Raw genomic sequence first — 126,229 nt, forward strand, 5'->3', positions numbered from 1 at the left:
TGATAATACATTTTAGTTAAATTTTTAATAATTCAGGGTATTTTTATAGGGGGGGGGGGGATTCATGTTGTTCAGAAATTGGGGGGGCATGTCCTCCCCGTCCCCCCCCGGGATCTGCACCCATGTCTGCGATCACACTGAGCAAAGTTCACTATGAATTATTGTCTTAATTCCACATAAAGTGCTTCCAGCAGGGGCAGTGTCCACTTTAGGACTCATCCTGTCTCCAAGGTGATTCAAATGACACCACACTGTGACCCGCAGCCCCCGACCCGCCTCTCTCAAAGCTCCCAGGTCCCTCCTCTTGATTTGTGGGCTCTGGGGTCTGCTGTATTGGTCACAAATCAATGAACTGGGGGGATTGGTGTCCTGCCAACAATTTTTTACACTTCAAACAAAGCTGCAGGTCACAGATCCCCCCCACCCCACCCCTCAATCACTTATCTCCTCCTCTGACCAGACGGGAGCTGACACGCGTTCATACAAATGTCCCCCAAGTCGCACTGTGATTGACGTCACTGTGAACTTCAGGAAAGATGAGTATCACGCACCACCCCTCTCTTCAAAGCACATGATATCATCAACTCGGGCCACATTTTGTCCATATACAAACACAATAACATCAGAGTGAGACAGCAGCAGTCCCATCACAGCAGCAGGGTCATTACAGCAGCAGATCAAAAGCGGTCACAGCTGTGTCAGGGTCGCATGTGTGGTCCGGGCCCAAAGAGAGAAAACCTCGTCACACACTGCAACAACACTGTGGCTACGGTGTGGTTATACTGTAGAGAAAATAGAACAAAATAGAACCGTGCTGAATATATATTTCACCCATATTTTATTTGGAAAGAAATGTGGAGTCAGTTCTCTTACTCTGCTGATAACCATCCCCTCCCATCAACCCCCCGTCAAGCTGAGCTCAGGATCAGCAGTGGTGGGACTTTATCTTGGCACCTATAAAGGCTATGATTAACAAGTGAGGAGGTCCTCTGAAGATATCCAAGACCACGGTCTAATCTGACCATCTGTTTCTTATCTACTCGCCTTTATTTTTTAAATTTGCAAATTTATTTGTCTAAGGGATCCCGAGCCTGCAAAGCAGCAGGCGCCCAATCCTCTCCCTGAGGAATGAAGCAGAGGTGGGTCCCACCTGGTGTGTGTGTGGTTTTCTAAGTTTAAGGATAAAGTAATAGAAAAAAAACACTTTGGCACACTTTGGCAAATTAAAGGAGGACACTGAGATAAGGAAATCCATGTGCTTTCATCTGTTGAAATAGTACATGATAACAAATTCAACTCAGGTGTTTTTCATCTGATCTGCAGCACAACCGCTGTGTCTCCAAGGAGAAAAAACCAATGTCTCGCTATAATGTCTCCTCATGGTTGGAAGATGGATGACATTTCAGTATGTGAGACTCCCCTGAACTGGCTCCACTCACTGCAGGTTAATGAGAAATGAGAAACTGCACAAAGTTGACACACTTACAGTGTAATAATCTCATGTAGCAGCTCCGTGTTTTTACCACAAAGGGGCCCGTTTGGGGCAGATGATCCACACTTAACCTGCTGCAAATAATGATAAGCTCTGGACCAACCTGATATGGTCCATCAGTGGAGCTCCTACGTTGTTTGAGTAGTCAAAATGTAGTAGAATTCACGGATGAAAAGTAATTGTAGCTTTTTAAAACTTCTTCAATGTTTTTCAGGCCAGGGACCCCCAAACTGACAGACATGGAGCAGGGACCCCTACTACTGTATATTAAAAAGTTGCACTAGGCCCAGTACGTATAAACGTAGCTTCATATTGTGCATTCAATACTAAGCTTTTGAAATAACACACAGGTTGATATATTCATGTTTTTTCTAAACGTGTATGTACAGTGAGTGGAGTAGCCGTCCCGGCATGGTTATCATGCAGACAAGCTATTAAAAAACGACGTTTTTATTTGAAACATAAATGCGGAAACTTAAAAAAATATTGTCTAATCAACCAAATATTCCACGACCCCTTCTGCAGCAGCTCCGCCGACCGCCCAGGGGTCACGGACCTCCTGTTGAAGACCTCTATTTTTTTTTGTATTAATGTTGCAACACGTGCATTAAGTGATACCTTTAAGCTCAAAAGAGAGAAAGACGTCAGCAGTGAAGGTGAGTGACGCAGAAACCAGGGACAAGGTGTAGAGATGGTGTCAATGTGAGGTTTCCTTTTGTTTTTCTTTCAAACCGGTGTGTTTGCTTCTCCTCTTCTCATGGAAATTAATCCTCAGACTTGAGAATTGAATTCACACGTCCCCTGAGCTGCCCGCTGACATTTCATCTCATCTTCAAACGCTTTGCATTTCACTGTCGATCTAATTACGTCCCTCACTTGACTCCTCATATTCTTTATTTCTTCTTTTTTCCCCCTTAATTTTCTCATGTGTGGAAGCTTTTAAATAGCTTAAGTGGCGCATCTTCGCGTCTTTAACAGCCACTCGGTCCTTTTGAGGTGTAAAACGAAAAGAAAAGTTAATGTCCCGACTTGTTCCGCGCGAATCCACGTTAAGGAAATAGGAAAGTGAAGCTACGCAGAGAAGTGGTGAGGTCGAGACGTTAGTCCTCACTGTCCTCACAGCAGTGACGGAAAGTAACTGATTACATTTAATATTTGAGGGCATTATCATCAAAGCCATTATTAATAACAACAACTTCAGTTTATTTCTTTTATCTTAATGTTTATTTAACAGGGACGATTCATACAACATTGCCACAAAAATGGAAAATGCGATGCATACTGTACAAGACGTCTAGCTTCAGCTAATTTGCAGTCTTTGTTCCTGGTCAGGCTTTAGAATAGGATAAAATATACTGAACACAATAAATGCAATGATACAAATACAGTGGGTAGGTAACATGAATAAATAAACACAGCTACAACATTCAGATTAAACAATTAAGTTAAATTTAACATTAAACATTAATTAAATGCTGTGTTGACAATGACTTGAGATGAGAGAAGTTAATGTTCACATTTCTGCTGCTGCTAAGCCAATGTTTAACTTTAACACTAAACCTCTTTAGTTCTGTTTGGGATTTAATTTCTGATGGTACAGAATTCCAGTTGTGGGTGGTAGTATGAGAAAATTCACCAAATAGTTTGAAATGTTATATATTTAGCATTTCTTTAAAAAAAAGACGGAATTTGATGAGTTGATTGACATCTACCCTGAAAGTTTATAATTCATTCATTTTACTACCAAACTGTTGTAGTAATGGGGGCTTTCACCGATCTGCAGGGGGGGAACATGTAGAGGCTGCTGGAGAGGTGAGAGAGGAGGAGGGAGGGCTGAGATGTGTCTCACTGGGGGAGGAGAGAGAGAGGGGAGTGGTGGGAGTGGGGTGGGGTGGGGGTCGTCCTGGGAGGGAACCAGGGGTGTGGAGGACCCAGTTTAAAAAGGCAGGCAGCGCCAACAGTCACTCACTCTCTCACACAACAATCTGTCGTCTCTGTCTCTCTCTCTGTCCTCCAGCTCCCGCCAGCAGCAGCAGCAGCAGCAGCAGCAGCAGCAGCAGCAGCTCCTGTGATCCACCACAGAAGCCTTGGATCTGTACGGGACTTAATTTGTCTTTTTGTTTTTTTCCTTTTCAAAAGACTGAGGATTTTTGTCCCACTGCAGGATGGAGACCACCACTGGGGAATATGTTGATACGTATGACTATTACGATGACAATGAGACTATCTGCGACTTCTCCGAGTGGGAGCCCTCCTACTCCCTCATCCCGGTCCTCTACATGCTCATCTTCATCCTGGGCCTGTCCGGGAACGGCGTCGTCATCTTCACGGTCTGGAGATCCAAATCCAAACGCCGGGCTGCGGACGTCTACATAGGAAACCTGGCCCTGGCCGACCTCACCTTTGTCATAACCCTACCTCTCTGGGCTGTGTACACGGCGCTGGGCTACCACTGGCCCTTCGGCGTGGCTCTGTGCAAGATCAGCAGCTACGTGGTCCTGGTCAACATGTACGCCAGCGTTTTCTGCCTCACCTGCCTGAGCTTTGACCGCTACCTCGCCATCGTCCACTCCCTGTCCAGCAGCAGGCTGCGCTCGCGGGGCACCATGCTGGCGTCCTTGGGGGCCATTTGGCTGCTGTCCGGCCTGCTGGCCGTGCCCACTCTGCTCTTCAGAACCACGGTCAACGACCAGAAGAGCAACCACACCACGTGCGCCATGGACTTCAGCCTGGTGACCATGAACCAGAGGCACGAGTACCTGTGGATCGCCGGACTCAGCCTGTCCTCCTCCGCCTTGGGTTTCCTTCTGCCCTTCCTGGCCATGACCATCTTCTACTGCTTCATCGGCTGCACCGTCACCCGGCATTTCAACAACCTGCGCAAGGAGGACCAGAAGAAGAAGAGGCTGTTGAAGATCATCACCACGCTGGTGGTGGTTTTCGCCATCTGCTGGACTCCCTTCCACGTGCTGAAGAGCATGGACGCTCTCTCCTACCTGAACCTGGCTCCCAGCTCCTGCGGCTTCCTGCGCTTCCTGCTCCTGGCTCACCCCTACGCCACCTGCTTGGCTTACGTCAACAGCTGCCTCAACCCGTTCTTGTATGCTTTCTTTGACCTGCGCTTTCGTTCCCAGTGTTTGTGTCTGCTCAACCTGAAGAAAGCAATGCATGGCCAGATGAGCTCCATGTCATCCACGCTCAGCGCCCAGACTCAGAAGTCAGAGATTCAGTCTCTGGCCACAAAGGTGTAGAGACTTTGAGGGCAAAAGGTGGAGCGGTGCTGCGGGACGGTCCCAGCTCCCACTACTGGAACACTTGTAAAAATACAGACCTCATTGTGTCCATTTGCAAGCTGGTAAGATGAGATGATGAACTTTGAATCACCACTGCTCCACAGTCATGAAATCCATTCTATGTTCCTCCTGTTCTGCAGCGAGAGGCGTCGATGCTCTCTTTGTTGTGTGGACTTTGGGAAGCTGGAGCCAGCCGGCTGAGCTCCTTAGCTGCTTCGTTCCTCAAATTCTCAGAGAAAAAAAAAATCTCTATTTTTTATTTCATTTGTGTTGTTTTGTACTGCTCTGCAAAAGTTGTCATTGTTGTTGCAAAACGGGGCAGAAGTCTGACTTTAAAAAAAAGAAATATACACTGATTTTTTTTGGAATTGTGATTTGTAAGGGAATTTGTTTACACTGGAGGAAACATAAAGCTGTACAGTATTTTCATACCATAGCATTTTCTTTTTGTTCAGATCTATTACTGTTTTGTTTTAGAAGCACTTGTATAAGGAAGAAAAAAAAGACGTGTGAAACGTGTGAGCAGGGAAATCAAACAGGGAAGTGTCCTCTTAAAAGCCTGTTGTTTGTGAAGGTAGAAGTCTGTGCTGTGGGGGTGGAGGGGGGGGGGTGTAAGAGGAGAAAAGGTGTTGCGGCTTAATTATATAGTTTGCTGAGAGGAGACGGGGGCAGACAGGCAGATGGCAGTTGACAAATGTTGGGGGGAACAGGAACGGGAGGACGGGGGGGGGGGTCTCACAGTGTAGCCACGGCACTACAGAGGGACAAAGGAACTTTATAAATGTTCCAATCTGATGTATATGTTTTATTTTTTGACATCATTGTAACTAACTACTGTATTAAAGATGTGTTCTATGAACTAGATCTCTCAGAGTCATTAAGTGTGTGTAAGAGTGTGTGAAAACCAAAGTTTTCAAGGTGAGGAGGAGAAAGTAAAAGAAAAAAAAACTAATCCCCAATGTAAATATCTGTGAAATAAAAGGCTCTGTGGAAACTCTTTCATTAAACTGGTAGTTTCACATCAGTTTCATTACACCATCCTGTTATTTCAGTGTGAAGTATCTCCAGCAGCTCAAGGCTTTGTTATGAGTACCTTGCATTTGTGTTACACCTTCAGACTAATAGATCTCTAATCTCTATTGATTCACAGCCAGTATCCAGACTGTAACCGGATTATGCAAAGTGCCGGCAATCCTGAGAGTGTGTATTGCGATACTCTGTTGTGACTTGTGTCATCAGTCGCTCTTTAACTTTTTGACGACACATTCCTGTGGGTTTCAATCACAGGTCTTTGAATTTGAAGAAGCACTGTTTTTATTCACGACCAGCAGATGAAGGCACCATCCAGGTGTTGTGAGTGATGTTCACTCAGTGAAGACAGCAGAGTCCAGTCTGTTTAAAGGTAAAACTGAGGTTCATGTAAGACAATGTCACTGTTGACTGACACAAACGCAGCGTCCAGCCGCAGGAGGTAAAACCAACCGAGCCCCCGCATGTTCACTGAATAACAGGGTCATTACCAGAAGAGTGACTCTTCTGAGGGATCCTGTGAGTTGACAGTAATGAGCTCTGTTGGACATAATCACCGTTTAGAGATGGCGGCGGTGGCGGTGGAGGAGGAGGAGGTGGGGGGGGGGGGGGGAGTGGGTCTCTAATCCTGGCAGAAGTCGAGCCACTGAACAAGTCAATATTTGTCTCCGCTGACAAGAGATTGCAGTTAGAGCGGTTGCTTGGGCGCTGGGCGGGGCTGAGGGTGGGGGTGGGGGGCTGGCTGCAGATGCTCCAACACACAGAGCAGAAATTGGGAGTGAGGTGAGGAAGTAGGGAAAAGTCAAGAAAGCAACTTAAAAAAGACTTCCAAGGTCGTCTGTGTGACCTTCTTCAGCGACCTCTAGTGAATATGGAGAGGAAGAGGTCAGGGGATGTAGGTGGTCGAGTCATTGTTGTTTCTGTTTTTTGCTCGATATTTCCTTTTTTTACAGTATTACTGTAGTACAGTAAGTGATGCCAATACAAGACAAGTGGAGAACAACAAAAACATACAAAGACAAAACCAAATTAAACAAAAAAAAAAAAAAGCGAGGACAAGTGCTAAACTGGTGCAAACAGTGCTGTTATGGTGGAAGGTAGTAAATATGTATGTGTGCACGTCCATGAGCGTGTGTGTGTGTGTGTGTGTGTGTGTGTGTGTGTGTGTGTGTGTGTGTGTGTGTGTGTGTGTGTGTGTGTGTGTGTGTGTGTGTGTGTGTGTGTGTGTGTGTGTGTGTGGAAGTCGATGTTTTGGAACTGGAGCAATTGGTGCTCAAGACAGAGCATAAGCAAAGAGAGATAGATAGATGTGAGATGGGGAAGAAAAGAAAGTTAAAGTGCTGCTCTGAGGGAAAGAGAAAAGAAAGAAGAAGAAGAAGAAGAAGAAGAAGAAGAAGAGAGAGAGTAGAGAGAAAATAGAGAAAGGTGGAGATAACAGGGAAGGAAAGGAAAAAGAGACCATTAAAAAAAGGGGAAAGAAAGGGGGAGCTATCTTACACCTTCCTGTACCCCTCGTCACTCCCCACCTATGCCCCACTATTCATATCCAACCCAACATCTTTGCCCTGCAAAGTTACAGGGGCTCTGTATAGCCGAGCGGTGGGGGCAACCTGCTCTTTAGCCTACATAGAACCACTCCCACACACATTTGGTGGGGGTCTGTTCAAGAGGCTAATTGTTCAATTTTTGTGTTAAATTATTTTTTAATTAATTAATTTTCAATAACTGTTTACTTCCCCCTCTTTCCCTTCTATACCCATCCCTTTCCTCTATCCCCTTTATTTCATCCTTTTAAGTTTTGTCGGCAGCTGTTGGAGACAGTGTATTATTGTTGTTTCTGTTATAATTGGCCTGCACCCTCAACCACCTGTTTATTTTTATTACCATGACGACACAGGTCCGGCACGCCTCCCGCTGGTAGCTTTACTCTGCTGGTGTCCGAGGGTGTAGGGACAAGTGCGGTCGTTTAGCTTGGAAGACTTGCTGGAACAGTCACGGCCATGGGAGTTGGTCTTGCGTCACACGTCCTTAAAGCAACAACATGTGTGAACCGACGAGAGTGTGAAGCTGCATGATTCATCTCGTCTTTGTGTGTGAGAGATCATATGTTACTCATTGTCTGTCCAGGAGAAATGGAGCAGATATGACAGATCACAGGCTGGTCGTTGTGATGGATGTGCAGGGCTCAGCACACACAAATGGATCATAACACATAGTCACATAGTGTTATGATCCTGTTTCCATTTGGCTGCAGGGCCGTAGTATAGGGATGATAACTCTAGGGGCCCAGCGCCTAGTAGGGCCCACAAAAAACCCCAGTAGTCTAATCTTTGTATGACTTGAATTATTCTGCTTAGACCCTGACTAATACTCATAGTAATGCTGCATTAGCATCAAACCAAAGTAGGATAAATAAAAAATGATAATACATACGTAGTCTAATACCCCTTTCCCACTGGCCAAAAAACCCGTTTAAACCCGCTAACAATCGGCTTTTGGTGGCAGTGGGAAAGGCGCACCGAGCCGCGTTGACCCGCGTCGACGCGGGTCAAACGACTCGGCAAGCGACGCGGGTTAAAATCGCCTTTAATCGGCTCGGCTCCGAACGGCTTGCAGTGGGAACGCCAGACCCGCGTCAACCCGCTAATTTACGTGATGACACTGAACGTTACGTGACGCTACGTCATCGCGCCGGTCGCGTCTCATATCACGTACCAAAACAAAGCTCTGCTCCGCTCTGCTCTCATCCGAGACTGGGATCAAAACACCAGAGAACACTGACCAAAAACGATAGAAAAAAAGAAAAGAAAAGAAGCGACAGTCTGTTTAACTGATGTGTTGTGCCGCGGACGTCCGTCATCCGGCCGCAGCAGACTCTCTGCTCTCCGCGGTCCTGGTGCTCCAGGTCAGCCAGCCAGAGAGTCTGCCTCGGCGGACGGACACTCCGCGGCGGGCGGCTGTGGCATGACTGTGTGTGTCTCTTGCACCGCGGATGAGAGCGGGGCGACTGGTTTATGCTCTGTCTGATCCCCCAGCAGGGGGGCAGACTCGGCTCGTTTTGGTCAATGGGAAAGGGGCCAAATGCCGATTGTTAGCGGGTCGACCCGCGTTTAAAAAAGCCGCGTCGACCCGCTAATTTTAGTGGGAAAACGGCTTAAGAAAAAAAATTGAAAAGTCAGGGGCCCACTTTAGTATTCTTTCAGGGGGCCCAGAATTCCTAGCAACAGCCCTGTTTGGCTGCACTATAGTCAGATGCAGACGGATTTCTAAGTCTAGATTTTTAAATACGGTTGAGTTTAACATATCAGATGCAAAGGAAATCAAACCTACAGACCTTTACTACACCATTTAGTCAATCATGCATGCTGGACTGGCCAGACTTATTGTTGTCATTGAGATGAGCCGGGATGACAGCTTGTCTGATGCTGTTAGCCAGCAAGTCCACTTTGGGATAACTCATCCAGAATAGCAGCTGAGCGAAGCACCGGGGGTGCTTTGCTGCAGCTTTACACCACCAACACAAAAACAACATAAATGTTGTCTGTGTTTGTGTGTGGCCTGTGTGACCTGTTTGTGTGTGTGTGTGGATGTTTGGCTGTGGGTTTTACTGTACTCCCATGGTATTGTTAGAGAGAGGTCAACCGTGGTAATCCTCCAGCCCCTTGAAACCATTTTTTCCCCCAATCACAACAAGTACAGCATGAACTTTGAAGCTTTTTTTAACTCACAGCTGGCACCTCCGGTCATAACAAAACAGAAATCTTGCAGCCTTTTGCACTCTTCTTAAAAAAAAAACGATATGCTGTTCACTGTGCAAGTAATTTTATAACATTGTTGTGGAAATTTTGGTTCTGCCGGTGTCGAGTCAAAGAACAAGACAGGAGAGGGGGAGAAGGGAACAGAACACAGAACTACATGGCAGGTAGCAGTTCAGAGTAGAAAATACCAACCACAGTAAATTTCCACCACAACATAAATGTGAGATTTTTCATGAGTATTTTGAGGCTCCTCTTGGTTTCCATCTCAAAGGATGAGGCTGGATAAATTCTCTTTGTGTCAGCAAATCCCATGAAAACACCTAAACTTACAACATAACTTTGTTTCTCAATACTTTCCACTTTCCTTTAGTTGTCTGTGGCTCTCTACCCAAAACCAATTGAACTGACTGAAGATATAAATCTTTAAAACAGGTCAATAATTTATAGTTACTGTAAATGGAAAATTCACTGCATTGAAGTTTGTTTCAGAGGAATAGGATCTATCAGGCCTTTGATACACAGACTTTTCAGTACAATTGATTTGCTCTTGGTTTTGGTCTTATTGCTGGCAATAAGGAAAAGATAAAATATCAGCAGACTCCTTTAATCCTACTGGTAACATAAACACATTAAAGCAGCCCACACAGGTGCCTGTTCCTGAGTGCTGTCGTCAGTGTGAGCTGCCACACCCAAATGGGACGTCTGAACCAAAATGCAACTGCTGGCCTCTCTTCAGATCTCCCTGATGTTCCATCCCACCCAGGCAGCAACAAATGCATCCTATAGCATGTGTCAGTGTGTGTGTGTGTGTGTGTGTGTGTGTGTGTGTGTGTGTGTGTGTGTGTGTGTGTGTGTGTGTGTGTGTGTGTGTGTGTGTGTGTGTGTGTGTGTTCATATGCACATGTAAACAGAGATCTGACACATTCCGCAGCCTGTCAAGGCTAACCCTACTTTCTCTATAGCATTAGTCCACCTGTTGCCCAACGACAGCTCACACACACACACACCACACACACACGTAGCTTTACATTTAATAATCACTCCCAAAACAAACAGCATTAGCTCAGGGAAACGTATCACAAAAGATGCAGTTAGGGACAGTAACTCTCCATACAGTCCACCCATTAGTTGATTTAACACAGAGGAAGGGAAGGGGGAGGGTGGGAGGTGGGGCATGACTTACTATCCTCTAAACCTTTCTCTCAAAGATCAAAAGGAACCTCTGGTTGTCCTGTCCCTCCCTGCCTGCCCGTCTGCCTTACCTGTGACCGTTGGACCCAAGGGATCTACGAGAACCCCCCTAAAACCAGGGAAGAGGATTTGCAGGAGGGATGATGATGTTGAAGAGTGGCCTGCATTTGTTCCCTTGGGTGGGTGGTTTGGTAGGTGAGCAGTGTGTGTGGTATTATGTTCTATACTCTCTTTCAGCTTCTGGTATCATCTGTTATTTCTTTCATATATATCGTCTTGTGTTAGCTTATGGTATTCGGGTCAGTTTTGACCCATGTTTTAATGGATTTTAACTTTTTTTTTCATCCAATTTGTTTTTCTTCTCTTGGTTACATTGTTAGGCTTCTTTATCCATGAAAATATTGGTTTTAATATTTTTTGGTGTGGGTCCCCTGGGCCGTTTCTTTTGTCAGTATGACCCTTGGCTTCAATTGAATCCTCTTGTAGCTTTCTGCTACCATCTCTTGTGTTAGGGTCAGTTTTGACAAGAGTCTTAAATCAGCTGTAAAACACACTAAAACAATTATTTATCATCCCATTTGTTTCTCATCTCTTGGTTACACTGTTAGGCTTCCTTATCCATGAAAAGGTTGGTTTTGCACTTGTGATTTCAGTTTGAACTCTCATTATTGTTCATATTGTTATAACCAGGTCAAAATTTACCCTAAAACCACAAATGTCATAATTTTAACCAGAGCATTTTAGAATGTTGTGTTTTGTGTTTTTATTTTGTTTAAATAGAGGTTCCTAACAAAGTCAAAAGGCCTTGATGCTATAAACAAAACTATGTGGTACTTTTATGCATTTAACACAAGGGAAGGGATATATACAGTATATATGGAGATGGATACTACGCTCCTAAATCTTTCCAATAAAGAGTGAGTTAGCTTAGTGTAACATAAAGACTGCAGCGACGCCGCTCTGTTCTCCAAATGCTTCAAATAAAGAATTACATTAAAATGTAAATTAATTCCAGAGATTTATGTTGTTGCCACACTGTACCTGGCAACATCAATATACTGGCTCCTGTCCCATGTAATGTCAGATGACTACACTCTCCTTTTAAAAGATGAGCTGTTGTTAAGTGTTGAATTAGAAGCATTACTCCAATACAGTTTAAATGCCAATTATATTTTACACACGTTTTATGGGTCACCATGCCTGATGCTAAATTCATGCCATAACAAGCCCACAGTAAACTGATAGGAAAAATGTACAGTCAGTGAACAGGTGGGATTTAGTATACGAGTGGCCTTGTTTTGAAGCTTTGTTGATGCTCACTGAAGCATTGACAGCTTTGTGATTGGAAACTGTCCGTAGGATTAAGGCTTACACTGTACTGTTAATAACATCAAGCGTCTGAGTCGGAGTATGAAGCCAGCAGCAGTCTAGACAGCAGAGCCTCTGATCCACCAAAACAAGTCAGAGCAGCCTGAAGCAGAAACCTGGAGAGGAGCAGTTGCCCTCTGTCAGAGGTGACAGCCCCTCCCATGACAGCATGGTTCAATAATTTAAAGAACGTACACCTTAAATATTTCTTTTCTTTCTTTCTTTCTGTCTTTTTTTTTTTATCTGACTCACATAATCCCTCCCCTTTGCTCCCAAAGTGTGAGATCCTTTCAAATGTTAACCCATTTCCTATATCACCAAGTCAAATAATCAGTTGGTTGATCACTGAAAATGTAGAAACTATTATGAAATGAATTAAGGTTTGGAGTATTGTAATGTCTTTGGGTTTTTTGACAGTGCTGATGTAATTTTTTCAACTGAGAAACTTTGCTGGATGTTTTAAAACCATTTCATGACATTTAATCAACCAAATGAAAAATCAAAAGAGAAAGTTATTTCACATAACTATCTGCACTGACCCAAATATAGGGTATGGTCTGTCCAAGTTTCTCCTGTGGTGCAGTTTGTGCTTTTAAAGAAAACAAACTAACCCCCCCCCCCCCACACACACACACACACACACACACACACCTCCCTGCCTTCACAGCCTTGCTTATCTTCATATAATTTTCTCTTTGCTTGAATATGTGCTGATAATAATGAATGGAACCCCACAGACCATGCGAACAAAGTCAAATTGCCATAAATCTTATCAATAAGGCCTCACAAATAGTGGGGGTATTACATGTCTAATCATGCCTCCTGAAAGTGGCCACTTGAGCGTCCAATACACACACACCAGTGTGGCAGTCGCCCTCCTCCACGTCTCCCGCATATGCTGCCTGTAAATTGCTACCACGTCTGTTCAGGAATCACTATTGAAATCAGCTTGTCTGGAAGTGGCCTCTCACTGTAATTGTCCCGACCTTGAGAACAATGGAGCGGAAAATACTTCATTTACATGAGATCAGTGTTTTCATGGTAATGCTGTTATCTTTTGGCAGGTTTCAAGAGGTGATTAGGAAATCAGGGCTTTCATATGCCCCCCCTCCCCTCCCCTCCCTCTCCGCAGTCCGCACCACCTCCCTGTCACTGGTATTCATGTTGTTCAGGGTCATGTCCACTCCACCCATTACAACATCAGCAGGTTCTGATTTGGGCTATGAGAGGATCTTAGCTCAGCTGAGAAAATACCTAACAGGATATTCACACTGTAGTATGAGCTGAGGTTAACATGTGTCGCACATATGTGAACATCTGTGTCTGTCTGTCTATCTGTCTGTCTGTCTGTCTGTCTGTCTGTCTGTCTGTCTGTCTGTCTGTCTGTCTGTCTGTCTGTCTGTCTGTCTGTCTGTCTATCTATCTATCTATCAGTTTTGTTTTGTTTTGTTTTCTTGTTGTTTTTTTCTTCTCTTTCTTCTCTTCTTTTTTATTTCGCTCCTCCTCCTTTGGCCCCTCCCCTATTGTCTGATTACTTTATAACTGGCACCAACCATCAACTACCACAATCAAGAAACATGACCCAGACCTAGCACTTTAACCATCAACTCTAGCACTTTAAATTTCTGACTCCAGCGTTTTATTACCCAACTCCAGCACTTTAACCCCCACCACCTACCACCTGTACGTACTGTGAACCACGATTGTATTGTGTTGTAAATGTGTTGTAATGTGAATGTGATTGTATTACTTTCTTTGTTTTTTCTTTCTAAAAAATAAAAAATAAAATAGAGGGGGAGGTACCTGCCCCATGTTTTTAAATACTGTACTGTACTATTTCAGTATAGGGGGACTGTCAATGGAAATTAGCTTGGTAGCTAGAATTGAGTACATTTACATTTTATTTTAAAATGTTTATCAATGTACAATGTCCCTCTTCATCAAATAAAAGGAATTGAATTGAACTGAATCTATCTATCTATCTATCTATCTATCTATCTATCTATCTATCTATCTATCTATCTATCTATCTATCTATCTATCTATCTATCTATCTATCTATCTATCTATCTATCTATCTATCTATCTATCTATCTATCTATCTATCTATCTCTATGATGAATATTTGAAGGAAGGACCAGGCTCCTGCTGCACAGAGAATAATAATGAGTCTCACTGCTGGTGGATATCGTTAGGCGAGAGATGTTGCTTCCGAGGACAGCGTGGCTTGGCCAGACCTGAATGTGCTGGGCTCTCGTCCTCTCCGGATATGGCTGCTCAAGGCCCATCATCCCATCCACACAAAGCTCCTCTTCACATCCTTCTCTATCCCATCCATTGTGGAGGGCCCCGCCTTGAGGCACGCGGCTCCTGTGCCTGCCCCAGGACTAAATGCATCTCCTGTCACTGGCTGCTCTCGGTGCCAGTTCAGCTGCTGGAAGCGCTCAGGTGCTGCAGGTCTCCACAAATATGTGTCAAAGGTAAAACAACAGGGTTCAGAGCACTTTTCTTCCATGAATTATACCTGTACTACAGGTGGTGTGATCCCTCACAGAGGGAAAGCCAGCACTATTTGGAAATAAATATGGTAGGATATTTGTTTAGAATTTGATAATGTGTGTTTCTTTTTTGTTTGTACATCTGTTTTTTTTACCTATTTGACCCCCATCAGAAGACAATTACACCATGTAACATTTTAGTTACAATCTTGATTTGCCAGTAGGAGGCCCAGCATTGTAGTAGAAGGCTTCAGAAGAGATTGGAAGCTGTCCTTCATCATCGCTGTCTTGTTTACATGGACAGAGGGGCAGTTACACATCCACTGCACTGGGATCAGCACAGACTTGTTCTCTGCTGTTTGGCCACTGGGGAGCAGCAGCAAGCTGGAGTACGGTTGTGTTTAGTGTAACTCCTGCTGTGGGTCCATGACGTCATCAGTGACCTCATGGATCAGGTAGCCCACACTGTGTGGTCACAAATTTGACATAGTATAGTAGCCTACTGTTTTATCAGGTACAAGAGTCTTTACAATCACTGTACAGGCTTTGTAAAGAAGGAACATACAGTAATAGACAGTGTATGTAAACGTGTGTCATTATCTACTTTGCAAATCAATTTGAATTTGAAATTTCTATGCTGGTGCACCTCATCAATGACTTACCGAAGTGCTACACTCACTGCATTGTTACTGTAAAGAAAGTGACAGACACATTCACCTGATAGGAGGCTACTTCTGTATGAATGAACTGCTGCCACCTGTTGGTCAAGATACACAATTACCAAAGATTTATGGACAAGATACCTTGTGGAAAGTAAAACATGTTATTTGATTTAAATCAAATAAACCTTGTGGAAAGTAAAATATTTTATTTGATTTAAATCAAAAGCCAGATTCATATTTTTCAATCCTTCCCAAGCTTTCAGCCGATGTGGACATTTAAAAGATCATTCATAACTGTTACTGTTCCTCCTGCCCATACTGGTGGGATATCATAAACGATTAAGGACAAAATGCCCAAAAGTTAAACAGTGATGGGTTTGTTTGTTTTTTAGAAGGAAACGGATAGTGTAGCTGTGGCAGAGTGAGAGTACACTGTAAAATAAAACTTTGTCAAATATCTTGTCTACTTCAGACTATTGAAGCCTCATAATGGCAAGTGTTTACAGCTGACTGTGAGAAAGACACAAAAACACCACAAGTCTCAACAGTGAGAAACACCTGGACAGTACCAGGAGCAAGAAACCAAAGCAGATACATGCAGGTAAACCAGCATTTACCCCCTGCTCTCCTGTCAGGAATAAACCAAATCAGCAACATACCACTGTCAAAGAACTTGATTTAAAGTGAACGTGAAATCTCATTTTAAACTCACATGCTTTATTATTTCCACAGTTCCAAATACAAAACGTACGTGATAGAGAAACAGGTACAGTCGTGGTCATAAGTGATAAGCAATATTTAATATATGTGACCATTTTGAGGTGGTGGTCTTGGTTTGTAATCAGATCAGTTGCATTAATGATGAAGATCGTCTTTGTCTCCGCACTTACATCATTTTCCTGTTTTAGCTTTGGCACCGGTCGTCTTTTTGCTCTGACGCAGTGGGGGGCAAGTTGGGGGGAGCGGTTTGAGACTCTGGTATGGCTTACTTCCTGGTAAGGGGCGTGCGGGTGGAAGTCGTGAGCTTCCGCCCTTCGAGGTGGCCAGTGTTTCTGATTTGGCTCGTGGGCCGATGATGACCGGAGGACATGTTTTGGGGATGATGGTGGTCATGGTCCGAGTCAGGACCCTCCCTCTTCTGGCTGCCAGTGAAGGAATGACTGGAGGCCTCTGTCTCCTGTCAGGACCTTTGCTCTCTTGCTGTTCGCTGGGATGTGACTGTTGGTGAATATGGGATGGCCTGTTTGACATCTTACACTCCAAGTCTTTCAGGGCCTTGGCAGTGTAGGCATGCATTTCTTTACGCACCTGTGAAATCTGCTCATCAAACTCGTCCCTTAAGGCTTTTTTAGTCGCCTCGAGCTTTTCCTCAAAACGTGCACACAGCTCCTCCTCCTTCAGATCCGTCCCAACTTTGTTTTCATCTGTCATCATCTCATCGACGGTTTGTTTCTTGTCTTCACTGTTGACATCCTTGCCCTCAGGTTCGCTGTTCACCTGTGCCATCTCCGTTTCCATTTCCTTGACTCTTTTCACTAGCTCTGCTATGCTGCTCTTTGCAGCCTTCGTACCCACTTGTGATCTGATGTGGTGACGTACCTGCTGGAGAACGGACTGCATCTTGACTTGCGTCTCCTTTTCCTCAGAGCATTTAGTATTATCCAGATTGACAGAAGAGACCTGCTCCTCCGATGTGGCAGCATCGGTGTCCTCCTGTTGCTCCAGTTCTTCATGGTTCACCACCACTATCTGTGGATTTGTATTGGAGGAAAATTGGCTCATTTTTTACTCCTTGTCTCAACAGCTGTGTCTTGAACTGAGATACTACAATCATGTGAGGAGTGCTGTGCCGTGGGAAGGTCCTAATTGACTGAGGTGTGTGTCCTTGGAGAGACTGTACATCAGGGGACTCCAGCCTCCAGTCTAGTGTAATTAGTGCAATGTATAAGAAATCCTTTAAAAACATTGTAGTGCAATGTAGCAACACAGTTAAATGACCAAATCTCCCAACACTGAGAATTGACAAGTCGATTTTATGTCAAAATTATGAAAAAAATGTCAGTGTTACTCTGTCTAATGGCACTTCACCTATAACAAACTGCACCTCTGATATCACTATTAAATACTAACAGCTGTGTTTAAGAACTATCTGTAATTATTTAATCCAGCACGTTATGCTCCTGTCTCTGAATGTGTGTAGATGCATCCCATGACAACAGCGAGCATCTTGGTAACAGCAGCATGAAAAACAAAGATCTCCAGGGAGAGTGGCAGCAGCAGCACCGAGGGGTGGGCTTTACATTCTCATTAGTGGTTAGCGAGCTGTTACTGGAATGCAGAAACCTGTACAATGATGTAAGGTTGGTTATGAACATGTGTGAATAATGACACAAGGAACAACAAAGAAACTGATGCACCTTCAGCCTCAGGACACTGAGATCTAGAGTCAACACTGCTCAACTTCAACAAAACATCAAACAAAATAAGAAATATAGAGACATCATTAAATGTATCTATTACTATTGCATGTATTAGGGAGGTCACGATTACTTGTTTTCACAATTAATCGCGGTATTAAATGCCACAATTAATTGATCGTAAAGATTACTTTCTGAAAAAGATTATCTTTGAACCATATCGGCAAATGTGCGCCAAAGGTAAATGCACAGATACTGGTCCATTTATCTAGAGTGTTTCTAAGTGATATATTATCTTTTACTGGTACTTTTCGTTGGTATTCTGTACAGAAAGGAATTGTTTTTATTGAACCATGACACATAAACATCTCTATTGATCTCCACTTTGCCTCTGAGTTGTCCTTTAACCAGGTACGTATGTGCTTCATTTGCGCTGCCATATAATAATGCTTCAAGTTTGGGAGAGCAAGTCCCCCCCTCTCTTTGGGCATTTTCAAAGTCTTCATCTTAACTCTAGGTTTCTTATCATCCCATATAAATTTACCAATCATTGTAGGCTATCCCAGATTTTGTAAGTGTTCACACATAAAGTGGTATTGTTTGAAATAAAATAAAAAAACGAGGGAGTACATTCATTCTGATTGCATCTATTCTTCTACCCAAAGACCATATGGCTAATTTCCACCTATGCATATCCTGTCTAACATGTGCTTCCAAGTCTTTGTAATTCAACTGATACAATCATTTGTTATTCTCTGGTAGCACAGTTCCTAGGTAGAAGATACCACATTAACAGCAAACTAAACTGTAGCAAGGACAAAGCAATGAACAGTGATAAGGGTTGAATTATTTGCCCTCTAACTGCCCCCACACTGTGATGTTTGCTCTCAGGTAATCGTTCATCCTTTAACTGTCTGTTTGGCAACTTCAGAGGACAAATGACTAATAAGGATATTTGTAATTCATTGAATATAAGTCATGCAGCTCTGAAATTTCACCCAAAGTGATGAATGGAACAAACAGACGACAGAAAGTTTGGGCTTTGGAAAGGTGGAATCACATAACATATTGACTGGAAAATAGTAAAGACTCTGTTATTTAGTCTATATGTCAGTGCAGTATTGTCTCAGGTGCCTTGAGGATTGTTCTGATTGTTTCCCCCTGCACCATGAAGTTAAACATTCAGGGCAGTTAAAGTCACAGATTGCAGTTAGTTCTGTCCTATATGGCTGTGACAGAATGTGTCTTCTGTGTGTAGCTGTTTTTTGTTTTGTTTTTTTGAGTAAAGGCAGTTTTATTGTCTGATGTTGAGACTGAGTTTGTAGTTTGAAACTGACCCTCTCATTGAGGCTCGGTGCATTACTGATCACTTAGATTTTTCTTATGATGTTTGTATGATTCAATCAAATCCAACTGTAGGATAGGATAACTATCATAATATCTTTTTTCCCTCATCAATCACAATTAAAGAATACTACCAAAGCCTGTTGATTGATGGGATGAGGAGGTTGACTTAGCTCAACACTACTGAGCCAATGAGAGTCCTGCATGAGTGAGCCTCCTCTCGCCACTAAACGCTAACATATGGGCTTCCTTCTCTTCTTCTAGAAGAATGCAGTTGTAATTCTAAACCTGTTTGTACAAACAGCTTCTGGTGTCACTTTGAAGAAGAATACTCTGGATTATGATATGTTATGTTAACTTATTTTAGTCATTTAAAAAAACATTTTAGTCATTGTGATTTTATGTTGGCTACACATGTGTTTTTTTCTTCAAACTAAAATCTATCAAAAGTTATTGGACAAATATTTTCTATGACATTTACTGTAAGCATCACAGTCGGTAACATTAAACTAATAATGATTAAGTCAAGTGAATGAATGATGATCAGACCATATTTTCCCTAAGTAATCATTGTATAACAGCAAAAGTGCACCAAGCATCAGTATACTCCCTCCTCCTCCTCCTCCTCCTCCTCCTCCTCCTCCTCCTCCTCACCAGTGGGCGTTGTTTAGAAACTTCCCTCTCAGTTTTTTAAATTCAGAGGTTCATTGTACATTTCACTCTGACAATCAGGTCAGGTCAACAGGAGCATCATGGTGAGTTACCAGTCACTGATGACTTATAATATATTATGCTTGTTTCTGCGATGACCTTCATCGTTGCCTGTCACAGAGAGCTTTACATTCAAAAAGACATAAGGGTTTTTGTCACTGCATGATTGCATGGCTATTCACTTTCATTGCATTATACTGACTTTGTGATGTGCTTTTTGATTGCAGACAACCTACACAGACAAAGGCGAAAAAGTAAGTGATCATAATATACAGTATGTTACCCTGAAGAGAGGTTATTGGTAGAGCAGATGGAAATAGAAAAAAATATACTTTTAATTTCACTACTCCAGCATTTGTTAGTGTTAATTCTGCCTGAGACACTTTGTTTATGTGATTTAACAATTAATGAACCTGTTGTGCCTTTTTGTCTTTAGCACGAGAAGGGCAGATTCCTCTGCTTTGATCACTTAACATTCTGGGTTGGAAATGCAAAACAGGTAAGTTAACTCATACCTGCTCATTTCTGGGCAGATGTTTTTTTGTCTTCTCCCAGAGAAAAATGAGTAGACTACACACTCTGCCATTGGCTCTCCAGAGGGGTGGAGGGGGCACAGCATGTAATACCCCAGACCCTCATACTCATTTTCCACCTTCCAAGTAGCACAGTGCAAACTTAGACGGTTCTCACCAGTCACCAGGAGATGGCGCTATAAGACAGTTTAAAGCCAAACTCTTGTAATCGTTCTTCATGATAGTTTAACATGGAAATGTAACACCTCCTGTAACAACTGTCTTCAACAGGCTGCATCGTATTACTGTAACAAGCTGGGGTTCGAGCCTTTGGCTTACCAGGGTTTGGAGACAGGCAGCCGAGAAGTGGTGTCCCATGTAGTGAAACAAGGCAAGGTAATGAACCGTCACAACAGAAAAACAGGTAACATCAGGAGCATGAGACGTTTTCCTGTAGTGCAACAAAACAAAATGAGAACCACTGCTCTGTGTAGAGGTTTCAGTGTCACACATAATACTGTCAATATGGTATAAAGATAAAGTTAAAATTTTAGTTGTGCATTTAGCAAATGTAATGATTCAAGAAGTAAGAATTTGCTTTAATATGTTTATGTTTTCACTTTGTATTTGACAGATCATTTATGTGTTCTCATCTGCTCTAAATCCTGGAAACAAAGGTACAGAGTTAAACTAAATGTATTGGTGCAGTTCACTATTCGTCCACTTGTGTTGTCATGAATTCATCCTTCACTGTTCACTAACCCTTTAACTCTAACCCTATCAATGTTAGGGGATGTATTATCTGATACCTTTAATGGCTTCAGTAGCAAATGATCATGATCAAAACACACATTTTTTGGACAGTGTGAATTCCAATAGTTGAAAAGAAAAAGGAAAAAAAGGAAAAATAAAACATTTCCTGACAAATACACAAATGAAGTCCAGACAATATAATTTGCACAGAACTCACCAAAACTATGTTTGGCTTTTTTCTCAGAGATGGGAGATCATCTGGTCAAGCATGGGGATGGAGTGAAGGATGTTGCATTTACAGTGGAGGACTGTGACCTCCTTGTGCAGGTAATACTGCAGGTTTTATTTTGGCAGGTGTATTTTCATTAACTCAGCCCCATACATTCGCATTGAATTACTAGAGAGGAAATATATTAGATTTAAGCTTCTGTTTTCAATGAACCAACATTTTCTCTCCTCACAGAAAGCCCGGGAGCGAGGAGCCGTTATTTTAAAGGAGCCTCACACTCTGGAGGACAAGTATGGTAAAGTCAGACTGGCCGTGCTTCAAACGGTAAGAATTCTGTGAATTTACATTGCAACATTTTTGCTGCTATTTCAGTGTAGCACACTATAAAATGTGCGGAAATTGTCCTTGAAGAGAGGCCAGGATAGTAGACTCTTTTTGTGTGTGCTGCAGTACGGTGACACCACACACACGTTTGTGGAGAGGACAGGATACAGTGGGCTGTTTCTGCCAGGATTCCAGCACCCTCTGTTCAAGGACCCTTCACTGCCCAAACTGTGAGTAAACACTAGTCTTTCTGGTGTAATAATGTGCCTGTTTCCACCTGAATAACAACCAATTAATGATTTGTCTGTGTGGCTTTGCTTTTATTCCTTATATTCATGCAGGCCAAGTGGAAAACTGAACTTTATTGATCACGTTGTGGGAAACCAACCAGACGATGAGATGGTTCCAGTGGTGGAATGGTAATGCACCTAAAGAGAGTCTGAAAACATGCAGCATCAAATCTGCTGTTATAGAGTACTACAACAGTAAAAGGGGTGCTGGTGGTGGTTGAAAGGAGTGGGGGTAGGGGTGGAGTAGGACTCCAAGGCCGTCTGGTTCTTTCGTAACTCTGTTTTTTTGGCATGACTTGAGGATCAGCATGACATTGCACTTTTTAATTTGCGTCTCCAGTGGTTCTGCACATCTGGATTCTGTTGTTAACCCATCATAGGCATTTAGGCACGGAAAGAGTAGGAAAGGCAGTTCTCGAAATGAGCTAGCTCATTGGCTGATGGTGGGAAGAGGGGTGTAACGTGGGCTGGAGGTTTTCTGAATGCAAACCTCATGGAGCCGGTTCATAACTCAAATTGATACTCATTCATGTTTTGCTGGCCAGAGTTTTTTCAAATTCTGATTCTGTGGTTGACTCAAGTCCAGACACCAGTGAAAAGCAGAAACACTAAGCATTTCTGATTATGTAACGTATGGTTTATGCATGTTAAAACCATGTATGTTGATCTCTGGTTCAGGTATCAGAAAAACCTTCTGTTTCATCGCTTCTGGTCAGTGGACGACAAGCAGCTTCAGACAGAGTTTAGTGCCCTGCGCTCCATTGTAGTGGCAAACTACGAGGAGACTGTGAAGATGCCCATCAACGAGCCTGCCATGGGGAAGAGAAAGTCTCAGATCCAGGCACGTTCCTCACAAATATATGGAGCGGACACTGTTTACTTGTATGATGATGCTTAGATGTCTAATATCGATGGTTGTTACAGGAGTATGTGGAGTATTATGGAGGCCCAGGAGTCCAGCACATAGCTATGAACACATCAGATATCATCACAGCTGTAAGTATACAACACACACTCTTTTGACTTTGTATATGTGGAAGCAAAAATAACCTAATCTGATTAATCCTGTTCTTGTAGATTCGTAACCTAAAGGAGCGTGGAATGGAGTTCATGAGTGTGCCGGACACCTACTACGACCAGCTGAGGGAGAACTTGAAAAACTCAAAGGTCAAAATCACAGAGGACCTGGATGTCCTGCAGGTCAGAGCTGTCATATTTTGACAAACTTTGATGACTGATGCTGTGTAAACCTCAAGTATGTTGGGTCAAAATTGTATTTTCTTTTTTTTCTAAGACAAGTTATTTCACCATCCGATCACAGTGACATGTGCATATATTTTTGTTTGACAACTTTGTGGTTAAATTCCTAATTCCCAAATATTGTCTTGTGACCTCACTCATACACAGGAGCTGAGGATCCTAGTGGACTATGACGACAATGGCTATTTGCTTCAAATCTTCACCAAGCCAGTTCAGGATCGCCCCACTGTGTTCTTGGAAGTCATTCAGAGACACAACCACCAGGTGAGGTCGCCACTGGACAGAGGAACACTTCAACACAAAGAGATGTATTTCACAGGACATACTGTAGATAGACCTGTCTCAAGTATAGCACTAACTTTAATACATTTATCCGCAGGGCTTTGGGGCAGGAAACTTCAAATCTCTTTTTGAAGCCATCGAAGCTGACCAGCATGCGAGAGGAAACCTGACTATCCTGACACCTAATGGAGTATCAGAGAAGATGTGAACCCAGAATGATATTCACCTATTACCTAATCTCAGTAAGAAAATACACTGTCCATTGAGGGTTTTGTTTACTTATAGAGCACCATACTGATCATGTGCAACATCAACGTTCTTATATTGTGATGGACAGTAAAAGCGCACAAAGCTGGTTGTTTATTGATGTTGTTATGTCTTGCATGTTTTATTAGAGGTAAGTGCTTATCTTATGTGTTACTTCATGAGTCAGAATAGCACATCACAGCTAAACATCCATAATGCAGTGTTTTTCTTATAAAATATCAAACCCACAACTAATATTGTTGATACAAGCTTGACTCAAGCAAAACACCATTTAAGCTCTCATGAATGAAAACATTTAACTTTACATTTATGACATAATTTGGGCATTTCATCATAGGGGAGGCCTTTAGCATGATGTTCAGAGTGTCCATGTTGGAATAGGCAACAATTCCAATGTGTAAAAAAATTGCAATAAACTGTAATACAACTGTACAAGCGTATGTTGTGTTTTTCCATGTAGTTTTTTCTCAGACATTTTGATTTGCCTGTTGCCGTTTATGATTAGTCCTTGTCTGATTATCCTTATCAGAGATCTATTGATACAGAAGCAGAGCCCCAAGTGCTTGGTCCCAGTCCAGTAGTAAGTGCCGTGTAGGGCAGTTTGTGGCACCACCACTATTCATATGGCCCTTCTCCAGCATGCTGTAGTGCTTTACTGCATCAAAATGACTATTTGAAACATAGTCTGTGTTCATATAGTACAGTACCTCAGGTAAATCTGGCTCATGGCATCATCATCTTCACAGAGATCAGTTCAAGGAGCCCCGGCAGCCATCCGCCCCACACAAACATGGAATCTTTATTTCCTCAATGGGAAACTTGTAGTCGTATGTGATCTCCTCATTGATGCTTATTGGCTGCCGGGAGTATATCACTATCTTCTTCTGAGACTCCACTGTGATGATCTTAGCATAGCAGTTAGGCTGAAAGAGAAGGAAGAGTATGAGCTTTTCACGAGAATGGGAAATTACTTTGTATTTAGGATCCTAATAAGCAAATGTTGATCTTGAATGATCACTTTAATTTCCAACCCCAGCCCTAGCAGGTTTTTGCTTACATTGCAGCTGTGGTTAATAAATCTGGCTAAGTTCCCGAATTTAGTGGCATCAATGATGGTGTCCTGATCAACCCGGAATAAATAGCTGCTTCCAATGCCCTCCTCTTCATATCTCTGCTCCCTCATGTCAGCAATGACCTAAGGAGAAAGAGCACAGATGCGTCTCGTAGTGTTGTTTATCACAACAGCTCTCACTCACACTCCTGGAAAGTACCGGGAGCAGCCAGCGGGTCCCAGTGGGCTGCTGGGCCAACTCACAGGAACAATCAGGGAAAGTTGTTCTCATCTGCAGCATTGGTTGGGGGAGATGCTTGCATCATGAATTTGTTTCTGAGCATTGTCATTAGTTTCTGCCTGCCTCACCTGTCTGATGATTTGACCCACGTACTCAATCACCATCTCATCTGCTGCTATCGGCTCCATGGCAAACAGCCCCCACTCATGGATGTGACTCCTGCTGAAACAAATCCTCTTCTTTCGAAACTGACAGAAGAAGATACAGAGAGTTTAAGGTCAAAATGAGGCTGTTTATTAACACGTGCTTGACTGCTGTCATCAGTGACACTAAAGTTTACTCATTTCATGTCATTTCCAACCATATAATCAATCAAATAACTCGTAGTTATTTGAAGGATCACCATGGGTGGAAACTCCTGACCATAACTCAGTGTGTGCTCCTCATCACACTGTTTCTATTCTTTTGGTTTATTTGATTTAGCAGTTATCTCAAACATAGCTATACACCACCAAAATACATTATCCAAATTCATTTTGGAAAACTGAAACTACTATTTGGTGCTCATATGACCATGCTCACATAATTCTGCTTTGTCCACATAAGAAAATGGTGCAGTGTAGTTATAATACAGACAGGAACCAGGAGTTCTAATTACAGACTGTGTAGGTCCCGAATATAATATTTGGTTTGTGAATGCCAACATTTGATAACAATCCTATTAATCTCTTTGGAATTGAAGGGTGTATACAAACATCTTTCAAGTAGAAAGCTGTTTTTTTTTTACAGCTTGTACATATCTTTATGCTAAAGCCTTACTCACCTTCAGCTGGTTGAACCTGAGCAGTTCACTATCACAACTGAAAGAGGACAGCAGGCGGCGCTGTTCAGACCTGAAGTCAGATCCAGCACGCAGCAGTGAGGCTGGTTGTTGGGCTGGGATGGACGTTCCCTGCGGACGTACATGTGGACATTAAACACTGAATGAAATAAATAGGGCACAGAGATCATCACAGTTTCAGATTTAATACCCGAGTGCTGGTAGATGGAAGCTCAGGCAGATTTGTGTTGAGGTATTTCATTTTGTCCTTCCTGCTGATTTTATAGAAGCCTTCACTGCGAGCAGAGCCGGTCCTGTGATTTGGTTGCCAGGATTTGTGCTCCTCACTTGTATCTGCAATGACTTTTGATGGTGAACAAACAGTTAAGGATCTAAGGCACAGAATAAGATGAAGAGTGCCATGCAAATTCAATGTGTATGCTGAATTTCCTTGTATGAAATGTAGTTAAAAACTAAGAGGAGCTCATATATACATCCCTTGATACAGGGATAAATATGAAATTTACATTTCTGTATAAGATTGTGAACTGATGTTTAATAAAAACACACTGATAGTTAAAGGAATAGTTCAACATTTTGGCAAATTGGCCCATTGCCATAATCGCTATAGTCATAGCAGTAGGTCCGTTACCTTTATTTGTCAGTGTTTAGAACGGCGGAGCAGAGCCGTGAGCTGCTCAGAGCTACGCTACGGAAGCTAATGGGATTTCTTGGTTTCCCTCATCAAACTCATCAAATACACAATCCAACAACTCCAAAACGGTCTGGTGGACAAGTTGTGACCTGCACATTCACCACGCTATGAGATATTAACAGAACGTTACCAGACAGAGTTGTTTTAGAGGTAAATTCATGCAAAACCGCTGATGCGCGTTGCCTTCAGGGACAGTTTTTCAGCAAGCAGTCTCTGTATTTACCTCGAAAACAGCTCTGTTTCATAACGCTCTGTTATTATCTCATAGCGTGGTGATTGTGCAGGTCACAACTTGTCCACCAGAGTGTTTTGGAGTTGTTGGATTGTGTATTTGATGAGTTTGATGAGGGAAACCAAGAAATCCCATTAGCCTCCGTAGCGTAGCTCTGAGCAGACTGCCGCTCCGCTGCGCCATTCTAAAAATAGCTTACACTGACAATTAAATGTAACAAACCTACTGCGATTATGGCGATGAGGCAATTTGCCAAAATGTTGAATTATCCCTTTAACTACATCATTATTTAAGCTCTCTCCACATATTTAAAATGTTTGAATATTTACTAGAATATTATGATTTAAATAGTTATTCACAATACAGTGCAACCTATAAGATAATCACACCTTTGAGCACATTATCAGTTTGTTCACTTACTGTAAATACACTTTGATCAAATTAATCAAACATGAAGCTCTGTTTAAAAGGATATGAGGGTGAGGTATCCAGAGAGTGTCACTGAGCCACCCACAGCCATTGTCCTGCTCTTGCAGCCTTTCATACGTGAACTTAAACAGCGTTGCATCTTCCTCATCCAGACCCTCCTTCCAAAACCTGTGAAGGATTCTCCTCTCTTCGTACAGTGAACGCCACCCGTGGGAGCGACTGTGGCGAGAGAGTGAAACAGAGATTCTTTTACGTGATCTCTGCCGATGATGTCTCCATCTCCTCTTTAACCTCCTCCACTGGTTTCGCCTGAATAAGGACTTCTCCTCGTGCAAAAGGCCAGGCATATTTTCTAGACCCTGCAAGGGCTTTGCTCTCACACTTGAACCGATCCACGCATCCCTCCCATCGGCAATGTCAGATGTGGATTCAGAGAGGCTGCTTGGAGAGGACACTGTAATGGGAGAGCCTCCAAGAGAGTCATCACACAACCTGGGCAGGGAGGTGGCCACTGTGGCCGTTTCCCTCCTGTGGACTACTCCTCTTCTGGTTAAGAAAATGTCTCTGCCAGGAGTCTTTGGGGCTGTTACATAAGGATTAATGGACAGTGAGGGAATGGGTGGTGGACTGCTAAGAGGTGGCAGTGTCACTGTTCTACCTTCTGACACTGTCATCTCTCTGCCAGGTGTTGCTGGAGCTCTCCCGGAGCTGAGCGGAGGCCATCCACCTCTCTCCTCTCTGCCAGGAGTTTTAGGAATATCCTGGAATAATAGGCACGAGGCTGCTGGGAGATCAACCGGAGGTAGAACAAGCTCGCTGCTCACTGGGGAGAGGGATAGGGCTTCGATGGCGTCGTCTGAGACCTCGCTCTCCAGCTCGGCCACTATCCCCTTGCCTGGTGTTTGTGGCCGTTCCACCTCCTCCACAGCAGGAGACGTCGGTTTGCTCAGAAGGTCGGGGTCACTGTCCACCAGGCACCCAGTCGGAGTGAGAGGCCTCAGGCTTTCTGCACTTTCTAGAGACTCCACCATCCATTCAGTGCTCTCCATCTCCACATCAAGGTCAGGCTCCACTGCTGCACAGATAAAACACAAGGAATTATTACACTATCATATTTACATTATCATTTTATAAGTAGGCATAGTACTGTTTTGTTTTCTTGTTTCTTTTTTAATGCATTTTAATTATTGTAGTGCTCAAGTCACCTGCCCCAGAGACTATGGTTGAAAATTAGCCAACTTGGCTAAACCGGCATGTTTACAGAAATGTTTATTAATGTGCATAGTTTCTGTATATTTAAACCAATAAACTAAACAAAAAAAAAACGAAATGAAGAGAAGAGAATCAAAAAAAAGGAAAAGAACAACAAAACATTGGGACAGACAAAAAAAGGGCTGTTTTCATGTTTAGTGAGAGAACATGGAAACTGGTAATCGTATGGAATGACCCTAAAAAGGAAAAAGCCCGTTCTCCCCGTCTCTCTAACGCGTTGCCTCGGCTTCAATCGTTTGTCCCTTTCCAAATCAAACACTTATTTACTGCAGCACAGACTGAAATGTTTCAAGGTTAAGATCCTACATGCTGTACATTGAGCATTAGATGTACATCTGTAAATGCTTTGATAGTTATTTCTGTCCTCATTAGATGCCAGAAATTTGGGGAAACTGTTTGACTGAAAGAAACATCAGTGGAAAACTCATACTGCAGTAAACTGATTTGATCTACACCATGCTGGACACAGAACCTGGAAGTCTTAGAGGTGAAGGGGGCTGTAGGTCTTGGGGCTCTCGGGCTTGGAGCTCCATCAAAGCATCCACGTCACAGATGTCCCGTTGACCTGATGTGTACTGGTTCTCCTCTCTCTCCTCCCTTTGAAACGGGTCTGACCAGTGCTGCAGAACCAGATCTAACTGAGCACCAGGGGTTAGCGGGGCTGCAGAGTTCAGGGGAGGCTCGAGCTCCATTGGCTCTTCATCATCAGACGATATCACGATACACTCGACCCTCCTGCTGTCCTCATTGTCCTCTTCCATGTCTTCGTCTTCAGGACTGAGGTTAGAGTAGGACGAGCTCTCGAAGCTGTCAGAGGAGAACGAGTCAGACGAGTCAAAGTCTGACGAGTACTCGCTCTCCCCGGAGGAGCTGCTCTCTGAAGAAGTCTCTGTAGTTGAAGACAGACAGAAAAAACATTTACTCATGGGTACCTGAAACTTCATCAACTTTCAGTGTTGAAACTATTTGAAATAATAACGTACCGCTATCTGAGGAGGGCACTTCTTCACTAATGTCAGCGACGACGGCTACTTCATCCTCTGTGTGTTCTTGTGACACTTTGTTTTCATCCTCTGGATGGTTACTGTCATCATCATCATCATCACCATCATCATGAGCTCTGTGAGACTACATAAAGTTTTCTATTAAGAGCTGATGGCAAATTAGAAGCACTGCACTACAATCATTGTAAAAAAAATAAATAAAAAACAAAAACTGTAAAAAGAAATCCTGTTTACCATGTTTTGAGGCGCATTGTCATCTGGTACAACATCCTCAGCTTTGTCTGGTATCATTTCTTCATCTTGAATTTGGTTTTCTGCTTCTTTCCCTTTTTCATCATCATCATCACTCTCAAGCTCATGAGGTCTCGCGTGTCTACGTTTTAGTCTCTCGGATGCAGGTCTTTCTGTGTCATCCCCCTGTTTGGCATCTAAAGCCCAGTGGGAAGACAGCAACACAGGTGATCAGGCTTCAGCATAGAAGAGACTGGTGAGGACATAAAATACAGTAAATGGGGTTCAAATGCAGTAAAAACACTGACCAGAATTCTCATGTATAGAGTTCAGCTCATTTTCTGCCTCTTTTGAAGTAGCAGAATCATCAGGTCTTTTCCTTTTTACCTGCAAATTAATGAGTTGTTTTACAGAACATTAAGTGATGTAACTCTCATAGCTATATGCTGTTGTATTTCATAGTATGGAAAAGCAGTATAGTTTACCTTGAAGGACGGCAGAGGAGGCTTTTTGCCCTGACCACTGATATACCTGAGGGGATTCATTTGTTTCTTTGACTCTTCTACACATCCTGGTCCACTTTTCAAAGGAGGAGCTTGAATCTTATGAATTAGACAACAATAACAATAAAGTTAGTCACTATAAAACTGTCTTGGTGTTTAAAAATATTTTCCTTGTTTGATTTGATCAAATCAACCTACCTTTGTTTTCTTCTCTTGACACTCCCACCAGTCCTCAAATGCCTTGAAAGCCACCCCTTCAATCATTCTACGTGTAATGTCCCTTTTTATGATTGACCTCAGTTCATCCATGAGGACTTCTAAAACTTTCTCTGCTGTGATCTTGTGAGGGTTTTCCCGTACAGGTGTGAAGTTTGGTGGTGGCACAAAGGGGTTAAACCTGGGGAAGGGTGGGGCGGGCCAGGGCGGTGGGGGGAAAGGTGGAGGTACACTGCTGTGTCTTGGAGGATTCCCCTTATCCAAACAACCTGCAGGCTGCAAAGGTAAGGGGTGCATGTGTACAGGAGGTGGCCTCATCAAAGGTGGAGGGGGTCCCATAAAAGTGGGCGGGGGAGGAATAGAAGGAGGAGGAGGCATCGGAGGAGGGGGAATGGGAATGCCGACACGACGGCCTGGAGGGGGGATCCAGCTCGGAGGTGGGATGGGGATGGTGCCATTAGGTAGACGAGGGGGGACGGGTGGAAGAGATGGAGGAAAGGGAGGAATGGGAAAAGGGAAAGGGGGGACTGGTGGACGGGCAGGAGGGGGTTTGAGGGTAAGGTGCTGGGAGGAAAATGGCAGGAACTGTGGAAGAGAGGAGTCAGTTGTGGGTGTCAGAGCTCCAGACTGCCTGTTGTTTGACTGCTCTTCATCTGCGTCTGCTGCAAGATGCTCCTGAGTATGATGGAACAAAATTCTCAATGAATTGTTGAATTATAGCACAGCAGAAATAGACAACAACAACAACCCAATTAACAACAACAAATTAAAAACATGAAACAAATCTGCGGGCTGTCGGCCTCCATTTCCTTAGAATTTAAAAGGCAGCATGTTTAACTGCACTATTTTTTTTTTAAATAAAGAGGCACCTTTAATGTGATACTGCTTTTATGCAACAGTTTCAACAATTCCATCTAAGCATGGATAAATGTTTAAAACTCAATAATGTGAAAAAGACACTTTAGTCATTCTGTCTTGCAAAGCGGAATGGAGTAGATCATGAGGATCCTTTGCACACCGATAGACTGAAGCAGAAATCATTATGAATCAAATAATTTCAAATCGAAAATCGATTTTGAATCGAATCGTAACCTCAAAAATCAGAATCGAATCTAATCGTGAGAAAGTAAAGGATTCCCACCCCTAACCCTTAGGCTACTACTTAATAATTACTACTGCTTCTTATCATCATGATGTTTGTAGTATGTGATGTGGACTTACCTTTGGACATGATAATGACTGGAGCCTTTCTGCATCCTTTTGGTTGTTTGTGTGAACCCTCCTCTCAAACTGTGTGGCATCGTACGGAGCGGGAGATTGGAAGTTTCTTTTCAGAAACAAAACAGCTTGAGTTGTTTCATCCTCCTCACTGGGAGATAGTGCAGCATCTTGATGATGCACTGGATCATCGTTGGACATCAGAGCGCGAACAAGTGAGCCATCTGAGTACGGGGAGTTATTAGCTGAGCATGGTGAAGTTGGGCTGTCCTCAGAGTGAACATCAGCCTCCAAAGTTTGTCTACCAAAGTATGAGGGGGCAGTGCCCTGGCTGTTTATCAGCAAATTTTCAATGCGGGAGTCTAAACTCTCTACCTCTGGTCGGGGGCTGCTGGAGGAAAAGTTTACAGAAGACGGAGATAAGGTTGTTATGCGTGCATGATCGTGAGGTGGGGGCGATGCTGCTGTCTGCTGGTTGGCTGTTAAATTAATGCTCAGGATGCTGACAGATTTGCAGTTAAGAGGTGAAATATTTGAGGCAGCAGTGACCATGTCTCTGGACTCTTGACAGGGTGAAGCAAGATTAAACAAAGGTTCTGTGTTATCGTGGGTGGAGGATTGTGCACTGTGACCCCACAGTGCCAGATTGTGGCAACGAGTCTGTATTTGCATAGAGAGGGGGTCTTGTGGCTGCGGCTGGCAATGTTTCAAAAGTAAGCTGACATCTGAGACTTCCCCAGATCTCCTGTGATACCCCGCAGGTTTGCGATGGCAGAGCTCTCGTCTTTGAGATTTGTGAACACTATAGGTGGGGGCCTCCCACTGGAGAACTGGAGTCGCTTGAAGACTGGAGTAGCAGGAATCCTGGGAGAGGGGAGTCGCAGACAAACAAGGAGTGTGGGGGGTTCCCTGAGACCGTGGTGTAAGCCCAAAGCTGGTAGGCGTATCCTGCCAAATACTGGAGTAGGCTGTGTCCAGAGAGAGAGGAGTAGCAATGCTGGTGGGGCTGGATACACTTCCCTGTCGCTGTGTGGCTGCACCGTTCTGTAAAACATGTGTAATATGATGTCACATGAAAAGAACTGGTATACATTATCCTTAAAATCAAACCATCATAAAAAGCTTTAAAATGTTTACCAGCAAACTGTTGATTAAGCTTTGAAGAGCTTGTTCACTGCTGCCCACCGGCAACGTCCGAGGAGTGTAAAGGCCACGCAAGAGGAGCTGGAGATATCGTGCCCTGTTTTCCCCTGTAGGAGGTTGCATATTACAGGTAAACAACACATTAATCAAGATTAACGAATGCATTTTCAACATAAAAATGCAAGGTATTAGGCTACTAAAACCAACTTTACCTTTTGGATCAATTTCCACATGAATAACATTTCCCATCACTGACGTCTGATGGAGTTGCTGAACAGCACCTTTCGCAGCCCGCACTGTGTCAAAGACAACCTTTGCAATCCCTAAGTGCTTCCTGTTTTTAGGATCATAGAATATTTCCACTTCTTCGATATTCCCAAATTTTTTGCACATATTAGTCAAGAAGGCCTCTCGGACATTATCATTCAACCTGGAAAATGTCACTTCTTTCGGGGGAACAGGGCCAACATACCATTCATCAACCTAAAAGAACACAGATAGACAGCAAAAACAAGCATGAACATCATTACTGTGTTTCTTTTTTTATTGTTTTTACCCATTATAACATAGGCTATTAATAACCATTTTTATTGTTATCCTCTTGTTGACAATAATAGCCTACTCACCTTAAATTTAGACACTGAAAGCTCAGTCTTATTGCTTTTGCTCCACAGGCGGCAGATGCGAGGATCTCTGACAGTATCAACAGGAAACAGACCTAGGTCCTCAACCTGTTGATGTAACCAACAGCCGTTATTATAACAAAACAGGATGTTATATGCTATTAACGGGAAAACCTACTTAAAGGCTATTGAGATAAAGATATTAAATATATTTTTTAATGCTCACGGGTATGTTAAAGTGTTTTCCATCATAACGATACACTTTGTAAAGTCCTCTTGTCAATGCAGGGTCAATTATCAACTTGCAACATGTCCAGTGCTGAGGCGGCGTCTCTCTCTCAATAATTTGTTTGTCGCTTTCCATTACATTCGTCAAAACCTGTAAATGAAACAGATAAACAGCGCAGGTGAGGCTGGGAGCTAGCTTCGGCTACACCAGTCCTCCGCTGCAGGTTAACACGCCCCGAGTCCCCGACAGGTGATGGAGAGCATCACCTGTAACGTTATCCCTCCCTCTGAAAGAAAGCGGCTTGTAAAGCCAAACATTATGCGAACAATACGTGTTGAGTCACACAAAAATAGCTACGCTACTCTATACTTTACTTACCTGTACCAAAGTTTTATCCTTTGATGCAGCAACATTGTGGAAAAGCTGTTGTGATTTTCGGTGTCGTCGCCCAGGTTGGATGACAGATCCATCCGCCGACAGAGAGGCACAAAATATAGATCCGTCGCCAGGGCGGAGGAGCACACAGAAAGTTTGTGCTGAAGGAGATAAGGGGAATATTTACTGTTGTGAGCAAACACAAAGGCGATTTTCCTCTTCCTGGTGAAAATAACAGATTAGCATACATAGGCTATATCTTGAATCTTGTGGATTACTAAATAATCATCACTCAGTAGCTAAGCATATCAGTAGGCCTATTAATTTCTGATAAATGTTATGTGGACTTTATTCTGTGAGGATTTTATGGCCCTGCCCATTTCTCCTACACCTAACTAGGAACATCTCTATCAGGTCATTCTGAAACAGTAAAATTAACCAAATTAAAGGGCAAAGAGCCCGAACTAAAACAAAAAAAAGCCCTGGACCAAATATAGACAAAACTATGAGGACAGGAGTGTATAGGCTACACTTTTCTTTTACAAACATGTCACAGATATAGCCCTAAAAGTAGCTATAAAATTTGAGATCAAGCAAGACAACATGCAGAATACGTTATCCTATTTTTCCAGATTTTAGGCTACCAGTTTTCATGAAGAAAATTGACAACACTTCACAACAGTAAGAGGTGGAAACAGCCCCACTATGTGGTGACTGTGTGCACCTTTTGGTGTCAGAGCTGAATCTACTGAAAATTATTGTGTGCACAAGGTAAAATGAATAAATAAATAAATAAATAAATAAAGATCTTTTTGGACATTAGAGGCTCCAGTGGAATGACAAATCAAAATCACAAAGTCTGATTAAGTGATAGGCCTACATTCAGATTATATTACATCATTATACATACTGTATCTGATCTTATCCTAATGCATACAAAACAGTGTTGCCCACTAGAAAGCATGCTATATTATTGCAAATGAGTGTTGTATAGCTACTGTTGTATAATAAATATAAAGTGTATATAGCTAGGGAGCTATAGATATACTGATTAGATATTTTAGGGCAGCGTTGTAGTGAGTGCAAGTTCATTTGGGGTCAGAAAGTGAAGTCCACTCCCTGGGAGCATCTCCAAAGTATGGCATCCGTTCCCCCTCCTCCATGACGGTTTACAAGTGATCTGTAAGAAATACAGTCTTCCTTCAGGGCTTCGACTGCATCGTGTCTGTTTATCTCTGGGTTATCTCCACAGGATACATACCAGGACCAGACATTCACGGGAAGCATCCGCACCCATGTATCTCTCCACAAAACATGACCCAGAAAGGACCAGGAGAGAGCGGAGGAAGCACCAGCCAGCAGGAGGAATTCAAGGTTGTTATTGTTTGAGATGTGGGTTGTGAGAAAACCTTGCTAGACACAGTTTACACTAAATGAGTCTTTCCAAGAGGTAAGAGACTCAGTGTGGATCCCAACGGCACTGTTGTCTCGAGTCTATATATTCAGAGGCAGTTGACTATTGAGGGACAAAAAAGGCAAAGGTGAGGTCTCCTTGTTCAACAGGTAGCCCAAGACTGGAGGAATGCTACGGCCTTCCTCCACACAATGAGAAAAAAAACAACAACCATCTGTTGTGTTACAATGTCATGGCCCTCCAGACTTTGACACTGACTTCATGAAAGTATCCCTGTGTCTTTACTGTCTGTTGCTGTGGTTAAAATAAGGGTTGTGTAAACACAATAATTACTCCAAATCATTACTTTAAGACTGTTTTCTCAGAACTTTGCAGATCATTTTCCAAAAAGTAGCATTAGGCAGGTTCAATTATTATGTTGAATATTACAGGTGCAGCATTTCAGTGGTGGGATATCCAGTTTGTTGGGTGTGAAGCAGACCTGGGAGTAGGCAGACTTCCAATGAAGAGACTCTTGTCATCAGATCATATCCAAACAAACTAACTTGTAAGGGCAAGACTGGGATTTGCCACAGGCTGTTACCGATGTGTAATTCATGTTACTTTATGGACAGTCACACATTTGTGGAATAAAACTCTGTTCTGACAAGGTGAAGGAGCCAGAGGGAAAATCAATGCCGCGTTTCACTCCACAGGGACAATGTGGCTGACTTATTCAGAGAAGCAAAACAACGAGCACTAAATGGCCTCACTGGAAAAAGTTTGGTGTCTTGTTGTGATGTACACTCATGACTTTACACTCAAAGTGCATGATTGGACATATTTCCTGTGTGGTTTCCCTTTTAGACTTCCTGGTTGGACAATATGTGTTTGTGAGATTACGTTTGTTTGTTTTTAACCCTTTTCCAAGAAAAAGAAAATACCGTAATGAAAATAATAATAACACTCACAAATCATCTCAAATGTGTTTTATTCACACCAGCAACAAATCTTACCAGGTTAAAAAGCTGCAGCCCCTTCAGCTGCTGACACCACACTTAAGTAAAACTTCAAAATACAGTATTTGCTGACAATTCACTTTAAAGCTGTGCATTCACACACGCAGTGGAACATATCTATGTACAGTACCATACACTGGGTTAAATAAATAAACCACAATAATGAACCAAAGAGATTTAGCTTTGCTTGCATTGATCTGTTTAAAAAGGCACATAGAGAATATTCCTGTCAGAGGTGTCCTAGACTGTGCACAGCTAATCTGCATAAACCTGTCTTTCTTTAGTTCCTTGTAACAAAGCCTTTAAGAAAACAACATCAAGAGCGTGTAGAAGAGTAATGATCATTTTACTAAACAGTCTGTAAGTAACTGAAACCCCTGTAACCCCTCGTGGCTCCTTGTTCTCTGCTACATGTCCCAGTGATATTATCTACTCAGGAGAATTTGAATCCAAATTTAGGGAGCTTGTGGTCTACAGACAGTATTACATTACCCTGACTCACCATGAGCCACATGCAGAGGGCGGCTAATAAAGACAAAACTGATGCTGTCATGACCACAGCATTATCTTCGGATAAATACAGTATGTATCAATGTTATTCACGTTAGACATTAGACTATGTTTTTTGACCAAACAACATAATAAAATATACTTTTTAAACAATTAAATTCTTATGTTGTGTATAGCAAATTCAGCATACTCAGCATTGCATAGTTGGGGATATAAAAATTGTATCATGGCAGTATCACATGAGAAAATTACAACTGATAAATGAACAAATAAATAGTAAAAAAAAAAAAAAAAAACTGCTGTCGAAAGCCCCAAATTTCTTCATTGGGGTTTTTGTACAAGTTTTAAATTAAAATAAAAATGTTTTTTTATTTTTTAAGAAAAGAAAAAAAGGTAAAAACCCATGTAGAATAACTCCATAATGTGCAACACAAAAAAACAAAACAAATCCTATGTTCTACACTTCAGAAAATCCTGAACAGTGAGGGATAATGCTCAACCTTGTAAACTATGAAAAGTACAAAACATACAAACTTCCAATACGTGCATGCTTTGTAATAACACATTTAACAATACTTCCTCAAAACCGGTAACTATTCTTTGCATTACAGTATGTTAGAATTGCATAAGCAATGTGAAATCGAGCAGGTTTCTCAAAACTGGACTGATTTTCCAAGAGCATGTCTCCTCTGAGAAAAGAATAAAATGAGTCCTAAAGCCAGACTCGACCATCAGGCTCAAAATGCTACTCTTAAATATTCACTTTGATTCCCACCAAACCCTCACTATAAAAATATGTGCACTGTAACAACACACTTTGGTTAAAAGCATACCCTGACAATCACTGATTTTTGAGAAAAGGTCTTTTTGCCTCAGATTACACATGAATACTGATGGATGTCAACATTAACATGTCTTGTTTTTGTAAAAACAATGTTTTGCTCAAAAGCTTAATTTCCCTATGCTCTTCAAATCTCTGCGAATAGTAAAATTTAAATTGTTCAGAAGATTGCAAACTTTTGACACATCCAAAAATAACTGATAACTGGCAAAGTAAAAAGTTCCCATGAGCAACATTCTCACTGGATCAACTAAACTAAAAAATTTGAAGTGATTGTAATGTAACTGATTATTCATTCTGACAATTCACATGTCAGAATGATGATAGAGTCTTCATAATACTCCCTTCAAAGCCTAATTCAAAGCCAGGCACACGCAAAAACAAGTGAGATCAAATCAAATCACACTGCATTAAGTCCACAGGTGGGTGTTACTATGGTAACAAAGTTTTACAGTAAACCTCCATCAGCAGCACAGAATAAACTCTGAAGTTTGAGAGCTTAAACAGACCAGAAAGTGACTGGAAGAAAACCACAGAAAGAACAGCACCACTGAAGCGCCTATACCTGAACTAAAACCAGACTCTATTTACATGAAAATGGAGCTCTGGCCGTGTCGAGTCACATTCACACACGGAAGTGCACCGTTAATTTAGTGCCATTGTTTGGATAAGGTGTGGATCTTAAAGCAGAAGTGAGTGATATATTTGTGTTAATATAAGTCTTAAATAGTTATATCTTCCGACAGCAATCACTTACATAGAGTGTTTGGTCTGAAACACGGGTCTGTCAGTCACTCTGCTCTGCTCTGAGCCGAGGAGAAAACATTTATCGTATCCTACAGTTTTTATCCAATGAGGAGAGAGAACGGCATGCAGGGCTGTGTGTGCAGCCAAGGGACGCCGTGAATGTGGTGACGTAGGGACGAGGACTGTTATGGTGCGTTCAAGGAAACTCGTAACTCGTGTTTTTCCGACCTGTGAAGTCATACCAGTTCGATCTGGTACAAGTTCACGGGTCGGAAGTTACGAGTGGCCGTTATAGTGACTTTCACAGGTAAAACAGGTCGGGAAAACGCGAGTGGGTTGCCTGGAACGCTACAAAGTCGTAAGTTGTGACTTGAAGCTGTAATTTACGATTTCAAAAGCCTGCCTGGAACGCAGCATTAGCGAAAACGACCGGACCACTTACTTCTGCTTTAACTATGATCCAGTAGAAAGTCATGTTTTCTACTGTTGTTTAACAGCAACTTTCATTTCTAGCTATATGATACATTTGTCTTTTAAAATTCGACCTGGCTATTTACCTTCATAAAAAACAGCCACGTCCTTTAAAGACTTACATTAGTCTTAAAATGTGTGATAAACAGTATGATATGATGTGTCATTCTGCAAGCTAAATGTAAGTGCCTTAAAGCAGATCAATTACCTTCAAGTTGAAAGAAAAACTATCTACTAATGTATAATGTGTAGAAGTTGGTGAACATGCATTATCCAAAAGCGGACAGCGTCGGAAATTACAGCGATTGACAGGTGAAGCATCTGGGTACAGCTCATAAACATTACAAATAAAGCTTTAAGAGGAGTTTTCATAATAAAAAGGCACTGCTAAATGTCCACTGTTGAATGCTGTGATTGGCTATAATCAAGGGTAATTAGCAACTGCCTTCAGGTCTTCATTCTCTACCCTGTGGTCCAGCTGGTTCTGGAGCCGAATCACCTGCTCCAGCTCTCGGATCTGTCGGTCCGTTTTGTGACTCACGAGCGTGCGGTAAAAGTGGACGGCGAATACGATAAAAACAATTCCAAATGGCACCATGATGCAGGTGGAAGCGATGGCCGCGGCCTCACCGGAACTTATAGTGCCGTTGTTTTCTTCTGCTTTGCTTTTGAGGGGTAAGAACTTCACCCAACACAAGAGCATCACCTCCGTCAGGAAGAGGAGGGTGCCGATGACGGTGGAGAAGGCCCAGGCCAGCTCTATGTGGTGGTGCATGCGCTCGTGGGGCGACTCGTTGACAGAGTTGAGGTTGTGAACGTTGCTGACGGCCTCGAGGTTGGGGAGGATGCAGGTGCTGATCATGAGGGCAAAGAGGTGCACTGCAACCAGAATGGTAGTGCAGGCGCTGAAGGCGATGAGCAGCCCCGGAGGATACGTGTGTTCCGGCTCCAGCTGCACCTCCACCATGGCAACCTGAGAAATTCAAACAGGAAACAAGTGTTTGCAACTGAGCGATCACGAGTCAAGAGCTAATAAACTACTGAAAACATATTCTGCTCCATCTAATAGCTGAATAAAAACAATCAACTGTGCAAATAGTACTGCACTGTGATACTGTGTTAGATCAGTAACACAATAATGTTTGCAGTACAAATATGCACAGCTTTCCACAATGGGATCCAAACCAGCCATGGATTTTTCTGTGCGTACAATTTGATTACACTAGATGCTATAAAATGTAAAGTGTTGAACAATGGTCATTTTGATCCCTGCTATCTCCCTGTCTGTCGACATCTCCTACATAGCCTATACAACAACGGCTGCTATGTATAGTGCATTACTCAAATGAAGAACAACTGTGTTGACTCACTGAACAATAAACAATGTTTGATGAACCCCAAACATACATACATAGAAAATGAGATTCTATATCTCAATAAGCTTTACCTGGTTAAATAAAGGTTGAAAAATGGCCGGTTGCCCAAAAGTTGGAATAATTTTGTTTTCAGACAGATTCCTCTTTTTATTCCTATTATAAAGGTTAATTGTGGTTTAATTTTCACAGTGATGCCTTTGGAAGAGATTGATCAATAGAGTTTTGAGAAGATATGGCTACATTTTATCTATCAAGAATAAATCACATTGTCACGATCATTTTATTCCAACTTTATGGGCAACAGTAGGCTATAGGACAGACTTTTTCACACTCACTCACGTTTTCTGTTACTCTAATGAGCTGAGGAGTGTATGGAATTATATACCGTAATATTGCCGGGTTCGGGCGGCTTCTCTGCTCCACTTGGTGCCGTCTCTACTGTTGTGGAGCATGCGCACATGAATTGTCCAGTTATACTCCGACTAAGGTGTATACACGACGGAGAAAATCGAATTCCAATCGCATCATCTGGGTGTCTTAATCTGAGTTCTCCAACTCCGATTTCAGTCGGACTAAGGTGTTTACATGCACTTCAGTTGTCCAGTTATAGTCAGATTAAGGCAATAATTCGTTTTTTTCAAGTGTCATGTAAACGTACTGACTGTGTAAAGCTTTTCACCACTGCTAAGTTCACTGTACAGAGCTACAAGCACTAACTTCTGACTGAGGCTCTTAATCAACTCTGTACAGCAAACATCCCAGTGTTCTGTCTAGTAAATAAAGAAAATTGTGTAAGATTGTTATTGTTCTCAATTTTACCATTTGAGGAATGCTTGTTCTGGTTATTCTGTATACATTGACCAACTGTTACACAAAACACTGAGTTGTTTATTGTACAGAGTTGAGCTCTAACTACTGGTACTGCTTATTTTATTGCTGCATTGCTTATTCTGCTAAGACTTCTTAGTTTCATTATAGAGTTGATTGATTGACCATAAATTGTATATTGACAATTGGAAAATGAAAACGTCATAGGCATCTTTACAATGTGAAAGATTCAATGTGGCCAATAAAACATGAAGACATGCTGTAAACAGTGTGCAACTGTACAATATACATATTCAAGACAGTGATCACTGGCAGCCTTCATTTTTGTTACTTTTTTTTGGGGGGGGGGCACTGTTGTTACCCCCTGTGCCCCCCACCAGATCTGGACGCGCCCCTGATTTTGTGGTTGAAGTAGCCTATACATTTACACACATTCACCGGGCCCGTTAGCAGCGCTGCACTGTTGCACGTTTCCTGATTAATATCTCATGCAAAGGCACCTAGAGCCTACTGACCACCAGTTGTTTCCGATAGTGACCTTTTAGTTTTCACACCGTGGCCTCGGCTCACTGTCCTCGCACAGTTAAAGTCCGTCGGTAGTATTTGACATGAGCGCGCGGGAGGCGTCAGTAGGTCCGTTTATAAGTGTCAGGAGCCACTCGGCCCTTAAAAACAATCATTCTGCGTCACGTATCTGCGGTTCACGCCGACGGCCTAAAGCTTGACCGTGTATCCGTGCAGTTAAAACACCGTAACAAGACCCAGTCAAGTGAAGGAGGACTCACCATGGCGAAGCCCGACAACAGAGCTGAAGTGCGGCTGGTGGCTTTTAACTTGGCTCGACTCAAGTACAGTTTTCTCCACGACAAAGCCTGCATGGAGTGCTCGTTCAAACTCATTCCGACAGTTCTCTCAAGTGACCACTTTTCTTTTTTTTTTACTTTCCTTTTTTCCCCCTTTCAAATCACCACAGGGTTGATTTAACAGGATAGCGATCGAAGTCCGATTAAAAGCGCACGCTGGAAATGAAGTTCCAATCCGATTATCTGTAGTAAAGACTCCGTACAGAGAGCTATCGAACTATGTGAAAAGTTTCCCGCAGCAGCAGCAGCAGCTGACTGTCTGTCAGAGTCTATCAGGAAACACAAGATACCCACAATCCCATGCTCTGCTCGCGAGCTGCGGGAGTTCGCCTCCTTGCGCCAGTTCCAAACAGTGTTGGTTATGAAGCTGAATACAACTTTCCTGCATCAATATGTCACCATAAACCCAAATTGTGCAATTCACATTTGTGCAACTTCTAGTGGCTTGTTGCCATTGACGTCCACACCCTGCATTTGTTTGTGGTGACAGTGTTTCCTGGATATGTTGTCAGTTGTTTTTAATGAGGCTGACATCTTGTTTCTGTTGTATTTCATGACTGATATTACTCAGTAATTCATGAGTATCAACAGACTCTGTATTACAATGCATCAATACATTTATTGTTGTTTAGTTTAGTTTAGTTTATTAGTTTAATAAGGGACAGTGTGCAATTAGCCTACATTAATCATTTGCAGGAAAAAATGAAAAGATAGTTGCACCAGATTTAGCTCACAGCTAATTTCCATCTGTAGTCCCTATACACATAACATAAAAATGATAAAATACACAGAATACATGTTGTTGTTGTAGCCTATGCTATTCTTGGTCAGGTCATGTTTGTAAATGAGAATTAGTTCTCAAACACTTTACCTGAAAGGTAAAGATAAAATAAATAGATACATTTGTCAACAATTGCAGAATACAAGCCTATGGGACCCACATATTCAATTATTGAAGTGTTGCTGCAGCGGCACTTGAGAGAGTGTCAATGGTCTAAATGCAGAAGGTTCCTCTTGTCACGTCTAAGTGATGTGGTTTTGCATACTTTCCTGAACAAGCTCACACTTCTGAGCATCAGGCCACAACAGAATAAACCAACTACTTAATCCAACAAGTCAGTAGCAGAGCCCCATGCACATGTTAATGCTGATAAATGTCACTCATTTTGGTTCATCAGTTGGATAATAAACATGTGAATGTGGAAAGCTGGAATGCTGAAGTGCCCTGCACCACGTGACAACTCACAACCACAAAAATATCTTAGAGAATGAATCGGAATAAGTAGACACATTGTGCTTTTACTTGAATGCATGCAGACTTCCCAATAGTAATAAACACCACTCAATGCAGAGAAGTGCATTTTGAACATTATTCACAGATTAACTAGGTAATAATAGGCTATAACTGCCCTCATAAAATCAAATGTAATTTCCAATACTAATTTCCTGCTTATTGAAATCTGATATTGACTCAACTTTACAGACCTACTACTCATATCCTGGAATAGCTGCTCCAGTTGTGACCACAAAATCATGACCAAGAACATGGGCCCACTGAATGTAGTGCAGCCAAAGCTGAGCAAAATACACCTTTTAAATAAGATAATCAGTAAGGATACAAAGTAGCAGCAAATTTAGAGAAAATCATTTTCATTCTGAACATGGTTGTCATACAGGTATTCCACTGTGCAGAGCTGGGTTTCATTATACCACCAGATGCCGCCAAATTGTGACATTTTTCAACCATAAACAGAGTGGTTTTACATGATTCACTATGAAATCACTATCATTGTATCATACTCTCCAATGCTGAGTAAGCCAGTGGAACATCTGTTGGTGTTTTGGTTTTGATCAAGTGTTAGATCTGAAATTGAAATGCTGACTATTGCCTTTAGTGTGTGGGCATTTACTGGCATCAGGAGAACAGTGTGAGTGATTGTAGATTTATTTTTTATTCTAATAGGAATAAAACATTTTCGGCCAATAGGTCTGTTGTGGAGGCAAATCAAGTGAAATCAATTATGAGATCTGTAACTTTTAATAAGCAGACACTTGTATATCTATGACAAATGTCATGCAGCCATTTTCAGCCCTTGCTCTTGACCTCATTCACGACACCTGCTCAGGTGACCCCCTCCCCCCGCCAAGGTCAGGTGACTGACGTTGCCCGTCAAAACGTACAGCATTGTTTGCCCACTAAGCACGAGCAAAATCAACAAGACTAAATCAGGCTGTGTAAACATAAAATAAGGGACATCTGAGTACAAAACCATTAGAAACCATCTGAGCCATTGAGGATTGAGATGTTAAATAAATAGAATTAACATCTGAAGCATTTAATCTATACTGTCACTCATGCGCCCCACAAAACCAGGAGAAACAAACACAGACGTCTGTAGGAGTGAACCCTCTTGTCTTATAAGCTTATCTTCATTTCCTGTTGCGTTGCTTGGCTGCATTCACTTCCCAACACAATAATCGTTGCAACGTAGGACAAGGTCCCCGCGACGTTTTGTAACACCAAAAGTTAAATCCTTGTCCGCCCTTTTCTCTTTTATCACACATTTATATTATCATTTACATCTTAATCGTGTGTGTAATGATTCGTATTTGTTTCGTGTTCGGTAGTCTGAACGCGGTGTTTGTATTAAATAAGCGGGAAGTTATAGTTTCCCATGGTTCCTGAAGGCAGCAGCGCGAACAGCGCTAGCAGCTGCTTGTGTGTGTGTGTGCTCGTGGAGGAGGAGGGACGGTCTGTTACGGGGAGGTGGGGGTGAGCTGGAGGAGTCTTGTTCAGCCATGTTAGTTTTCTGAGCTGTTCACAAACGATGAGAGAGAGGAGCCATGGCCTTGTCATTGAGCGGAGACGATGAGGAATATGATTCAGAGTCCGAGCAGGTCAGAGCTCCTTCATTTCATAACGTCACCTCTCCGTGTTGCCTGTGTTGTTTTAGTGAGCGGCGGGAAACCAAGTGTTTTACGAGCTGGACGCCGTTTTTACTTGAGTCGCTTCAGGTTAACGTCTGGGTTTCACCCGCTCCTCTTATTCTGTATATTTCAGTCGAGTTTAGAGCAGAAAGGTCCTTTTAAATCTTCTTCAATAGTTAACTATTATACAGTGGACACCTAGCTGAGTATTTATTACATAACACGGTTAAATAGAGCCGGGCTGCTTATCTGTATTGATACCCTGAGCGCCCAGACACACCGTGTCCTCTCCTCCTCGGCTTGGACACCATCTATCATGTTAGCCACAACTGACCCATTTTGTACTGACCACCTCTTAACACACAGCACTTTCATCCAGTAATGTTACACATCCGTGGCTGTGGACTGAACCTCGGTGTCATCCATTAGCTGTGTAAAGGCTGCCCAACTTGGTGCTGGTTTAAAAAAAAAAAAAAAAAAAAAGGGTTGTGATTTACTCGTGTACGTGAACCTCTCAGGAAACGCTTTCCTTGCCGATTAATTTCCTCATACTTCCTAAACTTGCCTCACCACTCTGTGCCTTTAAGGAGGCTTTAGGCAATATGTTGTTGGAGCAGGGACCGAGGAGGGGGGATGGGGAGTGGGAACAATGAAGGAGCTCTGCTTCTGTTGGGTTCCCAAACAGGGGTCCAGTGACCCCCGTAGACCCCTACGTATTGGATTATGGTCGGTTTGATTTCAGCTGTGTTTTGTACATATGGTTCCCACCACGAGGAGGAATACTCAATGCTGATGATTTGAGCCAGGGCACACACACACAATATGCTGTGTTATGAGAAAGTTTGAAATTATATGAAGTGCCCTTTAGGGTCCACGGCATGAATGCTTTCTGACTGGGCTTTTATGGGATGTTACACAAGTCTGACACTTCATTATCAGGATACACAGTGAGAAATGTGAGAAGTGTTGACATTACAGTCAGCTCCTTGTTCTTACACAATATTTATACCCACACCGCCCATTAGCACTTCCTCATCAGGGAGGCTATTTTGACCCTCAGTCTGTTTTGACACATTCTGGCAGACAATAACAACACACACTTTTTTAGTTGTTACAAGGACCACTGTACATGAGCAGCAGATGATGAGCCTTGTGACTGCCTCCCACTGAAATCCACATTGAAGCTGAGTCAGAAGACTGTGCTCAGAATATAGGCCATGTTTTTGTTCACAGGCCTCAGCAACCGATCCCAAATTCCTGACATATTACTGCACAGAGTTACAGTAAAGACGAGTCAGGTGCTAAGTTGCTCTGGCGATCCCGCTCTGCAAAGTGGCCGTTTTGATTTTTTTTGTTGTTGTCACCACTAGCTCAGGTCCAAGGTGTTAATAGGTGGGATCAGAGAAACAACTATCAGCTATTTTGCCTTAACACTGATAAGATGTTCTGTGCAAACCTGACTCCAGGTAAGCTATTAGAAAAACAGTGAAATCAGACACAGATCAGGAACATAATGTGATCTGACAGTCACAGCTATCTCTGCAGCAGAAGCACTCCTCCTGTCTCTGATGTCAAGTCAACCTCCTGTATTTCCATAGTAGTCGGATCAGATTTATGGAAAGCTAAACTCTCCACCAGCCACGGCAGGCAAATCACAGCCTATTGTGTTTTTTTGGGGGGGGAAATAGTTGTGCAATTTAAAAGACAGTGATCTAAAGCTGTAGATTTCAAAAACAGGTCTTTCAGAAATCATCCAGAGAAAAAGGTTACTGTGACCAACATGAAGAAGGAAACGTCTTGTTTTGTGGATGTCCTGAGATAATCAGGGGAAATATTTATTACATAAGATTCACGTCTGGCTTCTTGTGTCTTTGTAGATAGATACTATCGTTCACATAGCGTTAGTAAATATTGTCATTATGCTGGAATGTCTTGTTCTATATTCATCTTGTTTTGCCTGTTTCACCTGTCATAGTGCTGTAGCATTAATACCCAGAAAGCTGTCTCATAAAATACTAATGGTTTCCAAATAGACACTTAGTGATAATTGAGTTAGATTTAGAGTGTATTTAACCGGTTATTGAATAAAAACAAATGACACAGTCAAAGTGCTCACTGCTCACATACTCAAACTAAACCATAACCTCCACTGTGAGCGTATTTTTATCCATCTCTTGCAGTCTTACATTCAAACAGTTGCCACCAGCAAGGCCAACGTGTTGCCAAGGTAACCTCTCCTGCAAGAACAAGAATCACTGTAATGGTCTATGATTTGTCTTGTTTTCACAGTAGCTTAAAAATCCTGCCATGGCAACAGGGAAGAGACTAAAAATAAATGTGAGAAAATTACAAACGTGGATTTCAGGGCCATTATTCTAAAGATGAGTGGAGGTGATATATTTGTAAGTGTGTGTGCGTGTGTGTGTGTGTGCTGCTCACTCGACAATTTGTAATGTGTAATCATCATGTAACCTTTTATTTCATTTACTCCCATGAGTCACACGTACAGTATCTATGCAGGATGATCCAGAGAGATTCATTACAGCATAATCAAATCTACAATTATTTTCAAAATAGATAAACTACAGGAATTATTTTTCAAATATTTGTTGGTACAGCTGATGAAATGCTATCTGCTGGTTTATATTTTTGTACACCGGACGTTAAAAAAAGTATTTTTAAGCTATTTTGTAGATCAGTAACAGTGAATACAACCTCTTCAGTAGCTGTTTCCTTGTGTCTTCATTCTCTGGATAAGTTGTAAAATCTCTTCTGCTCAAACATAGAAAGGATGTTAATTTCCCCAGACAGTGTGGATCTGTGTGTGTGTGTGTGTGTGTGTGTGTGTGTGTGTGTGTGTGTGTGTGTGTGTGTGTGTGTGTGTGTGTGTGTGTGTGTGTGTGTGTGTGTGTGTGTGTGTTCTTTTATCAGCACATGAAAGAGGTGCATAAATGGACAGGAAACGGCTAGAAATTCAAAATGGGTTAAGACTTGTCAAAGACTATTTCTAACAGAAGAACCTATTATTATGACTAAATGGAAGATGAGTTTTGTGATGCTGATGTAACATTATCTCATCTTCAACAGCTCAGTACACAGCAGGCTGTCTCGCAGACCAGTGTCACCAAATCTACTCACCTTATCTCACTTTTCACTCTCGCTGTTTGTCTTCCAGCAGCGTGCAGCCAACCGGCCGAAGCCCAAGATGGGGACTTCGTCGGCCGTCAAGCTGCCGTCCAACCGCAGCGCATCCGGCGCCAGACGCAGGAGGACGCGCTGCCGGAAGTGCGAGGCGTGCCTGCGGACCGAGTGTGGAGAGTGTCACTTCTGCAAGGACATGAAGAAGTTCGGGGGGCCGGGCCGCATGAAGCAGTCCTGCATCATGAGGCAGTGCATCGCGGTGAGTTAGTAATGGGAGAACTGTAGATATTTGAAGTTTTTATTATTGAGAAAGAATTTGCCACATTTATCAGTCCAGAGTTTTAGAAGTGGAAACTAGGGATGTCACGATTATAGATTTTCTTGGTACGATTATTGTCAGAGAAATTATCACGGTGTTACGATTATCATGATTATTATGCATCAATAAATTTCGCAGCACTATGAATGTGTAAAATCAACTATAATCAAAATATAATTACATTACTAATCTGTCAATATAGGACCAGTTATTAATCCCCCAGGGAAGTGTTTGAAATATTTAAGTCATTCATTGTCATCTATACCAAATGTTGAAGTTTATTTTAATCATTTTTTTTACAATACAAATGACACGCTAACATTTAAAGTCCCTGAAAAGTGACACTGGATTCGTTTTCTGAGTTAATCACATCCCAGATATATGTCCTATTAACCATCCTGCCAATTTTGGATGCTAGAAAAATTTGTTTAGTAGGTGAAATTAGGTTTTAAAATCATGACTAAATGAGGCAGTTCTCGCAGCTCTGGATGTCTGCTGCAGGCACAGAAGCCCCGCCCACTTGCTGAGCTTCGTCAAGTTTCAACTGTCAATCAAATGGCCTACTGCTAACTGTCACATCGTACCCGAGCAGCTACGGGCTTGAGCCTGAGTCTGAGTCCAGCTCTTATCTGAATGTCTCGGATACACACTGAGCAGTGAGGGAAATATGCTGGGGGCACACGAATCTCCGCTACCCTGATAGCGTTAGCTCGGCGGCTAATAGCCCGGCGCTAACGCATTAGCTCGACTAGCCCGGCGCTAACCGTTAGCTCAGCGGCTAGCCCCGTTCGTCCCGTTCACCCCGAGCCTCCATGGTCCCGAGCCACTGCAGCATCGGACCCACGGCTCACCGCCACAGCAACGGGAGCCTTGAAGGCTACACCACAACAACAATGAGGGCTGCCACCGTCAGCACAGGACGACGGGCCTAGCGCTAGCCGCCGAGCTAATGCTATCCGGGCAAGCAGAGATTCATCTGCTGACGGCGGCGGCCCTCAGTTTTGTTGCCGGTGTAGCCGTTGCTGTGTCGGTGAGCTGTGGGACGGACGCTGCAGAGGTTCACCTGGACTGTGGCTGTTTTGGCTTTTAGAGTTTTGCCACCGGGCGCCGGCTGGTCCCACTGTGGCTGTCTCATTAGCTTGTTTGAATTAAAAGTGGAGCTTTATGTTTCACATGAGAGCAGCGCTGCCTCTGGGATCTGTATAGACTATGTTCAAATAACACCACATTTACATCAATAAATAAATGTTTTACAATGACCTGATAAGTCTGCATTACATTTTATTAAGACAGAGACCAAGCTAGTGGACTGGTAGCTCCGGCGGCGCTGGTAGCTCTAGGGGTAGTGGCAGCAGACGCTCGTTGGCATTCTTGAAGTATTTATAATATTACTGTGCACATGGGAGGAGTTATGAAAGTAGGGACGCCAGTGCGTCACGGCGCCCCCTCTGTAAGCCTGCCCTTAAAAACAAAGACCACTGAAGCAGAGTGAAACTGTGAAACCCTAACCTCTAAAATTAAGCACTGCACAGAAATGAGTCTTTTTGCATGTTTTTATCAATAAATTTCGAACACTTTTAATATATTTTTAAACAAAACTCCAATTTCACTTTCCAGGGACTTTAAATTCCTACCAATTTAGTGTTACTTTAGATAAATGGACCAGTATCTGTTAGGGCTGTCAGTTTTTAGAAAAATGAGGTTCGAACGATTATTGAATGACCCGTAATTCGTTCGGATATATTCGAATACGCCGCGACACCACACCAGCGGTTAATATGGGCACAGAAAGTAAACTGGCTCCGCTTCTCGGCTGTTCGCGGCCCTTCCGCGTCCGGTGGACGTTCCGCGGCGCTATGCAGGCCCCGGGCACTGCAGCCAAAGACGGTAAATAGAGTATCTTTGCTGCAGCCTGCATATCGAGCAGGTCATTACTGCTCGAATACGAACTTTTCCCCCCACATTCGAACGAATATTCGAATGTCGAATAAAAAGTGACAGCCCTAGTATCTGTGCATTTATTTACCTTTACATTGGCACACATCTGCCGATACAGTTCCATAATCTTTTTCGGAAAGTGACGGTATTTAGGAATCTTTACGATCAATTAATTGTGGCGTTTAATACCGCGATTAAATACAAATAATCGTGACATCCCTAGAAACGGTCTGCTCGGAGTAAAAAACATCACTTATTATAATGGCTAATCAATGTGAAGTGTATTTATTCCTGTGTTTTTGTTTGTACCAGCCCGTCCTGCCCCACACCGCAGTGTGTGTGGTGTGTAAAGAGGCGGGGAAGGAGGACACGCTGGAGGGAGAGGAGGACAAGTTCAACTTCATGCTGATGGAGTGCTCCATCTGCAACGAGATCGTCCATCCCAACTGCCTGAAGGTACAGTACAGAGGGCTGGGCTGGGCTGTGGGAACAGTTTACCATTTCCACCTCACGTTAAGTCATTCACACGGTGACTCATCTGTGTTTAAACACTGTGCCAGCAAATCCCAGGCCATCAAAACATAATGTGAGTGACTCAAACATTTGGACTGTAGTCAGTGAAGGTAACTAGATGTGGTAATGGCGTCGTTTATATAACACCAAAACACACTCATCCTTCCAGTGTGATTCAGAGGTTTTTATGGCTCAGGCAAGACAGTATCATGTTTCACCACACACTGGAGAAAATAATTGGGGATAAAAACTTAAACTAATGAGCAAACGTTGAACTCACTGCCCTTAAAGTAGTATTTGAGTAGTGTGAGGATTAAAGACATTTTCATGAGGTAAACACAAAAGAATGTAAAGCAGCACACACCCTTTTTTTTTTTTTTTTTAATATAATTGTTATGTCAGAAACACAACAGGAACAGGTTCATGCTAGCATGGACGCGGTCAGACCAGTTTTTCAAACACACATCGTCTAATTATTTTGCAGCATGTCACAATAAAGGTAATTATGAGTAATTGAGATATTATAAGTCAGTCTTAAGAAATGAAAACATTCACAGACAGATATTTAAGTTCCTTAAGTCTTAAACTGTTCTTCCCTTTTCTATCTAATGTGTGAAGCCAAGATCTGTTTGCCTATTCGGCACACAACGTCACATCAAATTTCACTTCCCTTGTCCTGTGAGCGTCAAAACAACTGTACATAGGAATCTGTTAAAACTTGTTGGTCACGTTGAACTTCAGCCAGTTTTCGTCGTGGATTCTTTCAGGTGAGCGACGCGTCAGGAGTGGTGAACGACGAACTGCCCAACTGCTGGGAATGTCCCAAATGCAACCACGCCGGGAAAAGCGGAAAAGTGAGTACCGATACAAATATACGTGAGTCAGTCTGTTACGGTTCAGTAGCAGCCAGCTCACCCCAGTCTGTGTTTTTCACACAACAGAATTACCATTAAAGAGTTTTGGATATGAATCATGAGTAACAGTAGTTTTGCTATCTCACTATTGCTTTCATTATTTCAGTGTGTGTCAGCCACTTCCTGTTTATACTCTTCTACTTTGTGAAAGTCAATGGCATGTGACTGTGTTTGTCACAGAAGCAGGAAACGTAGACATAGTACATGTTGTTTTGGCTTGCCGTGATGATTTTATTAAATCTTTGCAAACACATGGAGCACAGCTGGTTTGCATTGTCACCCATAGACAAAAGGTATAAAGTTGTCTCCCGATTTTTTGCCCCTTTTGGCATTGAAGCAAAAAAGGGGCCCAGGGTTCAAGTACGCGTCCAACCTCCCGGGCTCTCTGCTGAGGGAGCAGAAGCCTGTGAAGGAGGAGGGAGACGCTTCTTCTGCAGCCAAGAAGAGACCAGACAGAGAGGAGACGCCCAGGTACCGGCCAGAGGAGTCTCTACGACAGCCACACCTGCTGTCCCCCAGCAGCCTGCCCAGGCCCAGGCCGGAGGACAAGCTGAGGAAGAAGCGGAAGCTGTTTGAGGACGACGAGGAAGAGGATCTCGGTGTCAGGAAAAAGGTGTGTATCGTTTACACAGTGACTGATATTTATTTTTTAAAGGGGACATATTATGCAAAACTCACTTTTTCATTGCTTTAGTATGTGTATTTGCATATCCGGAGTGCCTCCTCACCCCTTAAACGTCAGTTTTGACAACTACGCCAATATTTTGTAAACTGCCATAGTAAGAAAATGTGTCTCTTAACAAGCCGTTTTAATTTCACCCGGCTTATTACATCACAAGCCGGGTGATGTGAATATTCAAGCCCTCGCTCCCATGGTTACCATGGTTACCTCAGCTACCAGAGCGAAGGTTCTAAACCGACCGTTTAGAGCAGGGCTGTGAAACTGGTGTGTAGAGAACCAGCTGTGCTCAATCTTTTGGTTTTTCTGACCAAAGCATGTTACTAACATTACTTTTAGACATCAAGGTACCATGTCAAGAAGCAGAAATGAGCATAATATGTTTTGGGGTAATTAAACTTATTTTACGTATTTTTTTTTTCATCCAGGAAAAGTCAGATGATCCTTATTTTTCCAAACTTCTGCACCAAATCAAGACAGAAGAGGAGGACGAAGATTTATACGAGGAGGACGATGAAGAGGGAAGGGAGCATCACTTCCGGAGCAGTGTAGAGAGGAAAGGTCGTTTCGGAGACGCGGAAGACGAAGGCGACGACAGGGACTCCAAGAACGAACTTTTGAATCCCTGCATCAAAACGCCCGTCGGGGACAGCGACCAGTCTCACTGCAGCTCTCCGCAGGCCGGACCCAGCAGCGAGGGCGGGAGCGAGACGCAGGAAAAAGGCCCGCGCCCCAAAGCTCGCCGCAAGCGCCGCCTGCCTAACAGGGAGCTGAGCCGAGAACTGAGCAAAGCACTGAACCAGGAGATCCAGAAGACGGAGGACTGCCTGGCCAACGAGAACCGCCAACCCCTCAAGGTGGAGCCGGAGACGGAAAACGAAGAGCCCAAGAGGTTGTTCCGCAACGGCAGCGACCTCGGGGATCAGAGGTCCCACCTCAAGGCGAAAGAGATGAACGGGACGCCGTGGGAGCTGCGCCACTTCTACCCCAGTCAGATCACTCCGCTGGGCTTCAACAGGAGCACGCCGACCAACCGGCCGGTGCCCCCGCGCTCCCCGCCCAAGTGCGTCCAAATGGAGCGACACGTCATCCGCCCGCCTCCGATAAGCCCGCCTCCGGACCGGCTGCCTCTGAGAGACGGCAAAACGCACGTCATACAGCGCGAGGTCTGGATGAAGATCTTCAGCTATCTCTCGCACCAGGAGCTGTGTGTGTGCATGAGAGTCTGCAAGACGTGGAACAGATGGTAAATTCACAGCACACACTGAAAATAGCATGTTTGCATTTTTTTTAATACGTTCTACACCGCAAACAACACTGCAAGGGAAGAAATATTCCACATTTTAACTCCCAACTATAATTTAAGAGAGTTATTGATTTTTGAAATGTGTAAAGTGAGAACTAACATAAAATACAAATGTGTTTCAGTCTAGGGAGTTAAAATGTGGAATAAGCTCAGTGATGAGTTGAAGACATGTAGTTCTTTGTTGAGTATATTAAGAAAGCCTTGAAATGTAAAATAATGAAAAATTATAAGATACAGTAATGATTACTTTAATCTTATTATTTTGGACTCTTGACATTCTAGGTAATTTAATTTCATAGAGTATGGGATAGGCAAATATAAGCCTTGGGCTTCAGCCTATTCCCTTTTCGGTCACTGTATGATATTTTTCGTGTGTGTGTGTGTGTGTGTGTGTGTGTGTGTGTGTGTGTGTGGTTGCAATTGTGTATATGTGCTGGCTAAATTGTTTACACAAAAAGGTTGATTTTGATATTGGTGTTGTATGACCGAAATAAACAAATTTTATTCATTCATTCATTCGTTCAAATATTGCTGCAGTTTGGGGTTGCTCATGACCTGCAACAAAACTCTTTGTCTCTGATGTGCAGGTGCTGTGACAAGAGACTCTGGATGAGGATCGATCTGAACCGCTGCACCTCCATCACTCCACTCATGCTAAGCGGGATTATCCGCCGACAGCCAGTTTCCCTTGACCTCAGCTGGACCAACATTTCCAAGAAACAATTAAGCTGGCTCATTAATAGATTGCCAGGTACCCAACTCTGTGATTTCTGAAATCTTTACAAGGGTTAAAACGTGTTGTTGTGTCAGCCTTTTAAAGCGCTGCTGTGTCTTCCAGGCCTGAGGGTGTTGAGGTTATCGGGGTGTTCTTGGGCTGCTGTGTCAGCACTCTGCACCTCCAGCTGCCCTCTGCTGCGCACCCTGGATGTCCAGTGGGTGGAGGGTCTTAAAGATGCACAGATGAGGGACCTCCTCTCACCCCCCACAGACAACAGACCAGGTAACTCAGGAATACACCCTGCATCCATGGCAGGGCTTGTGTTTTGATGACCCACTGCCTCCCATGCTATAATATATACAGGGACACTTTTGAGTAGTTCTAACAACATGTTGATGTTATTGCAGACTGTTTGTACGTATAATGGTTTAAACGTTTCGGTGCTGTGACCTTCTTCAGGGAAAAAGGTCTGAGGACGGTCACAGTACTGAAACATTGCGACCATTAAAACCTTTTCTGTGCAAGTATCACAGTGGGCGGGAGTCTCTATATATTCTACACTTTTGCAGATCTACCTGTCCTACGCACCTGTCAATCAAATTGATATGCAAAGTCTCTTTGTGATTCATTCACTGGCCTGAAATTAAAGGATAATTACCGTTTTTTTAACAATCTGGATTTCTAGCATAAAATACAATCATTTACTCACCCAGATAACTTTGGTGTCATTACAAGTCGTTCCGACGAAATTAGATCCAGCCGAGAGCTGCGTATATCCATATAATGCGAGTAAATGGGGCAGCGTAATGCAGCCTCTAAATAACACATTATCTGCTGCCAAACTCGTTCATTTCACCAATATTTTGTTATGATAGGCTAGTGCTATTCCCCTCTGAGTCCGGGGTAGTTGTTATCAACATCCGGGGTCTGTAGGTTGACCTACTGACCTCTTACCTGGATGATGTCATCTCCGACCGCTGCCCGGCTCATTCTGATAATAATCATTCCGCTTCGGCATTCGGGTCCATTTTTAGCTCAACTAGCCAGAGCTTTAGTGAGTCCAGGTTGAGGAGAGGAAGCCTGTGGAAGCTGATCTTCGTCCAGCTGCTCATTTTGTTCTGACAAGTCGGAAACACGCAGAAACGAACCGTAGCATTAGCGGTAGCACTGCGGGCGGAGATGACATCGTCCAGGTCAGAGGTCAGTAGGTCAACCTACAGACTCCGGGTGTTGATAACAGGTCAGCCCGGACTCAGAGGGGAATAGCACTAGTGTATCATCACAAAATATTGGTGAAATGAATGAGTTTCTCTGCAGATAATGTGTTATTTAGAGGCTGCATTGAGCTGCCCCGTGTTCTCGCATTATACGGATATACGCGGCTCTCGGCTGGATCTAATTTCGTCGGAACGACTTGTAATGACACCAAAGTTATCTGGGTGAGTAAGTGATCGTATTTTATGCTAGAAATAAGGTCCAGATTGTAAAAAACAGTAATTGTCCTTTAAAACGTTTTCTGTGCAAGTATCACAGTGGGCGGGAGTGTCTATTCTGCACTTTTGCAGATCTACCTGTCCCTCTCCTACACACCTGTCAATCAAATTGATGTGTATAAGTATTTTTTCTCTTTGTGATTCATTCACTGGCCTGAAATGAATTCCTTAGAAAAAAAACTCAGTTGACCACTATAACTGGTCCACCACCTACAGGAAATGACTCGCACATGTTAAGTTCTAACATTTCCTACTCACTCCAATTATTGCTCCTTCTCTGGAAGACAGATTACGAGCAGCAGCATTATTTCCCACCACAACTGCTCTTGGTTTTTGGCCTCAAGACTTAAATAAAGCTTTAAGAAACAAACATGATTGCAACATAATGTGAGCTTGATGTTTGTTATGTGACTTGCCAGGCCAACTGGACAACCGCTGCAAACTGAGGAACGTGGAGAACCTGCGACTGGCGGGGCTGGACATCACTGACACGTCTTTACGCCTGATCAGTCGACAGATGCCTTTGCTCTCCAGGTTGGACCTGAGCTACTGCAACCACATCAACGACCAGTCGGTCAACCTCCTGACAGCAGCAGGGACCACGACCAGAGACTCTCTCACAGAAATCAACCTGTCTGGTGAGAACTGGGACTATAAGAACACACAGGCACAATTGATCAGTCTGAGGGGACGCGCTCAATAATCCATCAAGTCTGCAGCGGAGAATGGGCAGGACCTGCAGTTCAAAGATGAAAGACCAAAATGATAAAAGTAGACAGTGAAGTGATGCCAAATTACAACCTAAGAGTAATGTTGGAGTAAGATGCCTGGATTTTTGTTTTTCTTGCGAATGTAAATGTTTGAAAAGCAACATGTATCTCTATTTCTAAAGGGAAAAGGTGCAGCAGTGGAGGTTGAGTCTTGTTTTACCAGCAAAAGCGCAGGCATTATGAGTAACATTAACAATGTCCCCGTCCTATTCAAGTGTCCTAGTAAGCAGTGGCAGTGTGATACTGTGCCAGCGGACACAGCACCAGGACCTTTAAACCATTTGCTGAAACAAAAGTCCCATTAGCACAAAAGACGAGCCAGTGAAAGGCTCATGCTGTTTCACAGATTGTACTTAAATTACTGCCACAGGCAACTAATTAACAGACAGCTTCCTGCATGGGCAGGCAGAAGAGGCACAAGGCTGTGCTCATTTGATTTTACTGGGCACTCTTATTACAGTGTAAATACTGTTGACCACTGCAGACAAAGAAGGTCTATCACAGGTTATTTTAGTCATTCCTCCGAAACTTCACATTTTGAACACTGACCTGTTGGAAACAGAAACCTATTCAGCACCCAGAAATATAAGTAAAATCCAAAATGACGGGTGAATATGAAGTTCACTGGATAATAAATCCCTGTGTTTGGTTCCACAAACATGCTGCAACCTAAGAAATACACAATACACAAATGGGCTGCAAATTCATAAATCATCTTCATCTGTTTGACAACAATGCACTGTAAAAAAAAAAATCATAACACATATAGATTAACTAATGAGCTCAGTGGAAGGATTCAAGTCCTGCCTGTGGTACTTGGTGCCAAATCAACCTCTCTCTCTCTCTCTCTCTCTCTCTCTCTCTCTCTCTCTCTCTCTCTCTCTCTCTCTCTCTCTCTCTCTCTCTCTCTCTCTCTCTCTCTCAATATTGGAGTTACACCAAAGAATAGCTTGAAGAGAAAGAAAAATTGATCTTGCTGGGGCACACTTGTTATTCAGTGCTTTCAACTTCAAAAGTAGCAATTTGATGTTGAACAAGAAGCCCGGTCAGCTTCATCACTTTCAGTTTCCCCTGGAAACAGTTCTGTCGAAGAACTTAAGTTGCAGCTTGTTTGTGTTTTCTTACAGGGCCACCTTGGTTTTCACTGACCTCGTTTGATCAGATCTCTGTTGAGGTTCAGCAGATCTACATCAGATAAGGTCACCAAACTAAATGACCCAGAGTGACTGACAGAACAGGCAATTACCTTTTACAAACAGAAACCAGAAACACTTCCTTTTGGCAGGAAATTCTAACATAGCTCAAGAAGTTACGTTTTTTTTTAAATGCACATTTTAAAGTCAATTGGCATCACACTTACAAACTTTAACTGACGTGTATGGATATATATTCACACCTGCAAACTGGTCACCTTTTGGCTACAGTCACCTTTTTTATGTGAACCAGGGTAGTAGAAGTGAATGAAGAGGGTTTTAGTTTTGTAACTTGTCACCTTTTTCACTACTCCAGAGTTTGTAGGTCTGTGTATATGTATGTATATATCAATATATATATACACACACACACATGTACATATGTATCCGTACAGCCCGTCTTGAATGGAATACAGTTTCAGGTGAAAGTTGTAGCTGCTCATCACTGTGAGGTGTAAATGAACAAAATCCCAAACTAAATGATGTTCTGTGACTGTTTCTAAGCACCTCCCTTTTTAAATATCAGGTTTGTGACTGATTACTGTTCTCTCTGTTTTCTTTTAGTTTGTAACCGGGTCACAGACCATTCCCTAAACTTTTTCAAGCGCTGTGGAAGCATCTGTCAGATAGACCTTCGCTTCTGCAAGCAGGTGACCAAGACGGCCTGTGAACGGTTCATCGCAGAGATGTCCGTGAGCGTACCATTTAAACTGAAAGAGGACAAACTGCTGCAGAAGACGAGCTAGTTTCTGACAGGACAAAATGTAATTGAAAGACTCTTTGCACTTAATGGAACAAATTTTTTTTTTCTTCTTAAACTGGTCCCTGCGATAAGTCTCTGAGTCAGTGTCACAGTAGACAAAGTGAAAATGAGAGGCGGATTCCTGGATGGAGAACTTAGATGGACTCTGATGTGAGGAGGTGATAAACATCCACTGGACGGACAAAGAGCGAACGGCATGCATGTATTTGTGTTGAGAGTTTACTTTTATAAAGATGTGCTTGTAATTGATGTTTGGGTTGTTTATTTTTAATCTTTAAATATTTGAAAACACAGTATTTTTGTACAAGCATCATTTCATGAGTTTACAGTGTCTCAGGAGCTAAATATCACAGAGAGACTGTACGGCATGGGAACCTCCCTCACTTTGCCTTCATACAAGTGTCTCCTATGTGCCAAAACCTGTATTTGACTTCAATATAAATTCAGTATCGGAAAGAGAAAAAAACATGTACAGTAATAAATAATACTTAATGATCATAAATACTTCTCAAATATTTAGAATGTTTTTCAAGAAAGATAAAACAGAGTAAACCAATTTCATATTAGACCCTCATGTCTTCACCTTACCTTTACCTTAATACATTTATGAACTCTTGAGTGTTGGTGTTTGATGGGGTTTTCATCAACATTTCAACATTAATTTATTGTTGTTTTTTTTTATTACAGTTTGTATTTATTCATTTATTCAGTAACTTGACATGAATATTTTCAGAGCTGGGTGAAAATGCTCGCCAATAATTTATGGGGGGTGGTTTGAGCCTGTTGCCGGCGGCACCCGGTCGGTGAATCTAACACCCAAAAAGCCAGTAGCAGGAAATTTGACAGTCACAGCAAACATGTGACAGACAACCTACCAGTCAGCCCGGCATATCTGGTTCTTCATACAGGTTTATAATAGCAACCAATTAAAGACCTTTGCAAAGAACTCATTTGCATTTATTTAAAATGAACTCCATACACTTGGTGTTGTGTGTATTTTGGGTGTTGTGCTGTAATCTGCTATCACCTCAAGTGAATGTGATCATGTTTATATTTGTAAATCCAAAAACTAAGTGCTAATATGCATTAAAAGAATTTCATTTGTACCATCCCTGACTCGTCACTTTTCTTAGTCACGTTCTGATGGACCGGAAAGAAGAATGTGAAAAGGAGTTTGATGGACCAAATAAATTGAATATGCAGTTTTATCAGCTGTGAATCATTTAGCATGTTTTTGTGTGTTTTCTTTGACAAATCGTCCTACACAATTTCAAAATGTGAAGTTCTTATATTGTAAATAAGCTGTCAGTCACAGCCCCACAAAATTACAATTATAAAGACCGAAATCCTGTCTTCACAGCTACAACAAGGAAATTCATGTTTTTCTATAAAAAATGTATTCAATCCAAATTGTTGATAATTTAGTTTGAATAAATTAATCAATTTATCTTAGGCAGGGCCGTTGCTAGGAATTCTGGGCACCCTGAAAAAATACTTAAGTGGGCCCCCAACCTCTGACTTTTCATCGCCATTTTTTTTTATCGATTGTGTATAAGAGGAATTTAGAAAAAAATAAAATCAGTCTCCTGGGGTTTTTTGTGGGCCCTACTGGGCTGTGGGCCCCTAGAATTGTCATCACTTTTCTCCCCCATGCAACGAATTATTCATCCAAGATAATACAGGGACACATATGCATGAGTATACAAAAACAGACTTTAATTAAAATCTTTAATTACCAAAATAAAAAGTTCAACATTCCCAAATACAAAGACAAAAACCTTGCACACAATTACTCCCTCCCTAAAGGAAAAGTGCAACCTGCTCCACTACTAATGGTGATTGTAGAGGATGTCTTTACTGTAATAGCAGCAATGTTGACTTTGAGTGGGTACAGTAGAGAGCTGGATACTTCTAAAAGAGCAGGATTAGGAGAAATAAAATCAGAAATCTGGATTTTAGAGGGTGATATAACATAACCAGTGTCATACAGGTTCTTGTCATGCTCTGGTTAACAATTCAAGCAAAACTATGTAGATTTAACATATTTTAAAACACCTGACAGAAAAACATAACTCTGTAATAATAAACTAACCCAATCTGGGGGACATTTCAATAATCTGGTATTACGCAATTTAAATCAAATGGAGAAAAAAAATATAGATATATACATCTCATATGGATCAATATATGCAAATGTACATTAGCAAGTCATTATTTCTATATACTTTCTATACCACAGGTGTCAGTAAACTCATCGCTATGTCTTTGAATAGTTAGTTCAATATATTACTCCTACATGAGAAAATCAACTAAAACGCATCAAGACACTTCATTCCACTCCCAACAAGATACGACAACAACGAAAACAAAAAACATTCAGAGTTTCACATCCACAGTTCAGCTGGGGAACAGGAGAGATGGTCGGATGAGTTAGCACCGGTATCTGTCTTGTGTCTCCTTTTAAGTGCCGAGACGGGACAGAGGTGACAGCGGAGGTCAGCTATTGCTGTAATGAGTTTGTATGGTCGTCTCAATGTGTAATGCATTGCAACAAGCTCTTTTTTTGTGTTACAAAAGTAGGTGAAAATGATGAAATAACACATCGACTTCATCATAAATCGCCGTCACCAGTTATCGGTGTCCTTGAAATACAACGCCAGACCACCTGCTCATCTGTGGGCTGAGGAACACGCCGTGTTGGGACTTTGAAAAGAAAACACAAGCTCAGTGATTTCCATTTAGCTTTTCACTCTTTGGAAAAGTGTTCAATGATTGGTACATGTGCTACCTCGGCCGCTACTGAACTCGGTTGTGAGTGAGTGGTGCATTCAACACACAGTGAACAAAGTGCTTTCTGTTAAAACATGCTGAACAATTCACAGCCACACACTGGCCCACACAGTCGAGGGAAATAAAAAGATGGGTGAGAAGCATGAGGGCATGACCCATTATTTGGCACCTAACTCTCCTGTGCTCAGGTTCAGTATGTGACCGTTCTCGGTGTTACTAAGATATGTCTTCACTTGCAGCAGCTGTAAAGAGAGGTGCTCTAAAGAATACTCAGCAGTCGAGTGCCAGCTACAGTTTATAGGCAGATCTGAGGGTGATGTGTTGTGTTAAATATAAGTCTGCAGGTGACTGAATGCCACACATTCTTTGTGTTGAAAAATTGTAAGAAAAGCAACATGGACACTTTGGAATGAAGACAGATTAGAGATATGTTTACTTGAGGAATGACTCACAGGAGGGTACGATCCTACGCTCTCTGCCCGCTTGGTTAAACCAAAGAGTCAAATACTTAAGAAAAAAAAAAAAAACATATTTCTCATAATATTTCAATGTGCAAATAATGTGAATATAAACATGAAACATCCACAAAATAAGTCTTTTGGGGATTCAAAAGTTATGAGCTGCATGGTTGAGTTAAGGTACAGTCTCAATCTGAGCTGCTGCTCTGAAGCAGGTGCTGTGGTGTTGCAGTGGGTTGCATTAGGACTTGAAGACGTGCACGGCCCTCACGACGTACTGCCTGCAGATCGGACACTCGTTCATCCTCTTGCCGCACTTTGTGCAGGTGACCATGTGACCGCACTCCAGGAGGACGCAGTCGATCGTGGCGTCCATGCAGATCCTGCAGAGGTTGTCGTCGTGGATCGTCAGCGGACCCCTCTCACCGTCTGGACAGAAAAAGGGACACAGAGAGGTGACTTGAAATGTTAAAGGAGAAATTGATGCAGGCAAACCGGAGTTACACCATGGCGATAGCAACAACGCTAAAGTATGTGGGCAATTCTTTCAACCACAACAAACACTCAAAAAAGCAATCAAATATCTATGGTACATGACTGGAATCCTTATGACACACCACTGAACTCATAAACTGTACAGTATAAACAGTATAAACTTTTTATTTTTGCATGTAGTCACTCACCTCAGACAGCCGAACTCTGAAACATCCTGGAAAGACATTACTATCCAATCGCAGAGCGCCTGCTCTCCCCGCCACAGAAACAAACACCTTTTCCTTGTTGTGATGATTTCTTTACTAAATAAACGGTCTGAGATATTTTGGAGATTACCACTGCACTGCTCCACCGTTTATTTTTGTAAAGAAATCATCACAACAAGGAAAAAGTGTTTGGCCCAGTTCCAATCCGCCCCCTAAAGACTCAAGCCCTGAACCCTCACTGACTTAAGTGATGTCAGCTCTAAGTGACAGAGTGTGAGAGTCTGTGAGGGTCCAGATGCTGTAAACATGAATGGAACAGCACTTACCCACTCTCACGACACGTTACCTTGACAACAAAATGTTTTTAACTCCGCCCTTGGACCGATAATTTACTGTACTTTCAATACGCACAACGTGTGTGAGGGGGACGGACTCAAAACAAAATATTCCTGGATCAGATCTGATCAAATCATCATCAATAATCACAAACTGCACGTTAATTAATACTGACAGTAAACTTCTTTTCTTTTTATTTCTTTCTTTTTTTGGCTCCTGTCCATTAACAATAAAGAGACCGGCGGAGCTCTCTCTGACTACGTGTGTTAATTTACTTTTCTTTTTTTTTTTTAACACTCACATTCTGACGGCATCCCATGTGTTTGACTTCACAACGCTATGAACTGTGGGTAATTTGCTTACCCAAAGTCAGCATCGGTGCTGACTTATGGTAAGGGGGCAGTAAGGGCTCATTCACTGACTCACTGACTTGATGATCTGACAACGGAACAGCCCTCACACACTCACGGACTTCCCGTGAACGCGCCTCTAAGTCAGTGAGTCCGTGAGGGGTCGGCTTGGAATTGGGCCCTAGTTTCTGTGGCGGGGAGAGCAGCAGCTCTGCGATCGGATAGTAATGTCTTTCCAGGATGTTTCAGAGTCTGAGGTGAGTGGCTACATGCAAAAACACAAAGTTTATACTGTTTATACTGTACACTAAATGAGTTCAGTGGTGTGTCATAAGGATTCCAGTCATGTACCATAGATATTTGATTGTTTTTTGAGTGTTTGTTGTGGTTGAAAGAATTGCCCCCATAGGTTAGCGTTGTCACTATCCCTAGCGCCGTCTAGCCATGGTGTAACTCTGGTTTACCTGCATCAATTTTAGTCGCGTTTTTTTTCTCCCCCCAACACTGGGTGAACATCAGGACAAACGATTTAGGAGTGAAAAATGACCGGAATTCTCCTTTAAGGAACTGCTTTATACACAGTGGGAAAGGGGGAAAAAAATAACATGCACTGAGGAGAGACAGGAGGGCGGCAGAACAGCCAGCAGCTTCATATAAAACACCTCATCTTATCCAGTCTGCCTTATCTCGGTCAGGTCATGCACACAATCTCCTGAAAAATGTCAATGCCTATTGTGGCTATGTGTCAAGATGTTTCCATGGCAACCACACGGTCTTTATCACCGAGGGCGTGCTGGTAAAGAGTGAGTGCACACACGGCTAACATACTGCAGTTCTCAGTATAATTAGCGTCACACATCGAACACATGAACGGATGACCTCAGGTGATCGATCACACGGTGGATCAATATTCCTGGAGAATGACATATGTAACTGAAATATTTAAATTCTTTAATGGAGGAGGTGAAACATCCAAGTAGCGATTTAGCATAGAAAGGGACGAATGAGAACATGTTCACGACAAAGACAGATGTGGCGCAGAATAGATGTGATGGGATACTGTTCAAGCGATGGAGAGGCTGACATGTGTGACCACGGCAACGGTGGCGAGGAATCCATAAGACCTTACCTCCGATGGCACCGTTGCAGATAGGAGGGGGGAAGGCCACCACTTAAGAGTGGAAGGAGCAAGCAAGAGACATTGTCGTCATCATTGTGAATGACTAAACTCATTTGAATGAGTCTGGCTGTGTCTATATGAGTTATCAGCGTAGGCATTTCAAATTATCACCAGTAGAAGAATGACATTATGTTTCTATGGCATTAAACAGGATGTGGTACAGTAGCCACATCTAGGACAATTCAAAGAGATGAGTGACATCTTACCTGTGGTTACAGTACTGCTCACATTTTCCACTGCAGGAAAGAAATTAGATTCGATCACTGAGAGCACATGTTCAATACTTAAACAGCAGTTTGTATATTTATAGATTATTTACTTGCCTACACATATTCTGCAGTAAAATCTCGATTATACCTATCAGCGAATACATAATGAGTGTCATGTCTATGCACAGCATCTACTTTTGTGCTTAATACCCACTTGATTTCCTGTTTTCTTCCGTCTCTCTGTACAGTCTGCTCACACGCTCCACCAGCTCCCACTTCTCACAGCACCCTGAATAGTTGACAAAGTTCCTGGCCAGGATCTCCTTCAGCTGTCTGACAGACAGGCCCTCGATGTCCCTCAAGCTGGAGATGTCAGAGAGAGACGCTCTGGCCCGACGTCGCGTCTGAGGACTCACCTAATAATCAGGGGGGGAAAAAAAACACGTGAGACTTTTTCTACAGAAAACTTTTTTAAAGCATTTTTGTTCCCTTCCTGTCATAGATAACTTTATTTATTACTGCTTCTTCTGTGCAATAAGCACTTTGACTGTAATTTGAAAATCTGAGGTCTATTGAGTTCTGCAATCTGCAAGACACTGCAGTTTTTGCAGGAGAGAAAGCAGTTTCATTTTCAACTCTCGCTTTGGTTTCCTTGCAACCGCGCCAACATTCAGCGAGAGAGGAGAAATTCATTTGTCAAAACTTCGCATATAATTCACTTTGAAATGATTGCAGAGAATCTGATCACCTCAGGAGTGTGTTCACTGGGATCCAAGTTGAGGAGAGACACAGATGTGCCGTCGCCTATATCCTGAAACACAACAGCAGCAACAACAAACATTAGTGTTGGCTACGTGCAAGCAGCAAGCCGGCTAACCGAGGATTAGGATTAGGCACTTCAGACAGCTCATTGATACCATAGGAACAACAATGTCTCTCGTCCCTTCCATTCATAGAAAAGCTTACTGCTCCCTAAGCAGGCCAAGTACAAGTATTTATAGTGGATCCTGGCCGTTTGGAGCTCAGCTCCCTTTTCACCGCCAGTTGCAGCACTTATTCTTCTCGCTTTCACTTTTTGCCTTTCTGCTTTCTAGTATCCTAATCGGTTTAATTTTGTCAAACCTGTAGCAAAGCCAATGTGAAAGCGAACAATAAATAAACCTCATTTGAACACTTTGTTTCTATATTTGTCCACAGTGACATGTTGGGTTGTTCCCATTGACTTATTTGTAGCAGCTCAGCAAATCAGCAAAACAGCTGGGGAAATACACTACGCGGACTCCTCAGAAATGTGCCTTCATGTTGTCACTATTAAAGGAAATATTTGTTTTCCCACAAACTGAATTTTAAAGGTACATTGTGTAGGAAATAACTCCCATCTAGCGTTGCGGTTGTATATCGCAAGCAACTCCTATCTCCTATTTTTCATGCTGCATTCACGTGAAATTGGGCAGACGGCAGACGGACGACAGCCGCTGCACGTAACGGCATAAACAAGCCTCTATGTAAACAAGTGGTCCGTCAGCACGAGGCAAAACAATACACGTGACAATATGTTGTCATGGCGATGTCGTATTGTTTACCTGACCCACGTTTTACCGGCTTTCTCTCGACTTCTGTGACATCTGGTTTGTTACCGACGGCCGTCTGCCCGACTGCACGTGAATGCAGCATCAGTGTAACGCTCCATTCCTCCTCACTGCGTTACCGCGGTGAATGAAAGAATCGATTTTCGTGAATAGATAACAGGAGAAGCTACACAATGTCCCTTTAAAGCCAAACAAAGATACTTTATATTTCATAGCTCCATCCTGACCTGGTTAGTATCAGAGCTATCACTCCTGCTGAGGGGCTCCTCCTGAGAGGCGACAAAAGCAGACAGCTCGGAGGCAGATTGTGTGGTGGAAGGGGTCGGCGTGTACAGGGAACGCGAGTGGAGGCTGCCCGCGTCGGGGTCCTCCTCTTCCTCGATGCCTTGGTGACAGAGCACCAAGTCCACCAGATCCTCCTTTTCCCTGCAGGTGTCAGTGGGGATGTTGCGGAGCAGCAAGTACTGACGCAGGTCCTTCACTCGTAAACGCATGAGCCGAGGCCGTTGAAAGGCCGTCGCTTTCAGCAAATGGCATGTGGCACAAATGCGCAGGTTCTCCTGAAGCACGGAGCAGAGCGAGCAGAAGCTCTTCTTGCAGTCGCAGCAAATATACTAGAGAAGGAACAGAGTGAGAAAAACAAGATGATGGAAATGAGGCAATTAGTGATGTTATGCACACACCTTCTTCTTGGTGCTTGAATGATGCATAAGGCTGAAACATGTGACCAAATATCTATCTGCCCTGAGTCTATTTATCGTTGTTTTTGACAATTGCCTTTCATGTAGGAGTTAAGTGGTGAGGCAACATTGACTAGATGACTGGAATCTCCATGCCAATAGACCTTCGCTGCATTTTTCAATCACTCACATCTGCTCTACCTCTCCAGGCACAGACACGCGGGAGGCAGCTCATTTCTTTTAAGTGACAAACATCAAACAGTAATAAATGCAAGACGTGGGATTAAACTGGCACGATGAGCGAGTGAAGCACAAGGTTCAGACAGAATGAGACCCTGTGAGCCACACATGATCATCAGAGAGGATGATATAACAGAACCAGTATGTCGTCCATCTGTCTCTGCAATCAGCTAGAAATAAAAATTAGTTGCCTCTGGGTGTAAATTTAATCAGTTTTTTTTGTTTTTTTGTTTTTTATCTCCACAAGGCTAAATATTGTTCAAGCACTTTAGAATGTGAGGTTAATTATGATCTTTACGATGTACTTAGACTTAAGGATATTCTTTAAAAAAAAAAAAAGATTTAAGATACTGACTTTATGCGTTTCACTCTTAATTTTCCACTCACCCAACGGCATTAAATTATGCTCAAAACTACCTTCCTCTGTCTTCCTCAGCCAAGTACAGTAAGTAATTAGTACATCAGACTAAAATATTCATTTAATCTCCCCTTCTGCTTCCACACATGCCCTTTTCCCTCTCATTAAGTCAGCAGACCTGATGACATGTTCTGGCATCACACACACAGCAGAACTCAAGACACCTACCTTCCTCCTGAAGACTGAGAAGGCCTGGCCACAGGCCTTGCATACAAGACTGGGACTCCCTGAGCTGGTGGGCGGGTATGTGGAGTATCCTGCACTGGGGGCAAATCTGAAGGGTCCAGCACCGGCCCCAAACCCCGGCTGCTGGCCTCTGACGGCCCCGGTACCCATGACTTCATTCAGCAGACCACAGCATGAAGCCCACATGGACGAGGCCCCTGCCTGACAGGCACAAAACACCTCCACTTCAGTATTTCCCCTCTTCACAACAACATTGCTGCTGCTGCTGCTGCTGCTGCTGCTGCTGTAGGGACTGACGCGACATTGAACATGAATGGGCAGCACAGAAACATTTATACTGGTGTGGTTACCACAGAAACAAATCCCAGGCTTTCTATGTAAACTACATGTGCATGCTAATTATAGATGAGATGACTAAAAGCCTTTACACCACAGTGCTATTTTAACACAAAGCAATAGTAAGCTGAGCAGGATGTGCAGGCAGCTACAACTGCCACAACAGTATCGTGTAACTGTGCTAGGAGCTACATAGTAAAATATTTAGATAGATAGCCAGCTAACGTTAACGGTGAAAACAACTTGAGAAACCTTCAGTAAGAAAACACATTTACCTAAGAGGCTTCGTGTTTAACGCTGCTGCCTAGCCGGTGTGTGGTGACAGGCTGCTGTCAGACCTGTCCTGGTGACCGTAGTTAGCCTCTCACACAGACGGGACAACACAGCGACAGCTCCGCAGGTGCAGCGACATAGAGCTGGCGTCGCGTTAGCTAACGTTAGCTGGCAGCGAGAGGCTGAGAGGGGCTACAACTGGAAGATAGGTTATGTAAAGAAATAAATACATAAAAAGGCACCTTCATTGCAGCTCCGGCGTGTCTACTGTGAAAGAGCAGACTGGCGGTGTAACCATTGCAATATGGTCGGTCACTTATTTCGTAGAGGTGCCTGAAATCGCCTCGGTGGGACGAGAGATGCGATTGTTACGACCCGAGCAGAGACGCTGCTGCTGCTGCCGCTGCTTCTTCTGTCTGAGGTCCGGTGGTGTGGAGCCAGCGGTGCAGCGCTGCTGCCCCCAACAGGACAACACTCAGTTTTGCCTGTAGTATTTGTAGATTAATCTAGCTGTCTGAAGTAGAGATATCATAAAACTATTCATTATGTTCCACTGATTCCTACCTGTGGAAGATGTTGAAACAATAACATTTAGGTTGGGGAATAAAAATGTAACATAAAAAAATCCAAATTATGTCCCAGGTTGTTTCTCTGTCACCTCTCTATTTACACCCTAAAATAAAACATGACTTTCTCACATTTAGCAGCTATCCAGCCAACAGTAGCTGCACCCTAGTGCTAAATTTTGTCACGCCAAATGGTTCAACAACAGTCATGACTCTGACAAGCCTGGACAATCCAGCTCTATCTGAATTGTGAAAGTCAATTTGTTCTTATTAAATTAACATGTTTTACTCAAACTTTAAGTCTATAGTAGGCCTAACTCCAACATTCATTATGAGCATTCCAGTCGTTGACTTTTTGAATTTGTTTGAGCTCAGCTGGGCAAGGTGTCATTCTATTTATTTTTACTTTACTTTTTCCTGTTATTAGTGGAATAAAATCAATGGGTTTTCCTCTTTTTTTCCCAGTTGTTTTGGTCCTGGTTGAAAGGTTTGGCTTAGCCTATTGGCTATTTTGCCTCTTCATTTAATGTAGCTATTGGTATCAGTGCAATACGCACAAAGGCTAATTTAGGTTAGGATAAAGTAAAAAAGAAAAAGAAAAGTATGAACTGATTTGATGTACAGTTTTTGCTGTGTTAATATATCGCATTGTTTGTTTGTTCTATATTGTATGTGACTAGGCCTATACATGTACAATACACAGTCTGCAACCTGGCTATAAAAAAATAAAATAATCAAATCAAGACCAAACATTTAAAAGTAGTTTGTCACTCTGGCTTTCTCCCTCACCGTGAGCGCGCCATAGGGAGCGCGCCAACAACAAACGTCTCAACGTGATGACGTTGAGCGACGCTTGTTTTGACTTTTTCAGCGCGACCCAGGCGGGGAAAGTTGACTGATCCCAGTTGACGATGGAAACCGACGCCAGTGTCACTTTGATGATCATGTATGAGGATGAGTCGGTGGATGTTCGCTACGTGAACGGACGTCAGCTGCAGCTGTCGCCGTGCGGCTGTGAGTTCGTGCTGGTGAAAGCCCCGGATCTTTCCCGGCATCCTCTGCAGCCCCGGGAGAGAGTCCGACAGAGGACCAGGTTCACCATCAGCACATACAAGGTGTGGTGTCTTGTTGTCATGGTTTCGGTCTTACAAGGTCTGTACAGACATAACTGTATTGTATTCATCACGCTGATGTCATTTGGCAGGAGTTGTTGGTCGCTGCATTGGCGTTTAGGAATAAACATGCAAGTCAGCCATATCTGCCAGAAGAGCTCATCCCTGCTGAACACACACAGGTAAGAGCTACTTCACTGTCCACTGTCAGTCCTTTGTATTGTGCAGAGATCTGTCAGTATAGTCCAGTCATTTTATGGGAAAAGGTTGAACAAATTGCAACAGAAGCAAACTCAACTGATTTTGTATCCTCAACATGTCCTGAGTGAGGGGGAAAAAAGCCCCTAAGAATCCCATTAGGGGAAAGTTTCCAAAAAGACCAAAATATAGCCCATTCATACGCCAATTATTTTTTCTCACGTGAATAGGGTAACATTTTTAACCTTTAGATATCATCATGAAAATTACTGAGTTGATTACTAGGCTACATTAAGACAAACAAAAAATGTATTGCAAGTTTTTTGAAATTCTTTGTTAACATGAGAAAACAGGACATAATCTAATTATGTATGGCTAATTTGCATACAAGAAAATATAAAAATATCTAAACATTGGGTATAGCAGGTGAAAATGTCTTGTTTCATCTTGTTGACATATTACAGTTAGGCACACTGTAGCTTAATGAGCTGGTGTGCTAAGGCTACCATGTAAAACGAGTGCTTCTTGCAGCGACGGGTTCGAATCCAGTCCATGTCCTTTGCTGCAAGTCCTTCCATCTCTCCATCCCCCTTTCACAAATATCTCTCTAAAGGCAAAAATGCCAAGAATATTTTTTTTTAAAGAACTGTTGGATCAAAATAACCATCAGAAGATAAATTAATGAATGGGTTATATTTTGGTCTTTTTTTTGGTCTTTACCCTAATACCAGGGCTTTTTTCCCTCACTCAGTCAGGACATGTTGAGGATACAAAATCAGTTGAGTTTGCTTCTGTTGCAATTTGTTCAAGATTGACCCCCATTTTGGCTTAAAATGACTAATATCTTCATTATGTTTTTGCATTTTCTTCCTTAGCCTTTTTTCAGCATTGACTCAGAGGTCCAGTGGCCCCGCCGGTCTTCCTGTGAAGCAGAGCTTGGGCCTGGAGGTGAAACCGTTATCCGGTCTGAGGATGGCCGAGCCGTACTGACGCTGTCGCCCTCAGGTGAAGAATTCTCTGTTGAGTTCACGTGCAGCCTGAGTCGGACTCAGAGTCAGCGAAGCGGCGCGCAGAGTCTCAGCAGCAGAGATCCTGATGTCAGGCCAGGCGGTCAGCAGGTAAACAGTCTGATCAGTCAGACCACCGGTGATGAGACCAAAGAAGTGCATCAGGGAACAGGAAGAGGGAGATCAAGGTCCTGTTCTCCTCAGATAACCGGCACTTCTCAGCCAAAGGTATGTAATGCTTCTTAGAAATATTCCTGTGCTTAACATCTGATCTTTGATTAACCACTTGGTCTCTCATCTCCTCCGTCCCCAGCTGGGGGAGATGTACCAGTCCACCACAGTGGTCCAGCATCACTCCTGCTCTGCTTATGCCCCCACCTGGTGCTACCCTCTCTCCTTGGCTCGTCATCACTGGACAGCTCGTCTCTCTAAAGTTGTTGAAACAGAGGGAGCTGGCGGATCTGCTCAGAAAGACGGGAAAATGAATATGTCTGACGTATCTAGTGAAGAGAGAAGGTCTCATCTGCCTCAGCCGCTGCCTCTCACATGTCTGTCACCTCACAGACACAGGTTTGTGAATGACACAAGTTCACATACTGACTGTGATATTTGACAAAGCTCAGTGACTGGTTTCACACAACACTAATGTCCTTACTTTAAGGTGGAACGACCCACTGAGCAAAACAGATCAGCCAGAAGACCTTCCAACAGAGCTGGTCAAAGTGATGTGGTGTCAAGGAGTCACTTACAGGTAGGAGTGCAAGTCTGGAAAGCCACACCTCTACTCCATAGTTTACAATACTGTATATTACAGTTTTTCTCAGTTGGTTTGGCTCATTTCTCTGAACAGATATTACATTCTCAAAACTCTTAAGATCATTTGGCAAAACAGTGTTACAGTTCAGCACAACCATAGATCACTTGCAAAAGCGCATCTCTCTCTCAAAACAGTTCACTCATGTGTCAAAACTAAATTTCCTTGTTATACAAATAGTCAGTGTCCCCAAAATGCATCATCCCTTTGGCATCGTGCAAATCAAAATGTTTAGATGTTTTGTCACTATGGCAGAGGACCATTGAAATGTCCCTCATGTCCTCCTCTCAGTCTGAGCCCAGTCCTTCATTGACAATAGTTACTGGACTAGTTGTTGTTTTTTGTCTAGCTAACAGAATACAATTGTGTATAGAACCGAAAAATTAATAATAATAATAATAATAATAATAATAATTTAAAAAAACTGGATTTTAGGGTAAGAGTAGCCTATAAGGTTTGACATCACACATTGCACTCATACTGTCAAGGAAAGGTAGTCATTTGTATTCATACATAAAGTAACTTCCATTCATCAGAGTAAGAAAATGTATACAGCATAATATACTGTAATATAAACACATGAGCAAAAACAAGGAAAAGGTAGCCTGTAGTGCTGTAAATAAATATATGGTATTCATGGTATTATGTTCTTGACTAATTTTGACCAATTGAACAGACTATTGTGCATGTGATGACTTATAGAATGAAATGAGGCTGACAGGTTTTGGAGAGAACAACCATTAGACTGAGAATCAATCAATCAGTTTAGATCAACAAGATCTATTCTCTTGGACATTGTGCTAGCTGCAGCTACCTGTACTTAATCATTTGCAAAGATGTACAAAGACATTTGCAATTTGATGAAATGAATGAGAAATACAATTCTGTTGTGAACAGTTGCCAAGCGAAAAATGAGCCAAACCAATGGAGAAAAACTGTAAAATCAAACAGATTGAGCTGCACAGGATAAATGTGTTTCTAATTATCTTTATTTAATTATTTGTATTGTATTTTGTGAAGGCAAAAAGAAGAGGGCAAATAATTGCGAGTTGTATATTATCACACACAATCAGATTTTTGTCCTATTTTATTATGTAAGAAGCCATATACAGTCATGAATAATACATGTATTTACATATAACCTGCACCAGTACCCTTTGTTGTGTAGGATTCTGAGCGGAACTGTCTCAGTCATAGACGTTTCCCCAGGAGATGGATCAGTGATCCGCTCTAACGGTGTCCTTAACACTTACTTTACACATCACCAACCTGAGTTGCGGTCAGGACGGGTAATTTGAAGACTTTTACATCATATTGTATCCGTCAAAAGAAAAACAGGTTATCATTTTTGGAAGATTGAATACGAAGCCACTCTAAATTACTTGATGACACCGTCTATGTCACAGGTGAAAGAGCTATCATACCACCTGAACAGCCTGCCACCGGACGTATGTGGACAGGTCTACTCTATAGGCTCTATCGTGAGCCGTGCCAGCAGGTAAGCTACCGCCTTGACACAGTCACATGAACTTCATGTCTATATTTTATTTAAGTCTACAGCCTTCACGTCAATATATTAAGCACAATACATACACTCATCACTCTGCAAAAGAAAGCAATAAGGGTCATTCATAGGGCAGGATATAGGGATCACACAAATTCATTTTTCTTACAGTCAAAAAATTCTAAGATCTTGTCGATCTACAGACAGCACAAATAATATTTAAAGCAACAAACAATTCACTACCTGGAAGCATTCACAAAAAATATTCATTGAAAGGGAAGGGGGTTATAACTTAAGGGGAAATTTTAAATTTAAAATCCAGGATATACGCACAACAAGAAGGAGCTTTTGTGTTCCTATCTGTGGAATTAAACTATGGAACAGTTTGAATGTGGGGTTAAAAGAATGTCCAAACATAATCCAGTTCAAAAAGAAGTACAAAGAAATTATTTTCAGTATGTACAGGAATGAGAGTGTTTGACAACCACAAGGTGCTTATTATAATTTATTTGGGTATTTACCCACTTAGTTTATTTGTTGCTCTGTTGGTGTTACCTTCAGTTTGTTTCTGTATATGTGTTTGTATATGTCTTTATATGTATATGACTATATATTAGAGAGATAAAGATTAGTGATAATATATTAGAATAAATCCAGCTAGATAAACTCATAAATTAACTTATTGTATAGATTATAATGACAAGAAAGCTTGATAGCTAATTTATGAATAACTCCTTTTCGGATATGAAAAAACAAAAAATTACCTTTATTTTCAATTATTTTATTTTTGTTCATGTGTTGTCTTTGCAAATTATTTATTTGTTATGTCTGTCCATATGTCTGTATTATGTTTTATTTCTTTTAACATGTTCGAAATAAACTTAAACTAACTAATATTTCACAGGATCCTCACTTGCTATAACCAGACGAAGCAATCTCTGAAGCTCCCTGCCACTCCCAGCTGCTTGCAGGAGGCCAATGAAGTACCTAGTCCCTGGAGATATTACCACAGCTTATATTTCTACTATCTTTACACAGTATTCAGGTGTCTAGATATAAAAATGTATATTTTGTTCGCAGGGGAGGTATCTCTCTAAACCACTGATGGTTGAAGAATACCTGTCCAATCCAGCACCTGTTGAGCATCACATGAGAGCAGAATGTCGGTGAGTTTCATGTTTCTAATCACTCCTTTAGTGTTACAGTATTGAAAAGTGAAGGCTGTGTAAATGGCTTGTTTATGTGATATTCCAGGTCAGATCTTGTAGCTGCAGAACTGGAGAAGATTAAACGGTTCAACTGTATCCTTGAACACTTGGAGGACGGCACAAAGCGCTGTGGTGATGGATAATTGTTGTGCAGATTTTGCAGATTAGCCGTGTTTATGTTGAGAAAGACTTTGCATGCTCTTTAACATCCCTGTCTCCAGTCCTTTTGGAAAACAGCCGCCTTCGTAGGAGTGAGACAGGATTTGTGGAGCTGCAAGACACTTCTGCAAGAGAGGAGACTCTTGAGCCAGTGAATGAGAGCTCCATTGCTGAAGCTCTTCAGAGGACATCCAGAGCCATACAGGACATTGATGCTCTCGTGTCTGCAACCACACTGACGTGAAAGAGGGAGATAACTAATGTAGCACATCCATGTATGTAAAAATGTAAAGCAGATTTCACATTATGTACAGATACTCAAATAAAAATCTTCATGTAAAGATGTTTTAAACGTCTCTGACATTTAATAGATTTTTTTGGGTTGTACTGAGCTACCAAATGTACAAATTATTACCTCAGAGATAAGAAGTTGCAACAGTGCAAAGTAACTTCAACATTTTGAAATTTAAAGGTACATTGTGTAGGAATTACTCCCATCTAACGTTGCGGTTGTATATCGCAAGCAACTCAGTCATATTTTTCATGCTGCATTCACGTGAAATTGGGCAGACGGCAGACGGACAACAGCCACTGCATGTAACAGCATAAACAGGCCTCTGTGTAAACAAGTGGTCCGTCAGCACGAGGCAAAACAATACATATGACAATATGTTGTCATGGCGATGTGGTATTGTTTACCTGACCCACGTTTTACCGGCTTTCTCTCGACTTTTGTGACTAAAATGACATCAATTTGATCAGTCTTTATTATCCCTAAGGGGACAATTGATATAGAAGGTGTGCATGTAGAGGCAATGAAAGCCCCAAAACATGAAATGAAGAATGTGTGTGGTCTTTTTGGGGGCTTTCAGCCTGTACATGCACACATTCTATATCAATTTAATCCTACAATCTCCCTACAATAAACATTTGAGGAGCTACAACAGTGTGCAGACTTCACCCTTTATCTAATCATCACAACCTTCAACCACCCGAATCTAGTCAGTGAGTCCGAGTGAGTGTTTGTTTCCATCAAGGTGTTTATGAGATACCCTGTCCATGTCCATGGCTGTTCTTGGCATGGAGGTATAAAAACCTGTTAATGCTCTAACCCATGAGTACTCAGTAGTTATTACAACATTATTCAGTAGGCTACTACTGATTCAGTCTATATCCATTTCACTCATCCTTTATTTTGATCCACTCCAAATATTATAAACTTTTTTAGTATATACAATTTTAACATGTATGCTGTTTAAATAAACTTCAAGCCAATAAAGCCAATTTTGTTTAAGTGTCACAAGTCTGCCAATCACAACAGCCAAAATAGTTGTTTGCCATGTTGTGTAATGCTGAGAGTGTGACAGGTTTTCTGGGAGGGTGTTTTATCAAACTGATAGGAGCACTGTAGCCTTTAAAAACCAGACCTGTAGATGCAAGGGTGAGAAGCACGGTATCACCACTACAGGTAAGACTTTCATACCACGGTTTAGTCATGGGCAGTTGAGGCTTTTAATTTCTTCAATCTGTTTCATTCTCCTGGGTCATTAGCCTACTATCAGGACCATTTCACCCAGTATAACAAAAAGTGTTTCTGAACATGATTTCCAACCATAACTTTAAAGGTACGTTCGTTACCTTTAACTGTCAGTGCAAGCTGTTTTTCGATCGGCAGGGCAGAGATACGAGCTGCTCATCTAACAAGCTACGCAGGCATATGGTCCTGGCTTTCCCTCATCAAACTCATCAAATGCACAATCCAACAACTCCAAAACGCTCTCGTGGACAAGTTGTGACCTGCACATTTGTTGGATTGTGAATTTAGTTTGATGAGGGAAATGTGGAAATACCGTTCAGCTCACGTAATCCCACGTCTAAAAATTCAATTCAATTCAATTCAATTCATTTATTAAGGACTGCACAACAAGTCGGCAGAATTTGCTTTCGGCACAGCATAGTGCCAGCACATAGTACTGTGTGGCAACAGACATCAGTTATACATTTAACATACATGAGCAGACATTTACATACAGACTATACATTTAACACAGATGGAGTATGGAGATGAGTGGAGTTCAGTAGCCTGATGGCAGTGGGAAAAAAGCTGTTTTTGAACCGGGTTGTTTTTGTTGAAATGGACCTAAAGCGTCTGCCAGAGGGCAACAGTTGAAACAGGTGGTTAGCTGGGTGTGTTGAATCAGAGATTATTTTATGTGCTCTTGTTATTGTGCGTTTATGGTAAAGTGAATCAAGTGATGGGAGGGGGGTGTTTGTGATTAGAGATGCTTTTTTTATGATACGTTGGAGTTTGCTGCGTGAGTGAGTGTCCAGACTGCCGTACCAAACTGAGATGGATGCTGTGAGGATGCTTTCTAGGATGGCTGTGTAGAACTGGAGGAGGAGATTGCGTTTGACTTTATATTTCTTGAGCTGCCTGAGGTGGAATAGTCTTTGGTTGGCCTTTTTTATTATATGGCTTGTGTTATAGTCCCACTTGAGTGTGTTGCTGATATGAGTGCCCAGGAACTTGTAGGAGTCTGTGATTGTGATAGGTTGTCCAGAGATGAGGAGGGGTGTTTTGAGGGGTGGTTTGCGTCTGAAATCTGTTATGAGTTCTTTGGTTTTAGAAGTGTTAAGATGGAGGTTATTGTCCTGGCGCCAAGTTACAGCTTGGGCCACCTGCTCTCTGTAATGAGTTTCGTTGTTGTTGGTGATGAAACAGCTTGCACCAACAATTAAAGATAATGAACCTGCTCCTAAAACTATAGGGATTATGGCAATAGGCAAATGTGCCAAAATGTTGAAATATCCCTTTAAAGCAAACTCACATAACAGGCAGTTACAGTGATATATGATAGAACAGTTACTGTAGCCTCTCAGGTGACATATACTAAAGTAGAGACTTGAATTTGACTTTGGATCTTTGGACTCAACTTCTCTTTTTTTAAAAGAGAAATTGAAAGAATATGAAATTGAGGCATAGTCTTGTGAATGGTCATAAACATTATATTAACTGCTATCCAATTGTGCCCTAAAAATTAGATTTTTTAAAACATTTACAAAGTGATTATATCATTAGGTATTGCATGAGGTGAAATTCAAATAGTGAAGAAGTAGCATTACACCTGTGGGTAATGGGTTAAATCAAATGAGTTGATATAATAACCAATTCAAAAAGCAAAAATAAAATGAATAAACAATAAATTAAATGACTACCATAATATAGAATTTATTACAAAAAGATATTCAGACCTAAGTGAACAATTAATCGTGTCCTCTTAAGACATTCTAGTCTTGTTTGACTGTAAAGTTTAGATAATTAACCTTGCCTTCCATTCAGTTGCATTTTCTATTTGTACAAAAAAAACTATTTGTAGAAGAAAGACTAAGTGACATGTTGTGAATGTAGGTACAACGATGGGAACAGCAGAACAAACATATGCAGCTGTTTAACAGCTACATGTTCACAGTGTCCTTCAGAGAAGATTAGGTATATCTCTGTTGAGCTCAACAATTTGTGTGTGGAAAGAAGATAAGTGCACATTTGGAATTATCTTTATGGGTGGAACATGGCCTGTTGACAGGTTCTATTTCTTGCACCAACACCTGTTTCATTTACCATGTCATGTGAATATTTACCTAAATGATCTTGTATTTAGATTTCAGTTACAGATACAGTATGTTCAAAATTGCCTTGAAGTTAGCCTACCCCTTATCTCCACATTTTACTCTTCAAACAAAGTTCTCAAAATCAAACTAGTAACCGTTAGTGTCCAGATAAACTGGCTCAATCAAGAAAAATACTGTCTCTCAAATGCAACCTGACTGGGCTTCTCATTAAATTGTAAATGTTCATGTCCGACAATTTCGGAGATATACTGTAACAAAAGAATAATTTGAAATAACCACATAACATGTTGATGTCTCTAAATGTCTCCAAATGTGTTCATTTGTAGCTAAAAGGTCTTTACAATGAATTAAACAAAAGCTTTTAAATCTAGAAAAAAATGATTGGTTATTATTGACAGTGAGCAAAGTTAGCTGCATCTTTAACATTTTATATGCTGGTGCAAACGAATATAATCATGTTGCAGTCCCTGTTGTTGTAGTAACAAAAAACAGATGTTAGAAGGCATTTCACTTGCTACAGTTTGGATTTCTTGTTCCACCTCCACAGTGTCCTGTGAAGCCATGGCCTCCAGTCTTTCCCTCCTCCTGCTGGCCTTGTGCGGTCTGAGTTTGGCTCAGGCCCATCTGAGGGTGTTTAACCTGCGGGCCACCGGTCTTCCCTCAGACCTGTTCGGAACCACAGACGGCTATATCAAGTTGTTCTGTGGCTCGGCCACGCTGGGTACTACATCTGTCCGTCATGACGAAGCCAACCCCTGGTGGGGAGAGGAGTTCTCCAACTTCAAGGTCCAGGAGAATGACATACTCAGGCTTGAGGTGTTTGACCATGATTTCCTCATCGATGACCTGCTGGGTGTCTGCCAGCGTCAGATCAAGAAGGGAACCCATCAGCATGACTGCTTCCTGAAGGAAGGTGGCACCCTCCATTATGCCTACACCCTTGGCTGACTCATTGATGTATAGATGTATCTGACACACACTGACCAAGACTGACTGTCGAAACCGGTCTGTGGTAGTTGCCTGTAGTACCAGTGAGGCAATAAAGACATCAGAAAGACACTGAGTGTTGCTGGCTTCTTGTTCTTTTTAGATGTATCTGACCATCAGTCTTCACATGCAACCTGCATCTCTCAGATTGGTTCTGAGGAATGTATGAAAGAGACTACCTGTGAGTGCTCTCTGTTCCCATCTATGATTCATAATTTCATCAGAATTAGACCAAAATAATTCTCAAACTCAGTTAATTCTATCAATAAACTTCTTTGTTCCCCCCATGTGTCACACTGTATCAGGGTGTATTCACACCTGCAGTGTTAGTGCGCACTAAATCTGGTGCGCACTAAATTTGGTCCAGTTTGGGTTGGTGTGAAAGCACATCGCACTCTAATGCGCACCAAAACTAGTGCGGCCTGAGGAGGTGGTCTCGGTTCGGCTCCAGCCGAACTCTGGTGCGCACTAGTTTAGGTGTGAAAGCAACCGCACTCTGGTGCGAGCCAACTGCCAGGCGAACTCAACACGTTTGAGTTAAAAGGGCTCCCGTAGTCGGGGTTAACGGGTTAACGCAGCGGGGAGACCGCCCGGTGCTCCGGTGCTGCGGAGCTCTGTCCCCACAAACGAAGCAGCAGCAGCGGGGCAGCCGGTCGGTGCGTGTCCGCTGAGTCCGCTCAGACACCGGACAGGTCGGCGTCCGTCCCTCGGGTCCGCGGAGCAGCTGATTACCGAGCAGCGGAGGTCCGTGTTTAACGTTTAACCGGGAACTAACGGGACCGAGCTGGGTGAACGCAACCGGAAACCAGCCGGAAGTACCAAACAGAGTTATACATGCAAACAATATAGAAATAAATGACCAGAGCTACTAACAACCGGCTCTACTCGAGTCTCCATCATGAAAGTTTTATCAATCAGCGCTTCCAGATTTCAGCCGGTAGTCATGGAGACGTGAAGTTCTCCAAGTTTGGTCCCGAGTGATAAAAAGCAGGTGTGAACGCAACCGCACTAACTGAAAAATGAAACAATGTATCATTTTAACATTTGGTGCGCACCAGGGTGCGCACTAAACAGGTGTGAATACACCCTCATTGGCTATTTTACCCACTGTAAAAAATAAAGAGCTGCTCCAACGTAAAATCTTTCACTAACTAATTCCCTAGCTATTGTTAATTTACTCAATTTGTCTGTTCATTCTCTCAATTAAAAAATCTCAGTTGGCTCAATTTGATTAGCTCTATTAAAGTTTATCTATTATTCAACCATCAGAACAATTGACTCAATAAAGTTTATCCAGTATCTTATCATGCAGTCAATTAGAAATTCTTCATTGGACATCCCAATGAATAATAAAACCGCTATAGGGAATTAGTTTCTATACAATTGTTCTCTAAATCAATCACCATAAAATTCTTAATTGGATGTAAAACTAGAAATACTGAATCAAAAGAATGAAAGCAGCAATGCTTTATTTTTATTTCATTTTTTTTTTTTTTTACCAAAACTTTATTAAAAATGCAAATGTTATAAATTGCATCACACAATGTTCAACACTGCATCATTTGCACCAATAGGCAACATATGGGAGATAACATTAAAATTGTTTCACATGAATGAATCATAAAACAATATACAGTGGGTCCTAGTTTGATTTGGTTGGATTCACACATGAGATGACTCATCAGTTTGTTTTTTACACAAAACCTACAGACTGATGGGCAGAGTGACTGACATAGATAGACTACTGACGACTGTAGGAATTGTACAGCCGCCAGTAGATGGCGGTAGTGCAATATCCTGGATGGATTAAACCCCACAGTGGTAGAAGAAGAAGGAAACGACAGGTTTGTTATGCTTCCTGGTCCGTGGTTAGTGAGGAGAAAAGATGGATGTGAACCAGACATCATACTACACAGTGATGGATAAAACTAGCCAGTCTAGGTTTATTTGCTACACTTACAGAAAGAACGGAATCTTTTCTATTAGGTGAGTCATTTAGTTCACTCCTGAACCAGTCTCCATTCATAACCGACCGCTTCTTTGTCCATCTACCTTCTATTTACTACGAGTCAGACAGGCCATGTGGTAGAAATGTTGTTGTGGTTGTGATAGGCTACTCTCTTTTTTAACAAGACCCAGCTTTGGATTCGGATTCGGATGTGTTTCACCAAACAAACAGCACCGCATGAACATCCTCTTTTCACGTGTTGTCGGGGTTTTCATTGTTGTCCGCCGCGGGTTTCATTGTTTTTCACGGGACCGTGGACCCCGACAGGAAACAGAGTAGCAAACATAAAACAAACACAATAAACATTCAACATAGGTCATTTAAAAGCCTGATCACTGCAGGGACAAATGAATCTCTCCATCTACTGGTCTTACATGTCGGAAGCAGGTAGGCCTATCTGCGTCTGGAAGGAAGCAACCTGAACTTTTCTGCACACCCTGACGATTCCCACAATTTTATTCTTGTTTTAACATGTTAAAAGACCAAACCAACAACTACTACTCACCCTCATGTCGACTAAGAGCTGTGAGAATTCTCAGAGTCCTCCGTGCCTTCTCTGAGTTACGGGGGGGGGGGGGGGGGGGGGGGGGGGGGGGGGGGGGGGGTCCGCGCAGCAGTATTTGTCCATATAATGGTTGTCAATGGATACCAACGTTCTTCGTCCAAAAAGACACACCAAAAAACATCCAAATACCTCCATAGTGCTCGTCTAGAAATTGTTCTGCCGGTCAGTGCACTGACACAGGAAGAGCAGTGAACTGAGACACTGGGAGCCTCTGCTACAAACAAGCTCAAAAAAAAATTTTCTGAACAATTTCTCATGTCGGGGCTTCAATACAAGAGGGACATTACACACGAGCACTAGGCATTAGGGTTCTTATACAGTTGGACCGAGAAGTGGCAAAGTGCAAATGTTACAACTAATCCCATGGGTGGGGTTAGTTGTAACATTTCCTGTGCAAATAATTTCCTAAAATTCTATCTATATCAATTTCTATCAAAATTAATACTGTTTTCAGAATGACAGTGTTAAGGGGAAAAAAACTAAAAAGTAATCTAATTACTGTAATCAGATTACATTTTAAAATATTGATCTGTGTTGATGCAGGCATGTAGCCTGCACAATATGTCTTATTTATTGGAAAAAATGTTGTTCAAAATGAGCAAGAGTCAAAGACTAAACAACAATGAAGCGTGCTCCAGTGCCAACTGCCCATGCACACATGTGTTAGTGTGCGTGGATGTGTTTGTGTGCGCGCGCCCGTGTGCATGAGAGAGGCCGAGTCCAGAGATGAGTGATGGTGAAATGCTGTTATAATACTTTTTTTTTTTTTTCTGTGAGAGACAGTGGCGGGCCGCCATCGCCTCCTTAATGGGAAATACTGTACTGAATCGATATTGAAGCATTTAAATAATATTGAATCAAATTGCGACATAAAGAATCAAAATCAAATTGAATCAAATTGTGAGGTTCTTAACAATACCCAGCCCTAGTTTATTAAAGCTAAAAACACAAGTAGTGAAATAATCCCACAAAACCTAAAAACATCCACCACCCTCTCAGTTCATTCATTCAACAGATGAAGAAGCTGATCTTCCTACTCTGCCCACGTGACTCTGCTGCTGCTGTTGCTGCAACCCTGTAAATTTCCCCATTGTGGGGCAAATAAAGTATTATTTTACTGTATCTTATCTTGTCTTGTCTTATTATAGTTTTTGTTTATTTGCTGTAGTTTGACAGATGCAACCGATGTTTGGAGCACAGAGTACACTGAGGACACACTGAACCAGTTTGTAAGTTTTACATCATTTGTTTTCCAAATATATATACAGTACGTACATACAGTCACCAATAGTATATCTGTACAGAATTCATTCTTTTAAAAAAAAAAGTTTCCACTACGCACTGCTGGATTGTATCTATTTTCTCTTAGGAAAATTGTTTTCTGTTGCTTTATATTTATCTCTCACTATCATCTGATGCTGCAACACTGTAAATCTCCACATTGTGGGACAAATAGAGGAATATCAATATCTTATCTTAATTTTCACTGTGTTACCTAATTGGTTGTAACTGTGGTTGTTTGTTTAGAAACAGAGGTTTGCCTTGAAATCTACAGAAGATTATGCTCTAAGACTCAGGTAAGAGCTCAGTCTGGCTTCCTTAAAAACATCTTTGAGTAGCATTATGGAAATGCACTAGGATTCAGTGGTATCAGTGAATGCACTGATTAGACAGTGTCATCATGTTGTATATTCCTGTATCTTCTTCTCAGATCAGCCTGTGGTAGTGGGGATGTATCTATTGTTGTTCATGACATGAAGGCAGAGTTCCAAGTGGGCTCCGGTCCAAGTGACTTGAGAGTCACCCTGTCCAGGCTGGAACGCCCCGAGGCCGCAGAGGAACTGAGGGAGCTGTTGTTCAGGATGGCTGACCGCCTCACTCAGCTTGATGGTAAATTGACTTTGTTCTTGTGACATATTAGCCGCGTTTCCACTGCAGGAGTTCCTGGTAAAAGGAGGAGGTATAGGAACTTCTATAGGAACCGTCCTCTCAGTCGGGCCCTCTCGGTGGCTGTGTCTCCACTGCAGACAGGACCCACCGGGCTCTTATGGCGACATGCGACAGTTTCAATCATCGTGCGGTCGCTGTGCAGCGTTTTTTTTTTTTTTTTTTTTTTTTTACTGCTCTTGTTTTTTCCGGCAGTATAGACGCTTTCTAAAAAAAAAAGATGGTGTTTTTAATTGCCATCTCGATCATCACATAATCCCACGATCACGTATTTATTATTCTCTCTTTTTTCCGGCCGTCCCACGTTTTTAGTAACTTTGGGTTTTAAATGCCGCTTATTTTGAGGCTTTCTCTTAGCGTCACATCCTGCTTTGAATCTGACCAATCAGCACAGAGTAAATCTCAAGCCCCACCGGGACATTTTCAGGGCCGATATGAGTACCTACCCCCAGGCAGGGACTCTGTTCGGCCCCGTAAAGGTTCCTGTAATCGACCCTGTGGGGGAGGTTCCTGCAGTGGAGACACACACCAACGGTCCTGGCCCCGTAAAATGACCCCGAAGTTCCTGCAGTGGAAACGCGCCTATTGGAGCTGTTTCACGTATAGTGTGGGATTTTGTTGAATAGGAAGTTACTTTTGAAGGTCACTTTCAAGCCTCACTGAGTTTTCTTCTTTTCTCCAGGTAGGCCTGTCCCAGTCAGTCTAAAGGACAATCACCACCAGTGGCGTCCTACAGGTATGTTTTATTTGAAGTTGTTTGATGTATTGTGTCTAGTTCACCCAAAATTGAAATTTCACTCATTATCTACTCACCCTCATGTGGCTGGGAAGGGCTGGGAGAAGTTTCAGAGTTATCCGTGGCTTCTCTGAGTTACAGGGGGTCTCGGCATAGCAGTGCATGTCCATATAACGGTTGCAAATGGATACCAACTGTCTTCGTAACAAAAAGACACACCAAAAAACATCCAAATACCTCCATGCTGCTCGTATGTAATGTCCGTCTTGTATTGAAGCCCCGAAATTAAAAAAAATTAAATAAGTCTATATTTCAAGCTTGTTTTGTAGCGGAAGCTTCTCGAAGCTCCTCTTCCCGGTTTGTCAAATTTGGACGAACTGGGAAGAGGACAGACCCTGGTTCGTCCAAATTTGACAAACTGGGAAGAGGAGCTTCCACTACAAACAAGCTTGAAAAATTTAAAAACAATTTCGCATTTCGGGGCTTCAATACAAGACGGACATTACATACGAGCAGCATGGAGGTATTTGGATGTTTTTTGGTGTGTCTTTTTGTTACAAAGACAGTTGGTATTTGCAACCGTTATACGGACATGCACTGCTATGCCGAGACCCCCTGTAACTCAGAGAAGGCATGGAGGACTCTGAAACTTCTCCCAGCCCTTAGTCGACATGAGGGTGAGTAGATAATGAGTGAAATTTCAATTTTGGGTGAACTATCCCTTTAATTAATGGGGAAACACTGAAGCAAATCATATACCATGACTTGTAAAGTCAACCCAGTTGAACATATGTGGAGATTTTGGACAGCTGTAATGGACAGCACTCTTCACCATCATCACCTAAAAAGAAATGTGTTGACATGGTTGCCTATAGCAACAGTGTTCAGGGGGAATATCACCCGCTAACAGGCAGTTAGCAGACCTGTGGTTAGCTGCTGTAGGCTATGGTGTTGGTAGGAGGCTAATAAAGAGAATCTAACCGCATCTTGATTTTTGTCTGTAGAGTTCGAGCCCAGGCAGCAGCAGTGTGCTCCATCAGTGACTATGAAGAGACGACTTCCAGGGGCTTCACTCATTAACCCAGGAACTAAGAAGTAAAGTGTATCTTTCATAAGTCAGAAATAGGCACATTCTTCATTGTGTGAATATAGAGCAACAACCTTATACTCAGCATCACCTTCTCTACAGAAAGCTACAGGCCACTGGGGTGGCCTTTGATGATGCAGATGAAGACTGATCCAACTCCATGTCATCACATTGCTCCTTTACAGCCACCAAGGAATGTTCTTTTTTACATGTCTTTTTTAAATCACAGCTTCTATACTGCCTTTATGGCACACGGCATCAAACACATTAAAGGGATACTTCAACATTTTGGCAAATTGGCCCATTGCCATAATCCCTATAGTGTTAGGAGTAGGTTCGTTAAGTTTTATTGTTGGTGTAAGCTATTTTTAGCTACGCTACAGAGGCTAATGGAATTTATTGGTTTCCCTCATCAAACTCATCAGATACACAATCCATCAACTCCAAAATGCTCTGGTGGACAAGTTGTGACCTGCACATTCACCACGCTATGCAATAATAACAGAACGTTACAAGACAGAGTTGTTTTCGAGGTAAATTCACACAAAACCGCTGATGCGCGTATTTGATGAATTTGACTAGGGAAACCAAGAAATCCCATGAGCCTCCACTGTTCTAAAAATAGCTTGCACCGACAAAAAAAGGTAACAAACTGCTATGACTATAGGGGTATTATGGCAATGGGCCAATTTGCCAAAATGTTGAACTATCCTTTTAATAACAGTAATTTTAAATGGTATTATTCCTCATGAACTATTTAATTGTGCTATTAGGTTGAATGTAATTTAGTCTGGAAATGAAATAAAATGTTAACAGAAACAATGTTTATATTTATATTATTTATTACTATTTATTATTATATAACATCAGTCAGTCAGACATCTTTAGATCTGTGCAAAACATGTTAGGGCCCATCTAAAGCTATGCAAGTCAGAATTTTACTGTAGGGGGAGGTATACACCGATCAGGCATAACATTCTGACCACCTGCCTAATATTGTGTTGGTCCCTTTTGCTGCCAAATATGCAACAAACTACGATGCACTGTGTATCCTGACACCTTTCTATCAGAACCAGCATGAACTTCTTCAGCAGTCTGAGCAACAGTAGCTGGTCTGTTGGATTGGACCACAAGGACCAGCCTTTGCTCCCAAGGGGGTAGTATAATGAAGAGGTTTTGACTAGAGTGCTGGAATAAGACAGTACAGTCACTTCCATTGAGTCTTGTGGTAAGCCTCATGCGCCCCGTAGTGGAGGGATATGGGTATTGCAAAAGTGCCCAGAAAACCCATTCACTACACAAAACGGCAGTGCTTTTGCTTTTAGGTATCTTGCTCATATTAAGTTATGCTTATAATAATAATAAAAAATAAAACCAGAGGTCCATAGTGACTAAAGGTACATAAAAGACAAGAATAAATACATAGATGGCAAACAAAGCAATCATTATCAACCAGATGTAGACTGGTATCAGCCCTCACATACAGGCTGGAGCGCCAGTGGCTCCACAGTCTTGAAGAGAACCGTAACAAGCTCTTCTCACCGCCACACTAGAACAAAATGATGTAATTTCCTGAGGCCGACAGCCTGCACATAAATTTGTACATGAGATTGCCTATTAGAGCAGAGCAGTTTGCCACCCCAACATTTACAAACATCTTGCTGGCACTGCACCATCGGGGAAGCTTTAAAAACATCCTCATGCCATCATCATGTTTATTTTACTATAAACACGCCACAAGTGGGCAGTATACAGAGGAAGTATGCTCTAAATAACGCTATAGTACATATGCTAAACTTCCGTGCAAGCATATTGGCCTGCAAGAAAAGCCTCTGACTGTCTGTTAATGTTAATGATATGTTAAACATATCGTTTACAATATGATGGCCAAGATATTCCACCTCATTACATTCTTCAAGAGCAGAACCAGATAAAAAGAATTCAGGGAAAACTAATTTCACCTTTACTTCTGACAATTATAATGTTGACAATTATATTTGACGTCAAAGTCAAAGCCGTTTAAACTTACGCTATCTTTGTACTCTTAAGACTCCACCTGTAAAGATTTTAAAGACATCTTTTTGAACTTTATATGGCGTAACAAACAGCACAGATTAAAAAACAAAACAAAACAACAACTGTTATTTCAAACAATAGGTCTGAGGGGGGTCTTGAAGTCATCAACTTTGTTCACACCAATAACACCTTCAAAGTGAATTGGTTGAGAAGATGTGTGCTTAATGGTGAATATTCCTTATGGTACTTAATTCCTTGTATTGCAACATATTTTAAAAATGTGGTGGTTTACAGTTTCCCTTAAAATGTAATTATTGTCCTTCTAGACTTCCTCTCAAAATGTCTAACTTTCACAGACAAGCCCTCTTAGCGTGGAAACTGACTGTGCCAACCGGCGGAGCCGTGAACTGGGTCACATGCGATTTGCACTGACACGGGCAGAGCAGTGAACTGAGACACTGGGAGCTTCCGCTACAAACAAGCTTAAAGCAGAAGTAAGCGATATTTTTGTGTTAATATAAGTCTTAAATAGTTATATCTTCCGACAGCAATCACTTACATAGAGTGTTTGGACCGAAACACGGGTCTGTCAGTCACTCTGCTCTGCTCTGAGCCGAGGAGAAAACTTTTCTCGTATCCTACAAGTTTTATCCAATGAGGAGAGAGAACGGCATGCAGGGCTGTGTGTGCAGCCAAGGGATGCGCCTGAATGTGGTGATGTAGGGACGAGGACCAATAGATCCATGACGAGGGAGGGGGCTGCTAACTCCATCGGCTGACAAGACGTTATGGTGCGTTCAAGGCAGCCCGTAACTCGTGTTTTTCCGACCTGTGAAGTCGTACCAGTTCGATCTGGTATGAGTTCGGGTCGGAAGTTACGAGTGGCCGTAATAGTGACTTTCACAGGTAAAACAGGTCGGAAAAACACGAGTGGGTTGCCTGGAACGCTACAAAGTCGTAAGTCTTGACTTGAAGCTGTAATTTATGGTTTCAAAAGCCTGCCTGGAACGCAGCATTAGCCAAAACGATCGGATCGCTTACTTCTGCTTTAAAATATAGACTTATTTGATTTTTTTCGGAATAATTTCTCATGTCGGGGCCTCAATACAAGAGGGACATTGCAGACGAGCTGTGTGGAGGTATTTGGATGGTTTTTGGTGTGTCTTTTTGGACGAAGAAAAGTGAGCCCCGTTCGCAACCGTCATACATGCAGTGCTGCACGGAGCCCCGCTGTAACTCAGAGAAGGCACGGAGGACTCTGAAACTTCTCCCAGCCCTTAGTCGACATGAGGGTGAGTAGATAATGAATGAAATTTTAATTTTGGGTGAACTATCCCTTTAATTATTCCCAACACTTTCTGTGATGTAGTATGCCTGCTTATCATAGGAAGTCATTAGAAATGACTCTTTACATTAAGGTAGTAGCCTAGTCATCAAACACATATTTTTTTTCTTGTTGTTTGATGACGCAGTTTGATGACCATATGTGTCATCAAACAACAAGAAACTGCAGTTTGATGACCATATGTGTCATCAAACTGCAGTTCCTGCAGCAAAGGTTACACTGACTAGGTTAATGTCAGCCTTTAACTTTATCTTACACAAGAACATTAATTTCTCTTTCATCAAATCTTTTGACAATTTCATAATTTTGTTTATGTATTGAGTGTTTCTAACCTAACCTCAGGTCCACAAACTTTGTCTGACAACAATAGTGTGTCAGCAGAGCCAAGCTCAGGAACACCACAGCACAACAGCACCCTTGATGCAGGTAGGCCTAGGCCCTACATCTGTTTGATAGCATGAAGTCTGTACTTTTAATGGAAACGATTGAATTTCTTTAAATGCACATTTCCCAGTAGGAAATTCAAATCACTTTGGAAACATGTAACAGGTTTTTAAAAAACAAATGTTATGTGAAGTTTGTCAAAATTAATTAATTTATTCTTTAAATCCTTTTTTTGTTTGGGCTATAATTCATTATCATCGGAGCAGATTTTATGAGTTTACATTTTGTGAAAGACAACCTGTTTTCTTGTAGGCCTATGTACTGGTTATACAACAACACCCAGGACGGACAGCATGTCTGCCTGTAGGCTACTGGGTGAGGGATCCCTCCTCTGTCTCTCACCCGGAGGTTTCTCCTGTTTTTTCTTGGGAGTTTTTCCTCGGTAGATGTGAGGGTCTCAAGGCAGAGGATTGTGTTATGATGCTGTAAAGCCAAGGAGCTGTAGCCTACTAATAAACTTGCCTTGCCTTAATTATTGCCGGTAGTTGGAGAGTGTTTCTCCGGGGTCATTCCTATGTTCCCACAGCCTTATGTTCCCACATTTCTAACTTTTGTTGTCACTGAAAATTAGGCCCTATGTTCCCACAGCCCTTTGGTCCCATCATTGGTTGGGTTTAGGCAATGAAGAAAAGAGTTGGTTAAGTTTAGTAAAAAAGACCCGGTAGAGGCTAGACAGGCCAGACAGATAGAGTCCAGATAGGTAGAGAGAGTCCAGTGGGAACATAGGGCCAAATTTTGAGAAAAGTCTTAGAACTGTGGGAACATAGGGCTGTGGGAACATAAGGCTGTGGGAACTTAGGCATGGACCCGTTTCTCCAAGAGCCTTGCACTTCAGGCATAGCCTATGGAGAAGGAAGGAAATGTAATTTGTAGCAAATATTGTGAACCTAAAAAAAAAAGCAAATAGACTTTAAAACATCTGACAAAGCAAAAATGTTCTGAACGTCAAATGGGTGCTTTTTTTTTTTTTTTTTTAATGTAAAACAATACACAAAAACAATGGCTCTTGCTTTGAAAGGGCAACCAGGAAGTGCAGGTTTTCCTGACTCTGATTCGCTTCACGTGAGGCTGTCCCCACTGGTACTTGGTCCAACTCAGCACTTTCACACAGAACAAATCTAAATAGAGACCGGGGAGAAGCCGACCGGCGCAGGGCTGCCTGACACACGGAGAATGACAGACGGAATACAAAGACTGTCGTTAGGCAATTTACTGTCACCTGCTTCTATCCGCACCTGCTGCGATCTGCAGCTTTCTCCTCCATCAAACTGCGGAGGAGACGAGCATCGCATAAGTTGTCACTAGCGGAGGCTGACAACACAACGTCTCAGCACCATAACCGGCACACGGATTACCGGGGAATGGGATAGAGATTTCTTCCGTCATATAAGTGTCGTCATCGGCCACCGCCGTTATGCGAATGTGGTAAAATTTAGGACACATTGGAGCGGGGGGTGGGCGGGGGCGGGGGGCAAGATGGGATTCCTGCACCAGCTCCATCTCTTGCTGTGGAAGAACATCGCTTTGAAAAGAAGGGGCCCGGTAAGACAGGATGCCTTTTCACCTGAAAGTCATCTTTATTGTCCGTCTTTGCAGAACAGATGGGCGTATAGGATGAGCTTGCTGAGCTGCTGCTGATTTTTGGGCTAATGGCCTGTTAGGCTACTACCTGTCTCTGTCTGTAAATGTCCCCATCACACATCAACTGGAATAATCCACAGTGGTTCAGTTTCAGGTGATTGTCTGGGGCTTGGTCTGTTTATGAGCTTCTGTCAAACAGGTTGTTGTTTGTGGATAAATATTAGACTAGTTCAATTGCAGTCTATAGCCTGAACATTGAGTAGGCCTATGCAGTGATTATAAGCCTATGTGTTGTCAGGAGTTAAGTCATTATTTTATTATATCCATGAGAAGCCAATTATTTTATAGTGTTCTAAGAAAATGTCATAAGGAAGTGAAGAAATTGCAGTGGGATCGCTGCATCTTGACAAGCTAAGGGTTAATCTGTATTGCTGGCATGAATTTGTAAGCAGTTGAAGTGTTTCCCCTATGTTTTTCAACAGCGGTAGCCTATTGTTGTGCTTGTGTTCATTAAGATGTTATGCTGGTCCATATGCAGTGAGTCAGAATAGCTTCAAATTGCATGACCATAGAGAATAATTCATGTTCATCTTCTGTCTTTGTTTACAGCTTCTGACATTTATCTGTGAAGATTAACATAAAAAAAAAATGAAATGCCACAAGACAGCACCCTCTATCCTGTCCTACTGTTCTCTCGCTTCTCTTTCCTCCCTCGCCTGCATCACTGGCCTTTTTTCCCCCTATAACATGCTTTGGCATTTTTATTTACCCCATGCTGTACAAGCCTTTAGAATTATATAGGAAATTCTTCTTGGCTTTAAAGGTGGCTTGTTCCCTATAATTGTTACTGACCCCAGCTCCTCGATCGTCACCCTTCTCCTCCCATCCAAACCAACCACTTTGACAGGTTTGTGTTTCAAGTAGTTTGCCTGAGCCCAGGGAACCCCTAGTTCTGCTGTAATTACTAACACTGGGCACACAGACTAATATGTATTATATTATGTAGCTAACATTGCATAGCAGCCTGGGAGGTGATGCGCTCACACAATGCACAAATGATTGTTATCACTGGCAGCTGGATGTGAAATTAGTTGGCTGGGCTAACAGATAAATAATAATTGTCCATCAAATAGTTAACATAACAGTACAAGTAACATCCCATCTGACTGACACAAAATTATAGCAAGTAGCCTACACAAACACTGTGCAACATCGGTCACAAAAGTGACCGTAAAAAATATTTCCAGTTGAAAGGCCCTAAAAATGTTAGTAAATGGAGTATCAACATATTTCCAAAAAATACTGAAGCAAGAAACCCTCCTGATCACATATGTGCAGTTTCATATGTTTAGTGTAAATTGTCACATGATCAGAGCTGATTACTTCCTGGTTGCACCATCCGAGGAAGATGGCTGCATCAAAGCCTCAACAAAGAAGGTCAGTAAAGAAGGTTGACATAAAGATAAGAGAAAGATTTTTGGCACACATCATCTTTAAGGTGTCTAGTATTGATATATGCATCTACAATCACTCAACTGTGTTTAGTGTGGTCACAGCATGAGTAAAATTGTTGACGGCAACAATAGTGACCGGTGGGATAACACAGTGTAAGTAGCTAACTTTCTACTTTTTAAAAACTTTATTTTTTTTATTATTATTATTTAAATTTGAATCAAACACAGTATATGTTGGACCTTACAGACCCTAAAGCATTTCAGTTAACCTATCTCTCAAAGTGAAATAGATGTTGTCCCCAGTGACTGTGATATGGACTATAAGGGCGAGACAGGCCAATTGCCAGCCAGGCTGTTGAATGAAAGTTAGGCAAAAAGATTATGTAAGAAACAATGGGATGATAACCTCCCTCTCACCACCCCACTTCCACCCACTGTTGGTGAAGAGGCAAATCCCTATACCCACCTGAGCAGCTATGGGCAAACCTTCCCACAAAGGGCCGCGCGGCTGCAGGTTTCTGTTCCAACCAAGCAGCAGGTGCAGGTTGTAGGTGGTCAAAAATAAAATCTTAACATTCAAACAACCTTCATAAGGTGTCATATCTTAATCAGGTCCAAGAAGTGGTGGGGGCCCACCTTTACATGGTCCCTCAATGCACTCATAAGCAGCCACCTCTTCTACAGAGATGTTGTAGGAAGGAAGTCTCATACATGGGTCAGTGACAAATAAGGGTTGGCAAGATGAGCAATTCATGAATTTTCTTAAAAAACTATTTTAAAAGCTTGCATCAAATTTGTTAAAATGTGCATTTTGTAGTCATGTTGGTTTTATGTCTTTTGAAATTACATTTGAACCTGAACAAAAGTAAGACTGAGGTTAGGCAGGTTATTCTGAGTGACCCCTAGGTCAATAAGTCAATATTGCACTAAAAATGTACATTTACAATGGTAAAATGAAAAGTACACTAAAGCAATATTGCACTAACTGTAACACACTGTAAATCCAATAACAAAGTTACAATATGCATGTCTTAAATTTTTCACAAAAGTGACAATGGCAATGTTGATAGGCATCTTTTCGTTTTTGCTTTTAGTTGTTCTACATGTTTTTGATATGTAAAATAGCCACACTAACATGTGATAAAGCATACAAGCATCTGTTATGTATGCTGGCACTGGTAACAGTAAAAAAAAAGTTCTGTAGTACAGCCCAGTTAAAATTGGGCTGGAATATAAGCAATTTGATAGCTATGATGGATATGTAAAATTAGTATATTATCCCACCGGTCACAATTGTGACCGACTATAAAACACACCTTTTCTCCTATTTTTCCATGAAAATTTAAAAAAATAATGATTGATTATTTCAAAGGGTTGCTAATGGCACATGGTTTGGATATTTTCATGTCTGGGAAAAATTTGGGATTAAATGGGTTAAGTACACAAAAATGTACTTGACCCCCCCCCCCCCCCCCCCCCCCCCCCAAAAAAAAAAAAAATAGAATAGAATAGAAAATACTTTATTAATCCGTAGGAGGGAAAATCAGAAACACACAGACCAAATGGTGATGCAATACAACTAACAACAGGCGTTCTGCAGGTGTTTACCATGCCATTTCGTTTCAAATATGCCCTGAAAAAACAGCTGCAGTTCCAGAGGTCAGACAGGACCGTTGCTGTCCTTTAAACAGTCTATAAACTGGGGCCTACCTTATTTGAAATTAAACTCACATTGTCTGCCTTTCTGTGATGCAAACATGTTTATCACCATGTCATTGAAGTCTGGTGATTTTTGGATGAACTCCTGCTCAATAGACGGTTTAGAGCAGCAGAGCAGGGCTTTTCAATTACAAATTCAGTTGGGCAAGTAAATAATGCTCTACAGGTCCCTGAGTGTGACCATAGGAAAAAAAATCAGAGACAAATATGTGCAGACTGGACCTACCTCTCCTGCGCTACACTCCAGTTCCTTACCACACAACACTGTGTTCATAACTCCATTAATATGAGAGAGCAGTGTTAACATGTGTTTTTATCACGTAGCTCTGTTTACTCTAGCTTCCAGGGTAGACCTTACTAGTCGACTGTCGTCTGTTGAGCTTGGGACTGTTTCCATCAACAAAGACAAAAATGCGATTTAGGAGGGAAAAAATGATTTTGGATGGCTAGAGTAAACAGAGACGTGATAAAAACACACAGTTAACACTGCTCTCTCATATTAACAGAGTTATGCACACTCAGTGTTGTGTGGTAAGGAACTGGTGGATGTTGCAAAGCATGTGTAGTGATATTTTGAGCATTATATGAGGCCAAAGTCACGGTGAGAAGAAGTTTAGCACAGCTAGCAGGAGGAGAGCTAGGTCCGGTCTGCACATATTTTTCTCTGATTTTTTTCCTATGGTCGCACTCGGGGACCTAGAGCTGTAGAGCGTTACTTAGACAATGACCGGAATTCTCCTTTAAGCTGGGCCAGACATTTTCTGTGGTAAATAGGGAGGGGGTAATGATAAATGAGCAGAATTTTTAAAACCCAGCATTACTAAAACCAAATCTACACAGCCGGGAAAAAAAGAGAATAGGCTAAATCCCAGGGAGATTATGCAAATCACTAAACAGTCTTAGCCTACACAACTAACCTACTAGTCTTAAAATTACAGATACAAGAACAAAATGTCTTCTCAAACATATTTGATTATGCATGGTGGAAAAACAAGGATCATGAAGCAGTTTGGGGACAAATTAGTACTGTGGGAAAGTATTTAAATTACTGATTACTCCTTTGAAAAGTAGGCTATCTTAATCAAATTACTGTTCTGGTTGCAGATGTATTTAGTTGTGTTGCAATTTACATGGGCAGTGTTGGGAGGGTTACTTTTAAAATGTATTCTCCTACAGATTACTGATTACATGTCCTAAAATGTAATCTGTAAAGTATTTGGATTACTCAAGTAAAGTAATGAATACTTACTGGATTACTTCAAAATCACCTGCCTGAGTGCCTTTAACTGGGACACTGAATTTGCTTTAGAGAATGATTGTGCACATGATCTCATAGGCCGTGGCTCCTTTAAACTAAAGCATTATTAAATGTGTTTGAATTTGTCTAACCACAGTTTAATTTGTTATTGATCACCCAGCCATATTTAAAGGATTTTTTAAATAGCCAATCACATTAGTAGGCTTAGGCTATAACTGAGCAGCTTTCTCTGCTCTACAGTCCAGACTACCTCTAAACCTCTAATACTTGTGCAAAATACCCTCAAAAAAACACACAATTTACTATGGGTTTTGTTTGTGAGTGGGGCAAGCAACATGATGATATTTAGAAAATGAAGTAATGACAGGAGCCACTGTTCAATCTGTATCTAAAAAACTCACTTCTCTGCTGAAGTCAGTGTCGTTTTGGAAACAGCGTGACGTTGCTGTTAAACCATGCTCATTATAAACATCATGACAGTTCAAGATCTTATTAAAAACGTGATCCTGTCGCAGTTCATTCATGTTGTTTGCCAGAGACCATTCATTGAAAAGGAATATGCTGGGCATTCCGATACCAAAATGAAGCCAACTTCAACAGTGACGGCCGATGAGTTTAGTACTTAACCCTCCTTTCTTTCCCCGCATGAGAGCACTCTCGGCTGGTGGAGCTGGGTAAATTGTGTCGCCGCTGTTTTGTCCGTCCCTCTCGCACCTTGATGGTTCTAACTTAAACACAGTGCAACAAGCGTCCGCACAGTCGGTGCAACCTGCGTGTAGTGCGGTAGGCTAAAGTAATCATTTTTTTAAAAGAAAGTATCTTTATTCAGAATACACCAATTTAAACTGTAATGGAATACAGTTACAGTTTTAAATACGTATGGCCGTTACATGTAAACTGTTACTCCCTAACCCTGATTATTGGTTCCTTCATTCCCTCAAAAAAACAAAAAAACAAACAGGACAGCGTAGTGTTCCGACACTGTGTAGCCCAGGACGGGTGATCAAGTGCGGGTGAGAGGAGTGGAGAGACTGGGCTGGAGCATAAACCAGCTGCCCTGCTTTTGCAGAGTGATTGCAGCTCTGAGCCGATCAAGAAGAGCTGAGGATCGATTGGTCGGCCGACCGACTGGGTCTTCAGGTCTCGAGAAACACCTGCTGTGCCACAGCCGCCCGCCGCGGAGTGTGAGGTCAGTCGGTCTCGGCAGACAAGGAGACACACAGCGAGACCGAGACCTCGGCCGTCTTATGATGGACGTCCGCCGTGGAGGAGCCTCCCACTCCGTGACAAGTGGCTGTGACCTGACACGGTGTTTCACGAGACCAGGCCGACCGACCAAGCCTCGGTTCTATCAGTAACTTCCACAACAACGCGCTGCCTTGTTGCATTCACTTTCTGAACTACAGTACAGTAACCATGAGCTGGGCCACTCAGGTATTGCTTCTGGGCAAAATGTGCAAGAGGAGAGGAGAGGAGAGGAGAGGAGAGGGGAGGGGAGGGCTCCATGTAACCTGATGTATCCCCCAGCAGTCTAAGCCTATAGCAGCGTAGCTATGAAATGGTTCAGAGCTGAACCAGTCCTAACTAAAAGCTCTGTCATACAGGAAGGTTTTAAGCCTGGACTTAAATGTAGATAGAGTGTCTGCCTCTCTGACCCATGGAGAGAGCTGGTTCCACAGTAAAGGAGCCCGGTAACTGAAGGCTCTACCTCCCAGTCTGTTTTTAGAGATACTGGGAGTCACTGAGGCAAGGCAAGGCAATTTTATTTGTATAGCCCGTTGTATAACAGTTTGTCTCAAAGGGCTTTACATAGCATCATAACAACATCCTCTGCCCATAGACCCTCACATCAACTGAGGAAAAACTCCATAGAAAACCTTTTTAACAGGGAAAATTGGAGAAACCTCAGGGTGAGCAACAGATCCCTCACCCAGGATGGGCAGACGTGCAATAGATGTTGTATACAGACAAGAAAACAGTTTCTAACACAGAAACGGCCAGCTTAATGGGAGTGCTGGATTGCAGATTGGTTCATGGGAAGGGAGGGCTGGCTGGCTTAACAGCAGGGGAAAAGGGGGGGCGATGCAGGCGGTGGTTGGTGCAGAGAGATGGAGCTCCGGTGGAAACACAGAGTTGAGAGAGACAGGAAATGGGGAGGCAGGGAGAGGGGGAATGACACGCAGGATAGGGCCACTCGACGCGGGAATCGAACTGGGACCGCCTGCACTGAGGACTATAGCCTCAACACATGGGGCGGGTGCTCTACCAACTGAGCTAAACACCGTCCCAAATGCGCACGCTTCTGAACAAAAGCCTGTTGTTTTGTTCAAAACGAAGCAAAAACAGCGTTGAGGCAGAGGTGATCTAAAGTGTGTGGGTAGATTGAGTGATGTGACAGCACTGCCTTTCGCACTGACAGCACACAGGCACCTGTACTGTGTGTGTAACCCGACACACATGTGGACACGTGGGTTGCTCTCATGTCAAAAGTCGATGTCCCCAAAGCTTTAATCCTGGTGCCAGCAATTTAGACCATTGCTGACGATTTTTGTAGAGCCATAGGTTATTCTATATTATAGCTATGGACACATACTATGGCTTGTTTGAAAGGTGAAACTTTCTGCTTCAAATGGGGACAAACCACTTATTTCTACATGCCTTTGTTCCTGAGCAATCCCAAGCTAAACAATGGCCAATTTTCATCAAAATCCCTGAAGCGTTTTTTATGAAATATGCACTGTTTGTGCTTGTCGCTCTTCTGACACTTACATTTCTGGGTCAAAGGGCTCGTGTAAGATAAATATTGTTGTTCTATTCACAAAACCACCATGGGGGGCACTACAAAACAACAATAACACAACTACTGCTAGACCAGGTGGGACTGCCGGCTGAGTGGCCGGCCGAGATCCCTTCCTGTTCGGCTCCGAGCTGCGGGAGCCTCACGGGTGAAGGTGGAGCGGCTGTGCTCCAGTCAGACTCTTTTTTTTCTCAGATATTTTGCATAAAAACACACACACACAACGTCAGGATTAAAGCTGAATGTGTTCGCTAGTGGTACCAAGCCGTAACAGTAGATTTAAAGATATGGGCTGTTTTATTCAGCAATGTTTGGCGCAGAGGGTAGCATACACCACTGATTTGACCTGATGCGGCAACCAGCAAAAGCCGAGTTATGATAAAAATGTCCAGATCATGAGTTTTCATGAGTTTTTGATCATCATCTATTTCAGTTCTGTTCATCATAGAGTTCCCAAATTCACACGTAAGGTGTGTTAGAGTGTTTTTTTCCATAATTAAAGGTACAATATGTAAGAAATCTAAAGCAACTGGCCGTAAAATCATCCTAATATGTCACAGAGACTCAGGAATAATGTCCATATAACATACCGATTTCACCAACAACAATAGTACAGCCAGAATATTCGCATTCAATTTTTTTTTTTGCAGACCGCAAATCATGATTATGTTTTGAATTTACGTGCTGGCATGTGTCGCCACCCAGCGCTCTCTCCCAATCACAGTGTCAGTGGCATTTTTATTTTTTCATTAATTCAATTTAGTAATTTTATTGTATTATGTCATGTACAAGTATCTGGACCCCAGGAAGAATAGTCCTTACCATGGTGAGGACTAATGGGCATCCATAATTAATAAACTAAACTAAACTGTGCACGCCTCCTGCCCCTGACAGCAGCAGCAGTAGTCAGGACTAGTCAGGACTGCAAAGAAAAGGTAATACAGTCCGAGTGAAGCACTGGAGCGGCGGAGCAATACCCGCCCGTCACCAACAACGGGAGCCTTGAGAATTATGCTGCAACGAGTAGGAGGGCTACTGTGGTGAGCTGGGCACTCACTAGCATCCGGGACAGCTAGCGGGAGCAGCCCTCCTACTTGTGCTGTCACCACCACACAGGACTAGAAGCCCATAGGTGATGATAAAGCCGGATTTCATTTGTCTAAGTCTAGTGTTTATTTTTGAGCAAAGACCTCCAGACCCTACCTTTAACCTCCCTGATATAATAGTGAATTCAGCATTGCAGTCTATCTAATGCACATTGTGATAGATTAGCATGAAGATGGGAACTGACAGGTTTAGTTTCATGGTAGAGACCCAAAGAAGTAACCATGGAGCAGGATTACTGAGCTGAACCTGGACTGAAAATGCAACACATTAATCGTCAGCTTTGTGTTTGTTTTTGTTTTCTTTCCATCCAGTGGGTATTGGCCTTTGAGATCTTCATCCCGCTGGTCCTCTTCTTCATTCTCCTGGGTCTGAGGCAGAAGAAGCCGGCAATATCTGTCAAAGAAGGTAGGCAGACATGGAGGAAGACAGCAGTGGGATCCTAGTCCTATTTATAAGATTTGCCATAAACTGTAAGGACAATTCAAGTTTATGATAACATGTCTTATTTTCTTTCCTATCCTATCTATTTGTAATAGTTTTGTAAAGGTTTCCTATCTTGTGTCACACAAATACCATGTACAGGTATTATGTTGGTAGATCCCAAACAGGTTGTTGGTGGTGAAAGTTTATACTCCTAAATGGTCTTTGGCAGTTTGTAATTTATTTATTTGAATCAAGCAAATGAAACCACATTGGAAATATCCATTTAGGAAAAGCTGCCAGACGAGGCTATGGAATTGGTGAATTTTAAGGTGGATTGTTTTCATGTGTGTTACTCAGTATATTATTGAAATTTGGAAATCAATCCTCACCGTATGACAACTTGGCCCATTTCATCAGTTTTTATCATCTCTTTACATGGCATTTGGTGATGACTGGATCTTCAGGCTAAATGTATATGAAGCTACAGATAACATGGGTCTCAATGTAATGTGTTTTATCATAGGAGTTGTACCTCATAGTTAGTACTGTAGTAGGGTAAGTACTTTCATAAATATACAGTTATCTGCAGTGCAATTAGAAGATTTTTTTATGTTTTAATTTCTTCATGCACTTACTGTTGCCTGTAGCCATTATAGCACCCACTGTATTTTGGTGGTATTTGTCTTGGTTCTTTTTTGTCTCATCTGCCTTTTGTTTCTATCTCCCATCTGTTTCTTTTTTTTATGCATGTTGCATGTTCTGAACATGTTGGATGGACCAGTGTGTAAGTGTCACATCACATAATTTTATCCAGGCTGGCAACACTTTAAAGCAACACTATGGGCTCAAATTTTGTACCAGGTCCAGGCGAGGCGCAGGGTGGTGAACCCCGTGTGGGTCAATTTGTCAATTTGGTAGACTGAGCTGCGCCGAGATGGGTGTGGCAACGCAGTAGGCGTTAGCTTGGCGCAGTGACAATTGCGTGCCAAAAGGCTGCCCCGAAAGTGCACTGAAAAAGCACAAACAGCCTTGGCATCAGATAGTGGGTATATATTCGTCATCTCTCATCTCAGAAAATTCAAAAGAAAAGAGAAAAAGAGAGAGATGCTTGCTGAAGAATTGTCTAACACTAGAACCGCCAACATTCTAATCCCCCCTCTAACCGCCACAGCGGTCTCCCAGACCATCACATGTAAGTACATTGTTTTGAGTCGATAACAGATAAAAATAAGAATTTATTTAGTAGTGTTAGTAATTCTTCATATTATGTTATGTTAGGGTCAGGATTGGGTGTTGTTGAGGGTGTAGACTGAGTGATGTGACAGCATCGCCTGTCGCACCTAGAGTCGATGTCGCTGTTCACTTGACCCTTATTTTTTCTAGGTCAGTTTGTTATCAACTCCAGGTGTTTTACAGTCATTCTATACTTGAAGATGACATAGCTTACACACCACAGAGGCCCTTTATTACCGGACTGGACAGCAGCCGAGAGATTTATTAGGTTACGTTATAATTCAGTAATGATTAAAAACGAGAGTGAGTATATATGGCGCTTTATATTTATTTAGATTTACCGGTCAGTCTATGTTCCCACCCTCACCTATGGTCATGAACTCTGGGTCATGACCGAAAGAACAAGATCCGGCTGAGTCGGCTGTGTTAAACCCGGTTACGCCTTATCCCCTCCCTCTTTCCCACTTGCACTGGTAGGAGGGACGGAGGTGTGAAAGAGGAGTAGCTGTGCTGGGGTGCGTGGCGTGCCAAACTTGCATAGTGCGCGTGGACACGCCCTGCGCTGTGCCTCGTCTGGTCTGCGAAATTAGAGCCCTAAATAATGTTTCTGAACTCATTCAAGTGGTAGAAAAACGTTTAATAGGATGAATTGTGCCACCGCTGCAGCCAGTGCAGGGTTGCGCCGGCTGCAACTGTTTTGTTTGAGGAGGTGAAGAAAAAAAAGCAAGCAAGTAATCAAACACGACACGAGCCTAGTCTCTGTTTTGTGGAGCAGGGAGACCGGACTTGAGCTTGATGTTCAACAAAAATCCTCCCCCTGTTACTCTGACTAGGGGAGTGAAATTCTGGTGGGGAGTAAAATTCTATTCATCCGGTCTGATATTTAAGCTATCCATGTTTGGAAACTACATAGTGTTGCTTTAAATGAAAAGAGACTATGATTACTTAACCCTGACCTCCCCATGAAAGACCATCTTTGTGAACCTGCACATTTCAATCACTCAGCAGTTCATAACAGTTTTTGTCTTTCTTGAGGTTTGTAATATTATTAAGTCATAGACAAGAATTAAAGCAGAAGTGAGTGGTCCGGTCGTTTTCGCTAATGCTGCGTTCCAGGCAGGCTTTTGAAATCGTAAATTACAGCTTCAAGTCACAACTTACGACTTTGTAGCGTTTCAGGCAACCCACTCGTGTTTTTCCGACCTGTTTTACCGGTGAAAGTCACTATAACGGCCACTTGTAACTTCCGACCGGTGAACTCGTACCAGATCGAACTGGTACCACTTCACGGTCGGAAAAATACGAGTTTCCTTGAACGCACCATAACAGTCCTCGTCGCTACGTCACCACATTCACGGCGTTCCTTGGCTGCACACACAGCCCTGCATGCAGTTCTCTCTCCTCATTGGATAAAAACTGTAGGATACGATAAATGTTTTCTCTTCGGCTCAGAGCAGAGCAGAGGGACTGAGAGACCCGTGTTTCGGTCCAAACACTCTATATAAGTGATTGCTGTCGGAAGATATAACTATTTAAAGCAGATATCACTGGCACGGCCGTTTCGGCTAATGCTGCGTTCAAGGCAGGCTTTTGAAACCGTAAGTTACAGCTTCAAGTCACAACTACGACTTTGTAGCGTTCCAGGTAACCCGTAGCTCGTGTTTTTACCATCCTGTTGTCTGTGAAAGTTCCCTATAACGGCCACTCGTAACTTCCGACCCGTGAACTCGTACCAGATCGAACTGGTATGACTTCACAGGAAGGAAAAACACAAAGTACGAGTTTCCTTGAACGCACCATGAGTTAGCAGCCCCCGCCCTTGTCAGGCATCAATTGGTCCTCGTGCTACGTCACCACATTCACGCGCATCCATTGGCTGCACACACAGCCCTTCATGCCGTTCTCTCTTCTCATTGGATAACACTTGTATCCCACAAGGAAAATTTTCCCCTCGGGTTACAGCAGAGCAGAGTGACGGAGAGACTCGTGTTTAGGCTGAAATACTTCATGTAAGTGATTGCTGACGGAAAATAGGACTATTTAGGACTTATATTAACAAAAACATTCCACTGATATCTGCTTTAAGACTTATATTAACACAAATATATCACTTCTGCTTTAACTTTCAGTATATCTAACAAAATACAAAAATTATTCTGAAGAGGAAAGGTTTCTCTCATGAAGTCAAGGTTCAATTGTAAAAGAAGTGGAAAAATGCACATTAAGTTACTGAATAATTTCCAAAACATTTTAGACCATGAATCAACATTAGGGTCAGTTCCCCGCTAAGCCACACCCCATGAGAATTACATTCGTCATTATCTTGAAAACTAAATAAAATCACAAAAAAGCTGACACAATCTTTGATAAACTTGGTCTGACAATGAACTACAGAAAGTTGGAACTGTGGTTCAGGAGGGCTTAAACTCTAAATAGAAAACACATGGTTACTTTCCTCGAATGCAGTTTAACAATTTTTTTTAGAGTCCTACATAATGCTGACCTGCTATTTTTGCTTGGATAAACTGCATCTGAGTACCTGATACCCACCACCAAACTCTCAAAATCATGGCACAAGTGCTCTTCCAAACCAATACTGAAATTTTAGCACACAACATGACAACTAATTTGAACAGTTTTGGTATTTGAGTTGTTGTATTATTCTCTTCTTTTGTGCTGACATTTGTGGAGAAGACCTGCCTAAGTCACAGTCATTCATGTTTGTGGGTGTGTGTTTTTTGCACCTGGTTGTTGTTAAAAGTTGACTTGCCCCAGCCATCTGGTTAGGTAACATTTTCAATACAAATCAAGATTTATGACCATCTGAATGATTGAAATGCCTGGGTTTTAACTGTATGTTTTACTAGCTGAAATTAATATTTATTTACCTCGCTGTGAGTGTGTTCCTCTCAGTCCTAGCATGCCTAGATCTGATCTGTGAGTCCTAAGCCAGCAACTGAGCTCACCATAGACAACTAGAGCATTATTCTGTGCAGACTGGTACTGCCATCCCACAATACTGGCTTCTGGACAGAGACAAGCACACTTATATGAATACTGATTTTATACTGCCTGCTTTTTGAGTTTTTTGAATAATCTGTACTCAAACTGTCACCCTTTCAAAGAAATGAACTGTACATTTTAGTAATCAAACCATTATATGATTATGTTATTTATTATTAAATAGTATCACATTTTCATATGTATTCTGGGTATTCCTGGGTATCTGCAGTGTCATGAATTAGTCTGAATAATCAAGACAACTAAATACACAGTCCCTAGATGTAGGCTATGTCTTTTGTGTTGTGTTTGTATCTTTTAACAATTTGAAGCCACAGAGTCAGTTGGATACTTTGTGTATTTACTGAGTCTGTGAAACTGGATTAATTTAATGAGTGGCTGTTCACTCCATATAATTCTTGTCCAATGCAGCAGGTTGTGCACTTAAAGGGATAGTTCACCCAAAATTCAAATTTCACTCATTATCTACTCACCCTCATGTCGACTAATGGCTGAGAGAATTTTCAGAGTCCTCCGTGCCTTCTCTGAGTTACAGGGGATGTCCACATGACGGTTGCGAACGGAGCTCACTTTTCTTTGTCCAAAAAGACACACCAAAAAACATCCAAATACCTCCATAGTTCCCATCTGTAATGTCCCTCTTGTATTGAAGCCCCAACATGAGAAATTGTTCAGAAAATGTTTTAAATAAGTCTATATTTTAAGCTTGTCTCCCAGCCCTTAGTCGACATGAGGGTGAGTACTGTAGATATTAGATCATGAGTGAAATTTGAATTTTGGGTGAACTATCCTTTTAAAGCTGTATCTCCATACTTCATGTTGAAGCTAACAATAGATTCTAACCTATGTTTAACATCTTGACTTGGTGGCCTTTGTTCTCAGCCTGGTGGTCAGAGAGGACACATGTCAACAAAATAAATTAATTGACCTTTTTTATGCCTTTATACGTTCCCACCTCCATAATTCAATCACACAAATACGTCTGATAATGGAATCCCTTTTGATATCAAGGCAGCACCTCTGTTTTATCCAAGGGGATAAATAGAAGTCCTGAACCTTGAACCTCTTTTATCACATCCAAGAGGGCACAACACTGACTTTGGCCCAGCCAAAATAAGCCACACTTTCAAGTCAGATGACTTAAAAGTTTCTTCTTTTTTTGGACCTTAATGGGCAGGAATAATGTCATAGTTTATGTGAAAGGTCCGTGTAGTCACTGATGACATGTGTAAGTCTCTCTGGCCATCAGCTCTCAGGTGGCTGGTCTGATCTGTCTCCTTTAACAACTCTAAGACGGAACCTCTCCCTCTGTGGATTTATTCCTCATTCTCCTTTTTTTGTTCCCCCCCATCCTTGTCCAGCCTTTTACAGCGCAGCCCCTCTCACCTCAGCTGGCATCATTCCCATCATGCAGTCGCTGTGCCCAGATGGACAAAGGGACGAATTTGGTTTTCTGCAGTACAAGAACTCCACGTATGTATATTTAGTCACTCATCAGTCTGATAACTTTTTCTTTGGTAGTTGTTTGTCTTGAGTCGTTTATTTATTCATTGTCAGATTTCCTCTTCTGTTATAATATTGAAATCAGAATAAGGTTCAGACAGCCTGTTAAAGGGATAACGAGGAGTTTTGGAAAGCGAAGTGTTTCCTACTACATTTACCATGAGCCTCCGCACGCACGGTGAAATTCTTGGACCGGCGCAAGACGGACGTCTTGCCAAGAATATTTTCATTCATCAAGAATTAAAGTCAGAGGTTCAAAGAGGTTCAGATACCGTCGTAGTCCCGACCATAAACGGCGATTCGGCGGCGTTATTCTCATGACACGCTGGTCGGCTCGCCCAGCATTTCCGCCACCACTTATAATAACAAAATAATGATAGAGACAAAACGATATATTTATTGAAAATGGGCCCATTAACAAGTGTGGGTAACGTAGATTCATCCACATTAATATGAGACTTTTTTATTGTCGCAGAATTTTTCGTTCTACCGCTGGAGAAACTCCTCGTTGTCCCTTTAAGCTAATGCTCCAGGTAAAAACAGGGGTAGGCTCCATGCAGGCCAGGAGTTGGGCTCTGGGGGAGTGGTCCGGGGCAAACATGCAGGGAAGGCAGGGTAGCAGGACGGTGGTGCTGGAAACAGAAACAAAGATAACAAAAATCAGGGACATGCACAACTAAGTGGATAAACAACTGAGTAATTTGCTGAGGGGCCAAGAGCTGATGCAGAGCAGGTGTGGTTCCAGGTGAAACGCCCAGCCAACAGAGACAAGACAACACAGACACAGAGGGGAGAAGGGAAATAGAGAGACAGGGAAATCCTGTATATCCTAAACACAGCCAGAAGAAATTATGTTCAATTCAAGAAGAGTACACAACAAAATAATGTTATTTAAAGGGATAGTTCACCCAAAATTTTAATTTCTGGGAGAAGTTTCAGAGTTATCCGTGTCTTCTCTGAGTTACAGGGGGTCTCGGCGTAGCAGTGCATGTCCATATAACGGTTGCAAATGGATACCAACTGTCTTCGTAACAAAAAGACACACCAAAAAACATCCAAATACCTCCATGCTGCTCGTATGTAATGTCCATCTTGAAAATTAAATAAGTCTATATTTCAAGCTTGTTTTGTAGCAGAAGCTTCTCGAAGCTCCTCTTCCTGGTTCGTCAAATTTGGACGAACTGGGAAGAGGAGCTTCCCCTACAAACAAGCTTGAAAAATAGACTTGTTTAATTTTTTTCGGGACAATTTTGCATTTCGGGGCTTCAATACAAGACGGACATTACATACGAGCAGCGTGGAGGTATTTGGATGTTTTTTGGTGTGTCTTTTTGTTATGAAGACAATTGGTATCCATTTGCAACCGTTATATGGACATGCACTGCTGCGCCGAGACCCCCTGTAATTCAGAGAAGGCACGGAGGACTCTGAAACTTCTCCCAGCCCTTAGTCGACATGAGGGTGAGTAGATAATGAGTGAAATTTCAATTTTGAATGAACTATCCCTTTAGGGAGTGCTAGTCAAATGAACACAAATATGTGTAAAATGGAGACATGGCTTGTCTCAATTTCTTGTATAAATACTAAACTACACAGATGTGATGTTTCAATTGAACTTTCAGCAGATATTTACACACACCTCATATGCTACATATTACATTCATACACAAACTTCCACCTTACTTCAGTTGATAGAGGCTGACCTGCATTAATAATAATAATGATAATATAATGATGATTTCTTCAGTAATTAAACCATTGTGGCCAACACACAAACAGGAGAGTTGAGAGAGAGGAAATGGGAGGCAGAGAGGGAGGGGGTGACATGCAGGATAAGGCCACTCGATGCGGGATTCGAACCGGGGCCGCCTGCAGTGAGTGACTATTATAGCCTCAACACGTGGGGCGGGTGCTCTACCAACTTTTCACACAAATGGTTCACATGTTTGGGCACCGTCTTGTCACCATTTGCAACATTGGGATTTTCAGTGCTATTGTTTTTTTGTCTAAATCTCATTCTCTTAGTGTGACCCAACTACTCGAACGGATCAGTGAAGTGGTTGAACAGAATCGGCTTTTCATGTCCGACCAGCCTGGTTTGGGGCAACAGCTGGAGACCCTACAGCAGCATCTGGAGAGTCTTAGCTCCACCTCTTTTCCACCAGACTACAACATCAGCAGCAGCCAAGGTCTGACACACATCTTGCTTTATATTAAATGCCTGTGTGAGGACCTCCAGGTCTGTTATTTGACAATGTCCACAGATGCACCAGTAAATTGCTTGCCAACATGTCTGGCTCAGCAAAAGACCTGCAAACGCTTCTGCGATACACAGTTTGAGATCACTGATCAAAACTAGTCACTGCAGTTTACCATGTTTTTTGTTGTTTGTGTCCCTCTTAAGTATAACTCTCCTGGCACTGTTGAAATTCAAGCAGCACATGAAGTCATATTTAAATGTAGCTATGTCATTATAGGTTAGAGATTTTCTTGTTTTACAGAACACACTGACCTGCTGTGGAGACTTCGGCCTACTTGTGTCTGTTCCTTGTCTCTGCAGCATGTTGCTGATACTGCAGTTCTCTTTCTCTACAGGTCTCTTGTTTGTTGGATACATTTTTAGTTTTAATTATGTTTGGATATATTCTTTGTAATATTAAAGGTCGGGTCTGGAGTTTTGTTCGTTGCAGTTTGTAAACAAAACATTTAAACTCGGCCCTTCCTCTTGGGCTTAACTGTGTAGCCTCCTGCCCCTGACAGCAGCAGTTGTCAGGACCGCAAAGGAAAGGAAATACAGTCCGAGAGAAGCACTGGAGCCTTGGGCCGAAACGCGACCATCACCAACAACGGGAGCCTCCGGTGTTATGTTGTTTTGCCATTGTGGTGAGCTGGGAAGACGGTGTTAGCTAGCTCACTACAACGGCCCCGTACTTGTTACCCCTTGAGGCTTTAGTTGTCAGTGACGGTCGGGAATCGGTCCGCGGCTCCAGCGCTTCACTCAGACTGTATTTCTTTTTCTTTGCGGTCCGTCCTGACTGCTGCTGTTGCTGAGAGAGAGAGAGAGAGAGAGAGAGAGAGAGAGACTAGGCAGCACCAGAGACAGCTAGTGCAGCCAGCAGCCCTGAGCCCTCCTACTCTGCTGCACGTAGCTTCACCTGAGCTCTGTCATTGGCTGGAGCGGGCTGGAGAGAAAACACAGACTCTCTCGCGACTCTCTCCCTCTCCACCCAGAAACGTCCACGTGCATAACAAAACACAGCAAAAGACCAAAATACAGGCAGGGGGAGGGGGCGCTGCAGACACAGCCCCCGCCACACAGGACCAGAAGCCCATAGGTGATGATGATGATGATTTCATTTGTATAAGTCTAGTGTTTATTTTTGGACACAGAACTCCAGACCCATCCTTTAAAGGGATAGTTCAACATTTTGGCAAATTGGCCCATTGCCATAATTGCTATAGTCATAGCAGTAGGTTCGTTACCTTTAATTGTAGGTGTAAGCTATTTTTAGTACAGCGGAGCGCAGCAGCAGGCTGCTCAGAGCTACGCTATGGAGGCTAAGGGAATTTCTTGGTTTCCCTCATCAAACTCATCAAATACAAAATCCCAAAACTCCACAGCGCTTTTGTAGACAAGTTGTGAGCTGCACAACCACCACGCTATGAGATAATGACGGAACGATACGAAACGGAGCCGTTTTCGAGGTAAATTCATACAAAACCGCTGATGCGCGTTGCGTTCAGGGACAGTTTTTCAGCAAGCAGTCTCCGTATTTACCCTGTATTTACCTCGAAAACGGCTCCGTTTCGTATCGTTCCGTCATTATCTCATAGCGTGGTGGTTGTGCAGCTCACAACTTGTCTACAAAAGCGCTGTGGAGTTTTGGGATGTTGAATTTGATGAGTTTAATGAGGGAAACCAAGAAATTCCATTAGCCTCCATAGCGTAGCTCTGAGCAGCCAGCTGCTGCGCTCCGCCGTACTGAAAATAGCTTACACCTACAATTAAAGGTAATGAACCTACTGCTATGACTATAGCGATTATGGCAATGGGCCAATTTGCCAAAATGTTGAACTATCCCTTTAACATCATATTAACAATATTATTTAAAGATCCCATATTATGCCCCTTTTCCACAAATTAAAATAGTCCCCAGGTGTCTTAAAGACATGTATGTGACATGCTTTGGTTAAAATACACTAAGGATCAAACATCACAGTACTCTTCATCCTCTCAAAACAGCCCTGTACAGATTGGCCGGTTTCAGTGCCTGCCCCTTTAAATGCAAATTGCCCAGGAATCCTGGGAGACACAGCAAGCGGGAAAAGTTTAACGTTTGTTTGAACCAGTGACCAGAGCCAGAAGAAGCTCCCCAACAAGTTGGAGAGTGATGGATACAACAAGATGTGAATGGTCAGTTATGAACGGTTCTTTTTGTGTGTTGGTACGTAAGCTACGTTCATAGGGGTTTAGCTGTGGTGGCTAACAACCCACTGCTACTAGTGAGAGGATAAGCACGTGCGTCAGGACGCACATTACGCACATGTCATGAATCTACTCTTAGGAATAAATCAAACGATATAAATTGCCTGGGACTTTATGTTGCTAGATTTGACACTCTTTAATGTACAGTGATCCACACAACAAATGGTTGAAAAGGAAACCAAAGTAGTTTATTGAAACAAAAATAAAATAAGGAGGTGGCACTGCTCTCGTCACATGTCTTGTGCATCCACATCACCTGCAATGAAGGGAGATTGATTAGTGAAATTGAACAGGATACATTGCGCATGTCCCCTACCTGAATCGTACGGAAGAATTATTGGGACGGAGATGGAGGGACGGTTGAACTGCGCCTTGGCAAGTGCCAACTGTCTCCACTGCACCTCCAACTTTTTGCATTTAAAGCAGAACTATGCAGGATTTCGGCTGTAATTATTGTGGCTCAGAGTCACTGTGATGGTTGAGTGACCTGTTATGAGGTGAATGGGGTCTAGGCCAATGCGCCCACCCCCCCCCCACTGGCTGAAAACCGCACTTGCAAGATCAGTCCTCCGTCTCGGTGTCCCAAATCTCATCAATGGATAGAACTATCGCGAGAAACTGCCTTACGGCAGTACGAGATAAGAACGCAGATGACGTTATGCATGTCATGAATCGTGATTGGTTTGAGTTCGGAAAGTCGGAGGAAACCATGGAAACATGAAATGTTTAGAAGTTTGGCTTGTGGCTAACACGGAGCTAATGCTAACACGGACACACACACACCATTGATCTTTTATAAGATAATGTAACATCATGACACACACACACACGCCTTCGCGTTTTGGAACCTTTATTCATGTGTGTGTATGTCTGTGTCTTTGTGTCTTTGACTGTGTGTGGCCGTATTAGCATTAGCGCCGTGTTAGCATTAGCTCCGTGTTAGCGTTAGCTCCGTGTTAGCAGGGCTTAGCAAACACCGCTCTCTACCTTCAGCAGTAAACACAAGCACGTGTAGGGGGTGGAGGGGGTGGTGGCGGCGAGTTTTCTTTTCTTTTTTTTACGACAGTGACATGTGCCTCCCAGAACTGTGGGGGAGCCCCGGAGAGGGAAAAAAAGAGAAACCAACGAAGGAGCAAGCTATTTCCGGCCGACCTGCATAGTTCTGCTTTAATATGCACCATCTCCTCCTGGAGGGCAGTAAGGCCCAATTCCGATTCTATTTTTCATCCCTACCCCTACCCCTAGCCCTTAACCCTTGCCCTTGAAACGGAGCTACAAGGAGTAGGGTTGAAAGTCAACCCCTACGAATTGGGACACCACTTCAACAATACGTCATCAGTCGTCTCTGCTGGCTTTCACATAAGCAGACGTGACGAGTTTTTGCCACAAATCCTCTATTCAGAACCACGTTAACTTAATAAAATAAAATTTAATGAAGACTGATCGGTTCATTGTAAAACATTTATTTATTGATGTAAATGTGGTGATTTCTGTATAGGCTACAGATCCCCCAGGCAGTGCTGCTGCTGTGTCCAAAACACATGAAGCTTCACTTTTAATTCAAACAAATTAATGCGACAATTGTTACATTTCATCAGGTGGAGGCTCCAACGTGGAGCTTCACTTCTCCGAAAAACATCGGAGCAAACGTCTAAACAGCCTCATGTGGATAAACCGACCGCACATTGGGGATCTAAACAGCTACTTTCTCGCATGAAAAAATATTAAAACTTAACAAAATGACGTAATAACAGCGCTACAGTGAGAAAATACTTATCATTGTCACAGCATTTCAAATTACAATCTACTGAGCTGGGACAACTTCGTTAAATTCAAAGATGCCTGTCTCACTTATAAGATCCTACATGGCTTGGCTCCTCCCCCCCCTTGGTACTTTTATTACACAGAAAACATCCACTGACAGACTAGGTCTGTCAGCAGAGGGGACTGTGTAGTTCCAAAAAGAAGGACTGCTTTTGGTCAGGCAGCCTTCTCGGTGAGAGCTACTCACACCTGGAATACTCTTCCAGTGCAGCTCAGGGAGTATGACACTTATCTTTCTTTTAAAAGAAATTTAAAACTATGGTTGAGAGACGGTCAAGTATGTGACCATCTGTTCTGAAACTGTAATGAAGGTATTTTATTGTATGCACTGTAATATATTGTATTGTATACTGTACTTTATAAGTAGGCATAGTACTGTTTTGTGTTTGTTTATTTTTTAATGCATTTTTAATTATTGTAGTGCTCAAGTCACCTGCCCCAGAGACTATGGTTGAAAATTAGCCAACGTGGCTAAACCGGCATGTTTATTAATGTGCATTGTCTCTGCATATTTAAACCAATAAATTCAAATTCAAATTCAACTAAAACAGCTGCCGGTTGCCGCAAGATGCATTCTGGGAAACTTGCCATAGCCCTCTGTCCGTAGTGTGCCCCTGAAAAATCTCCGTTTCGAGGGCGAGATAGCCCTACCACTTCCCCCTAACCCTCGTCTGAACCAGAATTGGGACACCCCTACCACTTCACGTGAACGCGCAAAACGAAGGGTTAAGGCCAAGGGCTAGGGCTAAGGGGAGAATCGGAATTCGGCCTAAGTCTCTCCAGCTGGCCCTCTATCCCCCACAGCACTGTCAGCTTCTCCCTCTCGAGGCCCACCAGCATCTCGCTGCAGGTGCAGGTAGTTATTGATGGCTGCCTTGTGAAGCCTCCCCGCATGCAGAACCCAGGCCCTGATGGTTGGTCATCGACTGGGGACGTGCGTCTCACTCCCAGTTGGCTCCTCCTCGTCTGCGCTGCGTTCCGAGAGCCCCTCGTCCTCCAGGACATCAATTCCCTCATCATTGCCTTCAGAGGCTGTCTTCCCAATGTTTGACAGGGCTTTTTCCTCGTCAGGAGTGAGGGTCGTCTCACCAGGGGGGAACATACGTCAGTCCGACCGCCCAAAAGTCCAACTGCTCATTTCTCCGACTACCCATTAATCCGAGTTATTCTACAGTTATTCTACTGAAATGTAGGGTCGGAGATATGGGAAGTCGGACAGACGTCATGCGGCCCTCACCGGCCTCACCCTCGCTCTTTTTTATTGGTTTGGCTCTGGAACTCCTGCCACTTTTTTTCCTCACAGCAACCCAGTCTTGTAGGCGACAGGGACTGGAGTGCAATGGCCTGCCAAAACCTTTCGGTGCTGCCAGACCTCATCGACCAAGAGGGCCATCTCCTCCGCGGTAAATGAGGGTGACCGCCTGCTCCGCTTGCTACCTGCTTTTTCCATTTTCTCTTGAGTGTGCCTACCATGGTGGGTTTATATGCATAAATGGGCTTGATTACTACTTGGATACATCTGTTGGCTGTAATCACATACAAACACACTTGTGACCCGTTCTATCAAAATGAGTCGGATGTCGCAACGTTCTATTTTTAGATAATCAGCTGCTAACGTGGAAAACCCATAGAAAATCAAAAACATCGGGGCGGCGTTTAGCTCACTGGGTAGAGCTGCCGCCCCATGTTGAGGCTCAGTCCTCGGTGCAGGCGGCCCCGGTTTGAGTCCCGCGTCGGACGGCCCTTTCCTGCGTGTCATTCCCCCACTCTCTGCCTCCCCGTTTCCTGTCTCTCTCGACTGCACCAGAGCGATAGATATAACAGAGTGGCGACAACCTTTGATGTCGCCGCCAGCGCGGTCACGTGGTTCATGTAGCTCCCAATAGTTCCAAACGAGGCTGCCGCTGCCATGTTCTTCTATGGGACAGACAGCACTGAGCTTGCTTTTGGACGGTAAATATTAAAAAATAAACCGTACAAAGGTATATTTACAACTGTTACTGAATTACTGTATGTACATCAATGTCAGTTTTCAAACAAAAGGCAAAATCTTCTTGCTTCAAGGTTTTATTTGTCACTCTAAAGTGAAGATTAGCCTGCCCTACAGTAAAAATGGCACAAGAAGAGGAGTAAAGCAATATATTAAACGGGAATTATATTTAAGCATCAAAGACGTTCAATCAAACCCACACAGTTTGAAACAACGTTCAAAACACACACAGCCAGTATCACAACTAAACATAAAGCCCGTTAGCTTAATGCTAACGTATAATGCAAAACCTCATAGACGGGCTAACAGAAATTAGCATCGATATCGCCATTTCGCGGCAACCGAGCCATAGCAGTAAAGCTGCCAAAATCTGGCTTTAGCGCTGTCAACACGTCACAGTTTTAATATTTTTTTCATGTAAGAAAGTCACCGTTTAATCCAGAGTCTGTGGTCAGTTCATAGCGTTTGTTAGGAACTTGCACCGATGTCTGTCCTGGGAGAAGTGCAGAGTCTGTGTGAGCCCCGACCGGGGACCAGGGGCAGCGGCTGTCACAGCAGCAGCAGCCGCTCTGCTGAGCTGATCTGCCGGCGGGGCCGACCGTCCTCCTCCCGGAGGAGGAAACGAGCCAAGTAACGTATCCGCATGCTTTTAGAGGTTTACTGCTGGCTGGTTAAATTCTTTTTTGGAGATTAGTGTTGGTTTTATTGATGAAATTTAACAACTGTGGCAGTGGCATTAGTTTGTGTGAATGAAAAGTGAGCAGGGCTGCCTCTGGGCTACGGACTGAAATCACCACAGTTACATAAATCAATGTTTTTCAATGAACCGATCAGTCTAATAATTTTTATTTTGTTAAGTCAACATGGTCACTGTACTTGGGAAAGATTATTACCACTTTATAACTTAAAATTGGTCGGTATTTCATCAACGTAGCTCAGTAGTTTCTTGCTGTGCCGCCATAGAAACAGACGTGGTCCAGCGCCGCGGGAGGAATGTTTGGAACTATTGAGGGCTCCATGACCCGGAAGTCGGCCCGCCATTTTTTACAACGGAGTCCTATGGGAGTGTCGCCACTCTGTTATATCTATCGCTCTGGACTGCACTATCAATTAAAGGCAATAAAAGCCCAAAAAATATACTTAAAAAAGAAAAGAAAATCAAAAACATTTTTTTACCCTAATTTCAAAGCAATGACATTCAAAAACAATCTCCCAAAGTTTAACAGTCCAGATAATTGAGAAAAGGCACGTAAATGATGATTAAAGTTGACTTGCGACTTAAACCCTCTGAAAATGAGTGTTGCTTCGGTGCAAAACATGAAATATCTCCTGAACCGTTCATGATAGAGACGAGCTGTAAACTGCATCTGAATCACAGGATTCTCCGCTTTCCGACGGTCATTGAATGGTGCCTCTATGACAGGAAGGGACGGGTACAGAAACAGATGCTAAACCGAGTAGCATTGACGCTAACAGAGCGTAGCATCGATGCTAACAGAGCGTAGCATCGATGCTAAACAGAACGTAGCAACGATGCTAAACCGAACGTACACGCTTGCACATGTTTTACAAAATGCCAACAAAACATGACAACTTCTGAACCGTTTATGATAGAGACGAGCTGTAAAAAGCATCTCAATTATGAGATTCCCTGCTTTCCGAGGGCCATTGAATGGTGCCTCTATGACAACAAGGGACCGTATAGGGTGCATGTAATCACGTGATACAGGAACAGATGCCAGAGTCACTGGCAAAAACTTTAACTGCAATTTTCTCAGATTTTAGAACGGAATAAGAGAGTGAAAGATCGTAATTCAAATGGCCACATCTCGAAAACCATCAAATGTATGACTTTGACTAGGGTATCATTTAAGCTTATTTTCTAATCTTTCCATTGATACCAAAATCTCAACTTTGAAATTTGGGTCACTGTGACTCATTTTGATGGATCGGGTCACACTTGACACGTGCGTAATTGCACTACGGCGTGCATTTTAAACAGACTTGGGTGCACGTTGATGCAGTCGACAACAACACAGCATCTGCCGTGCTTTGCCTGGGGAGCGTGCCTATGTTCCCACAGCCCTATGTTCCCACAGCCCTATGTTCCCACGGCCCTATGTTCCCACAGTTCTAAGGTTTTCCTCAAAATTAGGCCCTATGTTCCCACTGGACTCTCTCTACCTATCTGGACTCTATCTATCTGGCCTGTCTAGGCTCTACCGGGTCTTTTTTACTAAACTTAACCAACTCTTTTCTTCATTGCCTAAACCCAACCAATGGTGGGACCAAAGGGCTGTGGGAACATAGGGCCTAATTTTCAGTGACAACAAAAGTTAGAAATGTGGGAACATAGGGCTGTGGGAACATAGGGCTGTGGGAACATAGGGATGACCCCCTTTGGGGCTTTGGCCTGTACCCTTGTCTGTTTACCCAGAGCAATTTCGGAGAGCAGAGCTCACCTACCCATGGGAGGATTCGAGGGTTTCCACTACCAGAGGTAGTCAAGAAGGGAGATGACTACAACTGGCCTGTTTGAGCACAGGTTCTCTAAAAGGTGGAGCAAACAAGGGAGGGAGAAGACAGACTTTTCCACTTCTAGGCCTCTGTACACTACATGGTTCAAGTGGCCCAATTCTGATTTTTTCCTCTCAACTGGCACAGATCAGGGGCCTCATTTATCAAAAAGGGTGTAAAACTGCTACTAAATTTTTGCGTACGGCGAAAAGACGAAAATGGCGTACAACCAAAATATTTACACCTTTTTCAGATCTATCAAACTGTGCGTACGCACAACTCTCCGCAATTTCTCTTTGATAAATCCCACAGGACCCAAGAATGGTGCACACGTGAACACACCTCTTACTCCACCCCCGGAACGCCTAGACACAACCATATATGGTCAGCACGTGCATATTAAGTAGCCATGTGCGCTCTGTGGAGCAGCTACAAAGTGACAACAAAGTGACAACGAAGACAACGGGCGGAGGGCGGGGAAAGAAGCGGAACTTCTCCAAAAGCGAGATACACGGCGACATCGGGCAATAAATCAGTCAGAAAAATGGCTACTTTTGACAGCTATCACCTCCAGCCTATCAAATGGCGGGCTAACACTTCAATAACCAATGAAAATGTACACAAGTACGAATACGTAATCACATCTAATCACAATCCATAAACACATTACAATCAAAAATGGCGGAAAATAAGAAGTGCCGGCAGTACAATTCAAATTACATAAATTATGGATTTATTCCATCACCGACGAATGTACATCTGCCGATGTGCCTGCTATGTGAGCAGGTTTTCTCGAATGAGGCCATGAAGCCGTCGCGATTACAGGAGCATCTGTCAAAAAAACATCCTGACAAGGCATCGAAAGACTCGGCCTACTTCCAGTCACTGAGGGATCAGCATTCAAGGCGCCCTACGATCAACACCATGTTCGCTCGGAGCATCAACCAAACAGAGAGCGGGTTGGTGGCGTCTTATAATATAGCTCTACTGATTGCAAAGGCCGGCTTACCGTTCACTGTAGGGAAGTCTCTAGTTATTCCCGCAATAAAGGAGGCGATCTCCACCGTCATGCAGCGCGACCCTGCACCAGTCACCAAGTCCATCCCGCTCAGCAACGACAGTGTGGCCCGGCGCGTACGGGAGATGTCCATGGACACTGAGCAACAGCTGTGTGCTACGTTGCGTGGCTGTCGCTTTAGTGTCCAGCTGGATGAGACCACCACGGCCGACAACAAAGTTCTCCTGATGGCCTATGTCCGTTATGTGTCCGGGAGGGATCTGCTTGAGGATTTCCTGTTCGGGGAATACCTGGCCACAGACACGCGAGGGGAAACCATCTTCGCCGCCCTGACAGAGTTCCTGCGGCAGAGGGACATCCCGGTGACAAACATCATGGCCTGTGCCACGGATGGAGCGCCAGCTATGGTCGGCAGATACCGGGGATTCGCCACCCTACTCAAGCAGCAGGTCCCCCAGGTGTTGACAGTGCACTGCGTACTGCACCGTCACAACTTGGTGGCCAAAAAAATGTCCCCGTCACTCCATCAGTCCCTGGATGTCGCAGTCAAGGCGATCAACAAAATAAAAGCCCATGCACTTAATGATCGGCTCTTCAGACAGCTGTGTGGGGAAAATGATGAGGCATTTAAGCGCCTGCTGTTCCACACAGAGGTGCGCTGGCTGTCTAAGGGCAACTGCTTGGCCAGGCTGTGCGAGCTTTTCCCTTCAGTCATTGAATTCCTCGGACAGGCAGACGCAGCCTTGAAGGCCAAGCTGTGGTCCTGCCGCCTTGACATTTTCTACCTGTCCGACTTCTTCGGGAAAATGAATGAGGTCACAATGAAGCTCCAGGGGGATGGGATCACGCTGGTCCAGTCCAAGGCCACCATCTGCAGCTTCCTTGCAAAGCTGGAGCTCTATCAGCAAAACCTGGGAAGGCGACAATTAATTCACTTTCCACAGTTGGCCAAGGTGGGTTTGAATTAAGGCCTGTTCATACTACGCAAGAAAGAAATGTGTGATTGGTCAGAATGTGGAAATATTAGGCATTTCATAGAGGTCGGACATGCCAGCTCCGTTGCCTCTTTCTTTCCATCTTCTCCGCAATCGCGCATAATAAGCTATCAATAAATCCTCCTCCGCCGCTTCAAACGTGTTGTTCTCCTCCTCAATCAAAAAGAATTTGCTATCTCCGCGAAGGGGATTCCCTCAGGGGGATTCCCTTCGCGCGCGATACGTGTACTGCAGTATGCGGGGCGCATGAGTTTCTCCTGAACTAGCCTAACCTATGAAATGCCCTGACCATGAGTATGAACAGGCCTTTAGACTACGTTTTTATCTCTGCTCTCATGATAAAATGAAATAGGCGTGGGCTACAAAATAATACTAGTTTTACTGTGCTTGTTCAGGCGTTGGATGAGCTGACGGAGAGTCACCTGCTCGTCTACACTGACCACTTGAAGGCAGTCAAGGCCGACATGGCGACTCGATTCAGGGATCTTGAGCAGTTAGATGTGCCTGGCTGGGTGATGGAGCCATGGCAAGCAGATGCTGTCAGCTGCGAGCCCGAAATCCAGGAGAGCCTCATTGACCTCCAATGCGATGAAGAGGCAAAGGCATCGTTCCGGGCCTCTGGTTGGCGTGCCATGTGGGTAACGCAAGGCCAGCGTTTTCCCCCGTTGTGGGAGAGGGTCCACCTCCTGCTCCTCGCTTTCCCCACGTTGTATCTGGTCGAGCAGGGATTCAGCCAAGCGCTCCACATGCAGACGAAGTACCGCAACCGTCTGAACCTGGTCAGCTCTGGCGTGCTCAGACTGAAGTTAACATCCCAGTGTCCAGACGTAAAAAAGCTGGCAGCGGCCCACCAAGCACAGGGCTCTCACTAGGTTGCTTTCAGTAAATAAAGCACTAGTCCTGTATAGTTCCCTTCTTTAAAATACATGTGTTTTTTTCTTCTTCTTTTTCCCTTGGTTCAAGTCAGCGTCTCAGTCCTCAGGCAATGACCGTTGGGTTTCAAATGTTTGATTAGCCTAGAGCCCATTAATTAATGCACAAGCCATTTCTGATTTTCTATTGGTTCATTCATGTTGTTCACGTGAAGTGTGCGTGTTGTTGGCATCTCTATACATTGGCCTGCCCTACTAAAACTACTCTTCAACAAATTCTGCTGTGGTGGTATTTTTCTTCCCAAGTTCCATGTTGCTTAATACACCTGAGGTTATTTTCAAATGTTGTGATATTGTGAAGTGATATAAACGTTAACCACTTATATTCAGACTTAATATGCAATTCATTCATCATCCTCAAAGGCTGTGTGGCCTTTCTCTCAGTAGAAACACCAGTTTGACTTTAATTCTATCTCACAGCTCTTTTCAGAAAGTTCCTAGCAATTCAAGAGCTCAGGGTCCCATTACAACAAAAATAACATTTCCATGTTGTTTGCAGTTTCTCCAGACATAGTGTTGAGTAATATACAAACATGGCCTACTATATGTGTCAAAAACATACATTTTGGGGGCAATGTTCAAATTAAAATCCATGCTTTAATTTCCTATAAAATGGTCAGATTTGCTCAGCAGCACACCATGTTTTGGGGGGCATAAATACAACTCCAATCCAATAAAAACAGGGACTTTAAAGCAAACGAATGGCTTCTCTCATCATACAAAACCCGATGTCAATTGAAGTCCTCTGGTCTGGTCTTAACAAACTGTTTACTACAAGAACACATCGTACACCAGAACATACAGTATAGTATTTTTTTTTTTTTTTTGGAGGGGGGGGGGTTTGTTCAAAAAAGGTTGAGAACCACTGGTCAGACCACTGGACAGATCTGGGGTCTCGAGTAGCCTACACACAAAACTGGGCCTGAAAGTGGCGTATGTGACTTTTCACGCAAAGGTTGTGAGAAAAAGATTTTTACATGAATCTTCTTATCCATTTCTCCTCTATTGATCCAAACCATTGATTTAATTAATTTCAGACTTTTAACCCCTTCAATGCCAGAAAATAGAGTCCATGGGGGGAAAAGTGGTGAAAAAAGCACATAAAAAGGGGGTTATTTCCAAAAAACTGAATGCAAATTAAATTTGGTTTGGGGGGATTAGATCAGTCATGGATATATCATTGATGAGTAGCAACATTGATTTCCTGGGGTTTGTAGTTTTTTGTCCACAGGACTCTCACAACCAAACTGGCACATGTACTATGGACACTTTTGTCCAATGTGTTTGATGCCATAAAAAAGGCATATTTTACTTTTTTTTTGTTGCATGAATCTTCTTATCCACTTCTCTCCTATTGATCCAATAATTAATTTAATTAATTTTAGACTTTTAACCCCTTCAATGCCAGAAAATAGAGTCCCTGGGGGAAAAAAGTGGCGGAAAAGGCACATAAAAAGGGGGTTATTTATAATATACTGAGTAAAAATTGGATTTGGTGTGGGGGGATTATTAGAGTCTTGGATATGTCATTGATGAGTAGCAACATTGATTTCCTGGGGTTTGTAGTTTTTCTGTAGTGTCAGATTAAAGAAATGGCTCCCATAGACTTCCATTATAATCAATTGGAATACAAGTCTTCAATTCAATAAGTTTGCAAAAGTGTCCTATACCCTTCAAAGCAATACATTTGAAATTGAAATGAATCAATCATCTTTAATATAAACATCAATCACATCAAGAGCAGCATATTAGAACTGGCATAAAGTTACGCAACAGCAGTAAAACAAACATTTCATGGAGAACGCCTACTTCTTCCCATTCCCAACGCCAAATCTCTGTGCACAGCTGGCACAACAGATCTTCAAGTGATCCTTGCACACGTGAACTCCACAGCGTGCACATGTCTTCATGCACCTCTTGCGTGCAGCTCCAGGGGCACACAGCTTGCAGCCTGCCCGGTGTTTGGGTGTCGCTCCCTCTGCAGCAACATCACGATCGGCTGGCGGGTCTGGGGAGGCGTGGGAGGGCCGTGAGACATGCTGCAGCTGGGCTGTTGCTATCAGGGAAAGCCCAACCTCTTGTATGAAGAGTCACAGCTTGTAGAGCTTGCCCTGCTCCCGCAGCGCGTACGTGCACATCCAGATAACAAATGCATTGTAGGCGCAACAATGCCTGGGTCCAACGGGCCGTGTTTTGTAGGCCTCAAGACACTGTAAAAAAAACAAAAAAGACATAGAAAAATGTATAATTTTAGTGCTGCCAAAGCTAATGCAAATTCATGTGAGTTAGATTATAATTTTGATGCATAATACCTTATCCAGGCTGTCCACGGCTGCCTTGGCTCTATTGTAATCCAGGATCACTTGTGGTTTCATGTCATCCCGGTCGCTCACCTCGGGCTTGTGGTGAGCACTTGACATCAGCAAGACATTTTTGTTGCGCTTTGGAAGATAGGAAACTGCAAGGTGGGTCCTGGTGAAAGCAAACACTGAGGACTTGAGCTCTCTTTCCTGGTGGGCGCTGCTGACGATGGCAGGTGGGAGGTCTGGTTTGTTTCGGCGCACTGTGCTGGCCGTGCCAATTTTATGTTTCAGGAGGGCTTCACCAAGGGGATGGGTTGTGAAAAAATTGTCGCATGTGACAATGTGCCCACTCAACCCATCCGTCAAGTCCAGTACGATGCGCTGGCCTTGATTCCTCACTCTCTCCCTGCGGCGTCCAGGTACGGCCTCGGGCTTGCCAGTGTAGGGCTGCGTCCTCCAGGCATACGGTGTACGGACATCTGCCAGCACCCAGATCTTGAGCCCATATTTGTGTGGTTTCTTCGGCATGTACTGCCGAAATTTGCACCTTCCACGGAACGGGACCATTTGTTCATCAATGCATATCTGTGGATGAATGAGAAAACTATTGTAAAATACCATTTAGGTAGAAAATCACTCTATAAAAAATGAGGAATTATCATTATTATTAATATTATTAATATTATTGTTGTTGTTATTATTCTCACCTCTTTACCGCAGTTATAGAGAAGAGCCAGGCGGTTTTGCCATTGATCCCACAGTCCTCGCACTGCTGCCAACTTGTCCATCCGTTGGCGTTGGGGGCGAGTGAGACAGTCATCAAACCGAACGGTAGAGGAGATTTTCTCAAACCTTGCACGGGACAAAGTCTTGATGTCGCTGTGGAACAGTGTCCCACAGCGACTTGGTCGACTCATTGTGCGAGCGGAATACCCCGGCTAAAAGCAGCAGGCCGAGGTACATTTCTATCTGGCTCACATCTCGCCATCTTGACTTGGTGCGGTTTCCATGCAAATTGGTCATTTGGCGGACATGTTCCACCAGATCAGGGGGCATGAGGAGGTCCCATGCTGACCTCGGGTCCTCGGTGAGACGGGTGGCCGCATATCTACCGTAAAATTCGGAATATAAGTCGCACTGGTATATAAGCCGCAGTCTATTTTTGAGGGCCTCAAACTGGGAAAACAAGGTTTTCTATTGCTATTTGGTAATAAAAACATTATACAGGTTCCACATGTTTCTGTGCTGCCGTGTAGCTCTTTCTTGTTATTTTATATTTAAAAAGAAAAGAGATCGCGGGGTAATTAAACACTGTACATTTAGCGCGATATAGTGCATAGCGTTTATCAGTTTTCCATGCGCACGTGTGTGTGTGTGCCTGCGAGCGCCTGCTCGAGAGTGAGAGAGACCGAGTCCAGCAGGAGGAGGGGCTGACTGACAGAGATGAGAGACGGTGGTTAAAAAAAAAACCCCATAACAATAATATTATTTTATGTCGGAGACTATGGCGGGCCCAAATGAGTCTCGTTAATTACCGTAATCGGAAACGCCGTTCTGCCCGCGTGGTCGTATGCGGATACAGGACGCATTACCGCTTACACCTGTGTTCACACACATGTGGTCACAATGCGACGGGAGGTGGTTTGGCCCATCGGATCACAATCCGTCCTCAATGCACCCTGGTTGCCTTACTTTCAAGTGGTCCAGCTCTATCTGACTGCAGTCTAATCACTGAGAACGCATGTTAATACCAGTTTTAAACGGGGTTGACATTTACCTTGTCTATAGGTCGCACCGGTGTATAAGCCGCACCCAACTTTTTAGATGAAAAAAAAAGGAAAAAAAGTGCGACTTATACACCGAATTTTACGGTACTTAGGCCTGGAGGTGGAATATTATCTGGCATTTCTTCTGGTATTGAAGGGGTTAAAAGTCTGAAATTAATTAAATCAATGGTTTAGATCAATAGAGGAAACTGAACTTAACCAACTCCTTTCTTCATTGCCTAAACCCAACCAAAGCATCGAGCAAAGACATGTTTTTTTTCTCCCCGAGTCTGCTGTCAGCAGGAGCGGCCGCTGCAGCAGGCTCGCGCCCGTGTGGGCTCAAGCCGGATTCGGCCGTGCTCGAGCGGAGTGGGGGAGAGAAAAAAAGTGTATTTCTTTTACTCTGTGGAAGATCTCCCACAACGGAGTGGGGGAGAAAGCAAGTGAGACAAGTGTGGGACCGGGTGAGTGTAAACAACGTCACCAGGTTAAGCACCATGGACAGCTCCAGGGTTAGATAAAATAAAAGCATAGCATTTAAATTTAGAGCACCCAAATAGAGGTGTAACATAAAGGAAGACGACGAGAAGGGAGCAGTAGTTGTGTGTGGAATATATTCTGATATTCACAATGAGAGAGAGCGTCAGGTGTCACTTTGTCTTTCTCTCAGCGTCAGCATGGTCTGGTCAAATAAAACAAAACTCATCAGTCCAGTCACTTTACCACCTTTTGGTGCAGGTCATGTTATTAATCACCCTACCTGAGGACCGGTGGATCAGCTGGTGTGTGAAGACGTACCGCGCGATGGGGGGAAAAAAACAACAACAACCATGTGACTTCCTGCCCGGCTTGACGCGATCGCTCGCGGAAAATAGACCAGCTGAAACGATCGTTGCAGGGCGCGAGCCGGCGGCGTGTGTGTGTGTGTGTGTGTGAACGACACAATCGGTTAACATGGGCCGGTGTGTCTAACAGTGGGGTAATATACAAGACAAAAATACCAAAGTGCTCCCGCTCCGGGATTCGATACCCTATCGTGGGAGTCAACTGCTTTATCCACTGTACTACTGCAGCAATCAATCCACCGGCATTACGACAGCACATTTAACCAACTTTTCGAAATGGCACACCTTTTTTCAGGTTCGGAATGACGCCCCTTTTTCAAAAAAAGTTAAGGGCCGGCATTCTGAAACATGAAAGTAAACGTTCGGAATGGCACAATCGTCACAGGCCAGATGTTTTGCTCTCACGGGCCGGATGTGGCCCGCGGGGCGCCTATTGGGGATCCCTGTTGTAGTGTAAAGACAGCCATAGACAGGCCACAGGAACACATATAACTGTTTGAAAACCATTATTAAGTGAATTTTGCATAATATGGGACCTTTAAGTTGGACTAGCCAGGAATACAAACAGTTACGTTTGTCAGGTGTATGCAACATTTATGACAGGTTTTCAGAAAAGTGTTTATCAGTCTGTACGCTGACAATCCTATTTTGCAGCAATAAAAAATTACTTACAAGTTTATATCGGAAAAACTGAATAAATGAATAAATTGCTATTGCAACATATTTAAAATAGTACCATGACAATATCGAATTGAAAGGGCCTCTGAGACTCACAACTTGGTTGACAAATTAAATCAATTGTGAAGCACCTCTAGCACCAGTCCAGAGCTAACACAAGGTTCATCTAGGTGGAAAAGGGGTATGAAATGTTATCATAGGTACTAAAACAGAAAGACAGAATTTTACAACTAAGAATTTATTGTATGAGATACCTGACACTGAGCATGCAACTACACTGCTCAGTGATCAAAGCTCCCTTATCATTATCATCATTCCCAACAAAACAGAGGTTCTGGTCTTTGGGTCCCAGCAGATGTCTAAACAAATCCTGTCAGCTGCTGGGCCATTAATAGATGGCATCAAACCCTCCGCAAAAAACCTTGGAGTCTGGTTTGATAGCAACTTAAACTTTGAACAGCACACGACCAAACTTGTTCAGTCTTGCTTTTATCATCTTAGAAATATTTCAAAGATTCGATCCTTTTTATCTTTTAAAGACACAGAAACGATTTTACATGCTTTTATTTCATCACGACTGGATTATTGTAACAGTCTTTTTACCTGTCTTAATCAAAAATCCCTGGACAGACTCCAGTCGGTGCAGAATTCTGCTGCCAGGCTTTTAACCAGAACTAAGAAACGTGAGCACATTACGCCTGTTTTAGCTTCCCTGCACTGGCTTCCAGTACGTTTTAGGATTGATTTTAAGATCTTATTAATCACTTTTAAAGCACTCAACAGTTTTAGTCCTGCATACATCACTGACCTTTTATCTGTGTACACTTCTGCTCGCACTCTGAGATCCTCAGATAAAGGTTTTTTAGCTGTCCCTGGGGCCCGACTGACGACAAAGGGGGAAAAAGCATTCTCAGTTCGGGCCCCAAAGCTCTGGAATGATCTACCGGAGGACATTAGGTCAGCTTCTTCAGTGTTGTGTTTTAAATCACTCCTCA

General features: G+C 42.7%; 10 protein-coding genes across 14 annotated transcripts; 7 read left to right on the top strand and 3 right to left on the bottom strand.

Annotated features, from left to right (window-relative positions):
• The first annotated feature begins 3,481 nt into the window (after positions 1-3,481).
• Positions 3,482-5,360, top strand: LOC310991534 (apelin receptor A). The gene has a single exon (XM_083979277.1). The coding sequence runs from the start codon at positions 3,658-3,660 to the stop codon at positions 4,741-4,743; it is 1,086 nt and encodes a 361-aa protein (XP_083835403.1). The 5' UTR covers positions 3,482-3,657; the 3' UTR covers positions 4,744-5,360.
• Positions 5,361-17,532: 12,172 nt separating this feature from the next.
• On the top strand, positions 17,533-23,621 carry LOC310991064 (4-hydroxyphenylpyruvate dioxygenase-like; the record flags this gene model as incomplete). Its single annotated transcript, XM_083978634.1, has 14 exons — positions 17,533-17,580; positions 19,991-20,017; positions 20,200-20,262; positions 20,567-20,671; positions 20,910-20,952; positions 21,273-21,355; positions 21,492-21,581; positions 21,708-21,811; positions 21,923-22,000; positions 22,550-22,712; positions 22,796-22,867; positions 22,949-23,071; positions 23,279-23,395; positions 23,511-23,621. The coding sequence occupies 14 exons, from the start codon at positions 17,533-17,535 to the stop codon at positions 23,619-23,621; spliced, it is 1,227 nt and encodes a 408-aa protein (XP_083834760.1).
• Positions 23,622-24,429: 808 nt separating this feature from the next.
• Positions 24,430-33,742, bottom strand: LOC310991065 (histone-lysine N-methyltransferase SETD1B-like; the record flags this gene model as incomplete). The annotated part of the gene is made up of 17 exons (XM_083978635.1): positions 24,430-24,603; positions 24,738-24,875; positions 25,101-25,220; positions 25,796-25,924; positions 26,004-26,146; positions 27,191-28,240; positions 28,913-29,329; positions 29,424-29,568; positions 29,679-29,872; positions 29,984-30,062; positions 30,161-30,277; positions 30,377-31,069; positions 31,616-32,656; positions 32,750-32,862; positions 32,968-33,238; positions 33,382-33,486; positions 33,605-33,742. The coding sequence occupies 17 exons, from the start codon at positions 33,740-33,742 to the stop codon at positions 24,430-24,432; spliced, it is 5,067 nt and encodes a 1,688-aa protein (XP_083834761.1).
• Positions 33,743-38,891: 5,149 nt separating this feature from the next.
• LOC310991531 (calcium release-activated calcium channel protein 1-like) lies at positions 38,892-42,358 on the bottom strand. The gene is made up of 2 exons (XM_083979274.1): positions 41,953-42,358; positions 38,892-39,936 (listed from the first exon to the last, which is right to left on the bottom strand). Exons 1-2 carry the CDS (start codon positions 42,064-42,066, stop codon positions 39,388-39,390), a joined length of 663 nt encoding a protein of 220 aa, XP_083835400.1. The 5' UTR covers positions 42,067-42,358; the 3' UTR covers positions 38,892-39,387.
• A 2,450-nt stretch (positions 42,359-44,808) lies between these two features.
• On the top strand, positions 44,809-59,803 carry kdm2ba (lysine (K)-specific demethylase 2Ba). 2 transcript variants are annotated; one of them, XM_083979095.1, is made up of 10 exons: positions 44,809-44,928; positions 48,134-48,358; positions 50,669-50,812; positions 51,637-51,723; positions 52,112-52,396; positions 52,891-53,708; positions 54,356-54,519; positions 54,607-54,768; positions 56,399-56,617; positions 58,507-59,803. In XM_083979095.1, exons 1-10 carry the CDS (start codon positions 44,875-44,877, stop codon positions 58,686-58,688), a joined length of 2,340 nt encoding a protein of 779 aa, XP_083835221.1. In that variant the 5' UTR covers positions 44,809-44,874; the 3' UTR covers positions 58,689-59,803. The 2 variants fall into 2 exon arrangements, with proteins under 2 accessions (XP_083835221.1, XP_083835222.1); XM_083979096.1 differs by having other exon boundaries at positions 44,921-44,928; positions 48,137-48,358.
• A 638-nt stretch (positions 59,804-60,441) lies between these two features.
• On the bottom strand, positions 60,442-68,843 carry LOC310990833 (E3 ubiquitin-protein ligase RNF34-like). Of its 4 annotated transcripts, none has more exons than XM_083978357.1 (7): positions 68,694-68,843; positions 67,825-68,043; positions 66,546-66,932; positions 65,478-65,540; positions 64,944-65,145; positions 64,727-64,756; positions 60,442-62,382 (listed from the first exon to the last, which is right to left on the bottom strand). In XM_083978357.1, exons 1-7 carry the CDS (start codon positions 68,697-68,699, stop codon positions 62,195-62,197), a joined length of 1,095 nt encoding a protein of 364 aa, XP_083834483.1. In that variant the 5' UTR covers positions 68,700-68,843; the 3' UTR covers positions 60,442-62,194. The 4 variants fall into 4 exon arrangements, with proteins under 4 accessions (XP_083834483.1, XP_083834486.1, XP_083834484.1 ...); XM_083978360.1 differs by having other exon boundaries at positions 67,825-68,125; positions 68,694-68,837; XM_083978358.1 differs by having other exon boundaries at positions 67,825-68,134; positions 68,694-68,837.
• A 1,085-nt stretch (positions 68,844-69,928) lies between these two features.
• Positions 69,929-75,263, top strand: cUnh5orf34 (chromosome Un C5orf34 homolog; the record flags this gene model as incomplete). The annotated part of the gene is made up of 11 exons (XM_083979784.1): positions 69,929-70,132; positions 70,222-70,311; positions 71,203-71,445; positions 71,648-71,921; positions 72,031-72,085; positions 73,317-73,437; positions 73,555-73,646; positions 74,557-74,635; positions 74,733-74,818; positions 74,907-74,953; positions 75,082-75,263. 11 exons carry the CDS (start codon positions 69,929-69,931, stop codon positions 75,261-75,263), a joined length of 1,473 nt encoding a protein of 490 aa, XP_083835910.1.
• Positions 75,264-76,474: 1,211 nt separating this feature from the next.
• On the top strand, positions 76,475-79,708 carry LOC310991152 (perforin-1-like). The gene is made up of 2 exons (XM_083978751.1): positions 76,475-76,487; positions 79,197-79,708. The coding sequence occupies exon 2, from the start codon at positions 79,211-79,213 to the stop codon at positions 79,595-79,597; it is 387 nt and encodes a 128-aa protein (XP_083834877.1). The 5' UTR covers positions 76,475-76,487; positions 79,197-79,210; the 3' UTR covers positions 79,598-79,708.
• Positions 79,709-81,493: 1,785 nt separating this feature from the next.
• paxx (PAXX non-homologous end joining factor) lies at positions 81,494-86,760 on the top strand. The gene is made up of 7 exons (XM_083978844.1): positions 81,494-81,622; positions 83,378-83,438; positions 83,737-83,786; positions 83,921-84,099; positions 84,839-84,892; positions 85,897-85,987; positions 86,082-86,760. The coding sequence occupies exons 1-7, from the start codon at positions 81,522-81,524 to the stop codon at positions 86,128-86,130; spliced, it is 585 nt and encodes a 194-aa protein (XP_083834970.1). The 5' UTR covers positions 81,494-81,521; the 3' UTR covers positions 86,131-86,760.
• A 30,633-nt stretch (positions 86,761-117,393) lies between these two features.
• Positions 117,394-119,582, top strand: LOC310991854 (zinc finger BED domain-containing protein 5-like; the record flags this gene model as incomplete). Its single annotated transcript, XM_083979785.1, has 2 exons — positions 117,394-118,668; positions 119,106-119,582. The coding sequence occupies exons 1-2, from the start codon at positions 117,463-117,465 to the stop codon at positions 119,580-119,582; spliced, it is 1,683 nt and encodes a 560-aa protein (XP_083835911.1). The 5' UTR covers positions 117,394-117,462.
• Between the last annotated feature and the right edge of the window lie 6,647 nt (positions 119,583-126,229).

The sequence above is a fragment of the Trachurus trachurus genome (assembly GCF_905171665.1).
Source record: "Trachurus trachurus genome assembly, chromosome: 9".
NCBI lineage: Eukaryota > Metazoa > Chordata > Actinopteri > Carangiformes > Carangidae > Trachurus > Trachurus trachurus.

Coding starts and splice junctions, on each gene's coding strand:
- kdm2ba (XM_083979095.1), top strand. CDS start 44,875: ATGGCCTTGTCATTGAGCGGAGACGATGAGGAATATGATTCAGAGTCC. Junction 54,520..54,606: donor GCTCATTAATAGATTGCCAG/GTACCCAACTCT, acceptor TGTGTCTTCCAG/GCCTGAGGGTGTTGAGGTTA. Junction 56,618..58,506: donor CACAGAAATCAACCTGTCTG/GTGAGAACTGGG, acceptor GTTTTCTTTTAG/TTTGTAACCGGGTCACAGAC.
- LOC310990833 (XM_083978357.1), bottom strand. Junction 65,146..65,477: donor CCAGTGAACACACTCCTGAG/GTGATCAGATTC, acceptor CCTGATTATTAG/GTGAGTCCTCAGACGCGACG. Junction 62,383..64,726: donor GAGCAGTACTGTAACCACAG/GTAAGATGTCAC, acceptor TTTTCTGTCCAG/ACGGTGAGAGGGGTCCGCTG.
- LOC310991531 (XM_083979274.1), bottom strand. CDS start 42,066: ATGAGTTTGAACGAGCACTCCATGCAGGCTTTGTCGTGGAGAAAACTG. Junction 39,937..41,952: donor TGTTGTCGGGCTTCGCCATG/GTGAGTCCTCCT, acceptor TGAATTTCTCAG/GTTGCCATGGTGGAGGTGCA.
- LOC310991152 (XM_083978751.1), top strand. CDS start 79,211: ATGGCCTCCAGTCTTTCCCTCCTCCTGCTGGCCTTGTGCGGTCTGAGT.
- paxx (XM_083978844.1), top strand. CDS start 81,522: ATGGATGTGAACCAGACATCATACTACACAGTGATGGATAAAACTAGC. Junction 83,439..83,736: donor AGGACACACTGAACCAGTTT/GTAAGTTTTACA, acceptor TTGTTTGTTTAG/AAACAGAGGTTTGCCTTGAA. Junction 84,100..84,838: donor CCGCCTCACTCAGCTTGATG/GTAAATTGACTT, acceptor TCTTTTCTCCAG/GTAGGCCTGTCCCAGTCAGT.
- LOC310991534 (XM_083979277.1), top strand. CDS start 3,658: ATGGAGACCACCACTGGGGAATATGTTGATACGTATGACTATTACGAT.